Source organism: Anomaloglossus baeobatrachus, chromosome 4 (assembly GCF_048569485.1).
Source record: "Anomaloglossus baeobatrachus isolate aAnoBae1 chromosome 4, aAnoBae1.hap1, whole genome shotgun sequence".
NCBI lineage: Eukaryota > Metazoa > Chordata > Amphibia > Anura > Aromobatidae > Anomaloglossus > Anomaloglossus baeobatrachus.
The window spans coordinates 681,585,193-681,729,371 of NC_134356.1; the positions used below are offsets into that span (position 1 = coordinate 681,585,193).

The 144,179-nt window shown below is 46.6% G+C and overlaps 2 protein-coding genes and 1 long non-coding RNA gene across 4 annotated transcripts; 2 read left to right on the forward strand and 1 right to left on the reverse strand.

Annotated features, from left to right (window-relative positions):
• Positions 1 to 20,164: 20,164 nt before the first annotated feature.
• Positions 20,165 to 66,271, forward strand: LOC142302126 (uncharacterized). Of its 2 annotated transcripts, none has more exons than XR_012752940.1 (3): positions 20,165 to 20,429; positions 45,390 to 46,496; positions 65,017 to 66,271. It is a non-coding gene; the product is annotated as an uncharacterized LOC142302126 (long non-coding RNA). The 2 variants fall into 2 exon arrangements; XR_012752939.1 differs by having other exon boundaries at positions 45,390 to 46,487.
• A 7,712-nt stretch (positions 66,272 to 73,983) lies between these two features.
• LOC142302814 (extracellular calcium-sensing receptor-like) lies at positions 73,984 to 118,332 on the reverse strand. Its single transcript, XM_075343924.1, is given in 9 exon segments — positions 73,984 to 74,392; positions 74,394 to 74,889; positions 75,035 to 75,111; positions 76,170 to 76,375; positions 80,815 to 81,636; positions 85,017 to 85,173; positions 92,667 to 92,807; positions 95,893 to 96,079; positions 118,137 to 118,332. Coding segments are annotated over 9 exon segments (2,691 nt in total).
• Positions 118,333 to 124,611: 6,279 nt separating this feature from the next.
• On the forward strand, positions 124,612 to 139,287 carry LOC142302815 (extracellular calcium-sensing receptor-like). Its single transcript, XM_075343925.1, has 7 exons — positions 124,612 to 124,694; positions 124,752 to 124,958; positions 125,802 to 126,093; positions 127,617 to 128,444; positions 135,934 to 136,161; positions 136,342 to 136,465; positions 138,377 to 139,287. The coding sequence occupies exons 1-7, from the start codon at positions 124,612 to 124,614 to the stop codon at positions 139,285 to 139,287; spliced, it is 2,673 nt and encodes an 890-aa protein (XP_075200040.1).
• Positions 139,288 to 144,179: the final 4,892 nt, after the last annotated feature.

A 144,179-nucleotide genomic window follows, 5' to 3' on the forward strand; every position in this document is an offset into this window, starting at 1 on the left:
AGGGTTTAATGTTAAAATGATATATTTTGAAAAAAATTGACAATAGGATTTTTTATCTTTTATACTATGAATAGAGATGAGAAAACCGGCAGATGATCGGGCTTGGCTGGTCTGGCCTGGACTTAAAAAAAAACCTGGTTTGGGACCGGACTAGGGACCTGAACATCTGACTGGATGCCAAATCTCATATAAGTCAATGGGGACCCCAACATTGTACTGTAAAATGGTGGTAAAAGGGTTAGGGGGATTAGAGCAGGACAGTTATACTTACTGAGTATCATACGTGGCTGCAACACTGCTTCCAGGTCCACTCAATAACACTCATGCATATTCAATGTTTCCCCCACCTACCATCAGTCCCAGTGTATGTGATTGGTTACAGTCAGACCGCGACCCTATCCTGTGTGACAGTGTGTGTGATTGGTTGGAATCCAAAATGCTGTCTGCGTCCCTATAGTGGTGTAAAAATAAATAAATAAATTGGCATAGGGTCCCCCCATATTGTGAAACTCAGCGCAGATAAAGCAAACAGCTACAGGCTGCAGCCACTAGCCGTGTGTTTATCTTGGTTGTTTACTAAAATAAAAGGGACCCTGTACAGACTTTTTTTAAATTATTTAAATAAATAGTTTTTAAAAACAGTATGCAGTCCCCCCCCCCCCCAATTTTGATACCCAGCAATGATAAAGCCGACAACTGGGGGTTGGTATTCTCAAGCTGGGGAGGCCCATGGTTATTTGGACCCCCAGACAAAAAATAGAAGCCTGTAGCCACCAAGAATTGTGGAATCAATTTCAGGTGACAATTCTAAACTTTACCAGGCTCATCCCAATTGCCCTGGTGTGGTGGCAAACGGAGTAATATAAGGGGTTAAAGACAGCTCAGAGCTGCCAGTAAGCCTTAGATTAGTAATGGGAGGCTTTCATAAGACCCCCAATAATACTGTAAGTGAAAAGAAAGAAACACAAGCACCAAAAAAATCCTTTATTTGAAATAAATTACACAAAATCCCACCATCTTTCTTTAATTTGTTAACCCCAAACACCTAGGTCCATCATAATCTGTATGAAGTCACACAATGATCCCGAGTCTTCTACATGCTGAAGTCGCAGAGTGTGGGTACATTACAGAACATGATTGCACACTGTGGCTTCAAGGAGATACTGACTGAGCTGTAGTTGTGAGCAGTGACTTCTCTCAGTTTAACTGCGGTTACAGGTGAGAGGTTCCTACGGTAGCCAACCTGTGACCCCAGGAAAACTCACCTCAGCTGAACTGGTTGAACTTAGTTACCTCACCTCAGGTGTACTGAGTTCAATCAGACCTGCATCTCCTGGCAGAAAACCACGTTGTTTTTTTTTTTTGCCAAGAGATGCAGATTTCGTGCTAAAATTTAAACACCAAATTCCTGGTTTAGACGCTGTTTCGGTGCGGTTTCTATCAGGAGATGCAAATTTGGTACTGAAAAGTCTGCACCAGCATGCACACAGCTCTGTCAGGAGGAACTATCGAGGTCAGTACATGCTGCGGTGAGCGGTGATCACAGCCCGCATACTGCTTTGAGGCGGGTGTGCATCGGCAGCCCCCCCCATATTTAGATACCCAGCCAAGATAAAGCCTCACAGCTGAGGGTTGGTATCCTCAGGCTTTGGGAACCCCCAAGCCTAAAAATATCAGCCAGCAGTCGCCCAGAATTGCTGCATCCATGAGATGCGACAATCCTGGAGCTTTACCTCGCTCATCCTGAATGGCCTGGTGTGGTGGCAATCGGGGTGATAAGGAGTTAATGACAGCCCATAGCAGCCACAAAGTCCCAGATTAATCATGGAAGGCGTCTATGAGATACTCCCATGATTAATCTGTGAAAGAAAATAAAAGAAAAAGTGATAGAAAATAAACACAGACACCAAAATAATCCTTTGGAATAAAATACAAAAAAGCCCCCTCTTTCACCACTTTATTAACCCCCCCATACAGCCCTCAAGGTCCGACGTAATCCACACGAGGTCCCATGACAGTCCTGGCTTTGCTGCATCCGAGCCTGGAGAGACCGCAAACATATCTGATCTTTCCAGGCTCTGGGACATACTGACAAGAAGGACCCGGATGGCAGCAGTGACGTCACTCAGTTCATTGGCAGTCATACACGGTTTCCCACGGAATGACCTCTGGTGACCTGAACTACTCTGGCCTAAAGTGTGGGACCATCTCCCGCACCCTGCCAGTAGTTTAACAGTGACAGTGCCAGCATGGAGGTGCCCCGCTCTTCCCGGACAGCATTGTCAGTGTTAAAATGTGGAGCCTGTCCAGGTCACTACATGCTGCGGAGAGCAGTGATCAATAGCCCATTATCTGCTTTGAGGCAGGTGTGTGTCAGCAGCTCCTCCTGGCAGTGCACACAACTCTGCCAGGAGGAGCTATCCAGGTCACTACATGCTGCAGAGAGCGGTGATCACAGCCTGCCATCTGCTATGAGGCGGGTGTGTGTCAGCAGTTCCTCCTGGCAGTGCACAGAACTCTGCCAGGAGGAGCTATCGAGGTCACTACATGCTGCAGAGAGCGGTGATCACAGCCCGCCATCTGCTTTGAGACGGGTGTGTATCGGTAGCTCCTCCTGGCAGTGCACACAGCTCGCCACAGCATGTACTGACCTGGATAGCTCCTCCTGGCAGAGTTGTGTGCACTGCCAGGGGGAGCTGACGACACACACCCGCCTCAAAGCAGATGGCGGGCTGTGATCACCGCTCTCCACAGCATGTAGTGACCTAGATAGCTCCTTCTGGCAGAGTTGTGTGCACTGCCAGGAGGAGCTGCTGACACACACCTGCCTCAAAGCAGATAATGGGCTATTGATCACCGCTCTCCGCAGCATGTAGTGACCTGGATAGCTCCTCCTGGCAGAGTTGTGTGCACTGCCAGGAGGAGCTGCTGACACACACCCGCCTCATAGCAGATGGCAGGCTGTGATCACCGCTCTCCGCAGCATGTAGTGACCTGGATAGCTCCGACTGGCAGAGTTGTGTGCACTGCCAGGAGAAACTGCTGACACACACCCGTCTCAAGGCAGATGGTTTTGTGTGAAAATATGTCCAATTTCCATTTTTTTCTCATTTTTTTTTGTTTTTTCCAATACACGCAAAGAAAATAAGTGTGTATATAACAAAACATGTAATTGCAATAATTTTCTGGGAGAAATACTTGAACAATTTCAAGAGTGCCAACTTTTTCGGCCATGACTGTAAGTATATAAAGTAAATATATAATGTCGCTCTGACGAGAATGCGTGGAAACTGCAAGAAAACTAAATGTGATTTAGTGATAATGACAAATGATAGAGTGTAATGCTGTTAATGTACATGTTAATTTTTATTAAAGAGCTGAAAGTAGAAATCTGAAACAACCCAAGTGACCAATGTGAAAATTGTAAAAAAAAAAATAATACAGATTGTAATATATATATATATATATATATATATATATATATATATATATATAAATAAATAAAAGAAAACAAATAATATAATAAATGGATTTTTGTGTACTCACCGTAAAATCGTTTTCTCTTAGCCATCATTGGGGGACACAGGACCATGGGTGTTATGCTGCCTATCCATAATAGGACACTAAGTAGATGCAAAAGCATAGCTCCTCCTCTGCAGTATACACCCCCTGGCCGGGCCAGGCAAGCTCAGTTTTAGTACACAAGCAGTAGGAGAAAAAAAACAGTAAAAACTTACCTCAACAGAGGAACATGAGAAAAAAAGAGTCATAACCAAATAAGGTACTGAGAGACCCAAGGGCCAACAGGGCAACAGGGTGGGTGCTGTGTTCCCCAATGATGGCTAAGAGAAAACAATTTTACAGTGAGTACACAAAAATCCGTTTTTCTCTGACGCCTCATTGGGGGACACAGGACCATGGGACATCCTAAAGCAGTCCATGGGTGGGAAACATAAAAGAAGACAACACAACCCAAGGACTAGGAACCAGTCCCAGACAGCCTGGAGCGCCTACTGAGAGAGAGGTGCTCTACTGCCGTTTGCAGAATTTTCCTACCCATATTTGCCTCAGTTGAAACCTGGGTATGGACTCTGTAATGCTTTGAAAACGTATGTAGGCAAGACCAGGTCGCAGCCTTACATACCTGTTCCACTGTAGCCTGATGCCGAATGGCCCACGAAGCGCCAACTGCTCGCGTGGAATGAGCCCGCAGCCCACTAGGAATGGGCTTGAGTTGCAAGTGGTAGACTTCCTGGATCGCAGAGCGAATACAGCGAGCCAGCGTCGCCTTTGAAGCTGCCTGTCCCTTCTTAGGCCCCTCAGGAATGACGAACAAAGAGTCCGTTTTCCTAAAGGGGGCTGTCCTGGATATATAATATCTGAGAGCTCTGACAAGGTCTAACGAATGCAGAGACCTTTGCACCCTATGAACCGGGTGTGGACAAAAGGAAGGCAGGACAATGTCCTCGTTCAAATGAAATGTGGTAAGAACCTTTGGAAGGAAATCCAGAAGGGGGCACAGAACCACCTTTTCCTGGTGAAAGATCAGAAAAGGCTCGCGGCAAGAGAGTGCTGCCAGCTCCGAAACCCGTCTGATGGACGTAATTGCCACTAAGAATGTTACCTTCCAGGACAGAACAGCAAGGGAGGATTCTTTGAGGGGTTCAAAGGGAGACCTCTAGAGACCGTCCAGAACGAGATTGAGGTCCCATGGTTCCAGCGGCCGTTTGTACGGGGGAACTAGATGGGGAAACGCCCTGGAGGAAGGCCTTGACTTGCGGTTTTTGAGCCAGGCGGCATTGGTAGAAGATTGAGAGCGCTGAGACCTGCCCTTTAAGGGAACTGAGAGCCAACCCCGCTTGCAAGCCAGACTGTAGAAAGTCGAGAATTCTGGGGATGGCCAGAGGCATAGGCTGGACATTAGTTTCCCTGCACCATGAACAGAAGATTTTCCACGTACGGTGGTAAATGCGGGATGAAGCAGGCTTTCGGGCGCTGATAATGGTGGTAATAACCACGGGGGAGAATCCCGCTCTTGTTAATACCCAGGTCTCAATGGCCATGCTGTCAGCGTCAGGGCTCTGGAGTTTTGATGGGAAATGGGCCCTTGGGTCAGCAAGTCTGGGATGTCTGGAAGGCGCCACGGTGCGTCTGTGAGCATTTGTACTAATTCGGCGTACCAGGCGCGCCTGGGCCAGTCCGGTGCTATCAGTATTATCGGGACTCGCTCTGCCTTGATCTTCCTGATTACCCGCGGCAGCAGGGGTAGAGGTGGAAATATGTAAGGCAGGCGGAAGTGGTGCCAGGAGCAGACTATAGCATCCGCGCCGATGGACTGCAGGTCGCGTGACCTGGCTATGAACGCGGGTACCTTTGCATTCAACCTTGAGGCCATTAGGTCCACGTCTGGTGTGTCCCAGCAAGTACAGATGTGTAGAACACATCTGGATGGAGAGACCATTCACCGGCAGCCAGGCCTTGGCGACTCAGAAAGTCTGCTGCCCAGTTCTCTACCCCTGGTACAGTTAGGTCCAGAAATATTTGGACAGTGACACAATTTTCGCGCGTTGGGCTCTGCATGCCACCACATTGGATTTGAAATGAAATCTCTACAACAGAATTCAAGTGCAGATTGTAACGTTTAATTTGAAGGTTTGAACAAAAATATCTGATAGAAATTGTAGGAATTGTCACATTTCTTTACAAACACTAAACATTTTAGGAGGTCAAAAGTAATTGGACAAATAAACCAAACCCAAACAAAATATTTTTATTTTCAATATTTTGTTGCGACTCCTTTGGAGGCAATCACTGCCTTAAGTCTGGAACCCATGGACATCACCAAACGCTGGGTTTCCTCCTTCTTAATGCTTTGCCAGGCCTTTACAACCACAACCTTCAGGTCTTGCTTGTTTGTGGGTCTTTCCGTCTTAAGTCTGGATTTGAGCAAGTGAAATGCATGCTCAATTGGGTTAAGATCTGGTGATTGACTTGGCCATTGCAGAATGTTCCACTTTTTTGCACTCATGAACTCCTGGGTAGCTTTGGTTGTATGCTTGGGGTCATTGTCCATCTGTACTATGAAGCGCCGTCCGATCAACTTTGCGGCATTTGGCTGAATCTGGGCTGAAAGTATATCCCGGTACACTTCAGAATTCATCCGGCTACTCTTGTCTGCTGTTATGTCATCAATAAACACAAGTGACCCAGTGCCATTGAAAGCCATGCATGCCCATGCCATCACGTTGCCTCCACCATGTTTTACAGAGGATGTGGTGTGCCTTGGATCATGTGCCGTTCTCTTTCTTCTCCAAACTTTTTTCTTCCCATCATTCTGGTACAGGTTGATCTTTGTCTCATCTGTCCATAGAATACTTTTCCAGAACTGAGCTGGCTTCATGAGGTGTTTTTCAGCAAATTTAACTCTGGCCTGTCTATTTTTGGAATTGATGAATGGGTTTGCATCTAGATGTGAACCCTTTGTATTTACTTTCATGGAGTCTTCTCTTTACTGTTGACTTAGAGACAGATACACCTACTTCACTGAGAGTGTTCTGGACTTCAGTTGATGTTGTGAACGGGTTCTTCTTCACCAAAGAAAGTATGCGGCGATCATCCACCACTGTTGTCATCCGTGGACGCCCAGGCCTTTTTGAGTTCCCAAGCTCACCAGTCAATTCCTTTTTTCTCAGAATGTACCCGACTGTTGATTTTGCTACTCCAAGCATGTCTGCTATCTCTCTGATGGATTTTTTCTTTTTTTTCAGCCTCAGGATGTTCTGCTTCACCTCAATTGAGAGTTCCTTAGACCGCATGTTGTCTGGTCACAGCAACAGCTTCCAAATGCAAAACCACACACCTGTAATCAACCCCAGACCTTTTAACTACTTCATTGATTACAGGTTAACGAGGGAGACGCCTTCAGAGTTAATTGCAGCCCTTAGAGTCCCTTGTCCAATTACTTTTGGTCCCTTGAAAAAGAGGAGGCTATGCATTACAGATCTATGATTCCTAAACCCTTTCTCCGATTTGGATGTGAAAACTCTCATATTGCAGCTGGGAGTGTGCACTTTCAGCCCATATTATATATATATAATTGTATTTTTGAACATGTTTTTGTAAACAGCTAAAATAACAAAACTTGTGTCACTGTCCAAATATTTCTGGACCTAACTGTATGTGTACTGCTGATATCACTGATCCCGTCGATTCGGCCCAGCTGAGTATATTGTGGGCCTCGAGATAAGCCGCTTTTCTGCGGGTGCCCCCCTGCCGATTGATATAGGCTACAGCTGTCGCATTGTCCGATTGGACTCGAATCTGACGACCCGCTAGCAGAGGGCAGAACGCTCTGAGCGCGAGGAAGATCGCGCAGAGTTCCAGGATGTTGATGGGAAGGAAAGACTCCTGGGGCATCTGACGTCCTTGAGCAGTGTGGTGCCGGTACACTGCTCCCCAGCCTAGGAGGCTGGCGTCCGTGGTCAGGGCCAGTTCACTGGGAGAAAAGATCTCCCCTTCGATAGAGATGAGGACTGAAGCCACCAGCGGAGTGCGTACCTGACTGAAGCCGTCAGGTGAAGATGTCTGTCCAGGGAGAAGGGGCTCTTGTCCAAGGCCGCTCGAAGGGCTAGCTGCAGTGGGCGGAGGTGCAGTTGAGCAAAGGGTACTGCTTCCATAGCCGCCACCATCCTGCCAAGCAGTTTCATGCTGAATCGAATAGAGCGAGACAGAGGACGTAGAAGGCAGCGTACCGCTCGTTGAAGAGCGAACGCCTTGTCCTGAGGGAGAAGGATCAAGTCCCGACGGGAGTCCAGGGACATGCCCAGGAAGGTGATGGATCGTGATGGGATCGGGGATGATTTGTCCAGATTCACTAGCCACCCTAAGCGGGATAGGGTGTCCACAGTGATCTGTATGCTGGTTGAGCAGTCGCGGAAGGAGGGGGCCTTGATGAGGAGGTCATCCAAGTAAGGAAGAACGACTACTCCCCTGGCGTGAAAGATGCTCATGGCGGCCGCCATGACTTTGGTGAAGACCCTTGGTGCGGTGGCAAGGCCGAAGGGTAGAGCTACGAATTAAAAGTGGGAGTCCTGAATTGCAAAGCGGAGGAACTTTTGGTGATCTAGGGCGATGGGTATGTGCAGGTACACGTCCTTGATGTCTTTGGAGGCGAGGAATTCCCCTTCGATCATGGATGCAATAATGGACCTTAGGGACTCCATTCTGAATCTCCGTACGTGCACATGTTTGTTTAGGTGTTTGAGGTCCAGGATGCGTCGAACTGACCCATCCTTTTTGGGGACCACAAAGAGGTTGGAATAAAAAACCCTGAGCTTCTCGTCGTCTGGGACAGGTATTATCACTTCTGCCGTTTGGAGCGAATGGATTGCTGAGAAAAAAGCTTTGCGGCGTTTTAGAGTCTTTGGGGGGTTTGAGAGAAAGAACTGACTCAGGGGTCGGGTCCGAAATTCTATGTGGTAACCGGAAGACACAAGGTCTCGCACCCATTTGTCATCTGAGGCGGCAGCCCAGATGTGTTGAAAGAGCCGCAGTCGACCTGCTACAATGAGTGTGTCTTCCGGGGCACCGAAGGAGTCATGAGGGGGGAAAATGTTGTGGCCGAGTCTCCCTAGTCCTGGACTATTTCGGTCTAGGCTGCCATGACGAAGTGGGTTTCGGGGAGAGCTGAGAAGGTCGGTCCCTGCGTAGTCCGCGGCTGGTGGCGGGGACAGCACGGGATGTCGACCAACCAAATGAGTTCCGAAAGGAGTGGAACGAGGACTGTGGACGTCTGGTGAAGGACGTCCTGGACTTCAGCTGGGGGAGGGAGGTATTCTTTCCTCCTGTGGCGTCAGAAATGAGCTTGTCCAGATGTTCGCCAAACAATCGGTCTGGAAAAAAAGGGGAAGGCCCATGAGAGACTTCTTGGAGGCAGAGTCCACTTGCCATTGTCGGAGCCAGAGAGCTCTACGGAGGGCTATGGTATTTGAGGCGGCAAACGCTGCGCAGGTAGCAGCGTCCATGGAGGCCTGGATGAGGTACTCCGCCGCAGCGGCAATTTGAGCTGTTACCTCTGTGAAGGTATGAGTGAACTGGGATTCCTCAAGCGAAGTGTTAGGGGAGTCTGCCCAGACCGAGATCGCCTTTGCGACCCACACAGAGGTAAAGGAGGGCGAGAGGGAGGAACCCGCAGCCTCAAAAGCAGAGCGGGCGAGGTGCTCCACCTGTCTGTCTGTCGGGTCCTTGATGGAAGACCCATCGGGTAAAGACAGGAGCGTCTTTGTGGTAAGGCGGGAGACCGGGGGGTCGACCGAGGGCGAATCGGCCCAGCCCTTAGGGGCAGGTGAGGCAAAAGGGTACCGGGACTCCATGAGTTTTCGGTTACCGAAGCGCCTGTCAGGCTTCTCTCTTTGCTTTGTTAGGATATCCTGAAACTCTGGGTGATCAGCGAAAAACCTTTTGGGATTTCCTTGCCCTCTTAAAGGAGACCGCATGGTCAGTGGTAGTGGATGGGGGATCCTCCACATGAAGAGTTTGGTTGATTGCTGCTATAAGGGAATCTATTGCAGTTTGATCATCTGGGGGTGATGAAACCAAGGAATCCTCCTGGTACAAACAGCATTCTCCCTCCTCCAGCTCTTCAGAAGCCATGGAGCGTGTGGGAGAGCCTGCCCTGTGTGCTCCCGAGGGAGAGCCCGCTGGAGACACCCTGTCGTGTGCTCTTTTCCTGATCCCTGCAACCGGTGAAGCATGTGCCCGGATTACCTCAGAAGGATCCTCCATAGGGGTATCCTCAGGCTGTGTTCCGTCCAGGGACCCAGAAGGGTGTGGAGGATGACACTGCATAGCCAGAACCAGGTTCTGTGACAGTTTTTCCATGTATTGGGACAGAAACTGTGCCCATTCCGGTGGGCTGGGGGCCCTAGGCTCTGGGCTGCCGGTTGCGACGGTGGTGGCAGGAGGGTCTTGGGGGGGCTATAGGGGCACAGGACTCACAGAGAGAAGTGTGTTTACGTGGTAGCTCAGTATGGAAGGCAGTGCAGGCTGAATAATAGAGTATGTGGGCTTTAGCACTCTCTTAGTGCCCTTAAAATTCTGCATGTTCCTAATAGGAGTATGCCAGGAGGGGGAGCAATGCTCAGCAGAGCTACAAGTGAAGTAAGCACCTCACCAAAATCAGCCGATGGCTCTGTCCTCAGGAAGGATTAAGCTCTATGAAGATCTTCGCACGCTTTCCTGGGGGGGCGAGGCTTATTGCGGCCACGGGGGGCGGGGCTTAAAAGAGCAGGAAGATGAGTCAGTGTGGCCCCCCTGCTGTGGGTAGTAAAAAAAAAAAACGGCGGGAAGAGAGCTTCTGAGTTTTCCTCCCTCTCCCTACAGTCAGCACACAGCTTGTCAGCGGTGGTTATCAGCCGGCTTTTCTGCTAGAGCAAATAAACAGAGCAGATAATAAACAGTGCGAGTCCCTGAGCCCTGGGCCCTCCCCCTGCCACCGGGACATTATCTGCAAGACTTTCTGCAAACAGCAGAACTTCCCCCTCCTCCAGCCAGCAAGCTAGAGAAAGTTAACACTGTGTGTGCAGGATCCTTGCACATAATAAATACTGTATATTCAGCCCTGGGAACCTTCCCTGCAGCGTCTTTTCTCCCTTTGTCTGGGAAATCAGTCAGGGGGGATCTCACCTTAAAACACTGCTTTCCAGGCAGTGAAAATAGCAGAGTCAGCTTGCTGTGTCGATGTCATATTCAACTCAGAGCCAGAAGAGAGGGGCTGAGGAATTGGTGCCATCTTCAACTCAGAGCCTGCAGAGAGGGGCTGAGGAATTGGTGCCATCTTCAACTCAGAGCCTGCAGAGAGGGGCTGAGGAATTGGTGCCATCTTCAACTCAGAGCCTGCAGAGAGGGGCTGAGGAATTGGGCTATAGGGCAAAGGCCTCTACCCTGGGCTTTGGAAAATCGGTGTCTGTAGAACCCGTCGTCCAGCCCAGGATCCAGCGTCACGGGAGGGGGTACGTGTAGGCGACACTCCACGTTCCCGCCCGTTGATGGTAGTGGGAGATCGGTCCCGAAAGGAAACCGTCGTCCTCAAAAAATAACAAACCTTGAAAGGAAGTGCCTCCTACAGACACTAAGCTAAAACTGAGCTTGCCTGGCCCAGCCAGGGGGTGTATACTGCAGAGGAGGAGCTATGCTTTTGCATCTACTTAGTGTCCTCCTATGGATATGCAGTATAACACCCATGGTTCTGTTTCCCCCAATGAGGCGTCAGAGAAAACATAATTTACACTTCAGATCATGTTCTCATGACATTCTCTCCAAGAGTAACAATTTAAAGAGGTTGTCCCCCACTTTTACACTGATCGCCTATCCTTAGGACAGGTCATAGTTACATATAGTTGAAACCAGAAGTTTCCCTCCACTCTCCACATAGACACATCTGCAGGTTTTCCCTATACTATTTATAAAGACACATCTGCAGGTTTTCCCCTCCACTCTTTATAAAGACACATCTGCAGGTTTTTCCCTTTGCTCTCTATACAGAAACATCTGCAGGTTTTTCCCTTTCCTCTCTATACAGAAACATCTGCAGATTTTTCCCTCCGCTCTCTATACAGACACATCTGCAGGTTTTTCCCTCCGCTCCCTATACAGACACATCTGCAGGTTTTTCCCTCCGCTCTCTATACAGACACATCTGCAAGTTTTTCCCTCCGCTCCCTATACAGACACATCTGCAGGTTTTTCCCTCCGCTCTCTATACAGACACATCTGCAGGTTTTTCCCTCCGCTCTGTATACAGACACATCTGCAGGTTTTTCCTTCCACTCTTTATAAAGACACATCTGCAGGTTTTTCCCTCCACTCTTTATAAAGACACATCTGCAGGTTTTTTTCTCCGCTCTCTATACAGACACATCTGCAGATGTTCCCCTCTGCTCTCTATACAGACACATCTGCAGGTTTTTTTCTCCGCTCTCTATACAGACAAATCTTCAGATTTTCCCCTCCGCTCTCTATACAGACACATCTGCAGGTGTTCCCCTCTGGTCTCTATACAGAAACATCTGCAGGTTTTTCCCTCCGCTCTCTATACAGACACATCTGCAGGTTTTTCCCTCCGCTCTCTATACAGACACATCTGCAGGTTTTTCCCTCCGCTCCCTATGCAGACATCTGCAGGTTTTTCCCTCCGCTCTCTATACAGACACATCTGAAGGTTTTTCCCTCTGCTCCCTATACAGACACATCTGCAGGTTTTTCCCTCCGCTCTCTATACAGACACATCTGCAGGTTTTTTTCTCCGCTCTCTATACAAACAAATCTGCAGGTTTTCCCCTCTGCTCTCTATACAGACACATCTGCAGGTTTTCCCCTCTGCTCTCTATACAGACACATCTGCAGGTTCTCCCCTCCGCTCTCTATACAGACAAATCTGCAGGTTTTCCCCTCCGTTCTCTATACAGACACATCTGCAGGTGTTTCCCTCCGCTCTCTATACAGACACATCTGCAGGTTTTTCTCCCTTCCTGACATGAAATCAGAACAAACCTTTCTTGTTTTTAGGTCAATTAGGAGCCAAATTCTTTATAATTGACAAATGCCAGAATAATGAGAGAGAATGTTTTCAGGCATTTTTATTCCTTTCTGCACAGTGAAGTTTCCTCCAGGTCATTAGTATTTGGTGGCATTGCCTTTACACTGTGTGACTTGGGGGAAACGTTTTGGATCCTTCCAGAAGCTTCTCACAATAGTTGGTGGAATTTGGGCCGATTCCTCCTGACAGATCTGGTGTAACTGAGCCATGTTAATAGGTCTTCGCTTGCACCGGCCTTTTCAGCTTTGCCCATACATTTTCAATAGGATGGAGATCAGGGCTTTGTGATGGTCACTCCAAAACATTGACTTTGTTATCCTTAAGCCACTTTGTAACCAGTTTGGCAGTATGCGAAAGATCATTGTCCGTTTGGAAGAACCATTTCTGCCCAAACTTTAACCCCTTCACCCCCGGCCACTAAAACACCCTAATGACCGGGCCATTTTTTGCAATTCTGACCAGTGTCACTTTGACAGGTTATAACTCTGGGACGCTTCAACGGATCCTGGCGATTCTGAGATTGTTTTTTCGTGACATATTGTACTTCATGTCAGTGGTAAATTTAGGCCGATATTTTTTGCGTTTATTTGTGAAAATTTAGGAAATTTGGCGAAAATTTTGAAAATTTCGCAATTTTCAAACTTTGAAAATTTATGCCCATAAATCTGAGAAATATGTCACACAAAATAGTTACTAAATAACATTTCCCACTTGTGTACTTTACATCAGCGCAATTTTCGAAACAAATTTTTTTTTCGTTAGGAAGTTAGAAGGGGTCAAAGTTCATCAGCAATTTCTCATTTTTCCAACAAAATTTAGAAAATAATTTTTTTTAGGGACCACATCACATTTGAGGTGACTTTGAGAGACCGAGGTGACAGAAAATACCCAAAAGTGACCCCATTCTAAAAACTGCACCCCTCACTCTGCTCAAAACCACATCCAAAAAGTTTATTAACCCTTTAGGTGCTTCACAGGAACCAAAGCAATGTGGAAGGAAAAAATGAAAATTTTACTTTTTAACACAAAAATGTTACTTTAGCCATAAAATTTTCATTTTCACAAGGGAGAAAAGAGAAAGTGCACCCTACAATTTATTGTGCATTTTCTCCTGAGTACGCCGATACCCCATATGTGGTAAAAATCAATTGTTTGGGTGCACAGCGGAGCTCGGAAGGGAAGGAGCGCCATTTGAATTTTTGAACGCAAAATTAGCTGCACTCATTAGCGGACGCCATGTCGGGTTTGAAGACCCCCTGAGGTGCCTAAACAATGGAGCTCCCCCACAAGTGACCCCATTTTGGAAACTAGAGCCCTCAAATATTTTTTCTAGATGTTTGATGAGCACTTTGAACACCTGGGGGCTTCACAGAAGTTTATAACGTTGAGCCGTGAAAAGAAAAAAAAAATTTTTTACCACAAAACTGTTGCTTCAACTAGGTAGCTTTTTTTTCACAAGGGTATCGGGAAAAAATGCAACATAAAATGTATTGTCCATTTTCTCCTGAGTACGCAGATACCTCATATGTGGTGGAAATCAAATGTTTGGACACACGGCAGTGCTTGGAATGCAAGGAGCGCCATTTGAATTTTTGAACGCAAAATTAGCTGCACTAATTAGCGGACGCCATGTCGGGTTTGAAGACCCCCTGAGGTGCCTAAACAATGGAGCTCCCCCACAAGTGACCCCATTTTGGAAACTAGAGCCCTCAAATATTTTTTCTAGATGTTTGATGAGCACTTTGAACACCTGGGGGCTTCACAGAAGTTTATAACGTTGAGCCGTGAAAAGAAAAAAATGTTTTTTTACCACAAAACTGTTGCTTCAACTAGGTAGTTTTTTTTTTCACAAGGGTATTGGGAAAAAATGCAACATAAAATATATTGTCCATTTTCTCCTGAGTACGCAGATACCTCATATGTGGTGGAAATCAAATGTTTGGACACACGGCAGTGCTCGGAATGCAAGGAGCGCCATTTGAATTTTTGAACGCAAAATTAGCTGCACTAATTAGCGGACGCCATGTCGGGTTTGAAGACCCCCTGAGGTGCCTAAACAATGGAGCTCCCCCACAAGTGACCCCATTTTGGAAACTAGAGCCCTCAAATATTTTTTCTAGATGTTTGATGAGCACTTTGAACACCTGGGGGCTTCACAGAAGTTTATAACATTGAGCCGTGAAAAGAAAAAAATTTTTTTTTACAACAAAACTGTTGCTTCAACTAGGTAGCTTTTTTTTCACAAGGGTATTGGGAAAAAATGCAACATAAAATGTATTGTCCATTTTCTCCTGAGTACGCAGATACCTCATAAGTGGTGGAAATCAAATGTTTGGACACACGGCAGTGCTCGGAAGGCAAGGAGCGCCATTTAAATGCAAAATTAGCTGCACTCATTAGCGGACGCCATGTCAGGTTTGAAGACCCCCTGAGGTGCCTAAACAATGGAGCTCCCCCACAAGTGACCCCATTTTGGAAACTAGAGCCCTCAAATAATTTTTCTAGATGTTTGGTGAGCACTTTGAACACCTGGGGGCTTCACAGAAGTTTATAGCGTTGAGCCGTGAAAAGAAAAAAAAAAATTTTTTACCACAAAACGGTTGCTTCAATTAGGTAGCTTTTTTTTTCACAAGGGTAACAGGAAAAAATGCACCATAAAATGTATTGTGCATTTTCTCCTGAGTACGCAGATACATCATATGTGGTGGAAAGTAATTGTTTGGGCGCATGGCGGGGCTCAGAAGAGAAGGAGCGCCATTTGACAGCAAAATTGGTTGGAATCATTAGCGGACGCCATGTCACGTTTGGAGACCCCCTATGGTGCCTAAACAGTGGAGCTCCCCCACAAGTGACACCATTTTGGAAACTAGAGCCCTCAAATAATTTTTCTAGATGTTTGGTGAGCACTTTGAACACCTGGGGGCTTCACAGAAGTTTATAGCGTTGAGCCGTGAAAAGAAAAAAATTTTTTTTACCACAAAACGGTTGCTTCAACTAGGTAGCTTTTTTTTTCACAAGGCTATCAGGAAAAAATGCACCATAAAACGTATTGTGCATTTTCTCCTGAGTACGCAGATACCTCATATGTGGTGGAAAGTAATTGTTTGGGCGCATGGCGGGGCTCAGAAGAGAAGGAGCGCCATTTGACTTTTCAAACGCACAGACGCAGTGCACTGATCGGCCGCTGCAGGACGCACGGTCGGATGCGATAAAAAAAGCGTCGGGGATACGTAAAAAAAAAAGTCACGCCAAAAATTGACCATGGATGCAGATATGTTATGTGCATCCCTGATCAGCGCTTGGTGGGACGCACAGACGGATGCCATACAAAAATTGTCGCGAATACGGAAAAAAGTCACGCCAAAAATTGAGCAGGGATGCCGATCCGTTATCTGCATCCCTGATCAGCGCTCGGCGGGACGCACGGTCGGACGCGATACAAAAAGCGTCGCGAATACGGAAAAAAGTCACGCCAAAAATTGAGCAGGGATGCCGATCCGTTATCTGCATCCCTGATCAGCGCTCGGCGGGACGCACGGACGGACGCGATACAAAAAGCGTCGCGAATACGGAAAAAAGTCACGCCAAAAATTGAGCAGGGATGCCGATCCGTTATCTGCATCCCTGATCAGCGCTCGGCGGGACGCACGGACGGACGCGATACAAAAAGCGTCGCGAATACGGAAAAAAGTCATGCCAAAAACTGACCACGGATGCCGATCCGTTATCTGCATCCCTGATCAGCGCTTGGCGGGACGCACGGACAGATGAAGTGTAAAAATGGACAGGATACAAGAAAAAAAAAAAAAAGTTATACTCACAGTACCAAGAGGATCACTGACCAGAAGAGTTGCAGAGGAACAAGAAGGCAGTGAGATAGACAGCTTTACACCAGCAGCAGGCAGGACGTTGGACAGATCAGCAGAAGGACCCAGCGATGGAGGCAGATGTGATCGGGCCAGTGAAGACCTCGGACGACCCGTGAAGGCAGGTAAGAGGACGTCGGGGGGGGCAGGGGGGGATGGGGAGAGGGGGGGGCAGAGGGGGGGCAGATGGGGGGGGGTTAGAGGGAGAGCAGAGGGGGCGGAGAAGCAAAGGCAGAAGGAAGGAACCTTGGAAGCAGAATAGAGATGACAGAGGAGGCAGGCAGATCGCGTGGGGAGCAGATCGGGATGCCGGGGGGCAGATCGGGGCGTAGGGGGGCAGATCGGGGCGTAGGGGGGCAGATCTGGGGGGGCACGGGCAGGGGCCTTCACGGGAGCGCGCAGGGGCCTTCACGGGAGCGCGCAGGGGCCATCGCTGGAGCGCAATACTTACCTTTGGAGCTGGCGCGGTGACAGCAGAGGCGGCGTCTGCGGCGGCAGCAGCGGTGGCGTGGTACCAAAAGTACCAGCCACTCCACGCTGCAGCCATGTTGGGGGAGGGTCCCCAGAGCAGTACAGGCCTGGGGAGGGCGGCCACCGGCAGATCAGACCGCCCCACTGCACACTGATTGGAGCGATTGCGCGTCATAGCACGATCGCTCCAATCAGTGCTGCAGGGGCTGGGGGCGACATGTTTGAGGTCCACCTATGATATGCTGCAGCAGCTGCGGCATCTCATAGCTGGATCTCACAGGATCGCACTAATTCGGGCATTATTTTTGCCGAAATTAGTGCGATCGATGTGGTTGGCGGTTCAGATTTGAACAGCCAATCACATCGATCGTCGATAGGGGGTGGCGATGCCACCCCCCTGGGGTCAAGCAAAGGTCCCCTGCTGTAAGAAACAGCAGGGGACATCATTTGAAAGCCGTTGCTATGGCCACGGCAATCAAATGAAGTTTAGGCAGTAAAATTACGTCCCTGGTCGTTAAGTCACGTTAAAATAGGACGTAATTTTACTGCCCGCGGTCGTGAAGGGGTTAAGTTCCTGGCTGATGTCTGACTCTTGAGATATTCTTCAGTATTGCCACATAATCTTCATTCCTCATGATGTCATCTAGTTTGTGAAGTCACCAGTCCCTCCTGCAGCAAAAAATCCCCACATGATGCTGCCGCCCCCGTGTGTCACAGTTCGGATGATGTTCTTCACCTTAAAAGGATCACCTTTCTCTGTCTTTTGGGGTCGCTACAGCTTTGCACTTATAGAGGAGACATTTTCCTCTTCTTTTAACTCAGTGAGATAGGATGGAGATGTCTGTGATCAGCAATGTTCACGTCTTGTCAGTTCCTCGGTGGATTTGGGTCTGGACTGTGACATTGCAGCTGACACACAGGAATATGCTCTGATCTTAACTCTCCATTGTGGCTCTGAAGGATGTTTAGAGTCGTTGTCCTGCTGGAAGGTGAACCTACGCCCCAGTCTGAAGTCTATGGCAGTTTTTAGCTGCTTTACCTCCAGGATTGCCCTGTATTTAGCTGCATCTATCTTCCCCTCACCTATGACCAGCTTCCCTGCCTCTGCTGAAGAAAAGCCTCCCCGCAGCAGGATGCTGCCTCCACCATGTGTGACGGAGGGGAGGGTGTTTTTAGGGTGATGTGCAGTGTTAGTTGTCCACCACACATAGCGTTTTGGATTTAGCCCAAAAGGTTTTCCTTTCGTCTCCTCTGACCTGAGCACGTCCCTCCACCGACCGCTGAGTCCTCAACGTGGCTTTTTGAAAACTGCAGATGGGACTTTTCATGGCTTCTTGCTCTCAAAAATGCCTTTCTTGACGCTCTTATATAAAAGGCCAGATTTGTGGAGGATCCTTTTAATAGTCATCCAGTGGGCAGGTCCTCCCCCCTGATCTTTGCGGCTCCTCTGATGTCCATGGGCCTCTTCGTTTCTTCTCTCATTAGCGCTCTCCTTCTTGTCAGTTTCGGTGGTGGCCATGTCTCCGCAGGTTTGCAGATATTTTTCACTCCTTCCATTTTTGGATGATGGATGATCAGTTCTCCATGAGATGTTCAGAACTCGGGATATCTCAAAATATCAAAATGCCTTTCTGGTCACCGTTCCTCATCACAGTATCCAGTGACCCTAAGAATGACACCAATAAAACTACCGCTCGGCTCACAAGAAACAAGCGATAGAGGAAAATAAAACCGTAAAGGAAAGTGATGAAACAAGAAAAAATAAATAAATAAAAAAAAATAATATATATATATATACATAGTATATTTTTTACAAAACTAATGAAGAAAAATAAATAAAACGACACATGTTCAGACTTGCCATAAACGCACTGATCTGGAGAATGAAATTAAAGGGTCATTAGTGTCGCACAACACCACACATCACAATGGGAATTGCCGGGAGGGGGGTCAACCTTATACAATAAAATGAAGTCTGCCAATCGAAAATACAACTCATTGTGTAAGACACAAGTCAAATAATAATAGAAAAAAATAAAAAAAAGCATAAAAATGAAAAATTGTCTGCGGCGGAAAAAGAATGAAAAAAATGTGGCGATATCCGTTATAATACGTGTATGGTATTTATGAAGATGGTGTCGGAAATATATCGTCACGTACAGGGTAAAACATCGACAGACGCAAGAAGACAACCTCAAATTATGTCAAGGAACTAGAGAAAGAAAAACAGAGATAAAATGAACAAATTTAAAAGAGAAAAAAAATGGTAAAAAAGACAAAAAAAAGGAAAAAAGGACTGGAAAAAAAGAAAAAAAAAAAGGGGCATAACAAAGAAAAAAAAAACAAAAAAAAAGGGAAAAAATAAAACAAAAAAAGGGGGGGGGAAGAGTAATAAAAGGAAATCAATGAAAAAAGGGAATAAAGATAAAAAAAAGGGAATAAAAATGGGAAAAAAGGCAAAAAAGGCAAAAAGAACTGGAAAAAAAGATAAAAAGGGGAAGAACAAAAAAGAAAAAAAAACGAAAAAAGGGGAAAAAATAAGACAAAAAGGGGGGGAGAAATAAAAGGAAAAAAAAAGGGAATAAAGACAAAAAAGGAAAAAAAACTGTCAAAAGGGAAAAACAAAAAAAGAAAACTGAAAAAAGGGAAAAAAAATAAGACAAAAAGGGGAGAGAGAAAAAAAGAGAATTAAAATGAAGGGAAAAAAGGCAAAAAGAAAAAAAAGGGGAAAGAGAAAAAAGCAGAAAAAAAGGAAAAAAAAGACAAAAAAATAGGAAAAAAAGACAGAGAAAAGAGGAAGAAAAAGAAAAAAAACTGAAATAAATGGAAAAAAGGGAAAAAAATGAGAAACAAAGAAAATAAACGTGAAAAAAAGGAAAACAAAAATAGAAAAAAAGGGGGGGAAAAGAAAGAAAATAAGAAGGAAAAAAACCGGAAAAAAAATAAAAAAAAAAAAAGAAAGAAGAAAAAAAAGGGGATTACAAAGGAAATAAAGAAAAAAGAGGAAAAGAAAGATAAAAAAAAGGGGGAAAACTGAAAGGAAAAAAAAAAAAGAGGAGTCTAGAAAGGGTTGAGCCTAGAATGTAGGTGCTCCTTTCAGGGTAGTGGGCGTGATGCTTCCTTCGCCCATCCTCCCCGCTTCTAGTATAAACAGCACTGTGCCCACGTGATTTAGAAAAACAATGTTTGTTCCGGCTGCATTTTAGACACGCCCCCTACACGTGACAAATTACGTCACACCTGGAATGAGCCCGTACATTGTAGCATGTAGAGCCGGAAAGCAGTGCGTATATTTCTGGGCTTGCAGGAAGTTTGAGGTCACGTGTGCTGGGTCTCTGCAGGGTAGACAGTGCACAGCGGTGAGGAGGATACACCGGCAGCGCGGCAGCTCCCGGAAGACACGAGCCACACGTAGCGGTGAAAGCAGCGTGTACTCTGCCGCGCTCGGCATGTGTGACCCGATGATGACCCTGCGAGGACCTTAGTCACGTGACGCGGTAGGTCCTGGACGCGTCCTCTTTTACCACAGGTGGACATCCGCCGCCAGCAGCAGTTGTGCTCGGTAGGAGCGGGCCGTGCAGGCGGCGGGGCGGGGGCGGCCGTGTGCGCGGTAGGAGCCCGGTCACCAGGTGAGAGCCGGCCCTCCGGATTAACCCTTTGCTGTCTTTTGTTATTGTTGCTGTGCTGGAAATGGGGGCAGTAATAGGGAGCGCACCTCTGTTTCCGGTCACTTGGGTTCTGTGCTCACAGAGGTCACTGTGTAGTAAAAACATAGTGTGATTCCAGCGACAGCTCCACAGCTTTATCGTCACCGGCGTAAATAAAACGCCTGTATCATCGTTGTCCGACACCGGTGACTGACGCCGTCGCGCACAGCTTATTTTATGGGTTTTTTTTAACGTGCGCTGATGGGGCTATTTATACCTTTTTTGTTTTTAATTTTTTTCATGGAAGAAGTGCAACAACAAAAAAAAATTAGACTGTTACAAATAGTGCAATGTTTAACCCCTTCACCCCCGGCCACTAAAACACCCTAATGACCGGGCCATTTTTTTTTGCAATTCTGACCAGTGTCACTTTGACAGGTTATAACTCTGGAACGCTTCAACAGATCCTGGCGATTCTGAGATTGTTTTTTCGTGACATATTGTACTTCATGTCAGTGGTAAATTTAGGCCGATACTTTTTGCGTTTTTTATTTGTGAAAATTTAGGAAATTGTGCGAAAATTTGGAAAATTTCGCAATTTTCACACTTTTGAAAATGTATGCCTATAAATCTGAGAGATATGTCACACAAAATAGTTACTAAATAACATTTCCCACTTGTCTGCTTTACATCAGCGCAATTTTCGAAAGAATTTTTTTTTTTTCGTTAGGAAGTTAGAAGGGGTCAAAGTTCATCAGCGATTTTCTAATTTTTCCAACCAAATTTACAAAATATTTTTTTTTTTTTAGGGACCACATCACATTTGAAGTGACTTTGAGAGGCGACAGAAAATACCCAAAAGTGACCCCATTCTAAAAACTACACCCCTCACACGGCTCAAAACCACATCCAAGAAGATTATTAACCCTTTAGGTGCTTCACAGGAACCAAAGCAATGTGGAAGGAAAGAATGAAAATTTTACTTTTTAACACAAAAATGTTACTTTAGCCATAAAATTTTCATTTTTACAAGGGAGAAAAGAGAAAGTGCACTCTACAATTTATTGTGCATTTTCTCCTGAGTACGCTGATACCCCATATGGGGTAAAAATCAATTGTTTGGGTGCACGGCAGAGGTCGAAAGGCAAGGAGCGCCATTTCAATTTTTGAACACAAAATTAGCTGCACTCATTAGCGGACGCCATGTCGGGTTTGAAGACCCCCTGAGGTGCCTAAACAATGGAGCTCCCCCACAAGTGACCCCATTTTGGAAACTAGAGCCCTCAAATAATTTTTCTAGATGTTTGGTGAGCACTTTGAACACCTGGGGGCTTCACAGAAGTTTATAACGTTGAGCCGTGAAAAGAAAAAAAAAATTTTTTACCACAAAACTGTTGCTTCAACTAGGTAGCTTTTTTTTCACAAGGGTATCTGGAAAAAATGCAACATAAAATGTATTGTGCATTTTCTCCTGAGTACGCAGATACCTCACATGTGGTGGAAAGTAATTGTTGGGCGCATGGCGTGGCTCAGAAGAGAAGGGCACCATTTGACAGCAAAATTGATTGGAATCATTAGCGGACGCCATGTCACGTTTTTAGACACACCCCCCCCCCCCCCCATGGTGCCTAAACAGTGGAGCTCCCCCACAAGTGACCCCATTTTGGAACTAGACCCCTCAAGGAATTTATCTAGATGTTTAGTGAGCCCCTTGTACCCCCAGGGGCTCCACTGAAAGTTGATACCGTGAAAATTGTTTTTTTTTTAAAAAAAATTTTTTACATTTTTGCAGCAACAAGGTAGCTTTTTTTTTTTTTTTTTTCTTTTTACAACGGTATCAGGAAAAAATGCACCATAAAACGTATTGTGCAATTTTTCCCGAGTACGCAGATACCTCATATGTGGTGGAAATCAATTGTTTGGGCGCATGGCGGGGCTCAGAAGACAAGGAACGCCATTTGACTTTTCAAACGCACAGACGCAGTGCACTGATCGGCCCCTGCAGGAGGCACGGTCAGATGAGATACAAAAAGCGTTGGGGATACGGAAAAAAAAAAGTCACGCCAAAAATTGAGCAGGGATGCTGATCCGCGCCCAGCGGGACGCACGGACAGATGCGATACTTTTTTTTCCGTATCCCCGACGCTTTTTGTATTGCATCAGTCCGTGCGTCCCGCCGAGCGCTGATCAGGGATGCACATAACGGATCGGCATCCCTGCTCAATTTTTGGCGTGACTTTTTTTTCCGTATCCCCGATGCTTTTTGTCACCCCAAAAATTGAGCAGGGATGCCGATCCGTTATGTGCATCCCTGATCAGCGCTCGGCGGGACGCACGGACAGATGCGATACAAAAAGCGTCGGGAATACGGGAAAAAAAGTCCCGCCGAAAACTGACCAGGGATGCAGATACGTTATCTGCATCCCTGATCAGCGCGGGACGCATGAGGTGTAAAAATGGACACTCACAGTACCCAGAGGATTAGCAGGAGGAACAGAAGGCAAGGAACGGCTTTACAGCAGCAGCCAGCAGGCAGGAAGTTGGACAGCTCAGCAGAAGACCCAGGAAGAAGGACCCAGCGATGGAGGCAGATGTGATCGGCCGGTGAAGACAGGTAAGAGGACGTCGGGGGGGGGACAGCAGAGGACGTCGGGGGGGGGACAGCAGAGGACGTCGGGGGGGGGACAGCAGAGGACGTCGGGGGGGGGGGCAGCAGAGGACGTCGGGGGGGGGGGACAGCAGAGGACGTCGGGGGGGGGGGCAGCAGAGGACGTCGGGGGGGGGGACAGCAGAGGACGTCGGGGGGGGGGGGCAGCAGAGGACGTCGGGGGGGGGGGACAGCAGAGGACGTCGGGGGGGGGGGACAGCAGAGGACGTCGGGGGGGGGACAGCAGAGGACGTCGGGGGGGGGGGACAGCAGAGGACGTCGGGGGGGGGACAGCAGAGGACGTCGGGGGGGGGACAGCAGAGGACGTCGGGGGGGGGACAGCAGAGGACGTCGGGGGGGGGACAGCAGAGGACGTCGGGGGGGGGACAGCAGAGGACGTCGGGGGGGGGGGACAGCAGAGGACGTCGGGGGGGGGGACAGCAGAGGACGTCGGGGGGGGGGGGGACAGCAGAGGACGTCGGGGGGGGGGGGGACAGCAGAGGACGTCGGGGGGGGGGGGACAGCAGAGGACGTCGGGGGGGGGGGACAGCAGAGGACGTCGGGGGGGGGGGACAGCAGAGGACGTCGGGGGGGGGGGACAGCAGAGGACGTCGGGGGGGGGGACAGCAGAGGACGTCGGGGGGGGGGGCAGCAGAGGACGTCGGGGGGGGGGACAGCAGAGGACGTCGGGGGGGGGGGACAGCAGAGGACGTCGGGGGGGGGGACAGCAGAGGACGTCGGGGGGGGGGACAGCAGAGGACGTCGGGGGGGGGGACAGCAGAGGACGTCGGGGGGGGGGGACAGCAGAGGACGTCGGGGGGGGGGACAGCAGAGGACGTCGGGGGGGGGGACAGCAGAGGACGTCGGGGGGGGGGACAGCAGAGGACGTCGGGGGGGGGGACAGCAGAGGACGTCGGGGGGGGGGGGGACAGCAGAGGACGTCGGGGGGGGGGGGACAGCAGAGGACGTCGGGGGGGGGGGGGACAGCAGAGGACGTCGGGGGGGGGGGGACAGCAGAGGACGTCGGGGGGGGGGGACAGCAGAGGACGTCGGGGGGGGGGACAGCAGAGGACGTCGGGGGGGGGGGGACAGCAGAGGACGTCGGGGGGGGGGGACAGCAGAGGACGTCGGGGGGGGGGACAGCAGAGGACGTCGGGGGGGGGGGACAGCAGAGGACGTCGGGGGGGGGGGACAGCAGAGGACGTCGGGGGGGGGGGGACAGCAGAGGACGTCGGGGGGACAGCAGAGGGGGGAGATCACGGGGGAGGCCGGCAGATTGGGATGTCTGGGGGGCAGATCGCAGGGGGGCACGGGCAGGGGCCATTACGGGAGCGCGCAGGAGCAATCACAAGAGCGCGCAGGGGCTGCAAGGTGAGCACAATACTCACCGCTCCTGCTCCGTGACGTGACAGCAGCGGCAGCAGCAGCGGTGGCGTGGTACCACTAGTACTAGCCAGTGCTGCACGCTGCAGACATGTTGGGGGAGGGTCCCCAGACTAGCACAGGCCTGGGGAGGGGGGCCACCAGCAAATCAAACCGCCCCACTGCAGACTGATTGGAGCGATTGCGCGTCATAGCACGATCGCTCCAATCAGTGCTGCAGGGGCTGGGGGCGGCATGTTTGAGATCCACCTATGATCTGCTGCAGCTGCTACAGCACCTCATAGCCGGATATCACAGTATCGCACTATTTCCGGTATTATTTTTACCGAAATCAGTGCGAAAGATGTGGTTGGCGGTTCAGATTTGAACAGCCAATCACATCGATCGCGATGGGGGGTGGCGATGCCACAGAGATTAGGATAGATTGGAGGGGTGCAAGAGTGTTGAAAGGGAGGCCAGAGAGCAGGAGGTTGCAGTAGTCGAGGCGGGAGATGATGAGGGCATGCACTATTGTTTTGGCTGATTCTTGGTTAAGGAAAGCACGGATCCGGGAGATATTTTTGGGTTGTAGAGTCTGCATGAGGTGAAGAGGACGTAGATGTGTGGTGTGAAGGATAGAGCAGAGTCGAGGGTCACTCCAAGGCAACGAGCTTGTGAGACTGGGGAGAGTGAGCAACCATCGAGTTTGATGGAAAGGCTTGTTGGAGGAGATGAGTGAGGAGGAGGAAAGACAATGAACTCTGTTTTGTCCATGTTAAGTTTTAGGAATCGCGCAAAGAAGGATGAAATAGCAGAGAGACATTGTGGAATTTTCGTTAGTAGAGAAATAATGTCAGGTCCAGAGAGGTAGATCTGCGTATACAAAGTGATTCACTCGTTACTTTACCCTGAAAAATTGCTGTAACCTCTAAAATTGACAATCTGTCACAGTGATACTTGGACTGTACATACTTTGGTTCATTAGAAGCTCATGTTTTAATGTAGGTGCTGAAAATGTCCAGTGTTCACATCCAAGAACGCCTGTATGTTCTCTCAGGGGGATTGTGATTAGCGATGAGCGAGCACTACCATGCTCGGGTGCTCAGTACTACTAGTGATGAGCGAGCACTACTATGCTCGGGTGCTCAGTACTGGTAACTAGTGATGAGCGGGCACTACCATGCTCGGGTGCTCAGTACTACTAGTGATGAGCGAGCACTACTATGCTCGGGTGCTCAGTACTACTAGTGATGAGCGAGCACTACCATGCTCGGGTGCTCAGTACTACTAGTGATGAGCGGGCACTACCATGCTCGGGTGCTCTGTACTACTAGTGATGAGCGGGCACTACCATGCTCGGGTGCTCAGTACTACTAGTGATGAGTGAGCACTACCATGCTCGGGTGCTCTGTACTACTAGTGATGAGCGGGCACTACCATGCTCGGGTGCTCAGTACTACTAGTGATGAGTGAGCACTACCATGCTCGGGTGCTCAGTACTACTAGTGATGAGCGAGCACTACCATGCTCAGGTGCTCAGTACTACTAGTGATGAGAGGGCACTACCATGCTCGGGTGCTCTGTACTCGTAACTAGTGATGAGCGAGCACTACCATGCTCGGGTGCTCAGTACTACTAGTGATGAGCGAGCACTACCATGCTCAGGTGCTCAGTACTACTAGTGATGAGTGAGCACTACCATGCTCGGGTGCTCAGTACTACTAGTGATGAGCGAGCACTACCATGCTCGGGTGCTCAGTACTACTAGTGATGAGAGGGCACTACCATGCTCGGGTGCTCTGTACTCGTAACTAGTGATGAGCGAGCACTACCATGCTCGGGTGCTCAGTACTACTAGTGATGAGCGAGCACTACCATGCTCAGGTGCTCAGTACTACTAGTGATGAGAGGGCACTACCATGCTCGGGTGCTCAGTACTCGTAACTAATGATGAGCGGGCACTACCATGCTCAGGTGCTCAGTACTCGTAACTAATGATGAGCGGGCACTACCATGCTCGGGTGCTCAGTACTGGTAACTAGTGATGAGTGGGCACTACCATGCTCAGGTGCTCAGTACTCGTAACTAGTGATGAGCGAGTACTACCATGCTCGGGTGCTCAGTACTCGTAACTAGTGATGAGCGGGCACTACCATGCTCGGGTGCTCAGTACTGGTAACTAGTGATGAGTGGGCACTACCATGCTCAGGTGCTCAGTACTCGTAACTAGTGATGAGCGAGTACTACCATGCTCGGGTGCTCAGTACTGGTAACTAATGATGAGCGGGCACTACCATGCTCGGGTGCTCAGTACTGGTAACTAGTGATGAGCGGGCACTACCATGCTCGGGTGCTCAGTACTCGTAACTAATGATGAGCGGGCACTACCATGCTCGGGTGCTCAGTACTGGTAACTAGTGATGAGTGGGCACTACCATGCTCAGGTGCTCAGTACTCGTAACTAGTGATGAGCGAGTACTACCATGCTCGGGTGCTCAGTACTCGTAACTAGTGATGAGCGGGCACTACCATGCTCGGGTGCTCAGTACTGGTAACTAGTGATGAGCGAGCACTACCATGCTCAGGTGCTCAGTACTGGTAACTAGTGATGAGCAGTCACTACCATGCTCGGTATGTGAAACGAGCAGGTCGGACTTTCAGAGGGGCTCAGCTTGATTTTCATGGAAGTCAATGGGAATCTCAAGCATTTATGCAGATGACTCTACCTGAAAAATACTCGCGTTTCCTATAGACTTCCTCGGTATACTCGGTAATCGAGTCTAGCCTGTCCGAGCGTCCATCCTGCCGGTCTCCAGTGCTGAATATCTTTCTGCTCGCTCATTGCTACCTGTAATTTTCGTGGTTTGTTGCTCTACATCAGACGTTTCAATTGGCCCCAGCGGAAAACCTCAATCTTGTTGGCCACAGTCCTTTGGAGATTACTTCATCATCAAAGAAGGCTTCAATCTCTGTCGTTCTTGGCCACTCGTGAACATGTGGAATACGACGAGTCTGGTTCCTGGGAATGATTTACGTGGAGATGCCAGAAGTCGCTGTTTGACATCTTGAATTGATTTTCGGACGGCCTCCATCATGCCTATCCAATAATGTTCCCATACATTCCCGCTTATTCGCTAGTGACAGAAGACAAGGCTTGGCCGGCCGGTTTCAACCTCCAAATTTCCTTAGGATCTCAATTTGGCATCTCTTTAAGGACTCCTCAAACTGTATCTCTAAATTGTTAAAGGGAACCTGTCAGGCCCAATATGCACCCAGAACCACAAGCAGTTCATGACCCCGGAGTTGCGGTCATGCGCACTATGAAGCCGGGCATACGCATCCTGGCTTCAAACTGAAGTAGTGCGAATGACCCAAAATCCAGCGTCGGGCAGCGGAGAGGTGAGTGCGATCATCCTCTACCGCTGCACATTCATTAGCATGATGGTACGTCTGTGGGTGTGCTAACATACTAATGGAGCCGATTAGCCAGGGGATACACCTAGTCCCCTCGCTCATTAGCATATGATAAAAGATCTTTAGAAATACCTTTTTCTAAAGATCTCTTTATCTATGCTAGTGTATACAGGGACGGTTAGGCAGAAATTAGCTATAGTCACCCAGACCTGCTCATGGTTCTGGGTGCATATTGGGCCTGACAGGTTCTGGGTGCATATTGGGCCTGACAGGTTCTAGGTGCATATTGGGCCTGACAGGTTCTAGGTGCATATTGGGCCTGACAGGTTCTAGGTGCATATTGGGCCTGACAGGTTCTAGGTGCATATTGGGCCTGACAGGTTCCCTTTAACAATGTAGCGATACTGGTTGAGGAGTCCTTTAACCCCTTCAGCCCCGGGGCACTTTCCGTTTTTGCGTTTTTGTTTTTTGCTCCCCTTCTTCCGAGAGCCGTAACTTTTTTATTTTTCCGTCAATCTTGCCATATGAGGGCTTGTTTTTTGCGGGACAAGTTATACTTTTAAATGAAACCATAAGTTTTACCATATGGTGTACTGGAAAGCAGCAAAAAAATTCCAAGTGTGGAAAAATTGCAAAAAAAGTGTGATGGCACAATAGTTTTTGGGATGTTTTATTCACGGTGTTCACTATATGGTAAAACTGATGTGTGGGTATGATACCTGAGGTCGGTGCGAGTTTGTAGACACCAAACATGTATAGGTTTACTTGTATCTAAGGGGTTAAAAAAAATTCACAAGTTTGTCCAATAAAAGTGGCGCACGTTTTGCGCCATTTTCCGAAACACGTAGCGTTTTTATTTTTTGGGATCTGTGGCTCAGTGACGGCTTATTTTTTGCGTCTCGAGCTGATGTTTCTAATGGTAGCATTTTTGCGCAGATGCTACGTTTTGATCGCCTGTTATTGCATTTTGCGTAAAACTTGCGGCGACCAAAAAACGTAATTTTGGCGTTTGGAATTTTATTGCCACTACGCCGTTTACCAATCCGATTAATTGATTTTATATTTTGATAGATCGGGCATTTCTGAACGCGGCGATACCAAATATGTGTATATTTATTTATTTTTTAACCCTTTAATTTTCAATGGGGGGAAAGGGGGGTGATTTGAACTTTTTAGGTTTTTTTAGTTTTTTTTAATTTTTTAAAACTTTTTTTTACTTTTTTTATTTTATTTTACTAGTCCCCCTAGGGGGCTATAGCGATCAGCAATCCGATTGCTGATCGCTATCTGCTGATCACAGCTATTCCGCTGTAAACAGCAGAAATAGTCACTTTCTTTCTTCCTCTGCTCCGTGCCGAGGAAGAATGAAAGTGAAACTTCTTAGCACCAGGCGTCATCACATGACCCTGTGCTACGATGGCAACCACCGAACGTCACGTGATCACTCACGTGACGTCCGGAGGGGGCGGAGGTAAGAAAAAAAGATGGCCGCGCGCATATAGATCTCGCTGCCAGACTTTGGCAGCGAGATCTAAGGGGTTAATGTTCCGGGTGGAATGCGATTCCACTCGGAACATGTAGGCACACATGTCAGCTGTTGAAAACAGCTGATATGTGTGCCGATCCACGCCGCCTGCCCGCGGCAGGGGGCGCCGATTACCGGGACACGATCCATGACGGAAAGATCCGTCCATGGTCGTGAAGGGGTTAAAGAGATGCCAAATTGAGTTTCTAAGGAAATTTGGAGGTTGAAATCTGACAGGTTCCCTTTAAACGAAGAAGGAATAAACTGCAAGCGCCACAGAAACTACCGAAGGCACGCACCAAGTCTGTCATAGTGGAGACGACTGGCAGGACAGTTCCTTCTCTTCCGCTCTGTCGATGGAGCGTCACTGCTTACATCATGCTGATTGACAGCCAGCTCACTTTAAAGGGAACCTGTCACCAGATTTGTCCCCTGTGAGCTGCGGCACAACCAGTGAGCCCCTATATACAGCATTCCAGAATACTGTATATAGTTGCCCAGGCCGCTCTGTATAAGGTAAAATTAAAAAAAAAAGACCTTTATTATACTCACCTGGGGGAAGGGGGGCAGTTGGATTCAATGGGTGTCGCTGCTCTTGGTCCGGTGGCACAGATATGGCACGCTTATGTGTGGTAATACATGCCTCCTTGGGCATTACTCATACAGCTCCTCGACTGGGCACATGTCAATCGTTGAAGCCATTATTTTTGCACAATTTACCGATCTCCCCTCCAGGGTTGTGTGCCCACGACCAGTGTTAGAAGCGTTTTGGATGCAGCATAATTCAGCTGCGTCCAAAACACTGCGTTGTACAGTACATGCCCACTGTGTGTGTGCGGCCCGCAACGAAAATTGACCTGCGTTGCGGCTTTCCGAGTCACAGCATGTCACTACTTTGCTGCGGAGTCAAAGCGCTCTCTGTAGGGAGAACACAAGCGAGAAACCGCAACTGCCCAAGCCCACATCATGGGCACAGGCAGCTGCGGTCTCCTCTGGAGAAGACTTGTGGCCCCGCAGGTCAGAACCTGCCGCGTCCAGGACGCAACGGGTCCTGATCATGAGCATGTACCCTTAAAAGTGCCTCCTGTTTTCCAAATTTATTTTTTGTTTTCTTCTCACATTTAACTCTACCACTTAAGGCCCGTTACAGAAAAAAAGAGAGAAAGAGGCGATCATGAAAGCCCAAAAGACCAATAGACAGGAATTACAGTACAATGTACTTTTTATTAATATTTTATTATGTATTTTTCATATAAATATAACAAGTGTGAGTGTGGGCAGAACAAACATACGCCAATGTATACATACAGCGGAAAATATCATAGTTCAGTCAATACAATTAATTACATAAGGCTGCACATTCCTGCAACTTATATGCAATATTCAAAGAGAGGACTCTAGTATCTGTACATGCAAGGCACTCCAATTGATATCATGTATATATACAAATCCAATAGCACAATCTTTATAATATATATGTTTATACCAAGGATAGATAGATAACCATATACTTCATATTGGAGAACCTAAAAGCATGTAAAAGTACGGAGTCCCCATCTCATTCATGGTTACAGCTCAAGGTTCCTGAAGTAGTCATTATACGGGACCGCCACTAGGTGTCACTATAACCATGTGGGTATATATAACTCGTATCTGGTTAATAGTAGCTCCCTAACTATCACTAAATGTATTAGCATCAATAGATGCGATCAGTCAATATGAACCAGAGCTAACCGCTAGATAAAACACAGGAAAACAATCTATTTACTTGCAATAAGTGGATTCCCGCTAATGGTGATAACTCATGGTTCATAGGGAAATCATTATATGGGACGCCACTAGGTGTCATTATAACTATGTGAGTGTATATAACTCTCACCTAGTTAATGGTGGCTCCCTATCTAACGCTAACGTGTTTATATCAACAAATACGATCAGTCAATAAGGACCGGAGCTAACCACTAGATAACACACAGGAGAGCAGCCATAAAAAAACAATCCATTTACTTACAATGAGTGAATTCCCGCTGATGGTGATAAGGCTCCCGACACGTGTTTCAGTTCACTACCTTCGTCAGGGGGCGTATCTAATCAACCAAAAGGAGGCTTTTTATATCTCCTGCCTCCAATTACCAACAGATACTTCCGTGATGCACCCGTCGTCATGGCTACTTGCCGACGCCAGTCAGGCCGCCGCGTCACCAGCCATCCAGCCCAGGACACCACATGGCCCCTGAACAGAAGACCAGTAAAGACGCAGCGGCCGGACCAGTGCCGGCAGCCAATGACGGCCGTGCGTACATGTATCGGGTAATGGTATACAAAGTGCAAAAATCGTGAAGTACATAAAATATAAATGTGGACATATTACCACCATGGAGGGAATATACGAATATAGACGGCGATCGGAGAGAACATCATTTTCGCAAAGCAAACACATGTGTGCATATATACACACACATGCATGCCACTCATAATAAACAGCATGAACAAAAAAGAAGAAAGAACAAGTATAAATATAGCAAAAAATACAAAGAGCCAATAGTGAATTGAGAAATCACAGTTAGGATATAACATCTCATACTTCTGTCTCTCATCACTACGGCTGCCACAAAAATTGCTGCTTAGCATCGCTCTTTCATCCAGATAGCCAGATAATGCAGCCGTCTTCGCAATCATATGTGCGAGTATAAACACAGGTCCTGTAGATCAATATAAATACTACGTCCATCGAGTCACCACACACATGTGTAACATGTTCACATAACTAAAATAAATAAGGAAAAAAAGGGGGATTGATTAGACAAAAGTTAACCAACACCATATAAAAACCAGAGGCGTGTAAAATACAATTTAAATGTATTCAATAGGAGTCAAAAAGAGGCATATATTAGACGACATAGAACTCTCGGTATCTATAGGAAAGACGCAAAACTGATATTATCGTTGAGGCCAGATGGACACACAGTACCCAATGTGTATATCCACCTGGCCTCAAGTTGGGCCAATCTTCTGCTAACCTCCCCACCACGGATCCCCAAATCTAGTTGATCAATACCTTTAACCCTAAGCAAACCACCATTACAAGAATGGAATTTAAAGAAATGTTTAGGAAGGGTCTTGAGGCTCTCAACATCAGTTGTATTTCGTGCGGCCTCAATCCCCAATACATGCTCGCGAGTACGTACCTTCAGCTGACGCGTGGTAAGTCCAATATAGATCTTAGGACATGGACATGTTGCGTAGTACACAACTGCTTTTGAATTACATGTAATACGTTTACGTATATGATAGATTTTACGGTTGTCAGCGTCAGTGAAGGTACTCTCGCGGCATATATTGGGGCATGCCACGCATTCCCCACAGGGGAAGCAACCTACTTTAATAATGGGATTAATTTTACCCAAAAAAGTTGAATCCTTCCTATCACTTGTATAGTGGCTGCGGATAAGATGATCGCGAAGATTTTTACTGCGACGCATAGTAATTGATAATTGCTCGGGGATGATTTTATTAAGGGTGGGATCGGCTTGGAGTATCGGCAATGCCCTATTGAGACATGCCCGAATAGATGGAATTTGGGCACAAAAGTTGGTAATAAATCGAATTTTATTACTGGATTCTGGTATCTTTTGGGAATACAGAAGGGAGTCCCTAGGCGTATATTTGGCCCGATGGTAGGCCTTTTTTACCATCCTCCCACTATATCCCCTCTCCCTGAACCTCCCCTTAAGGTCCAAGGCCTGTCGTTCAAAATCGGCGTCGGTCGAGCAGATCCTCCGTAACCGAAGGAACTGCCCAACCGGCACCGACCTGATCATAAATGTTGGATGTGATGAGGATGCATGGAGAAACATGTTAGTAGATGTAGGCTTACGATACAAGTCAGACTGCAGAACACCCTCTGCGTCCTTTCTCACCACAATATCCAGGAACTCAATTTGTTCTGCGGACCATTTGGATGAAATTTTGATGTTGCGCGTGTTCGAATTCACTCCTGCTAAAAATAAATTAAGTTCTTCCACCGACCCCTGCCAGATCATAAAGATGTCGTCGATGTACCGTGTCCATAGAAGGACACGGCACACCAACGGCTCCCGATCTGACAGGAGAAGGTCCCTCTCTCACAGCCCCAGGAATAAATTAGCATAAGACGGGGCGAAAGCCGCCCCCATTGCAGTACCCTGGAGCTGTAGGTAGAAGGAATTCATAAAAGTAAAAAAATTGTGGGTAAGAGAGAATTCGAGCAGGCGCAACACCAACTCACGAAAGTCCTGAGGCATATCGGCAGTATCAAGATAGAATTTTGCTGCTTCAATTCCATCACTGTGAATGATGCTGGTGTAGAGGGACTCAACGTCCCCCGTCACCAGCAGCGTATCCTTGCCAACATGCAAGCCATCAATTCTCCTGAGGAAGTCGCCGGTATCTTTGATAAATGATGGTAAACATTCAACCATAGGTTGAAGGATAAAATCAATCCACCGGCTGACTCTCTCAAGAAAATTCCCACACCCCGAAACAATAGGTCTTCCGGGGGGTGTGGTGGCATTCTTGTGTAATTTCGGCAGCAAGTAAAAGGTGGCAATGGTTGGCTCAGCCACAAGTAGTGCCGAAGCCAGCCCACTGTCGACAATGCCGTCATCCGTCGCCTTACCAATAATTTTTTTAAGTTGTGATACATATGCTGAGAGGGGATTGAATGTCAATTTTTTATAACATGTTTCATTCTGAAGCTGTTTAAATACCTCTCTCTCATACATATTGGTAGGCCAGATGACGACATTGCCGCCTTTATCAGCTGGCTTCAGCACCACTCCCGGTAGTTGTTTGAGCTCCTGGAGTCTGACACGCTCAGCTCTCGTAAGATTGTCACTATCCACTATGGGAGAGATTTTTTCTAACTCTTTAGTGACAACCTTCACAAATAATTCCATGTTAGGACATGTGGACAACGGAAGGAATTTTTTGGAGCGAGGCTTGATGGTGGGAGGAATCTTACCTCCGATCTCAGTGTTATGTTCTCTTGCCAAATCCTCAAGGATAGTCACCGCATTTTGTTCCTTTTCTGTAGGGAACAAATTATGCAAGGTATCATCAAAAAAATGTTTTTTGAAAATGACTGACCGTGCAAATATATGCAGGTCTTTAATGACAGAGAACAGATCGAAACTAGACGTAGGAGAGAAGGACAACAAAATAATAAGCACACTGAGAGGCTCTCAAATCCCTGAAAAATAATAAGGACATTGTTATCCGAGCAGCCGATAAAGGAGGTGGTGTAGTTATACAAAATAGGAAAGATTTGAAAGAAGCCTACAGAATTTTATCAGACCCGACCTACTATGAGGTGGTGAACATTGATAAATATAACCGAGCTGTTTCAGCCTATAAAGAGCTAATCCAAAATGCTGCAGATCAGAACATATTAAATTCTGCTGAAAAAAGATTCCCATCAGTCAAAAACCCACCCTTGGCATTTTTTTACCACCTCCCCAAAATTCATAAGAATTTAATCAATCCCCCTGGAAGGCCCATTATTTCAGGCATTGATTCACTGACAGCCAATCTAGCTCATTATATTGATATACTAATACAGCCGCATGTTCTTGGTCTCAATAGTCACCTTAGGGACTCGGCACACCTCATAGAAAACCTGGGGGGCATCCCATGGAAAGAGTCATATACATTTATAACTATAGACGTGGCCGCTTTATATTCAAATATACACCATCATTTGGGTTTGTCCTGTCTCTCCTTTTTTCTGGAAAGCGATAACAGGATGCCCCAAGTCCAAAAGGAGTTTCTCTTAGAAAGCATGAGTTTCATCCTACATAATAATTTTTTTACCTTTGATGACAAATTGTACCACCAACGCCTTGGCACGGCAATGGGGTCTAAAGCAGCTTGCTCATATGCAAACCTTTTTATGGGTCTATTCGAGCTGGTCTTTGTAAAAAACGACCTGTATGGGAATAGCATTGTTTTATATAAAAGATTCATTGACGACCTGTTCATCATCTGGGACTGTGACCTCTCTGATGTCAGGATTTTCCTAGACAACCTGGATAAAAATGACTGGGGTCTAGCTTTTTCATCCACCGTACATAAAGAAGAGATCAATTTCCTCGATTTGACTATCTTCCATTCTAATGATAAGATATGTACAAAAACTTATTTTAAGAAGGTGGATGCTAATGGGTACATTCATTACAATAGTGAACATTATGACAAGTGGCTACAAAACATCCCTTTAAATCAGTACAAAAGGATCAGGAGGAATTGCTCACAGGATGCGGATTTCAGGGAGCAAGCAGGGACCCTCAAAAGACGTTTTTTGGAAAAGGAATACCCCAAGACTTTGATCCAGAAGGCCTTTCAGGGGACTCATAGACTTAAACAAAGTGATCTCATTATACCCAAGAGGGACCAGCCTATTCCAGAGTCTTCCCACAACCAGAAGTCATCAGATCTCACTTTGAATTTTATAACCACATACAGTGGGGACAATGGGGTTATAAGGAATACGTTGCTGAAACACTGGGACATCCTGCAGAATGATCCCATCCTCAAGCCCGTTCTGCCCACCAAACCGGGTGTCACTTTCAGGCGGGCACCCACAATTAAAAATATTGTAGCACCAAGTCGCCTGGGGACAAAGCCGGTGGGTTCCAAGGTCACCCTCCCAGATGGATCATACAAATGTGGCACAAAAAATTGTTTGTGCTGCAGAAGTATCCAGCATAAGAAAACTACATTTTGCTCCCTTGGGGGCTCTGAAATGTTTCATATCAAAAACCATCTAACTTGCCAGTCCGATTATGTGATCTATTTAGTAGATTGCATGTGCGGTAAACAATATGTAGGGAGGACCAGCCAGGCCCTCCATAATAGATTAAATTCACACCGCCATAACATTAGGATAGGTTTTATGCTGCATGGTCTCTCGAAACATTGTACGGTTCAGCATAATAGGTCTTTTGATTTTAAGATCACCCCCATCGAGCAGATCCCTCCGAATATCAGTAACAGGATGGAGGTTTTAAGTAAGAAGGAGACCTTTTGGATCCACAGGCTGAATACTCTGAAGCCCTTTGGACTAAATGAAGTTACTGACCTTTTTTATTAAGTCCTTTTTATGAGCTCCTCTTTTTCCAACCTATTTCCAAAAGCCAGTTTTTATTGTATCTTCAGGGACTACTAGATTGTTGAGAGTTCCCTTTTTCTGCATTGGATATTCTCTTGGTACTCAAGAAGAGATTTCTTCCATCAAAGGGGATATTCCTTTTTGAATATGGAATCAATCCTCAGGTTTTAAAATATTATTATATATTTTTATATGTATTTTTATTTTTATATGTGTATATATATGCATGTATATGCTTGTATAATTTTTATATGTACGTGCCTCTAGTTCAAACTTTTGTGAATGTTTTTACATGCCTTGTTTTTATACCCATTTTTCATCCTATGGGGATTATTATTATTATTTTTATAACAGATATTGATCTGGATTTTACCTGGCCCCCTTTTTTAGTTTTTAAGTATTTATCCAACGCTTTCATTATATTCATTACATTCATTATATTTATTCCATTATATTTCAAATACTTCCACTCCTTATATATATATATATATATATATATAATCATATTTGTTTCCATCATCCAAATTGTGGATCGACGGTCCCCTTGCCCGTCGATTCCCTTCACAAGCAGCACCTTCACATCAATATGTCTGTTTTATACATCTTTATACATTTTTCTCTCTGATCACGATCACACTATTCATTACAGGTTCCCACATGAGCCTATGTGTTTTCACCTTTGTGATCCCTTTCAGTATAGAATGCATCTTATTTCAAATTGTCTCTCCAGTAAAGGAGACAAACTCTGGCACAGCGCCACCTATTGGAAGTAGCGATCCTAAAAGTCACAAGTGGATTTTTGACAATCCTTTGCAATATGACTCAGGATATACAAGCCAGATCAGAATCCCAATTTGCAGACACGGTGTTTCGGGGTGCTTGCCCCTCGTCAGTGCAAAGTATGGGGGTGTCTGATCTGGCTCATGAGAAAGCTATGTGGGGACCACGGGGGAACACTATTCTCCTTAAGGAGACTTTGCAAGCCAGTCTGGCTGCCAGGTAAGGGGACTTATAGCTGCAATGCCCCTAAAATTCCACGGGGGAACACTATTCTCCTTAAGGAGACTTTGCAAGCCAGTCTGGCTGCCAGGTAAGGGGACTTATAGCTGCAATGCCCCTCTGGGAAATATTCAAATTGTCTCTCCAGTAAAGGAGACAAACTCTAGCACAGCGCCACCTATTGGAAGTAGCGATCCTAAAAGTCACAAGTGGATTTTTGACAATCCTTTGCAATATGACTCAGGATATACAAGCCAGATCAGAATCCCAATTTGCAGACACGGTGTTTCGGGGTGCTTGCCCCTCGTCAGTGCAAAGTATGGGGGTGTCTGATCTGGCTCATGAGAAAGCTATGTGGGGACCACGGGGGAACACTATTCTCCTTAAGGAGACTTTGCAAGCCAGTCTGTCTCCTTTACTGGAGAGACAATTTGAATATTTCCCAGAGGGGCATTGCAGCTATAAGTCCCCTTACCTGGCAGCCAGACTGGCTTGCAAAGTCTCCTTAAGGAGAATAGTGTTCCCCCGTGGAATTTTAGGGGCATTGCAGCTATAAGTCCCCTTACCTGGCAGCCAGACTGGCTTGCAAAGTCTCCTTAAGGAGAATAGTGTTCCCCCGTGGTCTTATTTCAAATTCACTTGTTTATTCCCGACGATTTATTTTTTTCCAATAATACAATGATCATATTTAAAAGACAATTTTTATTATTCATATAGCTTTCATAAGTCACAAACCGGAGTATGTTTGACTCCAGCACAAGAAATACCTATCCATATCAAAGCAGGAACGCCTTCAACATATTTCATCCCTGTGAAATATCCAGATCTTCACATCCCTGTCTCACTTAAATATGCGTCCTTTCGTGTCCTCACACACCCCCCCCCCCCTTTTTTTGAGGTTACACCACTTTCCATCTCGGGACACCACTGGCTCTTCCCGCACCACGCATGCGTCCCATATCTTTATTCCCACGGTCTGAACCCATTTCACCTTTCACCACAAAGTATCCGCTTTCTAGGCAAGCGCTCCTTGTTGTTTTTAACTCACACTGCATGTGCACTGCCCTTTCAGAGATTCAATCAGTCTGTTCACGATCCTCACATGTTCCCCAAATGAAATGGGGATAAAATTTCAGAAATTCATATACACATATATATGTGTATATATATATATATATATATATATACACATATATATATGGTACTATTAAACTAGATAGATAAAAATAGTTTTTTATAGGACATCTCATCTGAACCATTGTTTTTTTTTTTTTCAGCAAATTACTAGGGTAGAGTAAAGGAGAACGAGGCACTCTTTGTTTATTCCGATGCCCCTCCTGTAGTTTCAAGCCCCCCCTGTTCTTTTTTCCCCCAAAGAAATATATTCTTTAAGAAATGCACTCATGGAACACATACAAATGAATACACAATTTTTGATAAAACATACATTTATTTTATTTTATTTTTATTTTTATCATAGCATTGTATCATATCTTTACCACACAATTTTTTCATATATCATATAATTTCGTTTCTTCCAATCATAGAATAGATAAATAGCTTCTATATTTTTGAATAGCTTTCATGAGCCACAGATCGCAGCATGTTCGACTTCAGTATAAGGAGTTCCTCCTTTTGACAAAGCAGGGATGCCCTCCTTACACTTCACTCCTGTGAAATATCGGGTTTTTCACATTACTGTTTCACCTAAGCATGCCTCCTTTCGTGTTTCACATCTCCTTTTGAGCTCACATCTCCTTCCATTATGAAAAATCGCTGACTCCCCGCTTACTGCGCATGCGCTCTATATCTTTTTCCCACGATCTGAACCCATTTGACCTTTCACTGCAGGGAATCCGCTCTCTGTGCAAGCGCTCCCTTTTGGTTTTCGCCTGCGGGTGCGCTGCCCTTGTAGAGATTTAACAGTTCATTCATGGTTCTCACATTATCCCCAAATATAATGGGGCTGAAATTCCAGAGCGTTCACCTACATATATATATTTCTTTCACTATAAACCCAGGTGGATGAGGATTTTTTGACATCCCTTTTGAACCTCTATGCTCTAGTATGCTCCTAGAGCAGAGTAATGGTGAAGGAGACAGATTCTCTGTTTGTTCCGATGCCTCTTCTGCAGGTTCAAGTTCCTTGTTTTTCTCTTTTCCAAAGACCCCCCTTCCCCCCATTCTTTTTCCAAAGAAATACAATTATAGAGCACACATAAATGAACGCACAATTTTTGATAAAACAAATTTTATTTTATCACATTTTTCTATTGTGGTTTCCGCTATATATATATATTTTTTCATACACCATATAATCATCCCATTGCATCACCATGCTGAACATGAATTTTCCTTCATTCAATTCATCAAAGCATGCAAGATTTGTATGCATCAAATAAAAAATAATATAAAAAAAATGTTTTTTCTTTTTCATCCCTCCCCCCCCCCCCCTTTTTTTCTAATCATGACGTAGATTCACTCCTCGTGTCTGAGTCATGGGGCAATGAGGTCATTTTCAGCAATATGGCCTCTCTGTGCAGTCTCTATTTAAACCCTGTTTTTTTCTGTATCGGTATATTTTTATTCCCTGAGGAAGAAGGCAGTTTGCCTTTGAAACGCGTTGGAATTGACTCAATAAAAATATCTTAAGGAATCTTCAACGGTGTGGTTCATAGCGCGGCTGGAAAACCCGTCTTCTTTCATGCCCGTTTTTTACAACTATCCACTATGGGAGAGATTTTTTCTAACTCTTTAGTGACAACCTTCACAAATAATTCCATGTTAGGACATGTGGACAACGGAAGGAATTTTTTGGAGCGAGGCTTGATGGTGGGAGGAATCTTACCTCCGATCTCAGTGTTATGTTCTCTTGCCAAATCCTCAAGGATAGTCACCGCATTTTGTTCCTTTTCTGTAGGGAACAAATTATGCAAGGTATCATCAAAAAAATGTTTTTTGAAAATGACTGACCGTGCAAATATATGCAGGTCTTTAATGACAGAGAACAGATCGAAACTAGACGTAGGAGAGAAGGACAACCCTTTTTCCAAAAGTTGCAAATCAATATTGGATAGCTTGTACGAGCTAAGGTTAATTACCTTGTTGTCCTGTCTCCTATACGCAGATCCATTTTGTTGATTAAAAAATCTATGATTAGATCGGTTCCCACCATCAAGTCTGGCTCCAGAGCGTGTAGTGATACCAGATACAGATGTATCAGAAATATCACTCATGGTATTTAGAGATGACTGTGAGGATGCTCTGCTTGGTCCGGCTGTATCGTCATTTGGTCGTCTCCATGCATAAACCAACTTCATATTGGAATCGTTTTGATCTCTATGTAGCTTAGAGGTCTGTGTGGAATGGATCTTTTTGATTATCAATTCCAGTTTTCGAGTAAGCATATCATCAAAGATCTTTAACCTTTCCTCTGAGCATAATGTTCTGAATTCTGCTTGTTTCTGATCCAAGATCTTATCCAATTTATTTAAAGAAGAAGAGTCCAATTCAATTAACAATTGCATCAAGGTAGTAGAACACAGATTACAAGCATTCTCCCATTTTTCAATAAATGATTCATCGTCAATTGTGAAGGAAGGAGTAACTCTTATGCGAAGACCTCTAGGGATTAGTTTTTTAGCTATATAACGTTCCAATAATGCCCTATTCCACCACAACCGTGTACGTCTGGTGATCAATCTTTGTATCTCCGAGAATCTATCATCCAGGCCAGGTGACTCCTCATTAGATATACTAATAGACGGCCCACCAAACACTTGTTCAACCTGATTCTGCCATGTGTTTTCCATGGCCTTGTAGTCCATCATCACCACTAAATCTGTGCTAAACACAGTGAAAACTGAAATATAAAGGAGAGCAAGTTGTGATGTATTATTCATCTTAAGACACTAAAATAAGGTCAATCATGATAATTAGGACTTAAATGATTATGGGCAAAAATCGCAGGACATGTTACAGAAAAATGGCCAAATGGCCACTTAAGGCCCGTTTCACAAATCCGGCATTTCACCGGATACCGGATCCGACACTTATGCGGTACAGTAGATTCATTTACCTGGAAGCGCGACACCATGCGGTTGTTGTGTGCTTCGTGCACAACCGCATTTGTCCACATGGTGTCGCGCTTCCACTGTAAATGAATCTACTGTACTGCATGCGCGCCGGATCTGGCAAAATGGCGGATGTGTGAAACGGGCCTAAGGGGAACCGGTCACCAGGATTTTCCCCTATAAGCTGCGGCACCACCAGTGAGCCCTTATATACAGCATTCCAGAATACTGTATATAACAGCCCAGGCCGCTGTGTATAATGTAAAAAAACACCTTTTATAATACTCACCTAAGGAGCGGTCTGGTCCGATGGGCGTCGTTACTTGCGGTAAAGGTGCCTCCTCTATCCTGTGTAGTCGCCGGTCTCTTTCCCAGCTCCGTATTACTACGTCATCCAAAGAGGCCTCCATTACGCTCCTGAGCAAGCGCATTTCTCTCTGCCTTGCAGAGAGCCGATCAAGGTATTGTAGTGCACATGGGCGGGCGGTCTTTGACCAGGAGTCCAATGGAGGCCTCTGTGTGGATGACGTAGGACGCATGATCCATATAGAGCTATGGAAGGCGAAGAGGAGGCGCGTGACCAGTGATGCCCATTGGACCTGACCGCCCCGCAGGTCAGTATAAAACAAGGTGTTTTTTGCGTTATACAGAGCGGCTCTTATATACAGTATTCTGGAATGATATATGTCAGGGCTCTTTGGTGGTGTCCGCAGTTTGTAAGGAAAAATCCTGGTGACGGGTTCTGTTTAGTTTGGGTGGCAAGTTCTTATCGTTGAATTGCCTGTCCGTAGCCGCCAGTCGCAACAGCATGGCACTCGCTTGTCTGCTGGTCACACAAACAAAATACTTATACCAGTTGGGCACACATCACAGCAGACGTGCATTGCACTCATATCTGTAGGGCATACAAATATGCAAGTAGCCTCTTTAGAGAGAAATAGGACGGGGACTCTAATGCCACCTATTGGAGGTAGCCATCCTGAAAGTCAATATTGACCCTTTTTAAAACCACATTGACACATACTGTGTTTCCCCGAAAATAAGACCTAGCAGGGATGCTTAAATTATAAGGCATCCCCTAGCCGCGATCAATAATGATGTGTCTGTGCAGCCATAAAAAAAAAAATAAAGAATCCTGCAGGACACTTCATTATTGGCAGCAGACACCCCCTAAAGAGAGGACACCCCCCTCCCCCCGACCATACTCACCAGACACCGACCGGGAGCAGGGGAGCGCATCAAGGTCCTGCGGCGGAACACTCACTCACACTCTCACACTCACCACGTCCAGCGATATCGCTTGCTTCTCGGCGGTGGTGCAGTGCAGTGAGCTTCCAGTACTTGCCGGAGGATCACATGGCCGGATTTTGAGAGTATGCGCGCCCGATTGTATGGCATGTGCGATATCGTGAGTGTGTATCGGTCAGACGCAGGGGAGCACAGCTGCTGGGAGATTACAGGGAGGAATGATGTGAGATGTGATATGTGTGTCTGTATGAGTGAGTGTGATCTATGCGAGTGTCAACCAGACGCAGGGGCGGCGTGCAGCACACCTGCTGGGAGATCTAGGAGCCACATAGACTCCCGGGACTGGTAAGTATGATGACCTTTGGAAGGGGGGGTCTGCTTTTTGTGGGATGTAAACCTGCCCTCAACCATGTCTCCTCGAGAAAAATACCCCCCCCCCCCTGAAAATAAGACCTAGTGCTTTTTTTTTTTTTTTTTTGGGCAAAAAAAAAAAAAGTGTCTTATTTTCGGGGAAACTGGGTAGATGAAGGCTATGTATAACCAAATTAGAACCTCCATTTGCAGACTCTTGGTTTTTCAGGCAGTTCCCTCTCATCTATAGAAAGCAGGAGAACTGGTTGGCTGGGCGAGATCCCTGTGCCAGGCAGTCTAAGGGGGTAGTTTCTCCTTGTCGAGAGTGTCTGGTTGGGGTAAGGAGGCCAGACAATGGTATAAGCTATTATGACTGGGTCCTTCTCCCATATTATGCAATCAACAGAGCGAGAGATGATTGAGCAATCCAAGAATATTTATTCCAAGCAAATCAAATGGTCCATAACATAATCCACCACAATGAGGGTAAAATAGTCCAGAAACACAAATATAGTCCAGAAAGCGATAAATAAATGTCCAGGTCTCTGAGAAGCCGCAGCTTCAGCCCAGAGGATCAATCTTCGTCCTTCTCTCTTCAAGTTCTCAAACAGACTGCTTCTCTCTCTTCTCCTGCTCAGCCAGACTGAATCACTAATCCCTCAGGTAAGCAGAGAGTTTAGGTGGAATCCAGGCACCCTCCCCCCACACCTAGGGTCAGAAGCACTTTAAGGAGTTATAACAAACTATGGAGAAAAAAAGACATGGATCGCACATCCCAAAAATACAATGATCTAAAGCTGCTAGGCAAAAAATTAAATAAAACCTGAGGTTCTTTGTTCCCATTCTGATCAGATTGTATGAAGCCACTGCCACATCACGGCAAACCTCTTGAGTGGGTCCCTATTCTAAGCCTTGTAGTGCGGCACTGTGCACTAACCACTGCTGCAGCGACCAAGCGCCAGCAGGGCAGGCGACCTGGTACCTCACAGCACCCATGCTGTAAGGCGAAGCCCCCGAGGCTCCAGGCCGCGCCGCCCCACTGACACGACACCACCACAACAGCAGCCACCACACAGCACCAGCACACAGCGAGAGAAGCTACGCACTCACCTCCCACTGGCTCCCATATGTGGACTGTAGTGATGTGTCGGCCATGAACAATCCGACACACATAACAAACCATGGAGAAAAAAAGACATGGATCGCACATCCCAAAAATACAATGATCTAAAGCAGTTAGGCAAAAAATTAAATAGAACATGAGGTTCTTTTGTTCCCATTCTGATCAGATTTTTTTAAGCCCACTGCCACGTCACGGCAAACCTCTTGAGTGGGTCCCTATACTAAACCTTTTAGTGCCTTTTTAGCGCTTTGTCGCTGCAGCAGTGGTTAGTGCACAGTGCCGCACTACAAGGCTTAGAATAGGGACCCACTCAAGAGGTTTGCCGTGACGTGGCAGTGGCTTCATACAATCTGATCAGAATGGGAACAAAGAACCTCATGTTTTATTTAATTTTTTGCCTAGCGGCTTTAGATCATTGTATTTTTTTGGCATGTGCGATCCATGTCTTTTTTTTCTTCATAGTGTGTTGTACTTCAAGGGGTTATAACCCTGCAGACAGGACAATACATCGAATAGGCAGACCACCACGCCCAAAACATGAACCCACACAAAATGGTACATAACCCACAATATCCCACCATCACAGTTATCCTTTCAACAACTTGGCAACTCACGCCTGGCCGGTCACATACACGTCTGTCTAGGAACACACTTTGTACATTGAAAGACCTGACAAACGCAATGACGTCTGGCGCTTAACTTTGACTAGTCTTTGTAAGCACCCTAGCACCGTTTTTTCGGAAAACCTGCCACATAGCAGGGTAAAGCTCGGATGATGTGCCGGTCTCTAACTGATGTGACAAGTTCTCTTTAAATATACCATATATGAAATGATTTCGAGTGTACAGAACTCTTCCAATTTTTCCAGATTTGTAGACGGATGTGAAGGTTTTACTGTTTTGTTTTTGTCTTTCTCCTTAGATCACTAAATCGCTGGTAACGATGCCGAGTTGCATAGTGAACAGTTGTAACAGCAGCACCGGAAAAGACGATCATGTCATGTTGCATTCTTTTCCTTCGGACATTGAGAAAATTAAGCTTTGGCTCTTGCAAACCGGGCAACAGTTTAACGACGTGGAAGAAATAGCTCAAAAGATCCGTCAGGATAATAAAACGAGGAAATACCGCCTCTGCTCCAAGCACTTCGGCGGAGACTCCTACATCATAAACCATGGAAGTCGAATCTTACGAAGTGACGCTTTACCTTCCATTTTCCCTGAAATAGAAGAGGGCGAGGTCCACATAGAAGAGTCACTAAAGAAAGCCAAACCGAAAAAAAAGCCGTGCGGCGGTAGGCTTAAGATCGCGAAGGTCAAAACCATTTCTAAAGCAGAATTCACGGTTTACAAAGCTCGGGTCTTTCGTGCGAAATGTAGCAGCGTAGGCACTCAAACCATTGCCAATCTCTTGAATTCCGATCTGATATATTAAAATGTAGAATTATTTTTTAACCTGTTGATGAACTGTAAATGTAGATGTCCAATAAAAGAAATTGTATCCTCCAGATCTGTTGAAAATCTTGTTCTGCAATCTCAGAAATTAAAAAATAAAAAATCACGAAGCCTGAAATTTTTTGCGGCTGCATCAGAAACTGTAACGACTTCTCGAAAATCAATTTTGGTCAAAGTTTAACTCTTATTCTGAGCTTGGATCCGTCCCCTGCTTTACTTCTAGACGGCTCACAATCTCCAGCCATGATGCTCGAGATTTCTCGTACTCTCTTGGAAATCCAAAAACTTCACTCCTGCTTCTTATGGGGATAAGCAAATCTGATAAAATTAGTTACTCCTTGAGAATCAAGTGTTCCTTATTATGATTTGTGCTAAGTAAGCACCTGATGTCAGGACTTGCTTCACTAGCAATACCGACCAGGGCTCAGATGATGCATATCAAGACGTTGGAGGTGCACCAGGCACCGGAAGCCTCAGCACAGAGTGAAGACCATGTCGTGTATGCTGTGCAGAAGGAGAGAAGACCAGACGCAGCTGTATGGAGGACCGGATGAAGATCTGCTGGATGGTAAGAGAGGTGTGCAACGAAGTGAAAAGATATACCGTATTTTTCGCTTTATAAGACGCACTTTTCTTCCCAAAAATATGGGAGGAAAATGGGGGGGGAGGGGGGGTGCGTCTTAAAATCCGAATATAGCGGTACCTGGGGGTCCTGTTTGTGCGGTGATCGGGCAGCCTGGAGCCTGTGGCTGCGTTCAAGCGGCCAGGTACCTGTGATTGCGTGCGGGTGGCAGCCATGTACCTGTGGCCGTGTGCGGGCGGCAGCCGGCTGCAGTCCACGCGCAAGCACAGGTACCCGGCCGCTTGCACGCAGGGTGGGCGGGCAGCCTGCTGGCTGCCACTCTGTGCGTGCAGGGCGGGCGGCTGTGCAGTAAGTTACCTAGTTTGTCTGCAGTCCCAGTTTCAAATGATGGCGCAGGGAGCGGGCGCGCGCACAGACTGAGCCCTTGGATGAGAGCTCGCCGCTCCAGGCGCCATCATTTGAACCAGGACCGCGGACACTATGACTCACTGCACCGGCCTGCTGCACGACTTACCTGCTGCCGCCACCACGGATGCCCCTGCACCTGCCACCACGGACCCCGCTGCCACTGACCTGCCAGCACAACCTCTGCCTCCTGTGACCCCCGCTTCACCACCACTGCTGCCCCCCTCCGGTAATAGAACACCGGAGTATAAGACGGACCCCATTTATCTTTTTTCTTTTACCTTTTTTTTATGTCTAAATTTGGGGTGCGTCTTATAAAGCGAAAAATACGTTTTTTTGTTTTATTTTATAACCCTTTTTTGCCCTTTTTATAAATCAACAATTTAGTCGCACAAAACATCCAGGGGAATCTGAATCTTTGTAAAACTTGAGGTTATTTTAATTTGCCACAAACCAATTTTCTCATCTACCTTTCCACAGTTTTTAAGCAATTTATTTTAAGGGGTTCTCCGAGAATTGCATCCCTGGTATTATCTAAACTGCAGCCTGTCCTAGTCGTGTCGATACGAGCTGCACACTGAAGACAGACACAGGCCTACCTGTGCTTCAACTCACAAGCTGTATCACACATACCTCAGTCAGTAGCTTGGTGTGATTTGTGAAGACGTATTTTAACTCTTGTCGTGCTTGGCAAGCAGATCTCCAGCTTCATTCCTCTCATCCTTCAGTTTGAGATCTTTATAGAAGTACACTGACTGATTTAGTGAGTGGCGGGGGGAGGAGGGGGGGTAGGTGGTTACAGCCAGCCGCTGTTGATACACAGAACGTTGACTAAACTCGAGCCGGTACCGCCTCAAGGGCTGAATGGCTGAAACCTGAACGATGCTGAGTGGAATAAAGTTTTCTTCGGCACTCCATTGGGAGACCCAGACGATTGTTTTGACGATTGGGTGTATAGCACTGCCTCCGGAGGCCACACAAAGCATTACACTAAAAAGTGTAAGGCCCCTCCCCTTCTGGCTATACACCCCCAGTGGGATCACTGGCTCACCAGTTTTCTGCTTTGTGCGAAGGAGGTCAGACATCCACGCATAGCTCCACTGTTTAGTCAGCAGCAGCTGCTGACTATGTCGGATGGAAGAAAAGAGGGCCCATACTAGGGCCCCCAGCATGCTCCCTTCTCACCCCACTTGCGGTTTGTAAGGTTGAGGTACCCATTGCGGGTACGGAGGCGGGAGCCCACATGCTGTTTTCCTTCCCCATCCCCCTGTGGGGCTCTGAGGAAGTGGGATCTTACCGGCCTCCAAGCCCTGAGGCTGGGCTCCGTCCACAGACCCATTGAACCTGCTGGATAAGGAGCCGGGGTACCGTTCAGGGACAAGGCCCTGCAACATTCAGGTACTCTGTGTCCCCCTATGGACTGGCCGCGCACACTCCAGACTTGCTGGGTGTGCTAGTGCGCCGGGGACAGTAGCGCTGCGCGCTGGGGTTTGAGTCACTGCAGCTTGGCTGAGTGACTTTATGTGTTGGGAACTACCGCGCCGGCCGCTCTGGGACTTGTAGTGCGCCGGGGACTTAGCGCCGACCGTGCTTTTACGACGGCGGCGCTTATAAATCTAGTCCCCGGCTTTTGCGGCCTAGCTCCGCTTCGTTCCCGCCCCCTCCCTGTCACTCAGGGAAGGGGACAGGCGTTGTGCAATCGTCAGCGCCGAGGGCTGGAGCCTTATTTACATGCTCCAGCCCTCTCACTGGGCACAGTGGGACGCAGCTTTCCCGCTTTTTGTCTGAGCACACCCAGGGCCCGCCCCCCCTCCACAGAGACGCCGGCAGCCATTCCTGCATGCAGTCTGGCTGGGGAACGGACACAGGCTCTGGGAGACCCAGACAAGGGATTTCTGGCGACCACACACCCGCGTTAAGCGGGCGGTAAGCAGCACATTCGTGCTGGCCCCACTAGTGCCACAGTGTTATTTGGTGTACTTTTTCCTGTACCAGATATATCTATATATATTGCACTGTAAGGTCGCTTCTTGGCTGTATACCCCTATTGCTCTGAGGAGACGACAACATGTCATCTGCAAAACGCAAGGGTGCCAAGACACAGGCTGTGAACGCTGCTTGTGCAGCTTGTGGGGCTAATCTACCGGCAGGTTACAATGACCCCCATTGTGTGCAATGTTCGGTCCCTGTGCCACTTCGTCAGCCGGAGCCTATGGTGGTAGTGGCCCAGGCAGAGTCGCCAGTGAACCCTGTCCCGGTGACGGGGACAGAGTTTGCTGTTTTTGCTGACAGGATGTCTGTCACTATGACAAAATTCCTAGAGACCTTGCAGGCTAGGCCAGTTACTCAGTCCATGGACACTGCTGCGGCAATGTTCCCCGGTCCCCCTCAGTTGGAGTTAATCAGTGCTTCAAGGGGGTCCCAGCCATCTCAGCCTGACGGCTCTGATTCAGATGACAGCCCCAGGCAGCCTAAGCGTGCTCGCTGGGAGAGACCCCCCACGTCATCACGCGGATCAGGGTCTCAGCGAGAAGAGTCTCTACATGATGAGACAGAGGAGGGTGATCAGGAGTCTAATCCTGAAACCGCTCTCAATCTGGATACTCCTGATGGTGACGCCATGGTAAATGACCTTATAGCGGCCATCAATAGTCTATTGGAAATTTCTCCCCCTGCCCCTTCTGCAGAGGAGGCAGCTGCACAGCAGGAGAAGTTCCATTTCAGGTATCCCAAGCCTAAACTGAGTACTTTTCTGGACCACGCTGACTTCAGAGAATCAGTCCAGAAACACCATGCCTACCCAGATAAGCGTTTCTCCAAACGTCTTAAGGATACACGTTATCCCTTTCCCCCTGACGTGGTCAAACGCTGGACACAGTGTCCAAAGGTGGATCCCCCAATCTCCAGGCTTGCAGCTAGATCCATAGTTGCAGTGGAAGATGGGGCTTCACTTAAAGATGCCAATGACAGACAGATGGACCTTTGGTTAAAGTCTGTCTATGAAGCTATTGGCGCGTTGTTTGCTCCAGCATTCGCGGCCGTGTGGGCACTCCAAGCTATTTCAGCTGGTCTGGCACAGGTGGACTCTATCATATGTCCAGCAGTGCCGCGAGTAGCGTCCCTAACCTCGCAAATGTCTGCGTTTGCGACTTACGCTATCAACGCTGTCCTGGACTCTACAAGCCGTACCTCAATTGCGTCTGCCAACTCTGTTGTCCTGCGCAGAGCCTTGTGGTTAAAGGAATGGAAAGCGGATTCTGCTTCCAAAAAATGTTTAACCAGCTTGCCGCTATCTGTAGATAGACTGTTAGGTGAACAATTGGCTGAAATTATTAAACAATCCAAGGGTAAGGACTCCTCCTTACCCCAGCCCAGATCAAGCAAACCTCAACAGAGGAAGTGGCAGTCGAGGTTTCGGTCCTTTCGAGGCTCCAGCAAGACCCATTTCTCCTCGTCCAAAGGAACTCAGAAGGAGCAAAGGAGCTCAGATTCCTGGCGGGCTCAGTCACGCCCCAAGAAAGCAACCGGAGGAACCGCTTCCAAGGCGGCTGCCTCATAACTTTCGGCCTCAGCCCTCCGCATCCTCGGTCGGTGGCAGGCTCTCCCGCTTTTGCGACATTTGGCTGCCACAGGTCAAAGACCGGTGGGTAGCAGACATTTTATCTCACGGGTACAGGATAGAATTCAATTCTCGTCCTCCGCCTCGGTTCTTCAGAACCTCCCCACATCCCGACCGAGCAGATGCCCTTCTGCAGGCGGTGTGCTCACTAAAAGCAGAAGGAGTGGTGATCCCTGTTCCTCTGCAGGAACAAGGGCAAGGTTTTTACTCCAATCTCTTCGTGGTTCCAAAAAAGGACGGCTCGTTCCGTCCTGTTCTGGACCTAAAGCTGCTCAACAAGCATGTGAACGCCAGGCGGTTCCGGATGGAATCCCTCCGCTCTGTCATTGCCTCAATGTCTCAAGGAGATTTCCTTGCATCAATAGACATCAAAGATGCTTATCTCCACGTGCCGATTGCTATAGAACACCAACGTTTCCTACGTTTCGTGATAGGAGACGACCATCTCCAGTTCGTAGCTCTGCCATTTGGTCTGGCGACAGCCCCACGGGTTTTCACCAAGGTCATGGCGGCAGTGGTAGCAGTCTTGCATTCTCAGGGTCATTCGGTGATCCCTTACTTAGACGATCTACTTGTCAAAGCACCCTCTCAAGAGGCATGCCAACACAGCCTGAATGTTGCGCTGGAGACTCTCCAGACTTTCGGGTGGATCATCAACTTTTCAAAGTCAAACCTGGCACCGACTCAATCACTAACGTATCTTGGCATGGAGTTTCATACTCTCTCAGCGATAGTGAAGCTTCCGCTGGACAAGCAGCGGTCTCTACGGACAGGGGTGCAGTCTCTCCTTCAGGGTCAGTCGCACCCCTTAAGGCGCCTCATGCACTTCCTAGGGAAGATGGTGGCAGCAATGGAGGCAGTCCCGTTCGCGCAGTTTCATCTGCGTCCACTTCAATGGGACATTCTCCGCCAGTGGGACGGGAAGACAACTTCCCTAGACAGGAAAGTCTCCCTTTCTCAGACGGCCAAGGATTCTCTGCTATGGTGGCTCCTTCCCACCTCATTAACGCAGGGAAGATCATTCCTGCCCCCATCCTGGGCAGTGGTCACGACAGACGCGAGTCTGTCAGGGTGGGGAGCAGTTTTTCTCCACCACAGGGCTCAAGGGACGTGGACTCAGCAGGAGTCCACCCTTCAGATCAATGTTCTGGAAATCAGGGCAGTGTATCTTGCCCTATTAGCCTTCCAGCAGTGGCTGGAAGGAAAGCAGATCCGAATTCAGTCGGACAACTCCACAGCGGTGGCATACATCAACCACCAAGGAGGGACACGCAGTCGGCAAGCCTTCCAGGAAGTCAGGCGGATTCTGATGTGGGTGGAGGAAAGAGCATCCACCATATCAGCGGTTCACATCCCGGGCGTAGAAAACTGGGAAGCAGACTTCCTCAGTCGCCAGGGCATGGACGCAGGGGAATGGTCCCTTCACCCGGACGTGTTTCAGGAAATCTGCCGCCGCTGGGGGGTGCCGGACGTCGACCTAATGGCGTCTCGGCACAACAACAAGGTCCCGACCTTCATAGCGCGGTCTCGCGATCAAAGAGCTCTGGCGGCAGACGCCTTGGTGCAAGATTGGTCGCAGTTCCGGCTCCCTTATGTGTTTCCACCTCTGGCACTCTTGCCCAGAGTGTTACGCAAGATCAGATCCGATTGCGGCCGCGTCATACTCGTCGCCCCAGACTGGCCGAGGAGGTCGTGGTACCCGGATCTGTGGCATCTCACGGTCGGCCAACCGTGGGCACTACCAGACCGTCCAGACTTACTGTCCCAAGGGCCGTTTTTCCATCGGGATTCTGCGGCCCTGAACCTGACTGTGTGGCCATTGAATCCTGGATCCTAGCGTCTTCAGGATTATCCCAAGGGGTCGTTGCCACCATGAGACAGGCTAGGAAGTCCACGTCTGCTAAGATCTACCACAGAACGTGGAAGATTTTCTTATCCTGGTGCTCTGCACAAGGAGTATCTCCCTGGCCATTCGCGTTACCTGTCTTTCTTTCCTTCCTGCAAGCTGGGTTGGAAAAGGGCTTGTCGCTCGGCTCCCTTAAAGGGCAAATCTCCGCACTATCCGTGTTTTTTCAGAAGCGTCTAGCACGACTTTCTCAGGTGCGCACGTTCCTGCAGGGGGTTTGTCATATCGTACCTCCGTACAGGCGGCCTTTAGATCCGTGGGATCTAAACAAAGTCCTTGTTACTCTCCAGAAGCCGCCATTCGAGCCTCTGAGGGATGTGTCACTTTCTCGACTCTCACAGAAAGTGGCCTTTCTGGTAGCGGTCACGTCTTTTCGGAGAGTGTCTGAACTAGCAGCGCTGTCATCCAAAGCTCCTTTCCTGGTGTTCCACCAGGACAAGGTAGTGCTGCGCCCCATTCAGGAGTTTCTCCCTAAGGTGGTATCCTCTTTTCATCTTAATCAGGATATCTCCTTGCCTTCCTTTTATCCGCATGCAGTTCATCGGTATGAAAAGGATTTACATTTGTTGGATCTGGTGAGAGCACTCAGAATCTACATTTCCCGCACGGCGCCCCTGCGCCGCTCGGATGCACTCTTTGTCCTTGTCGCTGGTAAGCGCAAAGGGTCGCAGGCTTCCAAAGCCACCCTGGCTCGGTGGATCAAAGAACCAATTCTTGAAGCCTACCGTTCTGCTGGGCTTCCGGTTCCATCAGGGCTGAAGGCCCATTCTACCAGAGCCGTGGGTGCGTCCTGGGCATTACGACACCAGGCTACGGCTCAACAGGTGTGCCAGGCAGCTACCTGGTCGAGTCTGCACACTTTCACCAAACATTATCAGGTGCATACCTATGCTTCGGCGGACGCCAGCCTAGGTAGAAGAGTCCTGCAGGCGGCAGTTGCCTCCCCGTAGGGGAGGGCTGTCTTTGCAGCTCTAACATGAGGTATTTCTTTACCCACCCAGGGACAGCTTTTGGACGTCCCAATCGTCTGGGTCTCCCAATGGAGTGCCGAAGAAGAAGGGAATTTTGTTACTTACCGTAAATTCATTTTCTTCTAGCTCCTATTGGGAGACCCAGCACCCGCCCTGTTGTCCTTCGGGATTTTTGGTTGTTTTTCGGGTACACATGTTGTTCATGTTGAATGGTTTTCAGTTCTCCGATGTTACTTCGGAGTGAATTTGTTTAAACCAGTTCTTGGCTTTCCTCCTTCTTGCTTTTGCACTAAAACTGGTGAGCCAGTGATCCCACTGGGGGTGTATAGCCAGAAGGGGAGGGGCCTTACACTTTTTAGTGTAATGCTTTGTGTGGCCTCCGGAGGCAGTGCTATACACCCAATCGTCAAAACAATCGTCTGGGTCTCCCAATAGGAGGTAGACGAAAAGGAATTTACGGTAAGTAACAAAATTCCCTTCTTTTCCTCCCAGCCGCGCGGTTTCATTACAGGCGCCGGGCAGGTTCCAAATGATATTAACCTGCAGATTAACCCCACATCTGCTGGTTAATAGCATTTTTTTACGTTACAGGTTCCTTGTAACAATGGGAAGGACATACTGAGAGTTGTTGTCATGGGTCATTATCAGACTGCGGACCATCCAGGAACCACAGTACTGATTAGATGTAGTCAGAATCACACCCAGCTACCTTATGGGTGACGACATCTCCCATCCTGCTCGTCTTGACTTTACTTTCTGACCTTCAGCAATCCTTTCTGACATGGTACACTGAAAAATAAATGTATGATTTATACTTTGCCTCTGTTATAGAAGTATAAACAGTCAGTATTTGGCACCTAATGAGTTAACTTCTATTTAGTCCAAGTGGGTGTTTACTTGTTCTCCCTGTTTGACACTGACCAATGATAAGCAGGGAGTAAAACACTGGAGAAAGCACAGGCCCCACCATGGCTTTGGGTACCTTCACATTGCGTTTACACCTACGTTCACTGGTCCCCTCGGGGCATCTGTCCGAAACCCCCTCCGTTTTGGTGTCTTCCCCCCCCCCTCCCCGATACAGAAAACTGTTATGCCCGAAAATGGTCACAAGACAAAGCACATGCTAATGCAGTCTGCTCCATTATAGTCAATGGCTCCATTGAGGTATGCGTCCGTAACATGTTTTGCAGGGGTGGCGGGTTTGGACGGATGCCCCGATGGGATTAGTGAATGTAGGTGAAAACGCAATGGGAAAGTTCCCTTAGAGCACGTTTCTCAGTGTGTGAGATGTATGATAGACAACTTTGGTCTCTTGGTCTAACCTCCTGCATGGTTAGAAAGCATGGATAGCTAAAGGGCACTTTACACGCTGCGATATCTATATCGCTAGCGAGCGTTCCTGCCCCAGTCGGTTGAGCGTGACAGGCAAATCGCTGCCTGTGGTGCACAACATCGCTTACACCCATCACACGGACTTACCTGCCCTGCGACGTCGCTGTGGCCGGCGAACCGCCTCCTTTCTAAGGGGGGCGGTTCATGCGGCATCACACGGCAGCCGTCCAATAGAAGCGGAGGGGCAGAGGTGAGCGGGCGGAATATCCCGCCCACCTCCTTCCTTCCTCATTGCCGGTGGACGCAGGTAAGGAGATGTTCGTCGTTCCTGCGGTGTCACACGTAGCGATGTGTGATGCCGCAGGAACGACTAACAACCAGCTGCATGCACCACCAACGATATTATGAAAGGGAGCAATGTATCAACGATTTTTGACGTTTTTGCGCTTGTTGAGCGTTACGCTGCGATGTCGCTAACTATGCCGGATGTGCGTCACTAACGACGTGACCCCGTCGATATATCGTTAGCGATGTCACAGCGTGTAAAGCACCCTTAACACCTTTCAGATATATATGCTTTGATACGTTGTTACATTACAAATGCTTCTATCGGCTTTGCTCCTCTACAGCATTGTCAGCTCTGCTGTTCTGCCACTCCACCGCACTGCTTGCCAGAGACGTCATACTCACACACACCTGTTGTTCTCACAGCATCTTGTAATAGCTCTGCTCTGAGACAAGCAAGCTGTCAGTACATCTCACATGTTTCGCCTACCTGTTATGGACGACTCCAGTGTGATTGCCGTATTTTTCAGACTAAAAGACCCTCTTTTCCATAAGACACACTCTAGGTTTGAACAGTTTTTAATAGGAAATAAACTTTTTTTTTTTCTGTTAAAACATCCGTGGTGGTGTAAAGTGGAGGGATCATTATTAGTGATGAGCGGACTCGCAGATAACCGGAACCAGCGGGTTCCGGTTATCTTCCTTTTATAATTCAGTTCCGGGCTGGAGGCCGGTCCCCATATAAGTCTAAGTCTATGGGGACCAGAATCTGGCGATTAAAAAGATAGAAGGGATCGGGAGCTAGGCGCCGCTGTCATTGTACACTGCTTCCAAGCCATTCAATCACTTCCGGAGCCACGCGTTATCCTTCATGCATATACACTGCTTTCTCTGCCTACTGGCATCTGTGATTGGTTGCAGTCAGACGTGCCCCCACCCTGATTGACAGCGTGTCTGACACTTCCAATTACAAACGCTGTGAAAATGAAAAATTGACTTAGTGTTAACCCATATTCTGATACCCAGCACAGATAAAGTATACGGCTACAGGCTGCAGCCCCCAGTCATGCACTGTTATTGGCTGTGTATTAAAATAAGAGCCAAAGAGGAACTTTTCTTATTATTTTAAATGATTTAAGAAACTGACATGCTGTCCCACCCCAGTTTTGATACCCAGCCATGATAAAGCTGAGGGCTGGTCTTCTCAGGCATGGGAGACCCATTCTTATTGTGCCGTTTCCCCATCCTAAAAGTAGCAGCTCATAGTCACCCAGAATTGTTGCATCCAGTAGATGCGACAATCCCAGCACTTTATTTACCTGATTGCCCTGGTGCGGTGACAGTCAGGGTAATAAGGGATTAATAACAGACCACAGCTGCCACTCAACCCTAGATTAGTAATGATGGGGAGGGTTTATTCGATTTCCCCCCCCCCCCATTATTAATCTGTAGGTGAAAAGAAATAAACACTGAAAAAATCCTTTATTTGAAATAAAATACAAAAAAACACCCTCTTTCCTCAGGTTATTAACCCCAAAACACCCTTGCAGGGCCGACGTAATCCACATGAGGTTCCACGACGATTTGAGCTCTGCTACTTATGAACTGACAGCGTGCGATCACGGAATATGGTGTAAAAATGTCATCACGATATTTGCATCTTAGCCCAAAAAATGCAAAAAAAAAAATTTTTTTTCTGCCACGAGGTGCAAATTTGGTGCTGGAATCTGGTGCAGACATTTCAGCACCAAATGTGCACCTCCTGGCAAAAAAAAACACTGAAATGGTGTCAAAACATTTTTGGGCCAAGAAATGTTGATTTGGTGCTGAAATTTTTACACCATATTCATGCACCCAATCTACACCTGGCAAAAAAACGCATTCGGTATAATGCAGTAGTGATGCGGGTTTTTCTTCAGCGCTCTATTGGGAGACCCAGACGATTGGGGTATAGCTACTGCCCTCTGGAGGCCACACAAAGCACTACATTAAAAGTGCAAGGCCCCTCCCCCTCTGGCTATACCCCCCCGTGGTATCACGGGTTCTCCAGTTTTAGCTTTGTGTGCGAAGGAGGTCAGACATTCCATGCATAGCTCCACAGATTTTAGTCAGCAGTAGCTGCTGACGGTTTCGGATGGAAGAAAAGAGGACACATATAGTGTCCCCAGCATGCTCCCTTCTCACCCCTGGATGGTGTTGTAAGGTTGAGGTACCTATTGCTGGTACAGGGCTGGAGCCTGACATGCTGTTTTCCTTCCACATCCCCTGGTAGGGCTCTGTGGAAGTGGGATCCTGCCGGCCTCTCAGCTCTGATGCCGGGCTCCATCCACAGACCCATTAGAACCTGATGGATTCGGAGCAGGAGTACGATCAGGGACAGGGCCCTGCATCTTACAGGTACTCTGTGTCCCCGGCAGGCACAGACACACTCCGGGCTGGCTGGGTGTTGTAGTGCGCCGGGGACCGCAATGTTGGAGTTAGTGTCCCTACAGATTACTGGGGGATGTTTTGTGTATGGGAACGCAGCGCCGACCCCCTCTGGACCGGGCGGCGCTGCTGTGACTTGTGGTGCGCCGGGGATCCGCCGTCCGCGCTTTTACGGCGGCGGCGGTTATAACTTTAGTCCCCGGCTTTTTGGGCCTAGGACGCCGGCAGCTCCGTTTCGTTCCCGCCCCCACCCTGTCATTCAGGGTAGGGGAGAGACGCTGTTCGCAAGCAGCGACGAGGGCTGGAGCCTGATTTACATGCTCCAGCCCTCACACTATGCACAGAGGGAAGCAGGCTTCCCGCTCTTGGCCAGGAACGCCCAGGGCCCGCCCCCCTTCCTCTCTCGAGACGCCGGCAGCCATTACATGCATGCCTGGCTGGAGGAAGGACGCAAGGCTCTGGGAGACCTGGACTAGGGGCTATCTGGCGACCACACACCCGCTTTTTAAGCGGGCGGTAAGCGATTTTTCTGTGCTGGTCCCTCTAGTGCCTCACTGTGTGTCAGTGTACTGGGTACATATATATAGATATTGTATTTCTTGCACTGTGAGGTGCGCTTCTGGCTGCATATCCCAGATCGCTCTGTGGAAGCAGCAACATGTCATCCTCAAAACGCAAGGCGGCCAAGGCAAAAAGGGCTGTGTATACTGCGTGTGCTGCATGTGGGGCTAATCTACCAGCAGGCTCTGATGACCCCCATTGTGTGCAATGCTCCGACCCGGTGCTGCTTCGCCAGCCGGAGTCAGGAGAGGTAGCGACCCAGGCTGAGACGCTTGTAAGTTCTGCCCCGGTGACAGGGACGGACTTTGCAGTTTTTGCAGATAATATGTCTGTATCTATGGCAAAAATCCTTGAGACCTTGCAATCTATGCATGGGGCTCAGTCTCTGGGCACGGCGAGGCCTCTGTCCTCAGGTCCCCCTTACTTGGAATGTATCCAGCCCACAGGGGGGTCCCCGGCTTCACAGGCCGAGGATTATGACTCAGATGATGGCCCCAGCCACCCTAAGCGAGCTCGCTGGGAAAGACCCTCGACGTCTTCACACTGCTCAGGGTCTCAGCGCAATCAGTCTCCCTGTGATGTGTCTGATGAGAGTGATCAGGAATCCACTCCTGGAACCCCTCTCAACCTGGATACCCCGGATGGGGATGCCATGGTAGACGACCTTATCTCAGCCATCAATAGGCTGTTGGATATTTCTCCCCCAGCCCCTTCAGCAGAAGAGGCGGCTGCGGAGCAGGAAAAGTTTCGTTTCCTTTATCCCAAGCGTAAATTGAGTGCTTTGTTAGATCACTCTGACTTCAGAGAATCAATTCAGAAGCACGACGCTCACCCGGAAAGGCGTTTCTCTAAACGATCTAAAGATACGCGTTTCCCTTTCCCCCCTGAGGTGGTCAAGCGCTGGACACAGTGTCCAAAGGTGGACCCCCCGATTTCCAAACTTGCAGCTAGATCCATAGTTGCAGTGGAGGATGGCGCTTCACTTAAAGATGCCAATGACAGACAGATGGACCTTTGGTTAAAATCTGTCTATGAAGCTATAGGCGCGTCGTTTGCTCCGGCATTCGCAGCCGTCTGGGCACTCCAGGCTATTTCAGCTGGCTTAGCAAAGGTGGATGCTATCATGCATCCAGCAGTGCCGCAAGTGGCGCACCTTACCACGCAGATGTCGGCGTTTGCGTCTTACGCTATCAATGCGGTCCTAGAATCTACCAGTCGCACCTCAATGGCGTCCGCCAATTCGGTAGTTTTGCGCAGAGCCTTGTGGTTAAAGGACTGGAAAGCGGATGCTGGTTCCAAAAAATGTTTAACCAGTTTGCCTTTGTCTAGAGAGAGACTGTTTGGCGAGCCATTGGCTGACATCATTAAGCAGTCCAAGGGTAAAGACTCCTCTTTACCACAACCCAGAACACCCAAACCTCAGCAGAAAAAGTGGCAGCAGAGGTTTCAGTCCTTTCGAGGTTCGGGCAAGACACCATTTACCTCGTCCAAAGGGACTCAGAGGACGCAAAGAAACTCAGATTCGTGGCGGACTCACACACGCCCCAAGAAAGCAAATGGAGGTACCGCTTCCAAAGCGGCTACCTCATGACTTCCAGCCCCCCCCCTCCGCATCGCCGGTCGGGGGCAGGCTCTCCCGCTTTTCCGGCATTTGGATGTCACAGGTCAAAGACCGGTGGGTGACGGACATTTTGTCTCGCGGGTACAGAATCGAGTTCAATTCTCGTCCTCCAGCTCGGTTCTTCAGAACCTCCCCACGGCCAGACCGAGCAGATGCTCTGCTGCAGGCGGTGGATTCCCTAAAAGCGGAAGGAGTGGTTATCCCAGTCCCTCCTCAGGAACAAGGGCAAGGGTTTTACTCCAATCTCTTTGTGGTTCCAAAAAAGGACGGCTCGTTCCGTCCTGTTCTGGACCTAAAACGGCTCAACAAGCATGTGCACGCCAGGAGGTTCCGGATGGAAACCCTCCGCTCTGTCATTGCCTCAATGTCCAGAGGAGACTTCCTTGCCTCAATAGACATCAGAGATGCTTATCTCCACGTGCCAATTGCTACAGAACATCAACGTTTTCTACGTTTTGTGATAGGAGACGACCATTTTCAGTTCGTAGCTCTTCCATTTGGTCTGGCGACAGCCCCACGGGTCTTCACCAAGGTCATGGCGGCGGTGGTAGCAGTCTTGCACTCTCAGGGACACTCGGTGATCCCTTACCTAGACGATTTATTGGTCAAAGCTCCCTCTCAGGAGGCATGCCAACTCAGCCTGAATGCTACGCTGGAGACTCTACAGTCTTTCGGATGGATCATCAACTTTCCAAAGTCGATCCTATCACCGACTCAGTCACTAACGTATCTTGGCATGGAGTTTCATACTCTAGCAGCGATAGTGAAGCTTCCGCTGGACAAGCAGCGGTCACTACAGACAGGGGTGCAATCTCTCCTGCAGGGCCAGTTGCATCCCTTGCGGCGCCTCATGCATTTCCTAGGGAAGATGGTGGCAGCCATGGAAGCAGTTCCCTTTGCGCAGTTTCATCTGCGCCCACTTCAATGGGACATTCTCCGCCAATGGGACGGGAAGTCAACGTCCCTGGACAGGAAAGTCTCGCTTTCCCAGACGGCCAAAGACTCTCTACAATGGTGGCTCCTTCCCACATCATTGTCTCAGGGAAGATCCTTCCTGCCCCCATCCTGGGCAGTAGTCACGACAGATGCGAGTCTGTCAGGGTGGGGAGCAGTATTTCTCCACCACAGGGCTCAGGGGACGTGGACTCCGCAGGAGTCCACCCTTCAGATCAATGTTCTGGAGATCAGAGCAGTGTATCTTGCTCTACTGGCCTTCCAACAGTGGCTGGAAGGAAAGCAGATCCGAATCCAATCGGACAACTCCACAGCGGTGGCATACATCAACCACCAAGGAGGGACGCGCAGTCGGCAAGCCTTCCAAGAAGTCCGGCGCATTCTAATGTGGGTGGAGGACAGAGCATCCACCATATCCGCGGTTCACATCCCAGGCGTAGAAAACTGGGAAGCAGACTTCCTCAGTCGCCAGGGCATGGACGCAGGGGAATGGTCCCTTCACCCGGACGTGTTTCAGGAAATCTGTCGCCGCTGGGGAGTGCCGGACGTCGACCTAATGGCGTCCCGGCACAACAACAAGGTCCCGGCATTCATGGCGAGGTCGCGCGATCAAAGAGCTCTGGCGGCAGACGCCTTGGTTCAAGATTGGTCGCAGTTTCAGCTCCCATACGTGTTTCCACCTCTGGCGCTCTTGCCCAGAGTGCTACGCAAGATCAGATCCGAGTGCAGCCGCGTCATACTCGTCGCTCCAGACTGGCCGAGGAGGTCGTGGTATCCGGATCTGTGGCATCTCACGATCGGTCGACCGTGGTCACTGCCAGACCGACCAGACTTACTGTCCCAAGGGCCGTTTTTCCATCAGAATTCTGCGGCCCTGAACCTGACTGTGTGGCCATTGAGTCCTGGATCCTAGCGTCCGCAGGATTATCTCAAGGAGTCGTAGCCACAATGAGACAAGCTAGGAAGTCTACGTCTGCTAAGATCTACCACAGAACGTGGAAGATTTTCTTGTCCTGGTGCTCTGCTCAGGGAGTGTCTCCCTGGCCATTTGCATTGCCCAAGTTTCTTTCCTTCCTGCAATCGGGGTTAGAAAAGGGCTTGTCGCTCAGCTCCCTTAAAGGGCAAGTTTCGGCACTATCCGTGTTTTTTCAGAAGCGTCTAGCACGTCTTCCTAAGGTGCGCACGTTCCTGCAGGGGGTCTGTCATATTGTGCCCCCGTACAAGCGACCGTTAGATCCATGGGATCTGAACAGGGTACTAGTTGCTCTCCAGAAGCCGCCCTTCGAGCCTCTGAAGGAAGTTTCCTTTTCTCGGCTGTCGCAGAAAGTGGCGTTTCTTGTTGCAATCACATCGCTTCGGCGAGTGTCTGAGCTGGCAGCTCTGTCATCCAAGGCTCCCTTCCTGGTGTTCCACCAGGACAAGGTTGTGCTGCGCCCCATTCCGGAGTTTCTCCCTAAGGTCGTATCCTCTTTTCATCTTAATCAGGATATTTCCTTGCCTTCTTTTTGCCCTCATCCGGTTCACCGGTATGAAAAGGCCTTACGTTTGCTAGATCTGGTGAGAGCACTCAGAATCTACATTTCCCGCACGGCGCCCATACGCCGTGCCGATGCACTTTTCGTCCTTGTCGCTGGTCCGCGCAAGGGGTTGCAGGCTTCTAAAGCCACCCTGGCTCGATGGATCAAAGAACCAATTCTAGAGGCCTACCGTTCTGCGGGGCTTCCGGTTCCTTCAGGGCTAAAAGCCCACTCAACCAGAGCCGTGGGTGCGTCCTGGGCATTACGTCACCAGGCTTCGGCTCAACAGGTGTGCCAGGCAGCTACCTGGTCCAGTCTGCACACTTTCACCAAGCATTATCAGGTGCATACCTATGCTTCGGCGGATGCCAGCTTAGGTAGAAGAGTCCTGCAGGCGGCAGTGACACCCCCGTAGGGGAGGGCTGTTTTGCAGCTCTAACATGAGGTATTTATTTACCCACCCAGGGACAGCTTTTGGACGTCCCAATCGTCTGGGTCTCCCAATAGAGCGCTGAAGAAGAAGGGAATTTTGTTACTTACCGTAAATTCCTTTTCTTCTAGCTCTTATTGGGAGACCCAGCACCCGCCCTGTTGTCCTTCGGGATTTCTTGGTTGTTTGCGGGTACACATGTTGTTCATGTTGAACGGTTTTTCAGTTCTCCGACGTTATTCGGAGTTAATTTGTTTAAACCAGTTATTGGCTTCCTCCTTCTTGCTTTGGCACTAAAACTGGAGAACCCGTGATACCACGGGGGGGTATAGCCAGAGGGGGAGGGGCCTTGCACTTTTAATGTAGTGCTTTGTGTGGCCTCCAGAGGGCAGTAGCTATACCCCAATCGTCTGGGTCTCCCAATAAGAGCTAGAAGAAAAGGAATTTACGGTAAGTAACAAAATTCCCTTCTTTTTTGTCAGGAGGTATAGATTGGGTGCAGGAATATGGTGTAAAAATTTCAGCACCAAATCCGCAACTCTTGGCAAAAAAAAAAAAAAAAAATAACACTGTTTTCTGCCATGAAATGCAGGTCTCAGTTGAAGTGAGGTCATTGACTTTGCTGAGGTCATGTGAAGTCAAATTACCTGTGGTCACAGGTGGAGGACCATGAGAACCTCCAGCTGGGACCTCGAAGCACCTGAGTGATGTCACTTCTGATCAGGCGGCTCAGTGTCTGCTTGAAGTCTGCAGCGGGCAGTCATGTTCCATGATCGCGCTCTGTGATTTCAGATATGTAGCAGAGCTGGAATCGTTGTGGGACCTTGTGTGGATTACGTTGGATCTGCAGGGTTGTTTTTGGGGTTACTAAAGTGGTGAAAGAAGGTGGGTTTTTTGTATTTCATTTAAAAAAAAAAAAGGATTTTTTTTTTTTTGTTTACTTTCATTTCCAGATTAGTAATAAGGAAGGTTCATTGACCCTCCCCATTACTAATCTAGGGCTTAGTGACAGCTGTGGGTTGCTTTTAACCCCTTATTACCCCGATTACCATCTAATAAATGTGACCATTCCAGATGGCTGCTATTTTTAGTCTGGGGGGCTGCCCAATAAGCGTGGGTCTCCCCAGCCCGAGAATACCAGCCCCCAGCTGCTGGGCTTTATCGTTGGTTAAGTATTAAAATTGGGGTAACCGCACGTTGTTCGTTTGTGTTGTTTTTTTTTTTTTACTTTAAAATAGTGTTATGCGGCTCCTCCTATTTTGATACACAGCCAAGATAGGCCGCCCTAAAAAGATGTGTTTTTAGGGATCGTCTGAAGCTAAGTAAGTTGTTATTCGTTCTAGCTTCTTGGGGTAAAGCGTTCCAGAGGATTGGTGCAGGTCGGAAGAAGTCTTGGATCCGGGAGTGGGAGGTTTGGATTAGTGTGGATGTTAGTTGAAAGTTGTTTGCAGAGCGTAGAGAATGGGTAGGGTGATACAGAGATGAGGGTGGAGATGAAGGGGGTGCCGCACTGTGGAGAGCTTTGTGGTGATGGACACAGATGAGGGTGGAGATGTAGGGGGTGCTGCACTGTGGAGAACTTTGTGGTGATAAACAGAGAGGAGGGAGGTGATGTAGGGGGTGCCGCACTGTGGAGAGCTTTGTGGGTCAGAACAAGCAGTTTGAATTGGATCCTGTGATATATGGGCAGCCAGTGCAGTGACTGGCACAGAGCAGAGGCATCCGAGTAGCGGTTAGCCAGATAGGTGACCCTGGCTGCTGCATTAAGGATTGACTGTAAGGCTGATTTCACACATCAGTTTTTTGGCATCAGGCACAATCCGGCATGTATAATGGAAGCCTATGGGCGCCGGATTCGTCATCATCCAGCATATGACTGAATCAAGCGACGGATCCGTTTTTTTTTAACTGCGCATGCTCAGTATCCCAGTATCTGTAAAAAAAAAATGGAAGGAACGCATGGAAAAAAACTGATGCAACGGATCTGTCGTATCAGGTTTTTCTCCGGATTGTGCCTGGTGCCAAAAAACTGATGTGTGAAAGCAGCCTAAAGGAGAGAGTCTAGGTAGGGGGAGACCAATTAATAGAGTTACAGTAGTCAAGGCGGGAGTGGATCAGGGCCATGGTGAGGGTTTTTTTAGTTTTGATGAGAAAGGGATGGTTTCTAGAGATGTTTTTGAGGTGCAAGCGGCAGGAGCGAGCAAGAGATTGTATATCGAAGGTGAAGGAGAGATTAAGGCCGAGTATAACACCCAGACAGCGGGCCTGCGGCCTAGGACTTATCGTTGTGCCACACACAGAGAGGGAGATGTCAGGTTTAGGGATGTTAGAAGTTACCTCTGGACTATGAGACGAGGGCACTTTTTAGCAAGAGGTTTTCTTAAGTGTGTTTTAGTCTGAAAAATACGGTGCTTATTTATAAAGAATTATTTCTACAGTAGAAAATAAACTTTATATAACTAACGTCATAATTTCTTTTTTCTCAGGCAGTCTGATGATTTGTTTCGGCAAAATAGAAGTCGAATCATGGAAGATATTAATACGTTGCAGCATCAATGGCCGTATTTCAAGAGGAGACTTGCCCTGTTCTCGAAACGGTCTCGGCCGTCTGATGACGATTTGTTTGACTATCCCAGCATGCACTTCGGTTCTTCAACAAAGCATCATTAAAACGGAAATTGGTTAAAAAAAATACATAGGCAGTTAGAGCGGGATTTGTAGGTGCTTTTTTTTTTTTTTAATAAAGTTTGTTAGAAAAGAGATTAGATTTTTACAATAAATAGCCATTTAGGATTAAAATCGCTATTCATTTTCGATCATCCTTTTAGCCTAAATTTACGCCTTGCACGCTGTATAATTATATCGATTTTTTTTTTTATTTTTTTTTTATTTTTTTTTTAATCTTTAAGTGACTGAAGCAAAAGAAACCCTCCCCCGAAAAAAATGAATTTACAAATGTTCATGCAAGCCTACACCCCTTCCCCTGCGTAGGTGCGCGCCCAACATATTGGAAATTACAAAAAAAAAATGTCTATAAGACATACTCCTCAAGTGTCCGCTCATGTTGGAAAAGGTTAATTCAGAATTGTCCAGTTTTTAACAAGAAGACAAATCTAAGGCCGTGTGCTCAGTGTTGGACTTCGGATCGCTGTGTTTAATGATTACCATTGCAACTGCCACGCTGTGGCTAAAGATGCAGGGAATTACAAGAACCGGATTCTGAGCTCGCTTGGACAGCTAACGCCTTGCAAAACCAACAGTTTTAATTACCAAGAATTTTTTTTTTTTGCCACGTTTCGCACAGCTAGGGATTGAGCCGTCAGGACTGTGATGTCCCACAGTAATCAGGCGGCTTGTGAATGAGAGTTTGGTGGACTATGCAGCGCTAGCATGCCCAAGGAAGAAAAAATATCGACCATGTGCCTTTCTCTAGACAACGTGTAATGAGAAAAATTGAGGGAAATCGGGAGGTTCAGGAGCAAAACGGAGCGGACAATTGACTTTTTTTTGGATGAGATGTGCAATGGCAACAATACATTCCTGTTACTTCACTTCGGGCATGGGTTAGTGGACAGCCTTAAGAATACAAAGGAAGTGGCGTCCATAAACGGCACGATAATGAGGAAAAGATTTGTTCCCACAGGTGAATGCACACTGGGACTGATACTGGCAGGTGCGTCATAATAGATGTCAAAAGCTGACGGCAAAATGGAAGACATTAAAGTGAACTCTGAACAGAAATTGGTATTTTTTTTTACATTGTATATGAGGAAGTGTCATAACACGAGGCTAAAAATGATCTATGTTCTTGATGTAACTAAAATACAGGCACTGTCTGAGTTATGATCTAGTTACATTATGAAGGTTTGTTTGTAACTCTATTTTGGATGTAATATAGGTGTCATGAGGACTATGGGGATAGTAGGAACCCAAGGCTTCTAGGCTGACCCTCAGGCTGGGGGGAGATCCTAGTTATCCCTAGTCTCGAAGATACCCTTGAAGGTGGATATGTCAGAGTCTCCTTCTTGGCCCTGTTCATTACCAGCCATGATCTTATGCCCCCTACTCCAGGGGGTTCCAGACCAGGAGTGACCTTAAACCCACAAAAATAGACGGATAGGGGAAACCAAAACTCTGACACACAGAGGTATAAGGCAATAAGAGATGAGGAAAACGAGTAGGAAGCAAACAACAAGATGACTGGTAACCGCACCAAGCTCAGACCACTCTCGCCAGAAAATCTGGGACACCACAGCACACAGTCCAACACAGCAGAAAATATAGTCTCATGGGTGGCAGATCTTCTCCATCCTAAGCATGAGAGGAGCAGATGTGATAGAATTCCTTACAACATGTGATCCAAGCAACCTAACAAGCAGATAGTCTGTCTAAGAATGAGCAGACATCTGGTCAACACCCGAGTCTCCGTGTAGATGAGAAACACCAGAGACTGCATTGGGTGGAGTGTCAGAATCTGCAATGTGACCAGCGTCTGATGCCGCCATGAGTTGGTGAGTTTTGTGTAAAATTTCTTGTGACAACAGTACAGGATCAGGTATTAAAGGTCACTTCATGTCAGAAGGTCATGGTTCACGTTTTGTAATCTCAACCTTGGAACATGCAGTGACCTCTGAGGCCTGGATGCGGCTGGAAATTTTGGCATATATTATAGAGGCCAGAGTTGCAATGGCAGGAAAAAGAGGACTGGATTGTGAGCAGCAAGGCAGCCGGAGAGGTGAGTATGATGTTTCATGATGTTTCGTTTTTCAAACCAATATTCCCTTAATCTCAGGCGCCTTGCTGCCACCCATCCTGTTCTTTCAGCTTGTAAATGATGCATCTGTGACGCCCTGGCCTATCAGGTCGTCACAAGGGGGCCGTGCAATCTGCCCTTCTGCATGATACCCACTCCTCCTTGGTTACGGGTCCTGTCACTTTGGTGTTGCTACCAACAGGTGTACACAAATCCTGAGGAACACTCTGCACCACACCCACCAAACACCCATTGGGCAGCCTGAGGGGAATAGGGCCACCCAGATGGAGGGCTGGTAGAAGGAGGGCAGAAGTGTCAATGCAGTTGGAGAGTGGAAGTTGGAGGAGAGAGACAGCCGTGACAGTGCAGGTCACGCTGTGGAGCTGGGCTTCTGTACTCGTCCCAGGTGCCAGACGTTGGCCTGGCCAGAAGGAGCTGGAACCCCGGTCGCAGGAGGTAGTGGCACGGAGCATGGTGCTGCTACAGAGAGCAGGCCGGCTGCCTTGTGCTACAACCGGGAAGGGACCAGGGCACGACGGGGTACGCGGACCCTAGGCTTGGAAGTAGCTTCACGCAGCCCAGTAATTCACCTGACGGGAACGGAATCTTCAGCTACCGTTCCCCACCCGCTCCAGAATCTGGGTACTAGCGCAACGAGGGGGATAGAACTTCCCACAACCGTCCAGAAAATCCCAAGAGTGAACCCTGTGAGTGGGACCCGAATGCTTCAAGTGTAAGGGATCCACACGTAGGACACACAGTGCCAAGGGACAATGCTTCAGGTCAACAGGCAACACCAAGAGGACACGGAGCCAGCGTGCCCGCCCAAGGACCATAGAGTGCTCAAGAGTTTGGTTTACCTGGTGTCAACGTCAGTGACTTTGGACTGTGTGAGTACACCTTACCCCCTTGCACCCGACGGGTTCCCCATGCCATCCATCAATGGACACCACTCCCCTACCCACGGAGGGGTTAACAACTTAAGCTGCCACACACCAGTGTCACCGGGCTCCCCAAACCGGCGGCGGTGGTCTCTCACGTTACCACACACCGTGGGTGGCTTCACGAACATTATCCCAAAACCACAAACAATTCCCCCCCCCTTATTTCCGAGGGTTCTGCGCAACGCCGCCTCGGATCCGGAGACCCCTCGAGCCACTGCGGATCCGGGTCCGAGCAGCCCGTTGGCTGTTGCGGGGGCAGCACACATCTCTGGCCTTTTCACTATAGGACAGGACTTTCAGTGGTGTCCAGGCTTCGTAGGTCATTGTGCATCATAAGGTTTCAGCGCAGATCTTGATGTCTCGATTTTTGAAGCCTTTCGTAACTAGGAAAAGTTTGTAAGATGAGGACTGCTTATAGTTAGGTAATTATTAGTGATGAGCGAGTGTACTCACCATTGCGATTCTCTGGCGCAAATCAGGTACGGAGTATAATGGAAGTCATTGGGAGACTCGAGCACTTTTAAATTCCGATGCTCAATGGCGTAACAAGCAGGTTTGGGCAAGTTTTATACTTTGGTTTTTTTAGAAATGATTTTCAGGTTTGGCAACTGGTTTGTCATTGCCGTCCTGGATTGGTTTTCTTTGTAGCCCTCAGTCTGTCCAAGTGCTGAGTTTTGAAAGGTGCGCACTTTGGAAGAATCCTGAATGAATAGGAGCTATCTAAGAGACTTTGTTCCTGAGGACTTGCTCCAGTTTGTGCTATTGTTGTGAGGTAACACATGACTTTTTATTTCATTTATGGGTTGTTGGTTTATGTTTGGTGCCTGGATGTAAAGACTTTTATGTTTTGAACGGATTTAATGGGCCCTTGTCTCTGGCTGCATTGACCCTATTTTGGCTACAGCTAATCTTCCACAACATACATAATGGGTTAAAAATAATCACGGGCGAGCACTAAAATGCTCGAGAGCTCATTACACAAGTCGAGCAGGCCAGGCGCTCTGAAAGGGCTCAACTCGAGTAACGAGTGTAATGGAAGTCAATGATTGGGCATTTCAGCCAGACACAGAGCGTATCCGGGGGAGAGGTGTTTTGTTTTTTTGGACACACTACATCCAAAAAACGTTGCTTTAACCCCACTGAGAGCCAGAAACTGCAAGTGGCTATAACTCTGGTGCCGACTCCCATTATTAAGTGAAGCGAGTCTGTGCTTTGTGTTCGATGTTTCATGGATGAAACATCTGAGCACCCGTGATACTCGACTGAGCGTCCCTGAGCACCCTGATGCCGAGCACGCTCGCTCATCACTAGATTACACTGATAAAAAAATTCTGTGACCTCTGTATGCATAATTTGATTGAGTACACCCAACATAAGTGTTGAGCCTGTTTGTCTGCCCGACGTGAGGGCTGCGCACGTTTGCCTGCCCGACGTGAGGACTGCGCACGTTTGCCTGCCCGAAGTGAGGGCTGCGCACGTTTGCCTGCCCGACGTGAGGGCTGCGCACGTTTGCCTGCCCGACGGGAGGGCTGCGCACGTTTGCCTGCCTGACGGGAGGGCTGTTTTCCTGCTCGACAGGAGGGCTGCGCACAGTGGCCTTCCCTATGTGCAGGTGGCGCCTGTTCGCCTGCTCGGCGTGAATGCTGTGCAAGTGCTCCTGCCTCGCATGAGTAATCTATCAAGAAAGAAGGTAGTATGCAAATAAAAAACATGGGATCACCTTAGCCAAAAAAAGAGATAAACATTTAAAACAGCCCGAGGCTATGAAAACAATCATACATAAAGAGATGATGAAGCTTCAGTCCACACCATCCGCCTATAATTACATGGAGCCGCACAGAAGTAAAAACATACTGAATATTACAAGGTGCTGCTAAACTGTAAGTTATGATACATGAAAATAGCATCAACTAAATACCAAATGGAAGGTTTGGCAAAGCACGTGAAGACCGGCACAATCAAATCAATGTGTTCATGAAGTAAGTGCAGATTTTATGGTCAGATATATCACTGCCATATAAAATTATATCTGCAATGACGAGTGATATGCAGAAAGCAAAATAGTAGGTAACAAAATAACCATTAGCGCAGATAGGGGTTGTGGAAACCCTACATGTATCACCCCATAAGTGTGGCTTCATCAGGGGAATCATTGTCCCCGATATGAGTGTTGCCCATTAGGGATGGGTGAACCTGGTGGCATAGTGGGATATCAGCGGTATCCACTGCAGCGAATGGCATCATTACCCGGCGCCATTAGCAGCGGTGGACACTACACCACCAATCCAGGCAGATCTACAGTCGACAGTACAGTACGTTAAACTGATGATGGTCCAATTTACAACCGAAGTTTCTTTTTCTGCTTTTATAACTGGGCTTGCTGCTGCACTGTTGAATAAATTCATTTAAGGCCGGTGTCACACTTGCGATTGCCTCTCGTGTATCTCGCACGAGTCTCGTTGTGTATGACCCAGCATGGACTAACACTCTCTTCACAGGAGCGGGTCAGTTGCATGCACCTCTATGCAGCTGAGACACTCCTGTGAGGAGAGTGTGAGTCCGTGCCGGGTGATGCACAACGAGACTCACACGAGGCAATCACAAGTGTGATACCGGCATTATTTTCACACCGTTGGGAGCGCTTGGGTTTACCTTCTCTACATTATGTGTTTGGAACCTACTGAAGCACCCCTACTGGTTCCAGAAGTGCCATGTTACATTTTTTTAACAAATCACAGCTGTCTTTAACCCCTTATATTACCCCGATTTCCACCGCACCAGGGCAATCGGGAGGAGACGGGTAAAGCCTGGAATTGTCGCATCTAATGGATGTAACACTTCTGGGCAGCTGTAGGCTGGTATATTTGGGCTGGAGGGGGCAATATGCATGGCGCTTCCAATCCTGATAATACCAGACCCCACCTGTCTGCTGTACCATGGCTTTATATCAAAAATGAAGGGGACCCTACGTCTTTTTTTTTTTCTCTATTTTGATATCCAGTCACGGTAAAGCTCACATGTAGGGGCCGCAGCCTATCGCTGTAGTTTTACCAACACTGGCAAAATATGGCAGGAGCCTACTTCAATTTTTAAAATTATTCACTTATTTATTTTTACATTGATATACAGCAAACTTACTGCAACAAATCACAGGCACGGAAACATAGCGGAAGCGTGTATAGCAGTCTGTAACCAATCACAGATGTAGGCACAGGGTGAGTGGGGGAAGCAGATATTATTGATGAACCTTAATTAGCGGGCCCAAAAAAGAGTCGGACTGCAGCGTGATCTTCCTGGAAACACTGTATGTATAACTATCCTGTTCTTACTACCATTTAACTTCCATTTGTAGCCTCCTATCACTTATTACGGCCATTTTACAGCCTTCAACCACTCGTCCCCATTCACTTGCATGGGATTCGTTGTTCGGGGTTAGGTTCAGCGTCATGTTCGCTCTTCGATCCCAATTTTCTTTTTCCCATACTGGTTTGGTGAACCTGAATATCCACGAGTTTTCACGTGATTTGTTTCTATGCGCAGGGTTCATTAATGTGTCAAATTGGCCCTCTGCAATTCTTGAAAATCAGGGATATGTAATTGATGAACCTCCTAAATGAAGAGCCCATGAAAGATTTATCCATTTAGCCATACATTTGGCGATATAGTGTATTTCATAGGAGAACCAGACTAATATGTCATATAGGCTAACCTACAGTAGGGGAAAAAAGTATTTACAGTAGTCAGCCACCAATTGTGCAAGTTCTCCCCCTTATAAAGATGAGATTTGCCTGTAATTGACATCATAGGTGACCACAACTATGAGAGACAAAATGAGAAAATAAATCCAGAAAATCACCGCGTCTGATTTGGACGATTTTTTTGCAAATTTTGGTGGAAAATAAGTATTTGGTCAATAACAAAAGTTCATCTCAATATTTTCTATAACCTTTGTTGGCAATGACAGAGTTGAGACGTTTTCTGTCTTCACAAGGTTGGCACACACTGTTGGTGGTATGGTGGCCCATTCCTCCATGCAGATCTCTAGAGCAATGATGTTTTGGGCCTGTCGCTGGGCAACACGGACTTTCATCTTCCTCCAAAGGTTTTCTATGGGGTTGAGATCTGTAGACTGGCTAGGCCACTCCAGGACCTTCATATGCTTCTTACAAAGCCACTCCTTCACGGCACTGGCGGTGTGCTTGGGATCATTATCATGCTTTATCAGCCACGTTTCATCTTCATTGCCCTTGCTGATGGAAGGAGGTTTGCACTCAAAATCTCACAATACATGGCCCCATTCATTCTTTCATGTACACGGATCAGTCGTCCTGGTCCCTCTGCAGAGAAACAGCCCCAAAGCATGATGTTTCCACCCCCATGCTTCACAGTAAGTATGGTATTTTTTGGATGTAGCGCAGCATTCTGTCTCCACCAAACACGACGAGTTGTGTTTCTACCAAACAATTCTACTTTGGTTTCATCAGACATATAATATTCTCCTAATACTCGTCTGGATAATCCAAATGCTCTCTAGCAAACTTCAGACGGGCCTGGACATGTACTGGATTAACCAGGGGAACACGTCTGGCACTGCAGGATCTGAGTTCCTGGCGGCGTAGTATGTTACTGATGGTAGCCTTTCTAACGGTGGTCCCAGCTATATGCAGGTCATTCACTAGGTCCCCCTGTATGGTTCTGGGATTTTTGCTCACCGTTCTTGTGATCATTTTACACCCATGGGGTGAGATCTTGTGTAGAGCTCCAGATTGAGGGAGCTTATCAGTGGTCTTGTATGTCTTCCATTTTTTTATTATTTCTCCCACAGTTGATTTCATCAAACCAAGCTGCTTGCCTATTGCAGATTCAGTCTTCCCGGCCTAGTGCAGGGCTACAATTTTGTTTTTGGTGTCCTTTGACACCTCTTTGGTCTTTACCATAGTGGAATTTGGAGTGTAAGGCTATGTGTCCATGCTGCGGAAAATGCGCGGATTTTCCGAAAATCTGCAGCAGCGGCACTTCCCAGCCATTTCTATGGCTTTTTGGAAATGCTGTGCCCATGCTGCGGATTTTTCCGCGGCGGATTTGGTGCGGATTTTGATCCGGAAAAATCTGCAACATGTCAATTATTGTTACGGATTTTGATCCGGATTTTGGCTTCAGAATTGGGAAGAAAAAAAAAAATCCGCACCAAAATCCGCGGCAATTTCGCGGTAAATCCGCACCTTTGAAAAGGTGCGGATTTTGCGGGAAAGCCGCGGATTTTCATGCAGAAAAATCCGCAGCAACATTCTACCGTGGACACATAGCCTAACTGTTTGAGGTTGTGGACAGGTGTCTTTTATACTGATAAGTTCAAACAGGTGCCATTACTACAGGTAATAAGTGGAGGACAGAGGAGCCTCTTAAAGAAGAAGTTACAAGTCTGTGAGAGCCAGAAATCTTGCATGTTTTTAGATGACTAAATTCTTTTTTTCCACCATAATTTGCAAAAAAAATCGTCCGAATCAGGCGTGGTGATTTTCTGGATTTATTTTCTCATTTTGTCTCTCATAGTTATGGTCACCTATGATGTCAATTACAGGCAAATCTCATCTTTATAAGTGGGAGAACTTGCACAATTGGTGGCTGACTAAATACTTTTTTCCCCACTGTATATCGATACTGCTTGTTTTGTTGAAGGCATCTTCCAGTCTTTTCCATGCTTCATGTGCAAGTTTTGGTCTTTGATTTTGAAACAGTACATAATAAGCAATCCATCAAAGTTTGTTTTTACCAATGATATTTTGCCTTGAGTTTAAATGAGGTCGAAACAATATGATGAAGCACTTGGGTAGAAACATGCAGACTACTAGAGTCCAAGTTGAGGACTGTATGGCAAAAATCTCCATAGCTACTGCATATTTTCCACTTGCACTTAGGTGAGCTGGAATAAAAGAAACCCAGACACTGAGAAATGCCAACATGCTAAAAGTTATCAATTTTGCCTCATTGAAGCTATTTGGAAGCCTTCTTGCTAAAAAAGCAACAATAAAACTAATGGAAGCCAAAAAGAAAAGGTAGCCCAACATGCCCCAGAAGGCAAACTTAGATCCTTCATTGCATTCAACAATTATGACTCCTGGTTGACTTTGTATGTTGTCCTCCATAAACGAAGGAGCAAAAAAGTACCCAAGAAATGCACAAAAAAAGTTGTCCAGTGGTTGATAGCACAATAATTGTATAGGACAGCCAAGGGCTAGTCCATTTCTTGAGATTGCTATCAGGTTTAGTGGCCATGAAGGCAAATATCACTATAGTTGTTTTGGCTAAAATGCACGAAATACAAAGAGCAAATATTATTCCAAATGCAGGTTGTCGAAGGAGACATCTTTCGGGTTGTGGATAACCAATAAAAGTCAAAGAAGACATAAAACATAGAGACAGGGTAACCAGGAGAAGACAACTGATAAAGTAATTGTTGGCTCTTACAACTGGAGTCTTCTTATACTGAATGAAAAGGCCAAACACTGAAAAGGGGATAAATGATGAGAAGACAGCTATGGCAGCCAAGGTTGCTCCCAAAGGTTCTTGGATTGACAGAAAATCTCTGGGTTTCGGGAGACATTTGTCATTAGCAGTGTTTGGCCATTCATTCCAGAGGCAGCGGGAACAGTCAAGGGAATCTGAAAGATAAACACACGTAATGTGAACGGATTATAGAACCCCATCAGTCTCTCTAGCCTTAGCTTTCATGGCTTGATTGTGACTTTACAGAAGTAGGAATGCCACAGGTTGACAATTATTGCTGGATTTCATACTATAACTCACCTGTCTGGTTAGATATTTCTCCAGTTGGGCAGGAAACACATAAGAAACAGCAAACTGGAGCATCTTCTCTCACCAGTCTTCAAAATCCAAGAGGACAACTTGGTGTGCAGACTGAAGGAGGAACCTTTTGCAATCATTGGACATTATTACTTTTAGCTGTCATGCAAAATGGATCAATATTTATATTTTACAACTATATAACCTTATAGATGCTTATGTGAAACAGATGTGCACTGCCTCTCTATTATCACACCATTGTTTCAAAGATGCTCCAACAATGAGTAAAGGCCGCTTTACACGCTGCCACGTCGCTAGTGATCACACCTGCCCCCGTTGTTTGTGCGTCACGGGCAAATTGCTGCCCGTGGCAAACAATTTCGCTGGTACGCGTCACACAAACTTACCTTCCTAACGACGTCGCTGTGGCCGGCGAACAACCTCTTTAAGGGGGAGATTCGTGCGGCGTTACAGCGACGTCACACAGCAGGCCACCAATAGAAGCGGAGGGGTGGAGAGCAGCCACATGAATGTCACTCCCACCTCGTTGCCGGAGGACGCAGGTACGCTGCTGTTTGTCGTTCCCAGGGTGTCACGCGTAACGATGTGTGCTGCCTCAGGAACGACGAACAACCTGCGTACCAAACGAGCAACGATTTTTGGGAAACGAACGACGTGTCAACAACCAACGACGTCGCTAACGAGGCCGGATGTGCCTCACGAATTCCGTGACCCCAAAGATATCTCGTTAGCGATGTCGCTGCGTGTAAAGCGGCGTTTAAAGCAGTGACCTCCAACCATGGACCAGCCATCTGTTGTAGAAGTACAATTCTTAGCATGTTTTAAGAATACAGAAGGTAGAGCACCTTAGGTCTGAGAACACTAGTGTAAACTGAAGATTGCCTTTTTCACCTATGATGCATGGAAGGAGTCGAAAACTTTGTGTGTTGATTGAATAAGGCTTTGTGCTTGCATACTCCCGACGTAAGGCTTGGTCCTAGATTATGTTATGATCATATATCATAGTTTATGCTTAGAAACTTAGTTTCTTCTGTGTTTTCGGTTAGATACTTAAATTAATGTGATTCAAAGTAGTAAGGTAATCGCAAATCATACCTGACCATGACCATTAGGTCACATTAAAACACTTCTGTTAATTAGTAATCTTCTTCCTTCTTCACAGGTTGTATCATAGTATCCAATTTTCACTTGACTCAGTTTACCATTGGGATCTAGTTGCCAGTTGACAATATCGTACTGGGCAGGTGGGTCTCCATTCTTATCAAAAAACATTTCTCTTCCGTTGTCTAGTTTGAGTCTTACATTCTTGATGTAGTAAGACAGCTGGTAAAGACACAAAAACGTCAGATAAAATCAGACAAAAATATAAGTTACGATATATTCTGCTTCTCGTGACAAAATGGTTGGGTATAGCCAAAAAGGGGGATAGGTGTCAGATCAGCCTAGATCTCTAAAAGGACTTAAAGGCTCCTCTGCCACATGAGAATACATTGGTGCTCTAAATATTACATGGTAGTGAACAGAGACAATCGTACAAACTTTGCATTGGAGACTATGTCTTCGTATTTTTATTCGGCTTGACTAAAAAAAGCATGGAAAGAACAGGAGTAAGGGGTACTGTAGATCCAAATTTGTAATATCCAAGGCACCAAAGGCTCCATCAATTAGAAAAATCTTTATTCGTCCCAGTGTACATAAAGGGATCAAAAGAGCATGACGTTTCGGCCAACGCAGGGCCTTTATCAAGCCATAAAAAGGTGTACGGCTTGATAAAGACCCTGCGTTGGCCGAAATGTCCCGCTTTTTTTATCCCTTCATGTACATTGGGACCAATAAAGATTTTTCCTATTGATGAAGGCGTTTTCAGTGCCTTGGATATTTCAAAATTGGATTTGCTTTGCAGCATTTCGAGGGCTGCACCAAGCTACACGAATGGCTGGTGTGGTGTGTGGGAGACACCTGTTTACGTAAGGGATACAGCAGATTCAGCTTTTTCTAATCTCGTACAACCTCTTTAACTGTTGCTCATCATTAGTGACCCTTTAACAACCCATATTAAAATAACAATACAATATAACCATGTTATGCTTATTGATTTTAGAGCGATATTAGTACCTGCCAGGTGTGAGGCAAATCCCGGGATATGAAGATGAATTATGACTCCAGTCATAGTCCCTCATCACTCCCTGGCAGTGCCCCCTCCCTTCTTGTTCTCAGTGTTCCACTTACACCTCCATGGCCATGTCCTGTGATATGGAAATGAGGTGGTGTGGTAACAATGGACACAGGATGACTCCCTGCCGTCACCCTGTAACAAGAGTTGTATCTCATTAGCAAGGCTATGGAAATAGCCAGACAGAACGACTCCAGTAAAAAATGGTTCATATCTCGCAAGCCATATTTCCGATAAATATGGCAACCATAAAAATGGTGTCTCCGCATGCGGACGATGCCGGCACACCCTTTTTATGGGAGCAGGACATTGGGAAATGCCCCAGGCGTGATATCAGCCAATGGGGAACTGGCAGACAGGTCATGAGTCCCCTCGTTCTGTAGCTAAATTCATAACTGTCACAATGAGAGCGTTGGCGTCCGCCTACGACGCTCCCAGGCAAAGTTATGGCCCATATTCCATGTTGGGATATTGTCCATAACTCAAGCCAGGGGTGGAGCAGTGCTCCCTGTGAGGTCACTAAGGTAGGAGGGGACCTGGATCTGCCCAGGTTGATAACCCTACTTCGGCCATTTTCCAGCGTTCTTTCGCTGGGGGTCACGTGTGAGAAACATCTGTGGGAGTTCCTGGAAACCTGGTCTACAGCGCCCCCCTGTGGCCAGACGCAACAAGGTAACTGCTGGAACTGTGTATGCCTGTTTGTAACCCATGCTTTGATTGTAACTGTACTCTGACATATGTATATTCTGTAGATTCCCTATTGTATATATTGTAGTTTCTAGTGTGCTTTAGGCTGATTAAATTATATAATTAATCTTGGGCTGTTCTGTTATCTCGATCTTGAATCCCACGTCTGTGTGTTCGGCTAATAGTTACCGTGAAGCGGTTGGTGGCAGCGAGTTGTGCCAAGGATTATTGTGGGGAGGCCAGTGAGATTCGGGGAGATTTTATATATTCCGCCCGCGGAGGTCGGGGGAATATATACCCTACTCTCACCGGGGACCCTTCAATAATCGGCATAAGTAGTATAGCGGCCTCCTTGCTTATTGTCGGGCAATTCCATAATTGGCCTGACTATAAGAGGGGCGCTAGAGAGCGCGTCACGTGCTCTGTCTGTCGGTCGGGAGGTATAAAGGAGGGGTGACCCCCACTTGTTACCCCCCGATTGTGACGTACTGGTAGCCAGCGCGGGGGATTTCTGAGTGACCCCCCGGTGGTTTGTGACATATTGGTGGCAGCGGTGGGATCGAGATAATAGTGTGTGTGAGTGTGAGACCCATACTCCCAGACACTAAAGACTGCCTGCAGCAGCCGTGGCTGCTGGGGTCTTCAGACTAGCTCAACACTAGAGTGTCAGAGTGCAGATACTGTAAGGTGTGTGGAGGCATCAGGTGTCAGTTCTGTGTCAGTGACCAAAAGTCTGCAAGAATGGCTGATGGCACCAGGAGCAGAGCTATGCAACTGGCCAATGCTAAGGCAGGAGCCGAAGAGAGGGAGGACGGTGCTGTGGACAGTAATGAGGAGGTTGCCCACGAGTCCTCCAGGAGCTCGACGCCAGAAAACCGTTCTGCAGAGGACAGCGCACAAGCTGGCAATTATGGACAAGATGAGGAGCAGCTCACCCAAGGGTCCTCAACGAGCCAGATGCCAGCCCTCCGCTCTGCAAGGGACAGTGAATCACCAGGCTCCGCAGCGGGCCGCAGATCACCACGTGCCATTCCACCGAGCCTGGGAGGCTCGGATAGCCTTCTTCAAATGGCTATGGCCCTTCTCCAGGCTGGAGACCAGGAGGGCTACAAGGGACTCCTGGCAGAGCGCAGGGCAGAGCGGCAAGCAGCGCGTGAGGCTGAGGCTGCGGAGCGGCAGGCAGCGCGTGAAGAGCGCCAGGCAGAGCGTGACTACCAGCTGCAGCTAGCCCAGCTCCGGCCCTCATCAGCCACACGTGACCTTCAAGACCCCAAACTTCCAAAGGTCCGTGTTGAGGACTTCCCAGTGCTGGAGAAGGATGGAGACTTGGACTCTTTCTTGACTGCTTTTGAACGGACTTGCTTGCAGCACCATCTGGACAAGGACCAGTGGGCCAAATACCTGACCCCCCGTTTAAGGGGTAAGGCCCTGGATGTCCTTGGGGACTTGCCTGCTGAGGCAGATCAGGGCTACGACACCATCAAGCGGGCCCTGATCCAACAGTACAACCTCACTCCAGAGTCCTACCGCAAGAAGTTCCGGAGCCTACAGAAGGGACCAAAGGACTCCTGGGCTGACCACCGGCGGGCACTTGCCCGAGCTGCCGACCACTGGACCCAAGGCCTGCAGCTTTCCACCGGACCGGAGATCCTGGACTTGTTCATCACGGAGCAACTCTTGTGGAACTGCCCTGAGGATCTCCGCCAGTTCATCCGAGACCAGAAGCCAAAAGGGTCCACGGCTACAGCTGCCCTTGCCGATGACTACACCAACAACCGGGCCCCTGAGGCCAGGAGAGCGGCCACCAGCAGCACCTGGAGAGGGGGTAAGATGAATTCTGCGACTGCCCCACCTGCCCCTAGACTGCAGGGGGTGTCCCCCTCAACTCCCCTCTCCAGGCCCGTGGCAGAACCAAGACGGTGCCACCAGTGCAACCTACCTGGACACTTCAAGGCCATGTGCCCTCAGCGTCCCAAGGCCCCGGCTCCGTCCCCGTCCCAAGGGCCGCCCAAGGTGTATTGTGTGGGTGGGGGTGGTGGTAGGTCCCTGGACAGCTTCCAACCTGTCACCGTCGGCCGGTCTGTGACCATAGGACTGCGAGACAGCGCCTCGGAGGTGACTCTGGTGCGGCCTGAGATGGTGTCCCCCCAAGACTTGATCCCTGGAAAAACCCTCGCTGTCTCCGGGATTGGAGGCACTGACCCGGCGCTGCCTGTTGCTGACATTTATGTGGACTGGGGCGCAGGGCGGGGGGTGAGGGAGGTGGTGGTAACTGATCGGATCCCTGCAAACGTGCTACTTGGGACAGATTTGGGGCAGATAACCTCCCAGTTTGGGCCCCCCCCAAGGGCTGAACCTTCAGCCCGTACTGACATGACTCCTAACAATGTTAATGTGTTATCTATGAATGATGTAAGGGAGGAGGGAGTGAACTCTGATATTTCTGCTTGCATAGACACCATAGACACACACTCAGCTGCAGCTGTGACAGGGGAGGGGGTCAGAGAAAGGTGTGACAATGCCTCTACAAGTAACCAGCCTGTGAGCTGGGATCTGTTGCCCTCTGCAGGGATAAGCAGAGAGCAGGGTGCTGCAGGGGGGGGACCAGTGTGTGGGGTGGGGGCTACCACAGCAAATGTGGGGTCCCCAGAGATTTCACAGCGGGGTTCTGTTGCTGCAGGAGGGGAACAGGCAGGTGAGATTGGGGCCGGTCCAGGAGCGGAAGTGCTCCCAGGTAAGATCTCGGTGCATGGTTCCCCCACAACAGCAGATTCAGCTTTTTCTAATCTCGTACAACCTCTTTAACTGTTGCTCATCATTAGTGACCCTTTAACAACCCATATTAAAATAACAATACAATATAACCATGTTATGCTTATTGATTTTAGAGCGATATTAGTACCTGCCAGGGATTAAAGGTATTGAGTTTAATTTGGTTGCCGTCATGGACTCTTTCTGAAGAAACGATTTGGATGCGATGCATGGCATTTGCAAGGACATAAATTGCCAAATATAAGTTATATGATCCTCTTAGTTTGGTCACATCATAGAACAAGTTAGAACTAAATTCTGGATCCTCGTTTCCTGTGCACGACTTTGAGGAATTATCCATGAGCATGTCAAGCCTGTCTTGGTCTAAGATTTTACATGTAAAAATTTCTTCCCAAAATGTTTTGATCCATATATGCCCAGAACCAGTTAGGAGATGTATGCTTCTTAGAAACTTCTCAAGCTTTGGTAGAGATGAACTGAGGAAGGAGAAACCAATTGTTCCAATGAGTAATGAAGAATATTTTTCAAGAGACATTAGAGCGGATGTAGACCATGCCTCACTTGCCACAATGATTTTCCCTCTTACATTTTGTCTTTCCATCTCATCCACAAGTAATAACATTTCAACGTCTGTTGTGAAGGCTACAACAACTCCAGCTGTGGATTCTTTGATAACTTTGGCAACATATGGGATTTTATCCCATTGATTAATGCTGATGTACTCAATTAAGGCCACGCAAGCACCAGCCCGGATAAGCTCTTCTTTGATGATCTGAATACCTTGCCGTCCATAGTCCTCACCCGCAGCCACCAAACCAACCCAAGTCCAATTAAAGTGTAAAACAAGTTGGGCTAAACCCTTGGACTGAAAGGTGTCACTTGGGACAGTCCGGAAGAATGAAGGAAACAGTTTCTTGTTACTCAGGAGAGAACTGGTGGAGAAATGACTGATCTAAAATGAAAAAAATAACATATTAAACCTCAATAACATGATTTCCAAGTTTCCCTCACTAAGATTTCAGGGGAATTAGCTTAATTTCATGTGCATATATTATCATGTAAATTATGTTCTGGGAGAGCTCTAGAGAGGGGCAAAAGTGCAAACGGAACCAGAGCAAAAGCCAACATTTTGGCTAATGTAAGCCTTTATCAAGATTTTGCATCTTAAAAAATTGAGAAACAAATTAGACGGGTCTGTCATCTCAGACATTGCCACCACTGTTGTCTAGGATCCTCTCCTAATCCCCATGGGCTGATTTAAGGTGCACACCCCATCTTCTTCCATCAATCTTCCATTACTCCAACCTGCATTAGTATGTATTGTATCTGCAACCATGGGCACCTTACCCTTTTCCAAGACACATTTTAAGGAAAACCTTGATAAAGACTTAACTTAGCCAAAACGTTGGCTTTTGCTCTGGTTTTTGCACAAAATCAAAAACATTTAGAATCATAGAATGGTAAAGTTGGAAGTCACCTCAAGGGCCATCGGTTTCAACCCCTGTGAGTGCAGGTTTTCCTAAATCATCCCAGCTATATGCTTATCCAGTTTCCACTTGAAGATTTCCATTGATGGAGAGCTCACCACCTCCCGCGATAGTCTGCTCCACTCTCTGACTGCCCTCACTGTCAGAAAGTTTTTCCCAATGTCTAATCTGAATTTCCTTCCTTTTAGTTCCATCCCGTTGCTTCTTGTACTTCCTTGTGCTAATGAGAATAGGGTAGATTACTCTGCACTGGGACTCCCTTTCAGATATTTGTAGACCGCTATTAAATCTCCTCTCAGCCTTCTCTTTCTTTATTGCAAACTATACATCCCTAGTTCTTTTAGCCGTTCTTCATAGGACATGGTTTGCAGACTTTCTACCATCCTGGTTGCTCTTCTCTGGACTTGCTCCAATATATCAGTCTTTTTTGAATTGGGGTGCCCAGAACTGTACCCAGTATTCCAGGTGGGGTCTGACCAGGGCAGAGAATAGGGGAATAATAACCTCTCTTGATCTAGATTCAATGTTTGTGTTGATACTGTCATGGTTTTGCCTCCCTGTCCACATGGCTAGGGGGTGGAGCCTTCTCTCGGGCCTCACTTCCGGAGTTTGGATGCTTTAAATGCTGACATCTCCGGTGAACCAGCGCTGTCTATAAGCTTAGCGCTGCTTTGCCTGTGAGTGCTGGTCCCTGTAAGTGTGATCCTGATCCGTCCCCTCTCTGTGCCCTCGTTCTCTGTCTGTATTCCGTCCTCTAGTCATTCCTCCATTCCTCTGTCCCACCTCCTTCCTTACCACGATAGCACTGGTTGTTCCCCCCCTCTCCTACCTCCCCACTCGGTTGCTTCCTCTGGTACTGACCTTGGCCTGACCTCGACCCCGCCTCTGCTCATTCCTCTGGTCTCCCTGCTCCCCGTACTCTGTATGACCCGGCCTGCCCCACCATCCCCCGCACGCCCCACGGCTGGCGCTGCAGCAGCACACACTGTGAGTTCCCCTCCTCGCTTATTCAGCTCCATGTAGTGTCTTTCTCTGCAGGGCTCCAGTTTCCCCTGGTGGCAGCCTGACAGATACATCCCAGAATTTTGTTGGCTTTTTAAGCTGCAGCTCCGCATTGTTGGCTCATGCTGAATCTAAGACCTACTATTATGCCCAAGTCCTTTGTATGTTCCCTTCTTGTATTTTGTCCTCTTGATTGCTGGAGCTATTCTTTTATATACATAGCTATTTTTCTCCAGGCACTTATTCTATGAACAATATTTCAAGCCAAGTATTGGTTAATTTAGAGGAATTGGGGTTCCATATAAATGCAGTTGCATTTTTGTGGATATTTGTGGGTCCCATTGGTGTATGAAGAGATTGTCATTAATGGGTAGTGGGGGGGGGGGGTTTATAATTAGGAATGTATGGGGATTGTTGAGTCTGTGAATCAGGTTTATTATGGGTTTCCTAATTTTCTAGCATATTGTAACGGTTGGTGCGCTCAATTTGACATGTAAGCCTAACCATGTGCAGGTAGTTTTAGCAGAGTAGATAATGCTCCTTCCTGATAAGACAGATTTTGGCTGGAGCTACTGATAACCGTCGGGGAACGAATCCCATTTCTGTCACACGTGTGCATGATATTTGAAGTATGATGGATGAGTTAGTGAACACTTCTCCTTGTACTGAGGACTTGAGAGTAATATGAAGTTGTGAGAATAGTTCAGGTCACTGAAAGAATTGGAACGGAGTCCAATCGGTAACAAGTAAAGGGTGGTGCTTTTAACAAGACAAGCCTGAGGTAGAGTAATGATTTCTAGGCTATCAGATAGGTTGATGCTTTGGCATTTTACTTAAGGAGTTTGGAAAGACCCAATGTAAAAATTAACTTAGTATTCATCAAGCTGTAAAAGTTTTGTAAACTATGCAGTTTTTTTTCAATCAGAGAGTTTGAACTAGAAGAAGACAGAAAGGGAAGACTTGTTGGTTTAGGAGGTGGGGATGTCTCCTGATCTGGTTGTGCTATCAATGCTGCATGGTCTAAAATGAACCAAGTTGGTAACGGTGTGTGGGTGTTTTCTCATGGTATCTGCAAATAGCAGATTTGTACAGTTCAAGCTGAAACAGAGTTTTTAGAGGGGTCAAAACCAAAGAGTTATGGGTTTTTATGGTTAACGCACACTGATGTTCTACTAACCATACACATTTTGTCAATCTTGGTGTAATGTTGAAATTAAATGGGCACTTATTTTTGGGAGAGGATACCATGAGGATTATCAGGCTTTGCTTGAAAATGTTCCATGGCTGAATAGACCATAGACCTTCTATAAATCTTTTTCCACACCTCTAAGCAGAGTGTTTCTACCACTTTGTTTTTTTGCGATTGGGATGAATTTTAGCACCTGGAGCTCCACTGGTCAAAGTTTCTGATATATAACCATGACCAGTCAAATGATTTTAAAATTATAAAAAAATGTAATAAAATAATATTTTAGAGAGATGAGATGAGCGAATCGATTCACAAAACCTTGGTCCAGTGACTACATCACTGATCACTGGTTGCCCAAAAGGAATCCCCTACTAATCTGAAGAGGCATCGCAGAGTCCGGCATTTACAAGGTAATTTACAGGGCTTCCACCTATTGGCCATGAATAACTGTCATGGCCACTGGACCAGAGTCATGTGAATCAATTTACTCATCTCTAGTTGAGAAACTTTCGATGTTACCTGTAGAAATCTATAAAGACCCAGAATATGAGCATTGAGAATGGAGAATGTGGAAAGTGAATGACCAATTATTTCTGGGACACGCAACCATTCATGACAAGAGAAGTTAGGGATACCCGGATTTTGACCCGTTACAATCTTGAGGGTTCCTTCCAGATCTTGATGAAGGCCTGCGCATGAATCATAGACTTGGAAACCCAAAGTCAGATTTGGTAGGAGATCTGGGTTTATGTTAATCTCTCTGATGGTGAATCTTATGACTTGGAGCTGCTGGAAAACATCAAGACTGTACCTAGAATGCAATTGAAGGCATTTTGATAAAATAATTGTTAGACGTACAATGTCTGATGAAGATATGTCGACACCTGACCAAACTGTATAATTAGATGGATTTCCCATCTAGATGTGACTACCATATAAATCAATGTCCAAAGCTTGCAAGATAACAAGGGATAATTGTCAAACTCGTTTACAAATAGACTGTTGTTTCTGGCTATTTACCCCTCATCAGTGAAGAGCAGAGCCAGATTTGCTATGTGTGACACCCTTAGGACAATATGGGCTAATAATTTGTTTTCTTTAAAGAGACCAGTTGAATATGGACTCTAATTGGCAATGATCCATGGGAGAAAAGCATGCAAATGAGCTCTCATAACTAGTGATGAGCGGGCACTACCATGCTCAGGTGCTCAGTACTGGTAACTAGTGATGAGTGGGCACTACCATGCAAAGGTGTTCAGTACTGGTAACTAGTGATGAGTGGGCACTACCATGCTCAGGTGCTCAGTACTCATAACTAGTGATGATTGGGCACTACCATGCTCGGGTGCTCAGTACTCATAACTAGTGATGAGTGGGCACTACCATGCTCAGGTGCTCAGTACTCATAACTAGTGATGAGTGGGCACTACCATGCTCGGGTGCTCAGTACTGGTAACTAGTGATGAGCGGGCACTACCATGCTCAGGTGCTCGGTACTCTTAACCAGTGATGAGTGAGCACTACCATGCTCGGGTGCTCTGTACTTGTAACTAGTGATGAGTGGGCACTACCATGCTCGGGTGCTCTGTACTCGTAACTAGTGAGGAGTGAGTGTGCCCGCCCCCACGTCAGTAGTCGGGCTGACTCGGATCCAGATCTGCAGTGGCTCGAGGGGTTTCCGGACCCGGGGTCGCACGGACACTCAAATAAAAAGGGACGTATATGTACGGGGATTGCTGTAGATTCTTCGTGACACCACCCACGGTGTGTGGTAATATGGAGTACCACCGCTGCTGTTGTGAGGCACCCGGGGCAATGGAGTGGAAGCTGGTTGCTTAACCCCTCCGTGGGTAGGGATGGATGCCCCGGGGCTCAGTGTCCAGGACACGGGGAGTGATGTAGGCCGGAGGTGGCGCGCTGGGCCGGACCGGGGAATGTTAGTGTACTCACTGTTGAATAATTGTACACAAGTCTCTTAATAAACCAAGGTGTCAATGGCCGGCTTCCGCGTCCGGGTGTACTCGGGTCCCACACCCGGCTGGTGTACCGATATCCCTTCCTCTGGCACTCTGTAATTTTCCTTACTTCTGGACAGCTCCGTATGGAGCAGGGAAGTCCGCTCCTGGTATGTTCTGGTTGGGAGACGTGCCCACGAAAACTGCCCCTTGGGATTTCAGTGGGTGTTTGCGGATACCCTATCCCCTGCGGTGGTGGGCTGCCGTTTCGCTCTATCTGGGCTAACACTTCTGGAGCAGTGTCTGGAACCCTGCTCCCGGCCTAGTGAATTAGAGAAGGGGCTTGCAACCATCTTCTAACTAGGGTCCAGGTACCCCGCCTGTCCACGGTTTCCGGACCGGATCTCCGCTGTCGGTACCGGCAGGCTCCAACCCTGTCCCGGTCCATGTTGGATTTCCCTCAAACGGACTCCCATCGCCTTTGGACACGGTCCACTGCTTGCCACCTAGCCAGTAGACCAGGGCCACTACCCTGGCTACCTGCACTAGGCACAGACTTCAACTCTCTCCACAGGCTGTCACTGTCACAAACTACAACTTCACTCCTATTTCAAAGTCTGAACTTCCACTCTCAACTGTCTTGTTCCCTCCCCCGGATCCTCAAGACCCCTAGGTGGGCACTCCCAATCTGCCTGGTCCTGCCTACTGGTGTGTCCTTCTTACCCTGAGGGGGGTGGCTAGGATTTTGGGGCTGATGGGACCTGGTGTGCCATGGTGTTATGTGGGGTGTTGTGTTCTTCTGTGACCACCTGGCAGCGCCAGGGCGTCACATGAGCACTACCATGCTTGGATGCTCAGTACTCGTTAAAATCAGTTGGATGCTTGAATAATCATGACTTGAGACTCAATCATTTTTCTTGGAAATCTGGATAAATTCTTGAGTCCCCCATTGACTTCCATTATACTTGGGTGCTCGAGTTGCACCCATCCGCACATCCAACTGCTCTTAATGAGTACCGAGCCCCCGAGCATGGTAGTGTTCACTGCTCCTAAAACAAAAAGTATCTTGCAAATACCAACTAGGAGAAGTAGCTAGTAATGAAGGGCAAGCGTGCTCAGCACTTCTCGGTACTTGATCGAGTATCAGGGTGCTCAGGTATACTCAGTGCTCAGCCAAGTATCGCGGGTGCTCGGATCTGTCATTTGTGCAACATCAAACACAAAGCTAAGGTTCACTTCAGTGAATGATGGGAGCTGGAACCTCAGTGAGAGAAATGTGCAGTCTCTGAATGGCTCTCACTGGGGGTAAAAACAACATTTTTGGATGTAGCACCCAAAAAGGAAAAAAAAAACAACAAACCTACCCTCTCTTCCCAGAAATACTCTGTTTATGGCTGTATGGGCGAGAGCTGAACTGCTCAATCATTGACTTCCATTATACTCGTCACTAGAGTTGAGCCCATCCAAGCATCTAACCTGCTCGACTCCGGTAACGAGCATCGAGCATCGCAGTGTTTACTCATCAGTATGAGTGCCAAGTACTGAACATTGTGGATATAGTGATGAAACCGGTCTTTGAGCGCTATTGATGGATCAGATTCTAAATGTTCTTTTGAAGATTATGCTTTATTGTTAAAAAGATAAAGCTCTTGTTATCACTTCACAACGCGTTTCAGCAAGATCCCCTTGCTTTCCTCAGGTGTCACCTGAGGAAAGCAAGGGGATCTTGCTGAAACGCGTTGTGAAGTGATAACAAGAGCTTTATCTTTTTAACAATAAAGCATAATCTTCAAAAGAACATTTAGAATCTGATCCATCAATAGCGCTCAAAGACCGGTTTCATCACTATATCCACATTGCCTACTCCTGAAGGGGAATCCGGCAAAGAGCTGCTGAGGATCACAGAATCTATCAGTTCACTTTGATTAATCCAGCGGGAGGACGGAGAGCCGACCTGAAAGCTCCAGGATCAAAGGAGCGGTGAACCAGGAGCCATCAGCGGCAAACCTCCAGCTCCATCCAGCCAAAAGGATCGGATAACATCAGTCACCACAGCCCCTCAAACCCAGAGGAATTACACGCTCATCACCGAGGTTGTGCGAGGGCGCACAACCAAAGCAGGTGAGCAGCTTCTAACTACATTAATCTAACACCAATACATCGGGTGCTCTTAGATTGCGCTATTTATTTTACAGTGAAGTACTGAACATTGTACTGCTCGCCCATCACTACTCATAAAACAAAATGCATCTTGCAAATACCAACCAGGAGAAGTAGCTATCCTATAAGTCAATGTCTGCCCATTTAACGAACTCTTCATCAAGAACATAAAATGGGAAACAAAAATCCCTGGTAATTTGGTTCCTGTCATTTTATCCACACAGTAAACACTATACAGTTAGGTCCAGAAATATTTGGACAGTGACACAAGTTTTGTTATTTTAGCTGTTTACAAAAACATGTTCAGAAATACAATTATATATATAATATGGGCTGAAAGTGCACACTCCCAGCTGCAATATGAGAGTTTTCACATCCAAATCGGAGAAAGGGTTTAGGAATCATAGCTCTGTAATGCATAGCCTCCTCTTTTTCAAGGGACCAAAAGTAATTGGACAAGGGACTCTAAGGGCTGCAATTAACTCTGAAGGCGTCTCCCTCGTTAACCTGTAATCAATGAAGTAGTTTAAAGGTCTGGGGTTGATTACAGGTGTGTGGTTTTGCATTTGGAAGCTGTTGCTGTGACCAGACAACATGCGGTCTAAGGAACTCTCAATTGAGGTGAAGCAGAACATCCTGAGGCTGAAAAAGAAGAAAAAATCCATCAGAGAGATAGCAGACATGCTTGGAGTAGCAAAATCAACAGTCGGGTTCATTCTGAGAAAAAAGGAATTGACTGGTGAGCTTGGGAACTCAAAAAGGCCTGGGCGTCCATGGATGACAACAGTGGTGGATGATCGCCGCATACTTTCTTTGGTGAAGAAGAACCCGTTCACAACATCAACTGAAGTCCAGAACACTCTCAGTGAAGTAGGTGTATCTGTCTCTAAGTCAACAGTAACGAGAAGACTCCATGAAAGTAAATACAAAGGGTTCACATCTAAATGCAAACCATTCATCAATTCCAAAAATAGACAGGCCAGAGTTAAATTTGCTGAAAAACACCTCATGAAGCCAGCTCAGTTCTGGAAAAGTATTCTATGGACAGATGAGACAAAGATCAACCTGTACCAGAATGATGGGAAGAAAAAAGTTTGGAGAAGAAAGGGAACGGCACATGATCCAAGGCACACCACATCCTCTGTAAAACATGGTGGAGGCAACGTGATGGCATGGGCATGCATGGCTTTCAATGGCACTGGGTCACTTGTGTTTATTGATGACATAACAGCAGACAAGAGTAGCCGGATGAATTCTGAAGTGTACCGGGATATACTTTCAGCCCAGATTCAGCCAAATGCCGCAAAGTTGATCGGACGGCGCTTCATAGTACAGATGGACAATGACCCCAAGCATACAGCCAAAGCTACCCAGGAGTTCATGAGTGCAAAAAAGTGGAACATTCTGCAATGGCCAAGTCAATCACCAGATCTTAACCCAATTGAGCATGCATTTCACTTGCTCAAATCCAGACTTAAGACGGAAAGACCCACAAACAAGCAAAACCTGAAGGCTGCGGCTGTAAAGGCCTGGCAAAGCATTAAGAAGGAGGAAACCCAGCGTTTGGTGATGTCCATGGGTTCCAGACTTAAGGCAGTGATTGCCTCCAAAGGATTCGCAACAAAATATTGAAAATAAAAATTTTTTTTTGGGTTTGGTTTATTTGTCCAATTACTTTTGACCTCCTAAAATGTGGAGTGTTTGTAAAGAAATGTGACAATTCCTACAATTTCTATCAGATATTTTTGTTCAAACCTTCAAATTAAACGTTACAATCTGCACTTGAATTCTGTTGTAGAGGTTTCATTTCAAATCCAATGTGGTGGCATGCAGAGCCCAACTCGCGAAAATTGTGTCACTGTCCAAATATTTCTGGACCTAACTGTAAATACAAAATCCGAGCAACAATTGTTTTCTTTTTTTTCTTCGTTTCTATCCACAAAGACATTTTGGGTAAAACATATGTACCGCCCCGGAGCTCGGCCGGCTGCCGAGCTGCTCGGATCCGTGCTCGTCGGTGGGTGGCTCGAGGTCCTCCTGGACCCGGGTGTCACATCACTCTGAAGGGATGCTGGTGCTACGTGAGGGGTGGTGTTCGGTGGGGAGGTTCACGGCCGGAGCCGCAGTTGTTTGGGGGTTAAGTTAGTGACGCCACCCACGGGTTGTGGTGAATGTGGGCACCACCGCTGCCGTTTACTAGGCTCCTGGGGACGGTGTTATGCAGCCAGGTGTTGACCCCTCCGTGGACAGGGTGTGATGGTCCCGGGGCCCGGTGGGTGTGAGGTGCGGGCGGGATGGTGCGGTGCGATGCGCTGCCCGAGAGCACTGTTGTACTCACTATTAAAAATACACCGGAGTCTCTGGTAAACCAAAAGGATGGTGGTCGGTGCTCACAGCCAGCTGCGCTTTGCCCCTTACTCAGATTGGTGGTCCCCGCCTTTCTCCTGCACCTCTGTAGTAGAATGCTGACTTCCTTCGCTTCAGCAACGGGAGTCCACTCCCCGGCTAGTGGATGTCGGGGAGCCCATTTGCCCGAAGACGCTGGCCCGTGGGATCTCTGTGCCTGGGCGGTGGTTTTCTATCCCCCTCGTTGGGCTGTTGCCTTTAGTCGGGACTTGGGTGGGAAAGAACCTAAAGTCCAGACCCCAATCAGTGAATTCGACTCGGTCAAGTGGCTTCTGGGCCTCGTACTGGGTCTGAGTACCCCTCCTGGTGCTCCAGTTTCCTTCGGTTCCCTGGTTCGGTACCGGCGGGCCACTACCCTATCCCGGTCCCTGACGGTTCCACCGGCTGTCTTCCCGGCTCCTGCAGGTGGCCACCACCATCTGCCTCCTGGCCACAGGGTATCCGGGCTCCTACCCAGATCCCTGACAGATGTTACTCTTCTCTACTCCACTTCACCTCTTTTCCTTTTCACTTCCCTAACGGATCTCTATGTTTTTCCTGCCTCGGGCTATCCGAACTCCTTGGAGGGCGTGGCTAACCGCCTGGCTCCACCCCCGGGTGTGAACGTCAAGACCTGAGAGGGGTGACTCAGGGTTTTTAGGTTGGCTGATGATACCTTTTCAGGGGCTGGTGTTTGTGCAGGGGGTCTTCCTATGACTACCTGGCTAGTCCAGGGCGTCACACATATTGCAAAATTAAATGTTGGCATTCAAAACTACAACTCGTCTCACAAAAAGCAAGATCTTGTCCCGCTTTGTCGTGGAAGACAGTGAAGAAAAACAAATGTAATAACATAAAAAATTGCCCTTGGCAAAGTCGCTGAGCTTTTTAGTACAATCCATCTACTACCTTATACTAAAGCGGGCTTTACACGTTGCGACATCGCTAGCAATGTCGCGAGCGATAGTATCGCCCACGTCGGTGGCGCGTCATGTGGTGATCGCTGCCATAGCAAACAATATCGCTACGGCAGCATCACACGCAATTACCTCTTCACCGACGTCGCTGTGGCCACTGAACAATCTCTCCTTTAAGGGGGCGGTTCATGCGGCGTCACAGCGGCATCACTAAGCGGCCGCCCAATAGAAGCGGAGGGGCGGAGATGAGCGTCCGGAACATCCCACCCACCTCCTTCATTCCTCATTGCCGGCGGCCGCAGGTACGATGTTGTTCCTCGTTCTTCCGGTGTCACACACAACGATGTGTGCTGCGCAGGAACGACAAACAACCTGCGTTCCAAATGAGGAACGATTTTTTAAAAATGAATGACGTGTACAGGACGAACGATTTGACACCTTTTTGCGATCATTACTGATCGCAAAAAGGTGTCACACACAACGACATCGCTAACGAGACCGGATGTGCGTCACAAACACCATGACCCCGACGATATCTCGTTAGCGATATCGTTGTGTGTAAATGGGCCTTAATGGCGTATGGTAATGATGGAGTGTTTGAATTTTATGTGGCTGTAACAACTAAACTTGAGAGTAGAGGATCACATCCGCATCGGGAGGTGAGTAGGGATGGAGAACCCTCATCTACAGAACTTAGTTGTGTCGTCTGGTGAGCAGTAGGTATCAGACACCTGTACTATTTATTACAGTAGGACAGGAACATGTTACCTTCTCCTTGAGGTTCATGACTTGTAATCACACAGGATATAACAATAGGGAAGAACAATGGGAAATAAAAACAAAATTAAGTAAAAAAATCCAAGACATTGGTAGATGAAAAGACTCACATTCTGCATTCTCCTTGGAGAGGAAAGTGCGTGAAATTGATTTTCAGGGACTCCTTATCAATATGAACTGGTAGCACAGCACTAACCAACATATCTCCTTCCTCCGATGCTCCAAGGAGTTGGGGGCTCTGAAGCTTGCAACTGGAAGAACCAGAATAACCGGATGGAAATAAGGACAACAAGATTACGACCATTGATATGTGGGAAAATTGTGACTTCAAAGTAGAAGAGGCAACAAGTAGGACACAAAACACCAGAGTCATCCTGGAAATCAGACAAAGGATCTGAATGAAGAGTTTTACCATGTAACCACTGGAGAAGATCACTTGCCATTATGTTATAGGTGGTTCCTCATCAGAAAGAGCTTGTTGACTATTGTTTCGAGGTGGAAACCATATTGAGCTCTAGATGGAAAGTTATACAGGATCCATAATGTGAACCATCTATGAGTAACGTCTTATATGATTCATACAGATCTTAAGAATGCCAAGGACCCACTAAAAAAGAAGGAATCATACAAATCTTTACAAGGAAGTTTCTACATGATCAATTCCTGCAGCCATTACAAAAGTGAGGTCCTACTAGATTCTTTCTGGAAACCATACTGGTCTCTAGAAGAAAGGTTCTGCTAGATCCAAACTGAAAATCAGAATGATCTTTACAATAAAAGGTTGGTTCTAATAGGTCAATAATGGAAACCCTCTCTGAAAGAAAGTAGGCCTAAAGTTTTAAGATTGACACAAATTCTGGTTTTCAAAAAGTTTCTATGGTTATTGAAATACAATAACCAGCATTTCAAAAGTATTGACGTAGCTTTTGCCTAATACGAGGGGCTGCTGATAAGTCTTTGGCTTTGTGAACTTTTTGGTATCTATGGTAACGAATGTTACATCACATGAAAGCCTTATGTATCTAATATATGTTTTCAAAATGTTGTGTTTGTTGCTTATGGCAACAGTGTTCTACGCACGCGGGAAAACAAAATGGCGGCATCTAATGCGATATTCACAGCAACTGAGAGCAGAGGAGGGATAAAATTCTTGTTTCTGCAAGAAAAGTCCGTGAAGGCTATTCATGGTGATATGTCGCAGACATTGGGGGATCAATGCCCTTCATATTCCACAGTTAAGAACTGGGTTGCCAAATTTAAAACGAGCCACTTCAGCACCAGTGATGAGGAACGACCTGGACACCCGAGAGTGGATGTTGTTCCAAAGATCGACGATGCTGTGCACAACCTCATACTGGAGAATCCATGAATTTCAGCTAAAGCAATAGCAGACATCATGGGGATTTCCCGTGAACGTGTTTTTGTCATTATCCATGAACATTTGGACATGAGGAAGCTTCTGCAAAGTGGGTCCCCAAATGTTTAACAACAGATCGGAGAAGCAGTGAGTGACAACTTCCTGGTCCATTTGTCAGCGTTTCCGGACTGATAAGAACTTCCTGGATCGACTGGACTCTATGGTTCAGATCTGGATATATTTGTATGACCCTGAAAACAAGGAGCAGTCAAAAGAGTGGAGGCACAGTGGTTCTCCTCATCCAAAGAAGTTCAGGGTGCAAAAATCAGCCACTAAGGTGATGGCGTCTATATTCTGGGATAAGGAGGGTGTGCTACTAGTGGACTACCTTCAAAAGAGTTCCACCATCAATGCAAGGTATTACATTGAACTTTTGGACCAATTCAAGGCAGTTCTGAAGGCCAAAAGGTGCGGCAAGCTGTACAAAGGAATCTTGTTCCTGTAAGACAACACCTTCATTCACACTGCACAAGTGACCACGGGAAAACTGGCAGAGATGGGCTTCCAGCTGGTGACTACATACCTTATTCACCAGATCTAGCTCCCTCTGACTATCATCTATTTCTGCACCCCAGTGGGCTGGTTATCACGGTAGCATAGCCTTCCTCACAGGGGGTGATGCTATGCCTGGAAGCAAGTGGGGGGGTTCCCCATGCTAAGTAGTACCATCAGTCAACACTTTCCTAACTCCAGACCAGAAGATGGAGCTCTAAAACCCAATTCATGGGGAGCTTCCCTATGCATTCTTGCATTTTGGCCTGGGGGAGGGGTTAGAAGACAAACGAAAGTGAAATTGAGCAGAACAAGTCAGGAGCAGTGGAAAGAAGACAGTCTCTGAGATGAGAGCTGTGAAAAAGCTCCCTTAGGGCCGAACACAGAGGACAGGACCCCGGAGTCCTAGGTAGGCTGTGTGGGTACTAAAGTCCCATCAGCTGAATCCAGAAGGCAGGAGACTGCAGGTCTTCTGGTCCACAAAGCACCTGGGACACAGCAGCATAGTAAAGCCAGGAGCCGTGACAGGAGGAGCGGTACCAGTAAAAGGCTCACGCTGCCTGACATAGGGGTGACAACCAGTTCCCGATACAAGGAACAGGGCCGCAGCGTAGCTTCAAGCTGGAGGTACCCACACTTTACAGCGCAAGAAGGAAGGTTTCTGAACCCACCCGTCCAAGTGAATCCTCTCAATTGCTTCCAGGCTGAACGGACCTCCATTAGAAGCTGGGCCTGTATTATCTTCTACCGAGTAAAAGGTAAAGGAAACTACGGATCTTGTGTTGTCCACTTATCACCGTCTTCCTCGATCCTGCACCCCAACGTTAAGTCCCTCCATCATTTGTAAAGACTACTACTCCCAAAAGCCTTGGGGCCCAGCTCTACCTGTGGAGAGCTATATCAACTTGGCTGCATCACCACCGACCCCAGGGGAATTGAATGGCAGCAGTGGCACATGTCTGGCCACATACCACAGGTGGTGTCACGATGTATACCATGTAAATATTCCCCCATCATCTTTCGGGGTCATGGAACCAGGCCCTGCTGCTGTGATCCTACCAGACAGAATCGCAGCCCGGTAACAAGTGCCCCCAGGCCTTGGTAGGCGTGTAATTTCCAAAACTGAAGAAACACCTCAAGGGACCAAATTTCACACCATTTTTGATGCCATGGCTGTTACGGGTGCCTGGTTTGAGGCACAACCAAAATCCTTCTTTTTGCTAGGCTTACACAACTTGGAATATCGATGTAAGAAGTGTGATGTTATCAGTGGAGAGTATGTGGAAGAAATGGAAAGTTTCATCATCCTAGCTCGTTTCTTTCTGAGTAAAGTCAAAGACTTATCAGCAGTCCCTCGTACATGAAGTTTATGCAAAGATGAATATTTCCAGCGCTGACCCTGCTTACTCCAGACTTCTGCCCTTTACCCCGGCAGCTGGATATCGGCTTCTGGGCTGAATCCTGACTGATGACCTGTTCTTGTCTCTTCACAATCTCTGTGGTTTTCTGTGTTGCTTTGTGAGGATTTACCATAGGCTTTCATTGAGATTGAAATCTGAGGAGTTTCCTGGCCGTGGACCCAACATGTCCATAGAAAAAATGTAGAATCTAGCACTACAAAAATAATAGAAAAGACGATCTTTATTGAATAAATGTCTCTATATTAAGTTAAAAATCCATGGTAGAAGAAATAAAAAAAGATTTGATGCGTTTTGAGCTACTAATAGATTTTAATCATAAGCAGGATCTATTAGTAGCTCAAAACGCATCAAATCTTTTTTTTATTTCTTCTACCATGGCTTTTTAACTTAATATAGAGACATTTATTCAATAAAGATCGTCTTTTCTAATATCTTGGTAGCGCTAGATTCTACATAATTAAGAACTCAAATTCTGTCTATTTTTCAAGGAGACTCAACAATTCATGTATAATGGTCAATGAAAGAATCTTCGCTTTGCTACATATACACTTACAGTATATAATGTAAAAAGACCTACATAAGCAACAGAGCTGAGGTGGTCATCATCATCATCATCATAATCATGGACGGTCATCACCTCCCCTATCTGGATTTGTCTTTTCTGGTTTTCCATAAGACTGAACACATGGATTTTCTGACATTTCCCCTAATACCCCATTATTACAATGGTAAATATGAATACCAGGCAATACCCTAACCCTAAGACCATGAGATGTGGTCACCTCACCCCATCGTCTCATCAGCTTACCTTCCTCTGCTCTGCCCCAGGAAAATGCAAACACAGAGACATTTATATTACAATCTATTCCCCGGATAATCGACTCGTTATGTTTTATTATAACTGTCAGTTTCCACAGTGAAGAGAATAACGAAGAGATGGACCGAGATACCCAGAGGAATCAGCCTAATAGAGGCAGTATTATAGTGCATATATTCTTGTACATAGGGGCAGTATTATAGTAGTTATATTCTTGTACATAGGGGCAGTATTATAGTAGTTATATTCTTGTACATAGGGGGCAGTATTATAGTAGTTATATTCTTGTACATAGGGAGCAGTATTATAGTAGTTATATTCTTGTACATAGGGGCAGTATTATAGTAGTTATATTCTTGTATATAGGGGCAGTATTATAGTAGTTATATTCTTGTACATAGGAGCAGTATTATAGTAGTTATATTCCTGTACATAGAGGCAGTATTATAGTAGATATATTCTTGTACATAGGGGGCAGTATTATAGTAGTTATATTCTTGTACATAGGGGGCAGTATTATAGTAGTTATATTCTTGTACATAGGGGCAGTGTTATAGTAGTTATATTCTTGTATATAGGGGCAGTATTATAGTAGTTATATTCTTGTACATAAGAGCAGTATTATAGTAGTTATATTCTTGTACATAGGAGCAGTATTATAGTAGTTATATTCTTGTACATAAGAGCAGTATTATAGTAGTTATATTCTTGTACATAGGAGCAGTATTATAGTAGTTATATTCTTGTACATAGAGGCAGTATTATAGTAGTTATATTCTTGTACATAAGAACAGTATTATAGTAGTTATATTCTTGTACATAGGAGCAGTATTATAGTAGTTATATTCTTGTACATAGAGGCAGTATTATAGTAGTTATATTCTTGTACATAAGAGCAGTATTATAGTAGTTATATTCTTGTACATAGGAGCAGTATTATAGTAGTTATATTCTTGTATATAGGGGGCAGTATTATAGTAGTTATATTCTTGTACATAGGGGGCAGTATTATAGTAGTTATATTCTTGTACATAGGGGCAGTGTTATAGTAGTTATATTCTTTTATATAGGGGCAGTATTATAGTAGTTATATTCTTGTACATAAGAGCAGTATTATAGTAGTTATATTCTTGTACATAGAGGCAGTATTATAGTAGTTATATTCTTGTACATAGGGGCAGTATTATAGTAGTTATATTCTTGTATATAGGGGCAGTATTATAGTAGTTATATTCTTGTACATAGGGGCAGTATTATAGTAGTTATATTCTTGTACATAGGAGCAGTATTATAGTAGTTATATTCTTGTACATAGGAGCAGTATTATAGTAGTTATATTCTTGTATATAGGGGCAGTATTATAGTAGTTATATTCTTGTACATAGGAGCAGTATTATAGTAGTTATATTCTTGTACATAGGGGGCAGTATTATAGTAGTTATATTCTTGTACACAGGGGCAGTATTATAGTAGTTATATTCTTGTACATAGGGGGCAGTATTATAGTAGTTATATTCTTGTACATAGGAGCAGTATTATAGTAGTTATATTCTTGTACATAGGGGGCAGTATTATAGTAGTTATATTCTTGTACACAGGGGCAGTATTATAGTAGTTATATTCTTGTACATAGGGGGCAGTATTATAGTAGTTATATTCTTGTACATAAGAGCAGTATTATAGTAGTTATATTCTTGTACATAGGAGCAGTATTATAGTAGTTATATTCTTGTACACAGAGGCAGTATTATAGTAGTTATATTCTTGTACATAAGAGCAGTATTATAGTAGTTATATTCTTGTACATAGGGGGCAGTATTATAGTAGTTATATTCTTGTACATAGGGGGCAGTATTATAGTAGTTATATTCTTGTACATAGGGGGCAGTATTATAGTAGTTATATTCTTGTACACAGGGGCAGTATTATAGTAGTTATATTCTTGTACATAGGGGCAGTATTATAGTAGTTATATTCTTGTATATAGTGGCAGTATTATAGTAATTATATATATTCTTGTACATAGGGGCAGTATTATAGTGGTTATATTCCTGTACATAGAAGCAGTATTATAGTAGTTATATTCTTGTACATAGGAGCAGTATTATAGTAGTTATATTCTTGTACATAGGGGCAGTATTATAGTAATTATATATATTCTTGTACATAGGGGCAGTATTATAGTAATTATATATATTCTTGTACATAGAGGCAGTATTATAGTAGTTATATTCTTGTACATAGGGGCAGTATTATAGTAGTTATATTCTTGTACATAGGAGCAGTATTATAGTAGTTATATTCTTGTACATAGGGGCAGTATTATAGTAGTTATATTCTTGAACATAGGGGCAGTATTATAGTAGTTATATTCTTGTACATAGGGGCAGTATTATAGTAGTTATATTCTTGTACATAGGGGCAGTAATATAGTAGTTATATTCTTGTATATAGGAGCAGTATTATAGTAGTTATATTCTTGTACACAGGGGCAGTATTATAGTAGTTATATTCTTGTACATAGGGGCAGTATTATAGTAGTTATATTCTTGTACATAAGAGCAGTGTTATAGTAGTTATATTCTTGTACATAGAGGCAGTATTATAGTAGTTATATTCTTGTACATAGGGGCAGTATTATAGTAGTTATATTCTTGTATATAGGGGCAGTATTATAGTAGTTATATTCTTGTACATAGGGGCAGTATTATAGTAGTTATATTCTTGTACATAGGAGCAGTATTATAGTAGTTATATTCTTGTACATAGGAGCAGTATTATAGTAGTTATATTCTTGTATATAGGGGCAGTATTATAGTAGTTATATTCTTGTACATAGGAGCAGTATTATAGTAGTTATATTCTTGTACATAGGGGGCAGTATTATAGTAGTTATATTCTTGTACACAGGGGCAGTATTATAGTAGTTATATTCTTGTACATAGGGGGCAGTATTATAGTAGTTATATTCTTGTACATAAGAGCAGTATTATAGTAGTTATATTCTTGTACATAGGAGCAGTATTATAGTAGTTATATTCTTGTACACAGATGCAGTATTATAGTAGTTATATTCTTGTACATAAGAGCAGTATTATAGTAGTTATATTCTTGTACATAGGGGGCAGTATTATAGTAGTTATATTCTTGTACATAGGGGGCAGTATTATAGTAGTTATATTCTTGTACATAGGGGGCAGTATTATAGTAGTTATATTCTTGTACACAGGGGCAGTATTATAGTAGTTATATTCTTGTACATAGGGGCAGTATTATAGTAGTTATATTCTTGTATATAGTGGCAGTATTATAGTAATTATATATATTCTTGTACATAGGGGCAGTATTATAGTGGTTATATTCCTGTACATAGAAGCAGTATTATAGTAGTTATATTCTTGTACATAGGAGCAGTATTATAGTAGTTATATTCTTGTACATAGGGGCAGTATTATAGTAATTATATATATTCTTGTACATAGGGGCAGTATTATAGTAATTATATATATTCTTGTACATAGAGGCAGTATTATAGTAGTTATATTCTTGTACATAGGGGCAGTATTATAGTAGTTATATTCTTGTACATAGGAGCAGTATTATAGTAGTTATATTCTTGTACATAGGGGCAGTATTATAGTAGTTATATTCTTGAACATAGGGGCAGTATTATAGTAGTTATATTCTTGTACATAGGGGCAGTATTATAGTAGTTATATTCTTGTACATAGGGGCAGTAATATAGTAGTTATATTCTTGTATATAGGAGCAGTATTATAGTAGTTATATTCTTGTACACAGGGGCAGTATTATAGTAGTTATATTCTTGTACATAGGGGCAGTATTATAGTAGTTATATTCTTGTATATAGTGGCAGTATTATAGTGGTTATATTCCTGTACATAGAAGCAGTATTATAGTAGTTATATTCTTGTACATATGAGCAGTATTATAGTAGTTATATTCTTGTACATAGGGGCAGTATTATAGTAATTATATATATTCTTGTACATAGGGGCAGTATTATAGTAATTATATATATTCTTGTACATAGAGGCAGTATTATAGTAGTTATATTCTTGTACATAGGGGCAGTATTATAGTAGTTATATTCTTGTACATAGGAGCAGTATTATAGTAGTTATATTCTTGTACATAGGAGCAGTATTATAGTAGTTATATTCTTGTACATAGGAGCAGTATTATAGTAGTTATAATCTTGTACATAGGGGCAGTATTATAGTAGTTATATTCTTGTACATAGGAGCAGTATTATAGTAGTTATATTCTTGTACATAGGGGCAGTATTATAGTAGTTATATTCTTGAACATAGGGGCAGTATTATAGTAGTTATATTCTTGTAAATAGGAGCAGTATTATAGTAGTTATATTCTTGTACATAGGGGCAGTATTATAGTAATTATATATATTCTTGTACATAGGGGCAGTATTATAGTAATTATATATATTCTTGTACATAGGGGCAGTATTATAGTAGTTATATTCTTGTACATAGGGGCAGTATTATAGTAGTTATATTCTTGTACATAGGGGCAGTAATATAGTAGTTATATTCTTGTATATAGGAGCAGTATTATAGTAGTTATATTCTTGTACATAGGGGCAGTATTATAGTAATTATATATATTCTTGTACATAGAGGAAGTATTATAGTAGTTATATTCTTGTACATAGGAGCAGTATTATAGTAGTTATATTCTTGTACATAGGGGGCAGTATTATAGTAGTTATATTCTTGTACATAGGAGCAGTATTATAATAGTTATATTCTTGTACATAGGAGCAGTATTATAGTAGTTATATTCTTGTACATAGGAGCAGTATTATAGTAGTTATATTCTTGTACATAGGAGCAGTATTATAATAGTTATATTCTTGTACATAGGAGCAGTATTATAGTAGTTATATTCTTGTACATAGGAGCAGTATTATAGTAGTTATATTCTTGTACATAAGGGCAGTATTATAGTAGTTATATTCTTGTACATAGGAGCAGTATTATAGTAGTTATATTCTTGTACATAGGGGCAGTATTATAGTAGTTATATTCTTGTATATAGTGGCAGTATTATAGTAATTATATATATTCTTGTACATAGGGGCAGTATTATAGTGGTTATATTCCTGTACATAGAAGCAGTATTATAGTAGTTATATTCTTGTACATAGGAGCAGTATTATAGTAGTTATATTCTTGTACATAGGGGCAGTATTATAGTAATTATATATATTCTTGTACATAGGGGCAGTATTATAGTAATTATATATATTCTTGTACATAGAGGCAGTATTATAGTAGTTATATTCTTGTACATAGGGGCAGTATTATAGTAGTTATATTCTTGTACATAGGAGCAGTATTATAGTAGTTATATTCTTGTACATAGGGGCAGTATTATAGTAGTTATATTCTTGAACATAGGGGCAGTATTATAGTAGTTATATTCTTGTACATAGGGGCAGTATTATAGTAGTTATATTCTTGTACATAGGGGCAGTAATATAGTAGTTATATTCTTGTATATAGGAGCAGTATTATAGTAGTTATATTCTTGTACACAGGGGCAGTATTATAGTAGTTATATTCTTGTACATAGGGGCAGTATTATAGTAGTTATATTCTTGTATATAGTGGCAGTATTATAGTGGTTATATTCCTGTACATAGAAGCAGTATTATAGTAGTTATATTCTTGTACATAGGAGCAGTATTATAGTAGTTATATTCTTGTACATAGGGGCAGTATTATAGTAATTATATATATTCTTGTACATAGGGGCAGTATTATAGTAATTATATATATTCTTGTACATAGAGGCAGTATTATAGTAGTTATATTCTTGTACATAGGAGCAGTATTATAGTAGTTATATTCTTGTACATAGGAGCAGTATTATAGTAGTTATATTCTTGTACATAGGAGCAGTATTATAGTAGTTATAATCTTGTACATAGGGGCAGTATTATAGTAGTTATATTCTTGTACATAGGAGCAGTATTATAGTAGTTATATTCTTGTACATAGGGGCAGTATTATAGTAGTTATATTCTTGAACATAGGGGCAGTATTATAGTAGTTATATTCTTGTAAATAGGAGCAGTATTATAGTAGTTATATTCTTGTACATAGGGGCAGTATTATAGTAATTATATATATTCTTGTACATAGGGGCAGTATTATAGTAATTATATATATTCTTGTACATAGGGGCAGTATTATAGTAGTTATATTCTTGTACATAGGGGCAGTATTATAGTAGTTATATTCTTGTACATAGGGGCAGTAATATAGTAGTTATATTCTTGTATATAGGAGCAGTATTATAGTAGTTATATTCTTGTACATAGGGGCAGTATTATAGTAATTATATATATTCTTGTACATAGAGGAAGTATTATAGTAGTTATATTCTTGTACATAGGAGCAGTATTATAGTAGTTATATTCTTGTACATAGGGGGCAGTATTATAGTAGTTATATTCTTGTACATAGGAGCAGTATTATAATAGTTATATTCTTGTACATAGGAGCAGTATTATAGTAGTTATATTCTTGTACATAGGAGCAGTATTATAGTAGTTATATTCTTGTACATAGGAGCAGTATTATAATAGTTATATTCTTGTACATAGGAGCAGTATTATAGTAGTTATATTCTTGTACATAGGAGCAGTATTATAGTAGTTATATTCTTGTACATAAGGGCAGTATTATAGTAGTTATATTCTTGTACATAGGAGCAGTATTATAGTAGTTATATTCTTGTACATAGGGGGCAGTATTATAGTAGTTATATTCTTGTACATAGGGGGCAGTATTATAGTAGTTATACTCTTGTACATAGGAGCAGTATTATAGTAGTTATATTCTTGTACATAGGAGCAGTATTATAATAGTTATATTCTTGTACATAGGAGCAGTATTATAATAGTTATATTCTTGTACATAGGAGCAGTATTATAGTAGTTATATTCTTGTACATAGGGGGCAGTATTATAGTAGTTATATTCTTGTACATAGGAGCAGTATTATAGTAGTTATATTCTTGTACATAGGAGCAGTATTATAATAGTTATATTCTTGTACATAGGAGCAGTATTATAATAGTTATATTCTTGTACATAGGAGCAGTATTATAGTAGTTATATTCTTGTACATAGGGGGCAGTATTATAGTAGTTATATTCTTGTACATAGGAGCAGTATTATAGTAGTTATATTCTTGTACATAGGGGGCAGTATTATAGTAGTTATATTCTTGTACATAGGGGCTGTATTATAGTAATTATATTCTTGTATATAGGAGCAGTATTATAGTAGTTATATTCTTGTACATAGGAGCAGTATTATAATAGTTATATTCTTGTACATAGGAGCAGTATTATAGTAGTTATATTCTTGTACATAGGGGCAGTATTATAGTAGTTATATTCTTGTACATAGGAGCAGTATTATAGTAGTTATATTCTTGTACATAGGAGCAGTATTATAGTAGTTATATTCTTGTACATAGGAGCAGTATTATATTAGAGTCGCCATGCTCTTCAGGTAATTTTGGTTGCTAGCCATTCATCGGAAGGTTCACCACTGCTCCATGTTTTTGTAGCGCCCCTGAACACTTCAGGGCACTACTAGGTACTGCATCCTGTCATAGATGCAGGGCCTACCCCCAGGGACCTGGAAGCCCAGTGCCGGTACCAATCAAAACATATAACATCCCCAGTTCCCTCACCCAATCAGGGATGACTGACTAGTTGGGAACCCAATGGATGGCCACCTAGGGGTGGGGCTATCCAGTCCACTAGCCAACACATTGGGGGGGAGGAGACGAACAACAGGTCAGTCAGTAGTGACAGTTGGAGGAGACGGACGTGTCTCAAGACGGGGTCATGTAACGGTGGCCTTACTGGTACAGGAGAGTAGTTGCCAGGGAGGGTACGACGAGGTACCCCTGGAACCAAGGCACCAACGGGGCACAGAGCCCTAGGTTAGGTGAATGCTTCAAGCTGCCTGACAAATATCTGCACAGTGAGAGGACCTTCACGGACCTCACTGACCAAAGAATCTGGGGGCACCAGCAGTAATGATTGAGCCAGGGACGAACAGAACACCAACCCTATAGGGTTCAGACTGCCCGCCGTACGGACCAGAGCATGACAACCAACAGGAGGGGATCCCCAGATGCTCCAAGCTACGGGGCTACACAAAACTACTGAGAGGTGCAGGGGAGAGAAGTGATCAGGTTACCACACCGGCACTGGGACTACAGGGACCAGAGGTCTGAACCAGCCGGTTAGCGTCACCATCGATGTGAGTAAAAACAACAGTTGCACTGCATTCCCATCGTGTGGCCTCCGTTCTGTCTATGCCACACCCCATCATCTACCCTCTGGGGCTTAGCTCTAATTGCGGAGGGCCCAACATCCCAGCTGCCATCACCACCAGCCCCAGTGGCCATAAACTGTGCAGCGGCGGCTCCAACTACTTAGTCGTACCCCGCAAGTGCCATCACAACATAAACTCTTTCATCTCCCCTGTATATAATCATCTTTTAAAAGCTACCCCCAGGGTCTCGGAACCGGGCAATGGCCATAGCACACCCATGACACATCATCCCCGCACATATACGGTCCAGGACCGAGTACCCCATAACCCTGGGGCGCCACATTTTGACCATTTGAGGATAATGGCTCTCACTGTGGTTCGCTGGAGTCACAAAGCTTTAGAAATGGCTTTTGAAACTTTTTGCCGACTGATAGATCTCAATTACTGTGTTTCTCATTTGTTCCTGAATTTCTTTTGATCGCGCCATGATGTCTAGCTTTTGAGGATCTTTTCGTCTAGTATACTTTGTCAGGCAGGTTCTTTTTAAGTGATTTTTTGATTGAGAACAGCTATGGCAGCAATCAGGCCTTTGTGTGGCTGGTGAAACTGAACTCAGCTTCACAAACATATGATGAACGATAGTTAATTTTTGTTTTAAGGGGAGGGGGAGAAGAATCTCTTTTTCACACAGGGCCCTGTTGGTTTGTGTAACACCCATACTGACATGCCCTTCACTGTCCTGCCACCCTCCCCTGTCAGGGACCCTGGCTATCTCCCCTTTCCGGTCGCCCACAGTGACTGCCCCATCCCTGGTACATGCTGCTGTTTCCCAGGACCTGAACAAGCTGCACAAGCCTATTGGGAATGCCCATAGGGTGCGTGCACTGACACGCCCCTTTTAAAAAATGGCCCATTTCACCCCACTGACCAGACGGCCTTCTGCGCCAGTACTCACTGAGCACTCTATCCAGCACATCTTCCAGCCACATGGTCTACTGCTCCACATCGTGTCCTAGAGTTATCCAGTTTTTGTCTCGGTTCTGGAGGGCCACTTGCAAGCTACTGGATGTCACCTTGCACTTCTCATCGGCCTACCATTTGCAGTCCAATGGCCAAGTGGAACAGGAGAATCATATCCCGACGAACCTCCTGTGGCACTTCGTCAATCAGCAACATAGCAATTGGGTCAAACTCCTTGGGTAGAATTCTATAACAATCATGTTAGTGAATCCTTCAAGTCTCCATTTCATATAGTGTATGGAAAGCAACCCAAAATCCCATTCCCTGTTGTGCTCCTCTCATCATTGCTGGTTCCTTCGTCAAAACATTCACCGACATCTGGGTGGAGAGCAAGTCTTCCCTGGAGCAGACCTTCATCTGTTTGAAGAGGAATGTGGACAAGAAATGCCCAGACGCTTCTTTGGTCCAGCCCAGAGACAAGGTATGGCTCTCTTCCAGATATTAGTGTAAGGATAGTGTGACGCCCTGGACTAGCTAGGTAGTCACAAACATACCAACATACACACCCCCACCCTAGGCAGTTACAGCAGCCAAACACAAAACCCTTGTTGCCTCCCTCCAGGGTCTGATGTCCACACCAGGTGGGGCGGAGCCACGGAGGAGTTCACAGGCCTGGAGGCGGGAAAAGTACAGTTCAGTTTAGGAGGTGAAAGTGAGAGGAGTGAACACTTGGGTGTCTGGGTTGGAGCCCAGACACTGACAGCAAGGTTGGCAGACGGTGGTGGTCGTCTGCAGGACTTAGTGGAACTCCGCAGAGCCGTAAGGACCGGGGTCGGGCGTCGGACCGCCGATACCGGACCGGGGAACGGAGTGAAGCTAAGCACACAGGCAGGACCATCGGACCCCGACCAGGCTTGGAGCCGCCGTCAATAGTCAAATCCGAATGTGACAGGAACCCCAGGGGTTTTCCAACTACCAAGTCCCGATTGAAGGCAACCGTCTACCCAGAGAGGATATACAGCCACCGCCACAGGCTAGAGATCCAAGGGCCAGCGCAAAACGGGCTCCTACGGCACCTATACGCATGGGAGCGGACTACCGGTGGGCAACCACAGGAGTCAGAACATTCTAAAAGATGCAGGGAAAGACAGCCACCATCAGCCGTCCGGGGAGAGCACAGCAACAACACTGCACCCGGCTGCGGGACCCGTCCATCCGGCCGTTTTGGTTTACCAGAGACTCTGTCAGTGATTGTCTGAGTGAGTACACCAGTGCCGTCCGGCACCGCGCCGCGCTCTCCCTGCAACCCTGCACCCCAGCCATCCAGCCTCCCCGTCACCACCACTGGGCCCCGGGAACGCCAAACCCCCCTACCCACGGAGGGGACAACATCTCAGCTGCACCCTACCATCTCTCCCGGGATCCTCGTTACCAGCAGTGGTGGTGCCATTATCACCACGACTCGTGGGTGGCGTCACGAACAATCTCCCTAACCAAACCACCCCCTTTTCACTCACGGGTGAGGAGCGCTGCTCGAGTCCCCGGGTCCGGTCCACTACTCGAGCCACCGAGCAGCAGCAGCAGAAGCTCCGGACCCGAGCGTGGCGAGTGCGTCCCCTCCGCCCGCGACAACTTGGCGTCTGCGAACAGGATCGAGCCGATCTCCTTCCAGTAGAAGTGCACCTTGCAGTCTCCGCCGGCGGCGTCCGGCCGAAAAATTGAAAGCGCTGCCATCTTTGGCGCGAAGATTTCCCGCTCGAGCGTCTTCCCCGAGCAGGGAAGGCGCGAAAGCGAAGCCCCGCCCTCAACAAGCGGAAGTGGTAGAAAGAACCAAGGGGGGCGGGTGAAAGCCTGCCTAATGTAGCCGAGGGCATAGAAAGCGGGGACGCCAGGACTTTGCAACATATCCGGTTCCTGGAAGTCTGCCAGCAAGCATGTCTGTCCCCTCCGGTGATGCCGAGATTCCCGAGCCCACGCCAGGAACGGCGGTGTGGGTGGAAGCCCGGACCGCACAAATGTGCTGCCGTCTTCAAACCCAGGTCCGGTTCTTGATGGAGCGCTGGGTGGCCGAGATGGAGGAAGTGGTGGCGGCCGTGCAGAGACGCGAGGTGGAGGCAGTGTTGGAGGAGCGGGTAAGCGACCCACGCCCCTGTGTCCGAGAAGGACCGGCCGCTGTGGCTGAGGGGCCCGGCCTGCGCCCGCTCACCCTCCTGCCTCCCCCACCATCCGTACCGGTTGCTGTTGCCCCTCCGCTTGGACCGCTACCCCCAACACCGGTAGCGGAATCAAATCCGTCTGCCCTAAAGGACCAGCCTGGGGGCGTTGTCATGGAAGATCCCGCGGGAGGTGCCCGTCCGCGACAAGAAGCCGCCGGCCCCGGACCCGTGGGTGGCGTCACGAACAATCTCCCTAACCAAACCATCCCTTTTCACTCACGGGTGAGGAGCGCTGCTCGAGTCCCCGGGTCTGGTCCACCGTTCGAGCCACCGAGCAGCAGCAGCAGAAGCCCCGGACCTAAGCGTGGCGAGCGCGTCCCCTCCGCCCGCGACAATAGCTGCTGGAGAAGGGATAGAGTATGAGAGACATGAAGGCAGGGATTCTGGCCTTATAGATCTTGCTGATGCTACCTAAAAAAAAAAAAGCTTTTCTACTCTTTAATAATGCCACTCTTGGCTACATTTAGTGTTGGACAAGCTGCTGGAGAAGACATAATGTATTAGAGGACAGTAGGCAGGGATTCTTACTTTACAGACATTGTTGCTTCAACCTAAAACCAAAGTGATTTTTAGGCCAACATCTATTTATAGTTTCACAGTGTTTAAGGTAGACTAAAGGGGGCTTTACACGGTAGCGATATCGCTAGCAATTTCTAGCGATAGCGACCGTGTAAGTACCCGCCCCCGTCGCGCATGCGATTGTTTGTGATCGCTGCCGTAGCGAACATTATCGCTACGCAGCGTCACACATACTTACCTGGTCGGCGGCGTCGCTGTGACTGCCGAACAATCCCTCCTTCAAGGGGGAGGGACGTTCGGCATCACAGCGACGTCACCACAACGTGACTAAGCGGCCGGCCACTCAAAGCAGAGGGGCGGAGATAAGCAGGACGTAACATCCCGCCCACCTCCTTCCTTCCTCATTGTGGCCGGCGGCAGGTAAGGAGACGTTCCTCGCTCCTGCGGTGTCACACATAGCGATGTGTGCTGCCGCATGAGCGATGAACCACAACGCTAAACAACCCTTACCGATTTTTGACTTTTGGACGACCTCTCCATGGTGAACGATTTTCACCATTTTTGAGGTCGCCTAAGGTCGCTGGTAAGTATTACACGCTGCGATATCGTTAATGACGCCGAATGTGCGTCACTAACAACTTGACCCCGGCGACCAAACATTAACGATATCGTAGCGTGTAAAGCTCCCTTTAAGTCCATCGAGTTCAACTTATGACCTAACATGTTGATCCAGAGGAAAGCAAAAAACCCATGCGACAAACAATAAGCGTCACATTAGGGAAAAATAATCCTTCCTGACTCCACATACGGCAATCAGACTAGTTCCCTGGATCAATGGCTAATCACAGAATATAGTGCACATAACCAACAATATTATATTTTTCAAGAAAGGCATCCAGGCCTCTCTTACATTTTAGTAGTGAATCAACCATTACAACATTATGTGGCAGAGAGTTCCATAGTCTTACTGTTCTTACAATAAAGAATCTGTTACGGTCCTGTTTCTGGGGATCTGCGTGTCTCCTTATCCTTTGCTGTGGTCTGGCTATGCTATATATTGGTTCCAGGTCTGTGTGGCGCTGTAGACTATGTTCTGATTCCATGCTACTGAGCGTGTGCGAGCGCTGGAGACTAAGTCCTATCTTGGAGCCACTGCACATGTGCGGGTGACATCATCGCTGACACGAGGTCACATGTCTCTGACACATTCTAAGTCGATTGGCCGCTAGTCATGTGCTTATGACGCTTTGCTCTGTGATAGGCCAGTGTGACGTCATTGCTGACGATTCTCGCAGCGGATTGGCTGGTGTCCTCCATCTTGGATGAGGCACAGAGTCTATATAAGACCCTGACGCACGCTGCTCGGCGCTCAGTCCTCTTGGTTCCTGCATAGGAGTAGAAGCTTTGTGTATGTCCCTTGCGGCACCTATTCTATCTAGGTGAGCGTTATCGGTAGGGTAACGCTCTTGTACCTTGCAGCTTATGCTGTGGTCCGTATCCTCACACCTTAGTGGAGCGGACATAGGCAGGTGCTTGCTGCACATGGTCTGACTGGGCCTTGTGGTTCTACTCTGAGGTGAGCGCTATCGGTAGGGTAGCGCTCCTGTACTTTTCAACCGTACTGTTTCAGACGTACTGTTGTCCGTGTCCTCGCACCTTAGTAGAGCGGACATAGGTAGGTCAGGTGGTTGCCTTCTAGGGTAATGCTCCACTACACTGCCTCCTGCAGCAGTCTGTATCCTCACACACTAGCGGAGCGGTCATAGGCAGGAGTTTCAAGCTAGCAGCATTGCTGCTGTCCGTATCCTTGCACCACAAGTGGAGCGGACATAGGTAGGTGCCATATTGCACACACTACACCTAGTCTCTGTGACTGTTAACTGAGACAGGTGCTTTCACGCTTCTGGAGAGGTCTTGCAGGCTATGTCAAAGATGCTCTTGCTATTCTGGAAGTTCCTCCTTCTTTGGAGGACTTAATTACTGTAGCAACTAGGATCGATGTACGCCATAAGGAACATAGACTCGAGGTTACCTTGTCACGTCCCAAGCGTCGAGTTGTCTCAGATGCTGTGGTTCCTTCTCCATCTTCCTTAGTATCCAAGACATCTCCTACTCCTATGGAGTTGGGTTATACTCCTTCCCGACCTCATAAGGCGGGTCCTCCTATCTGTTACATATGTCATCAGGCTGGGCACTATGCCAACAAGTTTCCTAGCCGTCAGGGAAACTCCCAGGCCTAGTAACCATTAGAGGGGGGTTACTAGAGACGTCTTCTGCACCCTCTAAGTGTAGTGTCCCAGGTCAGCTCTCATTCTCTGAAAATACATGGCCTATTATGGCTTTTGTGGATTCCGGGGCTGACGGGACTTTTGTGTCCTCAGGATTTGTAAAGAGACACAATATTTCCTCTATCATGTTAGAGGCGCCTATTCCTGTCCGTGTTGTTAATGGGACTATGTTGTCTGACTCTATTACATTGAGGACAGTTCCCTTGCGCCTTTCCCTGTCTCAGGGTCACATAGAGGAGATTTCTTTTCTTGTTTTGCCTGAGGGTATAGACGACGTACTTCTGGGTCTCCCATGGCTTCGGACTCATGCTCTTCTAATTGACTGGGAGTCCGACAGCATTATTAGTTGGGGTTCGAAGTGTCAGTCCCGATGTCTTCCCTTACCACCTAAGGTTGTTGCGGTTGCATCAACTGATCTCTCTCCCTTACCTACACCCTATTTGGATTTCGCTGATGTGTTTTTTAAACAGGGTGCTGAGACTCTTCCACCTCATAGACCTTATGACTGTGCTATAGACCTCTTGCCGGGTTCTGTTCCACCAAAGGGCAGGGTCTATCCCTTGTCTATCCCAGAATCCGAGGCTATATCAGCCTATATAAAGGATAGTCTGGAGAGGGGCTTCATCCGCAAGTCTGTCTCACCTGCAGGGGCTGGGTTTTTCTTTGTGCGTAAAAAAGAGGGTGATCTGCGTCCCTGTATAGACTACAGGGGTCTTAACGCCATCACTGTAAAACACAGATACCCCTTGCCCCTAATTTCTGAACTGTTTGACAGAGTACGGGGAGCTAAGGTATTTACGAAGTTGGATCTGCGAGGTGCTTATAACTTAGTGCGAATTCGAGAGGGTGACGAATGGAAGACCGCTTTTAACACCAGAGACGGTCACTATGAATACCTCGTCATGCCTTTCGGTCTGTGTAATGCACCTGCAGTGTTCCAGGACTTCGTAAATGACGTGTTTAGGGATTTACTGTTATCATCCGTGGTGGTATATCTGGATGATATACTAATTTTTTCTCCCGACCTGGAGACACATCGGTTGGATGTGATCAGGGTTCTGTCTCGTCTAAGGGAGCACTCCCTGTTTGCCAAGCTCGAGAAATGTATATTTGAGCAAGCCTCTCTACCCTTCATAGGCTATATCATTTCTCATGAGGGATTGGCAATGGATCCTGTGAAGCTTTCTGCAGTTATGGAATGGGCTGAACCTCATTCCTTGAAAGCAGTACAACGCTTCCTGGGATTCATAAATTATTACCGGCAATTTATACCACACTTTTCTACCTTGGTAGCTCCGTTAGTGGCTTTGACTAAAAAGGGCGCCAATCCTAAGGCCTGGTCTACTGAGACATCCCAGGCTTTCAAGGCAGTTCAGGAACACTTTTCATCTGCTCCTGTCCTCCAAAGACCTGACGAGAATAGGCCCTTTCTCATGGAGGTGGACGCGTCCTCTGTAGGAGCTGGAGCAGTTCTATATCAAAAGAACAGCTCAGGTAGAAAAAGACCGTGTTTTTTCTTTGCAAAGACGTTCTCCCCTGCTGAGAGGAACTACACTATTGGTGACAGGGAACTACTTGCCCTAAAATTAGCATTGGAGGAGTGGCGTCACTTGCTCGAGGGAGCCAGGCAGCCCTTTCAGGTCTTTACGGACCATAAGAACCTGACGTATTTACAAACTGCACAACGTTTGAATCCTCGGCAAGCTTGCTGGTCCTTGTTTTTCTCTTGGTTTAACTTCTCCATTAATTATCTTACTGGGAGTAAGAATAACAAGGCCGACGCACTCTCTCACTCTATGGAATCATCTCAGGAAGAGAATGAGGACCCTCGTTTCATTCTTCCATCCAGGGTTTTTCACACACTCTCTCCTGTAACGTTAGATCAGATTCCACCAGGCAAGACTTTCGTTCCTCCTAGTCGACAGAATGACATTCCGTCATGGGCCCACACCTCTAAGGTGGGTGGGCATTTTGGAATTAGAAGGACACGAGAATTACTCGAGAGGTGGTATTGGTGGCCCCAGTTGGCCAACCATGTCAAGAGATACATCCGATCGTGTTTTTCTTGTGCTCGCAACCGTCCTTTGCGGCAGAGACCTGCTGGTCTTTTACACCCATTACCCGTGCCAGATAGACCATGGGAGCTGGTAGGCATGGATTTTGTGGGTGAACTTCCCTGCTCTCAAGGGAATCGGATTATGTGGGTAATAACTGATCATTTCTCTCGGATGGTTCATCTGGTACCCTTACCGAGAATACCATTCTCCAGGGTATTGGCCAAATTGTTCCTCGAACATGTTTTTAGGCTGCATGGAATGTCAGACCACATCGTCAGTGACAGAGGTCAACAATTTGCTTCCCAGTTTTGGTGAGATCTGTGTAGTCTCTTACAGATAGAGTTGAACCTCTCTTCGGCCTACCATGCGGAGACCAATGGGTGGGTTGAACGAACCAACCAATCTATGATCATATACCTACGACACTTTGTCTCAGAGAATCATGACAATTGGTCTACTCTCCTACCCTGAGCAGAGTTTGCCCTTAACAATTCCGTGGCTGAAGCCACTGGGCAGATGCCTTTCATTCTCAATAATGGGCAACATCCCAGGGTACCTGTTCTGTTTCCCGCCTCCGTACCACCGCCTCTTGTGGCGGATTGGGCAACCAATGCTAGGGAGGTCTGGGATCAGACTCGGAGTGCTATCCAAGTAGCAAAGGATCGTATAGAGACAGTAGCCGATCGTTTTCGCCGTCCCTCTCCTGTCTTTTCCCCAAGGGATTTCGTATGGCTCTCTGCTAAAAACGTGAAACTTAGAGTGGAATCTGCCAAGTTTACTCCTTGATTCCTGGGTCCTTATGAGGTACTTCGCCAGGTTAATCCTGTGGTATATCAACTGAAGATACCTGCCCATCTTAGGATCCATGACAAATTCCATGTTTCGCTCTTGAAGCCGGATATTCTATCCCATGCTCGTGCAGAGCCATCTCTTTCCTCCGATTCCTCTCAGTCCAGCTATGAGGTACGGGCCATTGTTGGTTCTAAGATGGTTCGTGGTCGCAGGTTCTTTTTGATCGATTGGGAGGGCTACGGTCCGGAGCATCGTTCCTGGGAGCCTGAGGAGGCTGTCAATGCTCCTGACTTAGTTGCCGAGTACCTGCGCCGCCAGAGGGGGGGCCCTTGAGGGGGAGGTACTGTTACGGTTCCCATTTCTGGGGATCTGCGTGTCTCCTTATCCTTTGCTGTGGTCTGGCTATGCTATATCTTGGTCCCAGGTCTGTGTGGCGCTGGAGACTATGTTCTGATTCCATGCTACTGAGCATGTACGAGCGCTGGAGACTAAGTCCTATCTTGGAGCCACTGCACATGTGCGGGTGACATCATCGCTGACACGAGGTCACATGTCTCTGACACATTCTAAGCCGATTGGCCGCTGGTCATGTGCTTATGACGCTTTGCTCTGTGATAGGCCAGCGTGATGTCATTGCTGACGATTCTCGCAGCGGATTGGATGGTGTCCTCCATCTTGGATGAGGCACAGAGTCTATATAAGACCCTGACGCACGCTGCTCGGCGCTCAGTCCTCTTGGTTCCTGCATAGGAGTAGACGCTCTGTGCATGTCCCTTGCGGCACCTATTGTCTATCTAGGTGAGCGTTATCGGTAGGGTAACACTCTTGTACCTTGCAGCTTATGCTGTGGTCCGTATCCTCGCACCTTAGTGGAGCGGACATAGGCAGGTGCTTGCTGCACATGGTCTGACTGGGCCTTGTGGTTCTACTCTGAGGTGAGCGCTATCGGTAGGGTAGCGCTCCTGTACCTTTCAGCCGTACTGTTGTCCGTGTCCTCGCACCTTAGTGGAGCGGACATAGGTAGGTCAGATGGTCGTTGCCTTCTAGGGTAATGCTCTACTACGCTGCCTCCTGCAGCAGTCCGTATCCTCGCACACTAGGGGAGCGGTCATAGGCAGGAGTTTCAAGCTAGCAGCATTGCTGCTGCCCGTATCCTTGCACCACAAGTGGAGCGGACATAGGTAGGTGCCATATTGCACACACTACACCTAGTCTCTGTGACTGTTAACTGAGACAGGTGCTTTCATGCTCACAGACTGTGAGACTTCTTTGCACTTTTATGTTGTATTCCTCACTCTTTTGCATTTCCACTCCTATGTTATTCTAATAAGGTAGTCGCTGTGACTTAAACAGTATACGCCGCTATTGGCCTTGGTGACACTGTGGCGTAACAGTGTCAGTACCGCTTTGGTTGTACAGGTTTCCCCTATCCTCTGCCATACTCTGCAGCAGAGCTCTGCACGTTGGACCCTGACTGTCGAAAAGCCTTCCATTCCCTTATTATCCAACAGCCCCCGTAACAGAATCTGCATCTATGATTATGATTAAACTTTCTTTCCTTTAACTCTAGTGGATGACCCCTTTGTCCTCATCGCACGCCTTGGTGTAAAAAGATCTTCAGAACGAGCTCTGTACTGTCCCCTCATATATTTGTAGATTTTAATAAGATCACCCCTAAGCCTTGGTTTCGCAAGCTGAATAACCCCGAGTGTAATAACCTATCTTGGTGCATTTCCCCCATTCCTTTAATAACCTTGGTTGCCCTTCTCTGCACCCACTCTAGTTCAACCATGTCCTTCTTATACACTGGAGACCAAAATTGTGCAGTGTCCTAAGAGTGGTTGCACTAGTCACTTGTATAGGGGTAAAACTATGTTCTTATCATGAGCATTTCAGCCTCTTTTAACGCATCCCATTATTTTACTGGCCTTGGCAGCAGCTGCCTGACACTGGTCAGTAAAATTGAGTTTGATGTCCACCCATACACCCAAGTGCGTAACCTTACATTTATCCACATTAAACTTCAATTGCCATTTCTCAGCCCAAGCCTCTAGCCTACACAAATCCCTCTGCAATATTAAATTATCCTACTGTGTATTAATTACCTTGCATAGTTTGGTATTATCTGCACAAATTGAAATTCTAATCTCAATGCCCCTTTAAGGTCATTAATAAATATGTTAAAATGAAGAGGGCCCAATACTGACCCATTTGGTTCCCCACTGTTATCCAGTTCGAGTGTGTTCCATTAATAACCCCCCTTTATTTATTATCACTGATCCAGTGCATAACCCAGTTACACATACTTTCCTTTATTCCCATTAATCTCATTTTATGTATTGAACTTTTTGTTTTTTACAGAATTTATCTAATTTTCTATAAGTATTTAATGCCTCCTCACTACCTTTTTGCTTTAATTCTCTAAACACTTTTTTTGTCAGTTATTGCGCCCCTATTTAGCCATAGTGGTTTCCTCCTATATCTCTCTTGTTTATTCCCGTAGAGTATATATTGTGCACAGCTCCTATTTACGAGGCTTATAAAAGTCTCACATTTGCTTTGTACTTTTATTTCTCAGGACAATGTCCCACTTTATAGCACCAAGTTCTTCTCTTTTATTTTGGAAATTCACATTCCTGAAATGTAGTGTCCTTGTAGTCCCTCTACTATATATCTTATTAAAGGGTACATGAATACATATAATTTTGTAATTAAGTGACCCCCCAACTTGCATATTTGATATGCGGTCCGGCCTATTGGTTATTATTAGGTCTAGCAGTGCCCCCTTCTTGTTAGGTCCTGAACCAGTTTTGAAAGGTTCTTCATTGTTGTTTCCTTTGCTAGATATAATGGTTTCTGCTCCACAATTTATATCCGGATAGTTGAAGTCCCCCATGATAATGACGTCCCCCCGATTCACTGCCTCATCTATTTGCTTTATGAGGATACTGTCTTCAGTTTCCTTTATATTGGAGACTTGTAACAAACCCCCATCAGTATTTTATTATTCTTTCACCCTCCCCTTATCTCATATCATAGGGACTCTACATTTTCATTAGGCTCACATAAATTTCCCGAAGGATGGGTTTTAAGGGGAATTTTAAAAATAAACACACATGTCCCTCTCACTGATTTGCACGATCATTCCTGAACAGACTATGTTTTTGTAAATGAACAGCATAGTCATAGCTCTCATCTAGCCAGGTCCTCACTATATTCTGCTCCCTATTAATAAAGCTATTAGCTGCATTCAGTGTAGGGATAGCTGCTGGAGAAGGGATAGTTTTGGATCAGAGGCATATAGACAGGGTATATTGCTTTATAGTCCTTCTATAGGTATACTGATGTTGGAATCTAAAGGCTCCGTCACACGCTACAATATATCTAACGATATATCGGCGGAGTCACGGAATATGTGACGCACATCCGGCAACGTTAGAGATGTCGTAGCGTGTGACATCCCCGAACGACTGTTATCGAGCAAAAATACTCACCTTATTGTTGCTCGTTGACACGTCGTTCATTTTCATAATGTCCTTCCTCTTTCTGTGCTCCGGTTGTTCATCAGTCCCGTGGCAGCACACATCGCTAACTGTGACGAACACAGCTTACCTGCGTCCCGCCGGCAATGCGGAAGGAAGGAGGTGGGGGGATGTTACGTCCCGCTCATCTTTGCCCCTCCGCTTCTATTGGGCGGCCGCTGTGTGACGTCGCTGTGACGCCGAACGTCCATCCCCCTTCAGGAAAAGGATGTTCGCCGCCCACAGCGACGTCGTCTGGGAGGTAAGTACGTGTGACGGGGATTAATGACATTGTGCGCCACAGGCAACTAATTGCCTGTGACGCACAAACGACGGGGTTGGGTACGATCACTCGTGCGATCGCATGATACATCGTACCGTGTGACGGCGCCTTAACTGAGTTGGTCAGGGTACAGTTGATGTTATGGAACACACACAGGTGTAAGGTGTAATAATAAGCAATCATGCTCACCACTGCTTGATTCTCAATGGAGCATCAGGGTGATTGGGTATGCTCGGTGGAGTGCCAAGTATTGCAGGTGCTTGGATTTGTTATTTGTGGATGATCCAACACAAAAAGCCAACTCACTTCAGCAAATGATGGGAGTGGCACTGTAAAGTGCCAGAGAGGGGCAGTCGTGGGCGAGGATCGAGATGGTCCTCAATTAACCCCAGCACAGTACAGACACGGGGGGCAGAGTGGTGTGGGAGGTAGATGGTGTGGAGGTGGTACCTGGTGACTGCTGCACTTCTACATCTTCAGCCAGCTTCTCCAGGTCCCGTACACTTCCATGGGCCTCGTGCCCCATGCGCTCAATAAAGAGACGACCACTGGGTAGATCTTTAACCACTTTACTGAACAGTTGCTTAACAGTCGTTCTCCATTTTCTCAGCACAGAGACGTCATCATCATCATCTTTCAAACACATCAACTTCTGTACCTGGCTCGGCTCTACAGGGACAGCCGTAATGGGGCGACTTATCCTCCCGCTTCGGATCCACTCCCCCAGCATGGTGGTGGATCATTCAGCTCAGCTCACAGATGGATGGACTTTCTTGCCCTCTCGGTGCAACTGCTTTCCCGCAGGTAGCGGCAGATGCCAGCCTAAGGTAGGGGCATCCTAATTTCTCCTTTACGTCTCCATGAGACACAGAACTTACGCTCCACTGTAGATGAGTCCCCTCAAAATATCTTTGCCTTTCTCTTCTTCTGTAATTTCTGCCCTATCTCTGTCCTGCTTATACCACCTCCACCCTGTTGCTCCACTCTGCTCTTCTGACTCTTCTGGTCCTCGACTCCTGTTCTGCACACCACCACAGATTTTTACTAACTCCCCCTGCCTAAGCCAGTCCTGACTTATCCCCTCCTATCCTGGGGACTGTCCCTCCCTGATTAACTCCTGCTACCCTGTCATCTCCCAGTCCATTACCTTCTCACTAAGGAACCCGGGACCCTTGACCTCTGGTGGTAGGCGGCCGTATTACAGGAGGAATATACATTACTGCAAGACAGTTCATACAATTACATCATATTGCAATTCTATCATTCACCCGCTGAGAAGTTGGGGTGGTAGGGCACTGGTCACCCTATTACACTACTGCAGCACCCCAGTGATAGCCGCATTCAGCATCTGAATGGCTCTCACTTAGTATAAAAAGCCCATTGAGCCCATCTGAGCCATCAGTCTGCTCGACTTGAGTATAGCAAAATGGCCACCACCATCAGGTTGCGGAAAGCCTCAGAGTCAACAAGCCTAAATGACATTTCCATGACATGCAGCCAGGATATGTAAGCACATAGCACCCTGTGCACTTTATCCATCTCCACCTGGTCCACATGCAAAGTTTCCTCTTTAATTCTCAGCAGCGAGTGTTTGAGAAGACACAGAGGCGGGATGGTTATGCTGAATATGGCGTCATAGCCTCTCACCTTCTTGGTTGATTAATCAAAGTTTGGTCAGTTGAGTAAGGGCTATCTGATGGCACATCAAAATTTATCAGTGAGGGCCGCCTGATGACCCTCTAAAAATTTGTAGCAAGGATAGCATGATGACCCTGTTTATATGGTAGATGTGGATGAGAACAAGAAAAATTATAAACTATGAACTATATCCCCTTTTTTGGGGGATTTCTGAAGCCTGCCTTACCACCTGCTGTTCTAATCTTCTGACTGAGAGGGCTGTGCATGCACCCTCGCATCGTCTGCCTGCCCTTTTGTGACCGCACAACACAACAGAAGAGGAGAACAGCTGATCAGAGGAAACCGAGCAGCCCCAAGACACCGTGCCAGCGCCAGGTTGAACAAGACAGAAGACCAGGATCGTGGAGGGGTGAGAGGGAGCAATAAAGATGGATTCTCTAAGTGTGTCTGTGTATTTATTTCTAATAAAGTAGGTTTTCTCTGTTTGGTGTCTTGCTTAACCCTTTATTGGAGATTCTTAATGGCCGGGTCAAACTTGGCCTGACATTAAGAATCTTGGGCTTTATATCAGCTGGTAAAACAAAGACGGTATTAACCCCTTATTACCCAGTATGCCACCCACCACCAGGGCAGCTGGTAGAGTTGGATACAGTGCCAGAAGATGGCACTTCTATGACAGCTCCATTTTCTGGGGCGGCTGTGGACTGCAATATGCAGTGAGGGGGCCAGAAAGCTTGGGCCACCCTGCGCTGCGGATACCAGTCCCCAGCTATCTAATTGTACCTGGCTGGATAAAAAAATTGGGCAAAGCTCACATTGTTTTTTTTCCTTAATTATTTCATAAAACTCATGAAATAATTAAAAAAAAGGGCTTCCCTATATTTTTGGTTCCCAGACAGGTACAAATAGGCAGCTGGGGGTTGGGGGCAGCCCGTTCCTGCCTGCTGTACCTGGCTAGCTTACAAAAATATGGCAAAGCCCACGTCATTTTGTTTTTAATTATTTCATGAAATAATTAAAAAAAGAGCTTCCCTATATTTTTGGTTCCCAGCCGAGTACATATAGGCAGCTGCTACCTGGCTAGAATAAAAAAAATATGGCAAAGCCCACATCATTTTTTTGTTTTTTTAAATTAATTAAAAAATGCATGGGCTCCTGCTGCATTTTCTATTGCTAGGTAAGGGTAACCCAAGCAGCTACTGGCTGCTAACCCCACTGCTTGGTGTTACCTTCACTGGCAATGAAAAATCCAGGGAAGCCCTTTTTTTTATTTTTTTGCCCAAAAACTAGAAAAAAATGACGTTTGCTTCGCCATATTTTTGTAAGCTAGTCAGGTACAACAGGCAGGTACGGGCTGCCCCCAACCCCCAGCTGCCTATTTGTACCTGTCTGGGAACCAAAAATATAGGGAAGCCCTTTTTTTAATTTTCATGAATTTTATGAAATAATTAAAAACAAAAACGACATGGGCTTCGCCCAGTTTTTTAATCCAGCCAGGTACAACTACACAGCTGGGGACTGGAATGCGCAGCACAGGGTGGCCCAAGCTTTCTGGCCCTCCCACTGCAAATTGCAGTCCGCAGCTACCCCAGAAAATGGTACTTTCATAGAAGCGCCATCTTCTGACGTTGCATCCAACTCTTCCAGCAGCCCTGGTGGCGGGTGGCATGCTTGGTAAAAAGGGGTTAATACCGGCTTTGTTTTACCAGCTGATATATAGCTCGAGATTCTTAATGTCAGGCCAAGTTTGACCCGACCATTAAGAATCTCCAATACAGGGTTAAAAATAGGAACCACACAGACAAAAAATACTTATCAGAAATAAATACATAGACACACTTAGAGAATCCATCTTTATTACTTCCTCTCACCCCTCCACGATCCTGGTCTTCTGTCTTCTTCAACCTGGTGCTGGCACAGTGTCCTGGCGCTGGCACGGTGTCTTGGTGCGGCTCGGTTTCCTCTGATCAGCTGTTCTCCTCTTGTGTTGTGACCGCGCGCGCCCGCAGTCACAAGAGAGCAGAGGATGTGAGGGCGCATGCCCTGCCCTCTTAGTCAGAAGATTAGAACTGCAGGGGGTAAGGCGGGCTTCAAAAAGATGGTGCCGGAGATAAGCACTATGCGCAGGCGCCAACTCCGACGCCATCTTACTGAAAAGAAAAATTAGCATAGAGCCAGAGAGAGGGAGGAACAGGCGGCGGTGGGGGCAGGAATCATGTGCATAACCCGCCCGGATATTATCTCCTTAGTGCAACTGTCAATCAAAAAGCTGCCTATTTTTAAACTTCACTTTCTTGTATTTGAATAGCTAAACATCCGAGCTGACCACTAATGGTATGTAGGTAATCTGTCTGATAGTGCCAGTACTGCACTGGTTTTAACTTATATACGAAAATACTGATGTTTGGTTCCCTTTAAGTCAATCAATCAGGAGGACCAGAGTGTGGAAGTTGATGATGAAGTCACTCACTGAACCTGGCAAGGTGCCTTGTAGAGCAAGGACAGCAGTATAGAGGTGATGAGATCAGCAGCACCGCAACTGGCAGGAAAAGGCAGTGTGGAGGCCAGAGGGAGTGTTACTGACTCTGCCGGTTTCTGTTCAGACTAGAGATCAAAACCCTGTAATCCCTAGTGGCTACTGTGGTAGTTGGAATACCCCTGACCACAGACTAAACGATGGTAACTCGGGCCTATGCTACTTGATTGGCTAATAAGCACTTTACAAAAATAGCTGGTATTCCACTGACTGGTAGAAAATAACAGCTGCTTTTGTGAAGTGCTTGATGGGCAATCAAGTAGCATAGGCCCGAGTTGCCATTGTTTAGTCTGTGGTCAGGGCTATTCCAACTACCGCAGAAACCACTAGGGATTGCAGGGTTTTGATCTTTAGTCTGTACAGAAACCGGCAGGGTCAGTTGCGGTTATTAGCATGTTACCTTTGTGATGCCCCTGAACTAGTCAGGTCGTTACAAGGTACTGCACGCTCTTTATCTCCCAGTGCGGGACTCAACCCCCCCATGGTTCCGGGTTCCCAACTTGCAGTACTGCCTCCATCAGCATCCACAAATCCCAATCATACTTCGCACCACACCCTGTCAGGCACACCAGTGGGCTGCTAAGCTGGAATAGGCCACCCACCTAGGGGTCAGGCAGAGAGGTGGGAAGTGACAAGTGAGCAGTTGAGTGGTAGCCCTCGAGACAGTGAGGAGCTCGATGAAGCTGGGAGTTGGAGCTCCCAGGGAAGAAGCAGTTTGGGTTGCAGACGGTGGTCTTGACCCGGAGGAGTCGGAGACCCGGTCGTGGGAGATTTGGAATTGGTGCCTGGCTAGTCGAGGAGGACGGTCGGCAGCTGCATTCCAATAGCCGGTCTGGGGCCGAAAGCACGTAGCTTGAACCTCTCGCAGGTAGGACCTCTGTCCCCGTTCCCAGGTTCTCTCTCTGCTGCTGTGCCCCGGACACTAATGTCAGCGAGGTCCTTGATGGTCCACTCACCGGGAAGATTGTTATCAGGTGAGCTTAAAGCATCTTCCTTGACTAGGGCTCTGTACACCGTCGGTGCTCAGTCCAGTAAGTACTTCACCGTACTATCCCTGGCAACTGTACTCCTTTTTACTCACTGCACACTTTCCCGTCAGTACGTCAACTTCTGATTGACTTGGTGTCTGGTTACTTTCTATTTGACAAGATGTTCGTTGTCCATTCACTTCAATGACTAGCCCCTCATTCTCCCAGGGTTTCTGACTAGTGGATTGGATGGGTCCCAGCCAATAGGTGACCACCCGTCACGTCCATCTCTAGCCTGTTACCCAGTCTGGGGAAAAGGGCGGGATTTTGTGTGTGTGTTGTGGTGTTTTACCGGTACTGGTCTTTCAGGAATCCAGGATTGGATGTAGTACCCTGTGGCACCTGACAGTCAGGGGCGCCACATTAATGCTTGATCGATTATTCTTGCAGGAGATAAGACACCTCTAGAGAGGTTTCTCATAAGCTTACTAACCATTTCCTTTTGAAGACACATGCACAGCGAAATCAAGCATGCAAGTGTATGAGGGGTACATTTCTAAAAAAAATTGTTTAAAAGAACTGAAGTCCTCAGTGGTTGATAACTTTTAATGGCTAACTGAAAAGATGGTAATAATAAGCTTTCGAGAATACACAGGTCTCTTCTTGAGTCTCAGTATAACACAAAATCTGAAGAGTCACATATTTCTGGCAGACAGCTATTGAATACTGTATGGCTTTTGGTGACTATGTTCATAAAAAGTTTTTTTTTTTTCTTGAACCATTTTTTTCCCCAGCCTTTTCATTGGACAATACCTAGCTTGGAGGAGATTCCATCAGGATATATTTAAAAAAACCCCTAAACTTCTTTTCCCACCTGACTTTTTCAAAACCTTGATGAGATAAAAACATGCTCGAAAAACTCATATGAATTTCCTAAAGAAATTATTAGGAAAAGTTTGCCAAACATTTCTTAGGAGTGGAGAAGAAAAATCCCCTAAGACCTCCACCAGAACATTCCCTTACAGCTGCATGACGGACGTGCCGGGAGGCTTCACCTCTCCAGGATTCACCAAGGGAACATTGATTGCATCTTACAATTGTTCTCCGCACGGCCTCATTATGTTTTCTTAATTGTTTTTAAATTGTATGTTAGTGGCCGGGGACAGAAGATGTGTATTAATAACGTCAGAGTATAATTATTGTGAGGGAGACCGGGGAGGGGGCGCCTATATCTCTCAGACTTATATATAGACCATGTTCTCTATACAGGACGTTTCTGAAGGACATAATGAGGTAGGTGAGACCATGACTGAGGAAAAACGGGTCCGACATTGATTATCTCATCATTTCTAAAGGCTCATTCAGACATCAGTGACTTTTCTTATTCACAAGCCTGTATTTTCTGTGTAGCACAGCACATTTTTTTCACTTCAACCAGAGTTATACTGGATCAATCCTAAATTTAAACTAGGCGTAAATTACATAAGGTTATACTATGATGACTCTAGAGCTTGAGATGAGCAAATCTTTTGAAATTCAATTAATTTTCCCATAGACTCAATTTGTCGCCAGTTGACTGAGGGTCCAAATCCTCCAATTGCGTGTGTCACATGTTAGTTATGGACATCTCCTACTCCGTGCGTGACAACTGGATTCCTGGTTGACCAAACGCATCTGATGTTGTGATGGGTCAAGGAAATGATCATCTCACACAATGTCTCACCAGCAGGAAATCAGCAAGCGGGGATATACTATATATCTATTTAGAACTGTGTATATAGCAATGGAGGAGATAATACCAGTCACTGTTGGTAAATTACACCTCTCATCATGCCAGGAGTTGCAGTCTCGTAACATTGGAGGAAGGTAGGTCAGTGCCCTATGACGTCATAATTGAGCACATATTCTCCTTTCTCACTCCAGGTTGTTTTCACATCTATACAGAACATTATGGCACCTTCTTGTGATGTTCCCCGTCTCATACTCTGAAGGTAACCTACCTTCCATGGACCTCAGTGGAATTTTAATAAATGGAGATGTCCTTATCGGAGCAGTAATCCCTCTTCACATTGATAAACTGTACTCCCTGCTGACCTTCCAGGAGAAGCCTCCAGCAGACATCTGCACAATGTAAGGTTAAGATTAATCACATGTATCTACTTGGCAACTCTCATGGAACATCATGAAGGTTCCCTAAAAGAGAGGAGACCATTCAGACCTCTGGAGGAGTTGGCCAAGCTTCTATTCACCACCTAGACTCACCGAAAAACAAATAAAAATGAGCATTTCTGGAATGCTTGGATGTTCCATCATTTGCTAGACCTAGGTGCATGAAATTGGTCTTAAAAATGTAGCATGGCTACTAGTGAAAAAATTCCTCACTCAGGATTCTCCTGAACATCTCAAAAGTTGGAAAATTCATTATAACATACAGCCGTTGAATTAAATATGGAACACGTCACCAATTTTCTAAGTCAATATATTTCTAAAGGTGCTAGTGACTTGGATTTCTCACCAGAAATATGATAAAAATAGATGGTGTCATACAAAAGTACAACTGGTCCTACACAAAAAACAAGCCCTTGTTAAGTTATGTCAATAAAAAAAAATAAAAAAAGCTATGGCTCTTTGAATAAAGGGAAGAAAAAATGAAACAGCATAATAAAATATTGCCTGGTGGGGAAGGAGTTAACCCAACATTTGTACACAAGACATTGACGACTCGAGAGGTATATTGCTGACACCAAAAAAAGATGGATAATAGTCCATCTCTGACCACAGATGACTTAGTTCCTTTCCATGCGACCACCTAGATTATAGTGTCCAACTGATGTTTTCTTCACCAAATGCTGAGGCAGGGGACTCACTGTCTAGTCCCTTAGGACCTAGGTCTACTTACCAGGGGCTCAGTGCAGTTATGTGGGATAACTTGTATACAGTATAGATCTAGAGTCCATTATTTATTTGTTTCAGGTTCCGCTTTGAACACTACCAGCAGTTCCAGGCCATGAGGTTTGCCGTGGATGAAGTCAATAGGAGTCCTGAACTTCTCCCCAATGTCACCCTGGGCTTCTATGCTTATGACTCCTGCGCTGTACTACAGAGGGAATTAGAGGGTACCTTGTGGATGCTGTCGGGACTTGATCAAGCCATACCCAATTACTGTTGTCGTAAAAGCCCACCTCTGGCTGCCATCATTGGACACTCATCATCCACCTATTCCATACTAATGGCTCATATATTGGGTTTGTACAGATACCCACAGGTGACGTTACTAAAAGTGTATCGATTGGAAGGTGCTGCATATGAGAATTGAGTGAATTTAGATGTCCTTTATCCTTTTCATAGTCCTTTTAGGTTATAGATGCAATGCTATTCGAGACCTTTTACCGGTGGTCTTGGTTCACGTCTTGGGTCAAACCTCAAGCATTACCATAAAGAATATTTTCTTTCTCTTTAGTCCATCACAAAAGGTTGGTCAGAAGGAGCTAAACAGGGATTAGTGGTTGCTTATGTAGAGCCGTGGATCGAACTGATCGGCCCACGGATACCTTTTATTAATTTGATTAAGGACTTTCATTTCTCAAATTGAATGTTGAATGCATTAAAGAGGTTGTCCACTATTTTAACATTGATGGCCAATCCTTAGGATAAGAATCAATGACTGATCGGCCGGGGTCCAACACCTCGCATCCTCGCCGATCAGCCATTCTGTATGCCGGTGGCAGCAGCTGGTCACCAGAAATGGTCAGTAGCGGAGCTGCTCCGTCTTTTGATAGTGGTCGTGTCCGGATACTGCACATCTGCCTCCCATTGACATCAATAGGAGGCAGATGTGCAGTACCCATCAGAAGACGGGACAGCTCCAAAATGAAGCATTTCTGGCCACAGGCCGCAGCCAACAGCACCGAGAACAGCTGGTTGGTAGGGGTTTGAGGTGTGGGGCCCCTGCCGATCAGATCAACATCTTAAAAGCAACATGGGGGTAAAATGCTTCACATATTGCATCTTAAAGTACAATCTCTTTTTGGTTACATATGGTATAAAAAGCTCCCGACCAAAAACAGCTCTCAACCAATAATTTCAAAATCATGATTTTTTTTTACATTTTTTTAACACAGGGGTCATCTCAAGTTACAGTTGTCTATGCTTGCTAGTTTGTACAGGCCAGATTATCAGCAGGTGGTCACACATGACATTTAATCCAGGCATAAGGTTGGCAACTGCATCGAGTGAGGTACCAAATCATGAAGCACAATGAGGTCTGTACGTAGGGTTGGTCATACAGAGCACCTGGAGATATCATGAAAGATAGGATCAGATTCAGTGGTCAATAAGTCAGATCCTGTTATAAATAGTGTGGATCTAGAAACAATAGCTAGACATTATCATATTAAAGGGGTTGTTCACTATTGGATAACCCCTACTTAATCAAGTCTGCACCTAATTAAAAAAAACACAATGAATTACCAAAGCCATGTAGCGACAGTGAAGATGACGCGGCTACTCTCGGTAGAGGTTGTGAAATTGTTCAGTGGCCACTGGTTGGCTACAGCCCTAACTATTCCATCAGAGCAGATATACACCTTGATGGAATACTGATGAGCCAAACAGTGGCCACTGATTGTCATTGTATTTGGGTTATGTTTCAAAACGTCAACATTTTACATTCAGGTATCATATAGCCAAGATGACTTCTCTATGTGGAAGAAAGTGACCACCTAACCTTATGAAATATTACATTGTAAGAGTAAGGATTAAGACATACCATTATTTTCTACCTCATAGGTCAGCTATTTCTCAACCAGTCCTCTACTGAGTGACAGGACACAATTTCCATCCTTCTTCAGAACAGTTCCAAGTGATGCTTTTCAGTCATTGGGGCTGGCTCAAATGGTGACACATTTTGGATGGACTTGGGTTGGACTCATTGCCCCCGACGATGATTATGGCCGAGAAGGTATTAAGGTCATGAAACAGGAAATTTTAAGGTCTGGAGCCTGCTTGGCCTTCACACAATACATCACAAGTATTCTGTCCTTCAAGAACATTCGAGACATTGCCAAGGTAATCAAGGAGTCAACAGCTAAAGTGGTTGTAGCTTTCTCTACGGACATCTATCTCATCCCATTGTTGGAAGAGATGTTGGTACAAAATGTATCAGGGAAAATTTTTGTTGCTAGTGAAGCTTGGTCCATATCAAATGTGCTATCAGTAGATAAATACTCTTCTATTCTTTTGGGTACCATTGGATTTGCTTTCCACAGCTCTTCGATAAAAGGATTTCAAGAATATCTCAACAATATAAACCCCAACAACATCCCAGGGGTTCAATGGGCTAAGATATTCTGGGAAGAAGCATTTGGATGTTCTTTTGCTATTGAAGATAACCCCAGTGGTTCTAAAAATGAATCAAAATTCTGTACGGGATACGAGGACCTATCAGGAATCCACAATCTCTATAATGATGCTTCAAATCTCCGAACTTCCTACAATATCTATTCTGCTGTACATGTGATAGCAAATGCTTTTGGCGACCTACTGCACTGCAAGGAATGGGATGGACCATTTTCAGGAGGCAAATGCACTGATTTGAAAATGTTTGAAGCATGGCAGGTAACAATTTAAACATTTACAATAAATTTATTTGTAAAAACCCAATTTTTATACAACAATGACTTTTCTAAACTTTCATAAGTTGTCAATCAGGGTGTCACGAGGGTCCCACGAAGGAGAGTGGTCCCTCCTTTTTCTGGTGTCTGGAGATCACAGCTCAGGGCTTCATGCAGACTTGCTCAGGTTAATACTGCTGTCTGTGCAGATCCTCCTTTATCCACCACTGCTAGGGTTAAGTAGATCCTCTGGTCTTCTGAAATGCTGAGTGTGAGCAATAGTGAGCTGTTCTCTATTTCTAATTAGCTCTGCTATAAAGGCTTCTCTCCTAGTCCAGGTAATTGCTGGTGATAGTCTGTGCTATACTTGCTTCTAGAGGGAACCTGTGAGCTGAGGATCAGGAAACCATTCAGAGAACATTGTGTTGTTTTCCCTCCCATAGTCCTTTTTGACTTTTCGCCCCAGGTCCGTTCCTCATTATTACCTCTTGTTATTTTGAGTGCTTTGCATGATTGCTGCTTATTTTACTGTTCTGTCTTATCCACTCTGTGTCTTTAACCAAGAGTGGGACTAGCGTTTCCGCTGCCATACACTATACAGGGCTGAACCCAGGGAAAGACAGGGGTAGGCACATGATTGGCAACGGGGAGAAAGAACCCGTATAGAGACATTAGGAAGTGCAGGGATCAGGTGAGTTTAGGAGGTGCCCCTGCTCCTCTTTCCCTAGCGCACCGGCCCACCGTTGTAACGTTTACCCTGTGTGTTGTGGCTTTTGTTGGAGGTTCCCATGTACTTGGTGGAAGCCCAGTAATCACTGTGTGACACAGGCAATTTAGTCCCAGTTCTCAGATGAAGAACGAGATGTGCATGAGCAATTCCCCTCTACGGACTTGAATGTGGCTTTTGGAAACAAGCAAAATGAGTGTCCTTGAACTGGGGCCCTTGTTCTTAGCAACAGTTGGGGTCCCAAAGAATGAAACTCTCTACTCTTTACTTGACAGGTTCTACTCCTTAACCCTTGTCTGGTACCATGAAAAAAAATGACTAGTTTTACCAATCTGCATTGGGTCATATTGACCCCATGGTACCAGACAAGCGTTAAAAAGAAGTTGTTGCAGGCCAATCACTTTTAGTATGTCACATAATATAGCTTTTAAATGATTATTATAATTTATTATTATAGCGCCATTTATTCCATGGCGCTTTACATGTGAAAAGGGAATACAAAATAGGGACAGATACAATAATCATAAACAATACAAGGCACAGACAGGTACAGGAGTAAGGAGGTCCCTGCTCGTGAGGAGAGGGAGCAGGAGGAGAGGTATGAGGACAAGTCAAGATGGACATGCTGTTCCAGTAGTTTTGAGGCATAGGGGAGAAGGGATATGGGGCTGTGTCGTCCGGGGACCAGGGGTACTCAGATCCGGGCCACAGGGTCACTCCTGTGGGTATCACGGTAGCGTGACCCGGTCTGTGATCCCAGGCTCCACAGTAAAAGGGGGTTTGTTAAGGGAGATTGTCCGTGACGCCACCCACGGTTGTGGTGATTGTGGACACCACCGCTGCTCTTTATGGGGATCCCAGGAGCGGTGACAGGGAGCAGCTTGGTTGTTATTTCTCCCCTCCGTGGGTAGGGGGGTTTGTTGTCCCGGGGCCCGGTGATGGGGTAAGCAGGGAGCAGGGCGCAGTGCTGCAGTGCGGTGCCCAAGGGCACGGGCGTACTCACAAGAATTTCACACAGAGTCACTGGTAACTAGGAATTGCCGGTGTCCGCAGCCTTCGGTACGGGGGTGTTACTGTCCCACACACGGTGCAGCAGCTCCTGTTGTTATTTCCCTACAGCCAAGTGCCTTTCTCTCCACTCTCTTCCTCCTGCTCCTCAGCCGGGAACGGGGAGTCTACTCCCCTGCAGTGATCCGGGTCACCCAGGTACCGGGGGGCCACTACCCTGCCCGGCTACCTCTGGCCCCTTCCTCACTCACAGCCTGTCCCGGCCCTCTCGGAGCACGCTTCACTTTCAGCCTGGGAGCTACAACTCCAGGCTTCTCTTCTGTCTGTCTCTCCAAACACTCTGCTCCAGCCCCTCCCCTCTGCTCTGCTTTTCTCTTACACTGGGGGCTGTGGTTTGTCCTGCTGCACCGGTGTGAGATCAGATTACCAAGGAGGATTAACTCTTTCTGTGACAACCTGGCTTTGCCAGGGCGTCACACACCCCCTTGGTAAAACACGGCCCGTCCTCGGGCCGTCTAGGCACCAACATTTATTAAAACTGGAAAAAGGAAAAATAAACACATTACAATCATACATCTTCCCACATCGGGAGGTACGTTTTCTAAAACTTTAAACCGTTCTGCCACCCCACACCTGCGGAGCAGATGGCCTCCTCCTGAACTTGAAAGCGTTCAACAGGGGTGACAGTCCATAAAACAGTCAACTTTTTAACTTGTGGGTAGCCGTCCATGCTCCACTACCACTGCCGCTGCCGCCACTCCCAGTACGGGGCACGGGTTCCGTGCTCTGCCTCCTGCTCAGAAGCCAGGCCCACTTGGATGCCCTCGGCGCCGGCTACAACCGGCCTCGCTAACTGCCGAGGGCTCCATCTCTCACTGGCCTGCTCCTCCTCTCTGCAGGTGCACTCCGGCTGCTCCACAGCCGTGACGGGGTACCTGGGAGCGGCTGGCGCCACATCTGGGGCGGACTTCCAATCGGGTGCCACCTCCGGTGCGGCCGGGCGGACTGCTGGAGCCAACGTCATCACCGTGGCGGCTGGGCGGACTGCCGGAGCCGGGTAAGATGTCATCGGGGTTGCGGCTACTGCTTGTCCAGGAACGGAATTAGGCAAAGTCCTGGCGTCCCTGCCTTTACAGTCCTGGTCACATGAACTGCAGTTCCTTCCTATTGCTCCCCCTTGGTACTCAGGAGCAGTCCTTCTAGCAACTTTTAAAGTTTTTCTTTCACTTCCGGTCCTCCGGAGCTTCACTTCCGCCCGCGTTCTCAGGGGGCGGAGCCTCTTTTTCGCGCCCGCCGCTCGGAGAAGAAGGCGCCAAGCTGTTGTTTTTGGCGCCTAAAATGGCGGCTAAAATGGCGGACTTCGGGATTTTTCCTCAGCGGGACGCCGCTGACGGACGGGGCAAGGCGCACTTCCACCAGGTAACTGGTTGGGTTCGATCCTGTTCGTGACGCCAAATGTGTGTCTGTGATCCCAGGCTCCACAGTAAAAGGGGGTTTGTTAAGGGAGATTGTCCGTGACGCCACCCACGGTTGTGGTGATTGTGGACACCACCGCTGCTCTTTATGGGGATCCCGGGAGCGGTGACAGGGAGAAGCTTGGTTGTTATTTCTCCCCTCCGTGGGTAGGGGGGTTGGTTGTCCCGGGGCCCGGTGATGGGGTAAGCAGGGAGCAGGGCGCAGTGCTGCGGTGCGGTGCCCAAGGGCACGGGCGTACTCACAAGAATTTCACACAGAGTCACTGGTAACTAGGAATTGCCGGTGTCCGCAGCCTTCGGTACGGGGGTGTTAGTGTCCCACACACGGTGCAGCAGCTCCTGTTGTTCTTTCCCTACAGCCAAGTGCCTTTCTCTCCACTCTCTTCCTCCTGCTCCTCAGCCGGGAACGGGGAGTCTACTCCCCTGCAGTGATCCGGGTCACCCAGGTACCGGGGGGCCACTACCCTGCCCGGCTACCTCTGGCCCCTTCCTCACTCACAGCCTGTCCCGGCCCTCTCGGAGCACGCTTCACTTTCAGCCTGGGAGCTACAACTCCAGGCTTCTCTTCTGTCTTTCTCTCCAAACACTCTGCTCCAGCCCCTCCCCTCTGCTCTGCTTTTCTCTTACACTGGGGGCTGTGGTTTGTCCTGCTGCACCGGTGTGAGATCAGATTACCAAGGAGGATTAACTCTTTCTGTGACAACCTGGCTTTGCCAGGGCGTCACAGGGCGATAGTTTGACACAGAGGAAGGGTCAAGGGAGGGTTTTTTGAGGATGGGTGTAATGGAGGCATGTTTAAAGAATGAAGTGAATACACCAGTTGTTAGTGATAGGTTGATTATATGGGTTAGGGTTGGGATGATGACTGTGGTGAGATGGGAGTGGATCAAGCGGACAGGTAGTGAGATGTGATCTTGAGAGTAGAGTGGAGAGTTTTGTTTTCTGTCATGGTGGAGAAGCTGGATTTGGAGGAAGAGGGATGAGTAGCTATGATGAGGGGCTGTGGTGATTGTGGACCAAAGCTTGCTCTGATGTTGTCAATCTTCTGCTTGAAGAAAGAGACAAAGTCTTCAGCTGAGATGAGAGGAGAGGGAGGTGGTGCTGGAGGACGGAGGAGAGGAGAGGGAGGTGGTGCTGGAGGACGGAGGAGAGGAGAGGGAGGTGGTGCTGGAGGAGAGGAGAGGGAGGTGGTGCTGGAGGACGGAGGAGAGAGTTGAAAGTGTTGAATAGCTGTTTAGGGTTGTAAGAGAGAGAGGATATGAGAGATGAGAAGTAGGTTTGTTTTGCAGCAGTGAGTGCAGACCAGAAAATGGTGAGAGCCTGTTTGTATGTAATGAAGTGCTCAGTGGAATGAGACCTCTTCCATCTGCGCTCAGCAATTCTGGAAGCCCGTCTCTATTCTTTAGTCTGATGCGTGTTCCAGGGCTACCTGTTGATTGTGCAGGTTTTGGTGTGTGTGAGGGGGGTAACTGATTTAAGAGCTGCAGAGATTGTAGTGTTGTATAAAGTGGCAGCAACATCTGCATCATGTAAAGCAATGTCTGTGAGAGGGAAAAGAGACTGAGAGAGTGAGTGTAAATCAAGGTGTTTGAGATTTCTGCGATGGTGTGAAAGTTTGTTGAGGGGGGGTTGTGTACTTGGAGAAGAGAGGGAGGCATATGTTAGTAGGTTGTGGTCAGACAGGGGGAAAGGCAAGTTAGAGCGGTTAGATAGGGAACAGAGGCGAGTGAAGATGAGGTCCAGCGCATGGCCGTCTTTGTGAGCAGCTGCAGGACCATTGGGTGAGGCCAAAGGAGGAAGTGAGTGTTAGAAGTTTAGAGATAGATGAATGGGAAGTGTCAGTGGGGATGTTGAAGTCACCCATGATGATGGTGGGGATGTCAGTAGAAAGGAAATGTAGTAGCCAGGTGGTGAAATGGTCCAAAGAGGCAGTGGCTGGCCCTGGAGGGCGGTAAATCATAGCCAGTTGGAGGTTGGAGGGGAGTAGATGTGTGGCGCCCTGGACAAGCCAGGACATCACAGGTACTGCAATAACACACCCCACACCTCGGATAGGCACATCAGCCGCACACACAAAATCCTTGTTGCCTCCCTCCAGGGGCTGATGTCCACACCAGGTGGGGTGGAGCCAGGCGGTTGGCCCCACCCACCGAGGAGTTCACAGTCCTGGAGGCGGGAAAGGGAGTGGAGTTAGGACAGAGAAAGTGAAGGAGTGAAGTAGTAAAGGAACAGTCTACCGTGTCTGGGTACGTGGCCCGGGCACAGAAACAGCAAGGTTGGCAGACGGTGGTGACCCTCTGCAGGCGAGGCCGATTGAAGCACAACTGTAAGGACCGGAGACGAGCGGTTGCCCGCCGGTACCGGACCGGGGAGCGAAGAGAGGCCAGCACCATTCGGCAGGGCCTACGGACCCTGACCAGGCTTGGAGTCGCCGTTAAACTGGTCAAATCCATCAGCGACGAGAACCTCCGGGGTTTCCCAGCAATAAAGACCCGACTGAAGGCAACCGCTCAACCGTGAAGGGAAATACAGCTACCGCCACAGCTAGAGTTCCCAGGGCCAGCGCCTGCGGGCAAAAGGGGCTCCTCCGGCAAACATACCGCTGGGGAGCGGGTTACCGGTGGGAAGCCATCGGGGCCGAGAACATAACACCGGTGCAGGGAGAGACAGTTACCGCCAACCTACCGGGAGTGACCGTCGCAGCCGTCTGTGGGACACGTCCATCCAGCCGTTTGTTTTACCAGAGACTCCGTGTGCATTACTGGCTGAGTAAGTACCACCGTGCCGTCTGGCACTGCGCTGCCCCGTGACCCTGCACCTGGCCAAGCCCCGCAATCCATCAAACCGACAACTACTCCGGGCCCCGGGACTACCACAACCCCCCTACCCACGGAGGGGAGGAAAACATCCCAGCTGCTCCCTGTCACCGCTCCCGGGATCCCCGTACAGAGCAGCGGTGGTGCCCCAACCTCACCACACACCGTGGGTGGCGTCACAAACTGACACCCCAAACACCAACAAAACACCCCTTTCACTCACGGGCAAGGAGCGCCGCTCGAGTCCCCGGATCCGGCCCACCGCTCGAGCCACCGAGCAGCAGCAGCAGCAGCATGGTGAGCACAGTGCCCTGCCGCCCGCGACAGATGCGGACAGAGTGCACCTCAAAAGAGGGGAGAGTAACAGAGGGTGGCAGTGTAATTGGGGCAAAAGAGGATTGGTCGGACAGGAGCAAACCAACTCCTCCACCATGCTTGTTACTGGTGCGAGGGGTGTGAGAGAGATGGAGACCACCATAAGAAATTGCAGCAGGAGAGGCTGTGTCAGAGGGGGTGAGCCAGGTTTCTGTGATGCCAAGGAAGGAGAGTTTATTAGTGATGAAAAGATCATGAATGTAGGAAAGTTTATTGCAGAGCGAGTGTTCCATAGAGCTTCTGTTAGTGGGACTGGGGAGCGGGGGCTGGGTGAATGGGTATGAGGTTAGAAGGGTTGCATGCAAAATTTTGTCTTAGATTGTGGATGGCAGTGAGATGTGACGATGGGGATGTGGTGAGGAGGGCCAGGATTAGGAGAGATATCCCCAGCAGTGAGGAGAAGCTGAAAGAGTGTTAGTAGGTGGGAGCAGGAGACTCCATGAGGTGGCTGTGTCTGTCTGGAGACAGAGGGTGTTCTGTGGAGGAAAATATCTGAGAAGGTGAGGTGGGTGTTGATAGGATGGAGTGAGAGATGACCAGTTCCTTACTGGGTGTAGGGATCAGAGGGGTGAGTAGAAAGTGAACTATTATTATTACATTTCCCCTGTAAACCTGCATACTCAGCTTGCCTTCTTTTCCTGAGATATGCCATTGGGAGGTCAACACAGATCAGCCTCTTCTATCTATGTAATATAGCAAGCTTGTGAAATTCTTCACACATAATCTTGGTCTGGCACATATTGATGGACAGTCAACTGGACCCCATATTATTTAGGATGCCAGCGAGACTCACTGAAAAAAGTCTATGGCCAATATATCAACCAAAGTTTGGGGCTTCTCTTGGGTCAAGTAAGAGCATAATTTATGGGCGTTCACCCATAGACGATAGTCAAATGCCAATGAGTCGGTCAATCCCAGGAATCAACTAACCTGCAAGGATGAGTGGGCACCAGGCAGACAACTTACATAAGGTAGGGTGCAATATGGTTAAAATAAATAGCTCTCTTCATGAAGAAGGTAGGCTTTTTCTTATTCATATCCAAGGCATACACCAAGATTGTGAAATACGTTTTTCTTTTATTGTTTCCTCAGCTATTATACTACTTTAAGAAAGTACAAGTGTCTTTCAGTGACAAGAAAGAACTGTACTTTATTGAAAATGGGGATCCACCAGCAATGTATGACATTGTCAACTGGCAGAGACATCCCGATGGTTCAGTGGCCCAAGTGAAAGTTGGAAGTTACGACACTGTGGTTGAATCTAACGATAGTTTTACCATCAATTCAAGTTTAGTCTGGTGGTCACATGGAACTCATGAGGTAAGTAGCCAAAATAGTTATTAACATTTTTAGTGGACATGATTCGTACTGGTATTAGGTGGTTAAAGCAGTTGGTAGTATTGTTCTATAGTTTTTAAGGTCACCTATGCCGGTGGCAATAATGGCATGGATAGGAAGCTTAGAATTTCACAGTAATATCATATTTTGTATTCCATTTAGGTTCCTGTTTCCATCTGTAGTGAGAGCTGCCCTGCTGGATTCAGAAAGGCTCCTCGTAGGGGTGAACCTATTTGCTGCTTTGAGTGTGTTCCTTGCCCTCAAGGAGAGATCTCAAACCAAACAGGTGAGAAGTTAAATTGCTAAATACAGATTATGTCATGAAGACAATCTCACTCCATATGTCTTGTCAGGGTATTGTCACGGACTTTCCTCTGTTGCAGATTTTGGTGACTGGGTCTGAGTCTGAGTCTCACTTGTTCTTGAGGGATTCTACTTATTAAATGATTTCCTCCTCAAAGGACAGGCTTAATGCCAGGTTTCTTTCCAGCAGCTCCTGACTTCTGGTCAGGTATTTCCGGTTCAGACTATACCTAGCGCCTATATGACGTGCCCACACGGGGTCACAAGGGTTACTCGTCACTGGGCCAGTGTCGATTTGGGATGTCACAGCGGCCAGGCCCAGTTCCGTGACCCTGGTGGTGTCAATAATAGGGGGGATGGTGTATGGAGTTTGTCTTCGTGACGCCACCTGTTTTGTGCAGCCCAGTATTAGCCGCTGCTGCGTGAGGTCTTCTCTGGGGCAAATGATAATGCAGCTCAGATGGTACAGCTCTCCACAGGCAGAGCTCAGGCCCCAGGGAGGATGTTGGGAGTAGTAGTCACCGATGGCTCAGGGGCGTGATGATGGGAACCCCGGCAGTGATGGGACGACACAGAGGGTGCAGTTTAAGTTCTTTACTCACTGAGATTATACCGTCTTTGGAGCGCCGTGCTCCGCTGTTATGGGCTCCAGCAGATCCCAGATAGTTTGGAGGTCAAGGCCGGTGCTTACTTCTGTGTGTCCTTTCTGGTGTTCTTCCCTCCACCCCAGGTCCTGGGCCGTAGAAAGGGTCACTGGTGCCTGCTGCACTCCCTGCGAACCCTGGGATCCCCCTTCTTCCTAAGAACCCGGGTCGAGCCTCCAGCTCTGGACCACAGGCCACTTTCTGTTCTGTCACTTCTTTTTGACGTCTCTGCCAGAGTCCGACCTGATGCAGACCCCCACCTGGTGCTAACTGAATAATGTGGGAGATGGCTCCTAACTTTCCCTGCAGGTGCCCTGCCTCACTGGTTGCTCAACTAGTGGGCAAGAGGTCTCATACCCCGTGATGGCGACCCCCAACTCCTACCCTGGCCCAGTCTCAGTGAAAGAGCTCCCATGTTATGTGATGAATGTGTGATGGTGGTTTACCGGTGATGACCTCCTCCATATCCAAGATGAATACTGCAACCCGGGTGAGGCGCAGTACCCTGTGGCGCCTGTAGCTGCAGGGGTGCCACATATAGATACCCTCACCTTTCACCAGAGGGGGCCAGTTATTTTCAATCATTTGGAAGCTGAGTCAGGAGGTGGAAGGAGCTGTTGTCTCTCACTCTCAGTTGTGCTTTTGGCTGCAACGTTAGTTTTTTGCTGCAGCATTTCCCAGGTGTATTTGTTTATTATGTGATAGTTTCCCAGTAGTCTGTTTCCTTCTCCCCTTGTTGTTGTTCTTCTTCCAGAAGTCTGTTGTTTCCACTCGTGCACTTTTAGTGGCTCCTTTGTGTGTGGTTGTCGTGTGAACGAGTAGGTGTTGTTTTTGTTGTTACCCCTGTTTATCTATATTTGTTGATGGGGAGTAGTCTTCTGTTCTTGCCCATTTTCCCTGGGTGTTGGGTTGTAATGGGGGGTTCATAACATCAGTGACAAGGACTGGACATAGGGCCTAGAGCGTTGGCCCAGATCTCCCTACCATTAAGGGTACCTCCGAGTGTTAGTGTTAGGGTCAGCCTTAGGGCCAGTATAGGCATCCCTAGGTCCACCTAAGACATCCATGACAGGTATATGGACATAATCAATGCAAAAAAGTTGGCTTTAATCAGGAAAAATTGTCTAACAACGATGTTGGGAGTCCAACTTGGAGCAATTAGTTGATCACCATGATATTTTCAACATTATAGAAGATGTCTGTAATAACATATGTGTTTACTACTTATAACTTGACTTTATTTTTTTTAGATTCCATAGATTGCTCAAAGTGTCCATGGGATATGTGGCCAAACAACCAAAAGGACAGATGCCTTTTGAAACCCATTGAGTATCTTTCCTATGATGAGCCACTAGGATTCATTTTAGCCTCAACCAGTGTTTCTTCTTCTATGGTCCCAATTTCTATCTTCAGACTTTTCCTGCACTACAAAAATACTCCAATTGTCAGAGCAAATAACTACTCGCTCAGTTGTATTTTGTTGCTTTCTTTGACGTTTTGCTTCCTGAGCTCATTGGCCTTCATTGGTTACACAGAAACAGAAAAGTGTCTTTTGCGTCAGGTCGCATTTGGCATGGTGTTTGCCCTTTGTGTCTCTTGTATCTTAGCTAAAACCATCATGGTAGTCTTTGCATTTATGGCTACCAAACCTGGAAGCAGTCTTAAAAGATGGACAAGTCCTCAAGTGTCCTACATGATCATCGTCTGTTGCTCATTCCTTCAATTAGTCCTGTGTGTTGGTTGGGTATCGACTTCTCCTCCATTTCCACAAATGAACATTGAGAGCAAACCAGGAACTATTGTCATTGAATGTAATGAGAATTCACCCACCGCCTTCTGCAGTATGTTGGGGTATCTTGGTCTCTTGGCGTCCATCAGTTTTCTTGTTGCCTTCTTGGCCAGGAGGCTTCCAGATAGTTTTAACGAGGCCAAGTTTATTACCTTTAGTATGCTGGCCTTCCTCAGTGTTTGGGTGTCTTTTATCCCAGCCTCACTCAGCTCACAGGGAAAGTATACAGTAGCCATGGAAATCTTTGCAATCCAGTCATCAAGTTGGGCTCTTGTGATGTGTATGTTCCTACCAAAATGTTTTATCATTGTGTTCCGACCACATATGAACACCAAAGATAATCTCTTGGGTAAGGACCAAGGTCAAAAATAGATTGAATCACAGATCTACATATTGCAAATTTGGCCTATCTACCACCTCCATCTGGTTTACACCACAGCTTACCCCAATCTTGACAAGACTGGATGATACCCTCAAAATGGTACTCAACTCTTGACAAAGATGGATGTGACATGGTTTCCTTCTTTTCAGTTCCTAACATTTCAATGCATGGAAGATGAAAAATCTTGACAAGATTCATATCACCATACCCATCAGGAAAGCTGATGGAGCCTAATATTGATTTTTTTTTTTTCATGTTAAGCACCTAGTGAATACCCAGGTGTTATCCAAGATTAGAGAAACATGGCTGCTTTTTTCAATGGACAAGCCCATACCTGTCAATTGGTACCATATGAACATGTGAATGGAATTGCTACTCAGTCCGCCTACTTGATAGGGCCATTTTTCATTTTTTTTCCTCCCCTTCTTCCCAGAGCCATAACTTTTTATTTTTGTAACAACATAACTGTATATGAGTGCTTGCTAGGACGAGTGTAGAGGGTGCAGACTGGACAATGGGTTCTGGATTTTGATTTCGAGAAGGAGCTAAAGGAGCAGTGTGGCAGTATCACACACCACCTGTGGACGGGTGCGGAGCTGTTTTTTGGAAGCTAGCAGACAGGGTTTTCTAATCCTATACAACTGTATCATGGAACACACACATGCATTGCATTATCAGAGAAAAAAAGATTACAACAAATATTAAGTAAACCTATCTATATATATATATATATAAATATCTATATATATATAGATAGATAGATAGATAGATAGATATAGATATATACATATCTAATATATAAAGCTGAATGTGTGTGTGTGTGTGTGTGTGTATGTGTGTATGTCCGGGATTGGCATCTGCACCGTCGCAGCTACAGCCACAAAATTTTGCACACTCACACGTCTGGACCCCGAGAGCGTCATAGGCTATGTTTTGAGGGGAAATTTTAACCCCGCGCTTTACAGTTATTCGCCAAAAAACCTGCCTCCATTAAAGCGAATGGAGCTGGGAGCCACAGTGCAGCCAGAACTTCAGAAGAATGCGCAGCCACGCCCTTATATGGAATGTTGTCACAATGCAGTCAGGGAAAGAGACAGACACAGACAGGGTAAGAAACATACATAGACAGGGTAAGAGACAGACACAAAGACAGATACAGGCAAAGAGACTGACAGGAAAAGAGACAGACAGGGAAAGAGACAGACAGGGTAAGACAAAGACAGGTAAAGAGACAGACAAAGAGACAGACACATGGAAAGAGACAGAGGGAAATAGACAGAGAGGGAAAGAGACAGACAGGGAAAGAGACAGACAGGGAAAGTGACAGAGATAGATAGACAAGGAAAGAGATAGATAGATAGATAGATAGATAGAGGGATAGATAGTTAGATAGTTAGATAGATAGAGGGATAGATAGATAGATAGATAGATAGATAGATAGAGAGATAGATAGATAGATAGATAGATAGATAGATAGATAGAGGGATAGATAGATAGATAGATAGATAGATAGATAGACACACAGGGAAAGAGATTGAGACAGACGGAGAAAGACACACAGACAGAGAAAGAGACAGACAGACAAAGAGATAGAGAGAGAGACAGAGATATATACAGAGGGGGAGACCGACATTATAATTACATTTCTATCTATTTGTTTTGTGGTTTGTGTGCAGAATACATTTTTGTTATTACATTCTATTTTGTTAACAGCAGTTATTAACCCGGGCGAAGCCGGGTAGTACAGCTAGTATATATATATATATCTATATTTTCTGACAAATATTCCTAAAACAAAGAAACCAAGGAATCTTTCAACGTTTTACCACTGTGATACATACGACCCATGCCCAAGGCTATTGCATGGGTCACATGATGAAAATTTCTCCTCCTTGAGGTATTGTTTTATATCATTTATATGTTAAACCAGTTGGAAAACATCGTCCATAGTCAATGAGTTAAGACTAGAAATGTTTTAAATATGCCATATCATGAAGGCTAAAATTATTCATGTCCTGAGCAAAATAAAGCATTTTATCCACAGTTGAATTTTTGATTGTGTTAGGGGAGCACGGTGGTAGCACTGTTACTTCGCAGCTCTATGGTCCTAGGTCCAAATCCCACCAAGGATAACATCCGCAAGGAGTTAGTATGTTTTCCCATGTTTGCGTGTGTTTCCTCCCAGCCTCCAATTACTGATAGGGAGTTTAGATTGTGAGCCCCAATGGAGACAGTGATGATCAATAAATAAACACGTGCACTCAGCTTTTGTGGTCGACCATGGTGAGGCCTGTTCTGAGTGGATCCTGTCTTGTTATACCCATGTATGGTCTTGGCCACTGTGCTGCAGCTCATTTTTTGGGTGTTGGCAATCCCTCTATAACCTTGGCCTACTTTATGTAGAGAACAATTCTTTTTTCAGTCTATCACAAAAGTGAGTACACACCTCACATTCTTGCAGATATTTTATTAGTTACATCTTTTCATGTGACAGCACCGAAGAACTGACCCTGTGATACAATGTACAGTGTCAGTGTGCAGCTTTTATAACTGTAAATTTGGTGCCCTCTAAATAACTCAACACACGGCCATTAATGTCTAAACCACTGGCAACAAAAGTGAGTACACCCCTAAGTGAAAATAGCTAAATGGTGCCCAATTCGCCATTTTCCTTCTCGACTCATTAATGTTACAAGGTCTCGGGTGTGAATGGAGATCAGGGGTGTTACATTCGATGTTATCGCTCACACACTCTCTCATACTGGTCACTGGAAGAGCAACATGGCTCCTCATGGCAAAGAATTCTCTGAGGAGAAGAATTTTCCATTACAGAAAGTTGGCCAAGGTTATAGGGGGATTGCCAACACCCAAAAACTGAGCTGCAGCACGGTGGCCAAGACCATACATGGGTATAACAGACAGGCTCTACTCAGAACAGGCCTTACCATGGTCGACCACCGAACCTGAGTGCACGTGCTCATCAGCGTCATATCCGGAGATCATCTTTTCAAAATAGACTTATGAATGCTGCCAGCATTGCTGAAGAGTTACAGGGTGAGGGTTCCGCCTGGTAGTGCTCAGACCATACACTGCACACTGCAGAGGTGAAAAGGGTAGGGGTCCACCTGTCAGTGCTTAGACCATACACTGCACACTCCAGAGGTGACAGGGATGGGGGCTCACCTGTCAGTGCTCATGCCATACGCCGCACACTGCAGAGGACACAAAGGTTCTCCCCTGTCAGTACTCAGTCCATACGCCATACACTGCAGAGGTTACATGGGTGGAAGATCTGCCTGTCAGTGCTCAGACCATATGCCGCACTCTGCAGCACATTGCTCTTCATGGCTGTCATCTCAGAAGGAAACCTCTTCTAAAGATGATGCATGAGAAAGCCCACAAACAGTATGCTGAAGACAAGCAGACGACTAAAAACATGGATTACTGGAATCATACCATGTCCCGTGGTCTGATGAGACCAAGAAACTTTTTTGGTTTAGATGGTGTCAAGTGTGTGTGTTGTGGCAACCAGGTGAGGAGCACAAAGACAAGTGCATCCTGCCTACAGTCAGGCATGGTGGTGGAGTGTCATGGTTTGGGGCTACATGAGTGCTGCTGGCTGTGGGAGCCACAGATCATTGGGGGAACCATGAATGCCAACATTTCCTGTGACGTACTAAAACAGACCATGATCCCCTTTCTTCATATTCTAATATGATAAAAATCCCAAACACCTTCAAGAAGACCACTGCCTTGCGAAAGAAACTGAGAGTAAAGTTGCTGAACTGGCCAAGCGTTTGCAGACTTAAACCCTATTGAGCATCTGTTGGGCCTCCTAAACAGAAGGTGGAGGAGCGCAAGGTCTGTAACATCCACCAGCTCCGTAATGTTGTCATGGAGGAAGGAAGAAGATTCAGCGGCTCCTGTGAAGCTCTAGTGACCTCCATGCTGAAAAGAGTTAAGGCAGAGCTTGAATATAATGGTGGTCACACAAAATATTCACATTTTAGGCACAATATGGCCCTTTTTACTTAGGGGTGTGCTCCCCTTTTGTTCCCAGCAGTTTAATAGTTGTGTGTGGAATTATTTAGAGGGCACCAAATGTACACTGTAATACAAGCTGCGCACTGACACTGCACATTGTATCAAAGGGGCAGATCTTCAGTTTTGTCCCATGAAATGATATAATAAAAAAAAAATACAAAAATGTGAGGGGTGTACTCACGTTTGTAATATACTGTAAGTGAATTAAATAAATAAAAGCAGGGTAAGACTGAATAACCAAAAGTCACTGAGTTTAACATCCATGTTGTTACCTGTCCCCTCTGTTTCTGCTACTTATTGAAAAGTCCTCCGAGTAACCGCTGGCTGGTGTTGCAAACTGGCAGGAAGGAAGGTCAGGTATCTGGGTCAGAAATTAGGAGGTACAGGTAGGGACAACATTTTCAGGCAGCTAAGACAATGGTTAGTAAGCGAGCCGGAGTCAGAATCAGTAATATTCACTAGAAACACAAGAGCCAAGAAAAGGGAGTGCACCAAAGCTAGTAAAAAGAGAACTGGTTGAGGATAGTAGAACTTCACGATCTTAAAGTATACCTGTCATGTCCCCAAAATCTTTTAACCCCCTATCTGCAGGTTACTAGCATGCGAAAACTATTTGAGTGCAGCACTGAAATCCTAGCTATTTAGAAGAAGTGATGTTTAGTCCTCCCGTCAGCCTCTGGCGTCCAGTACTAGAGGTGTGCCGCCACGGCTTCAGGCACTGCACACTGCACCTGTGCCGCCCCCGTGCCAGCAGCTGTCGCTGCTCGGGTCCGGACCTTCAGGGGTGGTGGCTCGAGGGTCCCCGGACCCGGGGGTCTCGCGGACACGCCGAATAAAA

Coding starts and splice junctions, on each gene's coding strand:
- LOC142302815 (XM_075343925.1), top strand. CDS start 124,612: ATGGAGGAGATAATACCAGTCACTGTTGGTAAATTACACCTCTCATCA. Junction 128,445..135,933: donor AAATGTTTGAAGCATGGCAG/GTAACAATTTAA, acceptor TTGTTTCCTCAG/CTATTATACTACTTTAAGAA. Junction 136,162..136,341: donor GGTCACATGGAACTCATGAG/GTAAGTAGCCAA, acceptor TATTCCATTTAG/GTTCCTGTTTCCATCTGTAG.